General features: G+C 40.7%; 10 protein-coding genes, 3 long non-coding RNA genes and 2 pseudogenes across 13 annotated transcripts; 8 read left to right on the forward strand and 7 right to left on the reverse strand.

Annotated features, from left to right (window-relative positions):
* Positions 1 to 207: 207 nt before the first annotated feature.
* LOC145446846 (DNA polymerase theta-like) lies at positions 208 to 19,839 on the forward strand. Its single transcript, XM_080325219.1, has 31 exons — positions 208 to 1,003; positions 1,064 to 1,196; positions 1,260 to 1,438; positions 1,672 to 1,753; positions 1,830 to 1,961; positions 2,018 to 2,114; positions 2,610 to 2,746; positions 2,809 to 2,957; positions 3,607 to 3,696; positions 3,765 to 3,887; positions 4,146 to 4,288; positions 6,112 to 6,210; positions 6,273 to 6,448; positions 7,135 to 7,276; positions 7,338 to 7,549; positions 9,446 to 9,686; positions 10,593 to 10,720; positions 10,783 to 10,922; positions 11,546 to 13,434; positions 13,487 to 13,642; positions 14,207 to 14,425; positions 14,676 to 14,784; positions 14,843 to 15,032; positions 15,095 to 15,251; positions 15,307 to 15,513; positions 15,927 to 16,091; positions 16,426 to 16,471; positions 16,544 to 16,741; positions 17,264 to 17,412; positions 17,479 to 17,666; positions 18,736 to 19,839. Exons 1-31 carry the CDS (start codon positions 853 to 855, stop codon positions 18,959 to 18,961), a joined length of 6,453 nt encoding a protein of 2,150 aa, XP_080181345.1. The 5' UTR covers positions 208 to 852; the 3' UTR covers positions 18,962 to 19,839.
* Positions 19,450 to 25,262, reverse strand: LOC145446850 (uncharacterized). The gene is made up of 2 exons (XR_013917369.1): positions 25,129 to 25,262; positions 19,450 to 24,754 (listed from the first exon to the last, which is right to left on the reverse strand). It is a non-coding gene; the product is annotated as an uncharacterized LOC145446850 (long non-coding RNA).
* A 301-nt stretch (positions 25,263 to 25,563) lies between these two features.
* Positions 25,564 to 34,936, forward strand: LOC145446848 (uncharacterized). The gene is made up of 5 exons (XM_080325223.1): positions 25,564 to 25,735; positions 25,813 to 25,941; positions 26,198 to 26,926; positions 32,141 to 32,321; positions 33,165 to 34,936. The coding sequence occupies exons 1-5, from the start codon at positions 25,712 to 25,714 to the stop codon at positions 34,343 to 34,345; spliced, it is 2,244 nt and encodes a 747-aa protein (XP_080181349.1). The 5' UTR covers positions 25,564 to 25,711; the 3' UTR covers positions 34,346 to 34,936.
* Positions 34,937 to 37,143: 2,207 nt separating this feature from the next.
* On the forward strand, positions 37,144 to 43,288 carry LOC145447352 (autocrine proliferation repressor protein A-like). Its single transcript, XM_080325771.1, has 11 exons — positions 37,144 to 37,275; positions 37,332 to 37,503; positions 37,674 to 37,857; positions 38,142 to 38,246; positions 38,776 to 38,926; positions 39,010 to 39,105; positions 39,175 to 39,304; positions 41,258 to 41,463; positions 41,535 to 41,662; positions 41,737 to 41,896; positions 43,013 to 43,288. The coding sequence occupies exons 1-11, from the start codon at positions 37,204 to 37,206 to the stop codon at positions 43,130 to 43,132; spliced, it is 1,524 nt and encodes a 507-aa protein (XP_080181897.1). The 5' UTR covers positions 37,144 to 37,203; the 3' UTR covers positions 43,133 to 43,288.
* A 744-nt stretch (positions 43,289 to 44,032) lies between these two features.
* LOC145447354 (uncharacterized) lies at positions 44,033 to 55,914 on the forward strand. Its single transcript, XM_080325772.1, has 9 exons — positions 44,033 to 44,839; positions 45,068 to 45,245; positions 45,409 to 45,548; positions 45,618 to 45,727; positions 53,431 to 53,569; positions 53,630 to 53,793; positions 55,213 to 55,270; positions 55,331 to 55,550; positions 55,622 to 55,914. The coding sequence occupies exons 1-9, from the start codon at positions 44,728 to 44,730 to the stop codon at positions 55,770 to 55,772; spliced, it is 1,272 nt and encodes a 423-aa protein (XP_080181898.1). The 5' UTR covers positions 44,033 to 44,727; the 3' UTR covers positions 55,773 to 55,914.
* On the forward strand, positions 47,999 to 52,756 carry LOC145447064 (uncharacterized). The gene is made up of 3 exons (XR_013917436.1): positions 47,999 to 48,606; positions 49,059 to 49,161; positions 49,338 to 52,756. It is a non-coding gene; the product is annotated as an uncharacterized LOC145447064 (long non-coding RNA).
* Positions 55,915 to 56,007: 93 nt separating the features above from the next.
* On the reverse strand, positions 56,008 to 59,936 carry LOC145447356 (coiled-coil domain-containing protein 97-like). The gene is made up of 5 exons (XM_080325774.1): positions 59,635 to 59,936; positions 58,840 to 59,251; positions 58,012 to 58,190; positions 57,573 to 57,669; positions 56,008 to 56,972 (listed from the first exon to the last, which is right to left on the reverse strand). Exons 1-5 carry the CDS (start codon positions 59,687 to 59,689, stop codon positions 56,744 to 56,746), a joined length of 972 nt encoding a protein of 323 aa, XP_080181900.1. The 5' UTR covers positions 59,690 to 59,936; the 3' UTR covers positions 56,008 to 56,743.
* Positions 59,937 to 60,320: 384 nt separating this feature from the next.
* LOC145447351 (protein sel-1 homolog 3-like) lies at positions 60,321 to 83,683 on the reverse strand. Its single transcript, XM_080325770.1, has 28 exons — positions 83,361 to 83,683; positions 82,198 to 82,404; positions 78,547 to 78,807; positions 77,695 to 77,780; positions 76,721 to 76,866; positions 75,846 to 75,966; positions 75,672 to 75,790; positions 74,939 to 75,054; positions 74,819 to 74,877; positions 74,625 to 74,757; positions 72,231 to 72,372; positions 72,084 to 72,177; positions 71,785 to 71,899; positions 67,214 to 67,354; positions 67,024 to 67,141; positions 66,537 to 66,598; positions 66,075 to 66,194; positions 65,848 to 65,991; positions 64,888 to 64,982; positions 64,228 to 64,369; positions 64,043 to 64,170; positions 63,701 to 63,784; positions 63,539 to 63,629; positions 63,386 to 63,476; positions 62,160 to 62,266; positions 61,959 to 62,089; positions 61,606 to 61,708; positions 60,321 to 61,096 (listed from the first exon to the last, which is right to left on the reverse strand). Exons 1-28 carry the CDS (start codon positions 83,421 to 83,423, stop codon positions 60,659 to 60,661), a joined length of 3,657 nt encoding a protein of 1,218 aa, XP_080181896.1. The 5' UTR covers positions 83,424 to 83,683; the 3' UTR covers positions 60,321 to 60,658.
* LOC145447359 (uncharacterized) lies at positions 79,465 to 80,503 on the forward strand. The gene is made up of 2 exons (XR_013917541.1): positions 79,465 to 79,998; positions 80,102 to 80,503. It is a non-coding gene; the product is annotated as an uncharacterized LOC145447359 (long non-coding RNA).
* Positions 83,684 to 83,930: 247 nt separating the features above from the next.
* LOC145447355 (uncharacterized) lies at positions 83,931 to 86,801 on the reverse strand. Its single transcript, XM_080325773.1, has 2 exons — positions 86,508 to 86,801; positions 83,931 to 84,804 (listed from the first exon to the last, which is right to left on the reverse strand). Exons 1-2 carry the CDS (start codon positions 86,799 to 86,801, stop codon positions 84,103 to 84,105), a joined length of 996 nt encoding a protein of 331 aa, XP_080181899.1. The 3' UTR covers positions 83,931 to 84,102.
* Positions 86,802 to 86,873: 72 nt separating this feature from the next.
* Positions 86,874 to 91,043, reverse strand: LOC145447358 (prostaglandin E synthase-like). Its single transcript, XM_080325775.1, has 3 exons — positions 89,787 to 91,043; positions 88,691 to 88,773; positions 86,874 to 87,732 (listed from the first exon to the last, which is right to left on the reverse strand). Exons 1-3 carry the CDS (start codon positions 89,907 to 89,909, stop codon positions 87,486 to 87,488), a joined length of 453 nt encoding a protein of 150 aa, XP_080181901.1. The 5' UTR covers positions 89,910 to 91,043; the 3' UTR covers positions 86,874 to 87,485.
* An 884-nt stretch (positions 91,044 to 91,927) lies between these two features.
* On the forward strand, positions 91,928 to 94,733 carry LOC145447353 (arylsulfatase B pseudogene; annotated as a pseudogene).
* Positions 94,734 to 106,261: 11,528 nt separating this feature from the next.
* LOC145446398 (arylsulfatase J pseudogene) lies at positions 106,262 to 108,143 on the forward strand (annotated as a pseudogene).
* A 5,908-nt stretch (positions 108,144 to 114,051) lies between these two features.
* On the reverse strand, positions 114,052 to 119,435 carry LOC145446400 (sulfotransferase 6B1-like). Its single transcript, XM_080324684.1, has 7 exons — positions 119,135 to 119,435; positions 118,910 to 119,023; positions 118,740 to 118,849; positions 118,508 to 118,640; positions 118,330 to 118,448; positions 117,728 to 117,899; positions 114,052 to 114,255 (listed from the first exon to the last, which is right to left on the reverse strand). The coding sequence occupies exons 1-7, from the start codon at positions 119,355 to 119,357 to the stop codon at positions 114,149 to 114,151; spliced, it is 978 nt and encodes a 325-aa protein (XP_080180810.1). The 5' UTR covers positions 119,358 to 119,435; the 3' UTR covers positions 114,052 to 114,148.
* A 15,936-nt stretch (positions 119,436 to 135,371) lies between these two features.
* LOC145447045 (sulfotransferase 1C3-like) lies at positions 135,372 to 141,904 on the reverse strand. Its single transcript, XM_080325475.1, has 7 exons — positions 141,610 to 141,904; positions 138,404 to 138,517; positions 138,229 to 138,338; positions 137,421 to 137,553; positions 137,141 to 137,259; positions 135,954 to 136,131; positions 135,372 to 135,536 (listed from the first exon to the last, which is right to left on the reverse strand). Exons 1-7 carry the CDS (start codon positions 141,830 to 141,832, stop codon positions 135,427 to 135,429), a joined length of 987 nt encoding a protein of 328 aa, XP_080181601.1. The 5' UTR covers positions 141,833 to 141,904; the 3' UTR covers positions 135,372 to 135,426.
* Between the last annotated feature and the right edge of the window lie 755 nt (positions 141,905 to 142,659).

A 142,659-nucleotide genomic window follows, 5' to 3' on the forward strand; every position in this document is an offset into this window, starting at 1 on the left:
AGGAAATCTACACCGAAGAGTGTATCGGCGAAATGAACATGGAAATGGTTAAGATAGCAAGGCGATATGGATCGAGCGCAAAATTTTCCGGTAGCGGTGGCGCTGTGATCGGGATTTGTTTTGACCGAGAAAAATTGGCAGCGTTGAAACTTGATATGCAGTCGCAGGACTTTGTTATATGTGATATAGTGCCGAATCTTCCGTCTGAGTAGACCGTATTAATGTTCCTTGTTGGTGGGTATATTATGAGCTTAATGCAAATTTTGTTACTCTTTATTCGAGCAATTGTTCATGTCTTCAATTATTTTTATTGTGTCTGCACCAGCCATCGTAGTCATCAATTGAATTATCTTGTTGCAACTGTCACCTATCTCATATTTTTGCTGTTTCATAATGCATGCTCGTTTGTAGTTCTTTGTATCTATTCTGTATGTCTGTTCATTTTTATAGATCTTGCACCCGCTATTTTAAGTTCTTGGAAATTGTGCGATCCATGTATTGTATTACTCTAGTTTCCAATTTTGATATTTCATGCACATGCAATTGTGCATGCCCATTGCCCATTGCTCACTCGTGTCTGTAGATTTAATCTTTTTCCACCTGTACGAAACTTCTTTGCAGATAGTCAGTTTTATCCTATTTTTTTTTCATCTTCAAGTATCCGTAGTACAATCAATCTTTTGCAATTGTGTATCAATTACAATTTTGCAATGCTTCATTGCAAAACATGTCATGGTAATTCATTTTTATCTCAAACCCATAATTCTAGTTGTTATTGCACTCAATTTCTGCCTGATATTCTGACACGCTGTATTTCTAGTTCTTGTTTTAATTATGGTGATGATGCATTGAATGACCAGTTGTGTTCGCAATCAAATGAATTCAAATTTGAGTTTGGGAAGATGGAATTTACCGAAAGTTGTTGTGGAATGTTACGCCAAGAAAGGATTAAAGGAAGTGTTTCAGTGGCAAGCAGAATGTCTGAGTTTAGAGGGAGTTTTAGGTATTAACGCTTCGTGTAGTTGTGCCTTCACCTTTTGCTAACTATTTTTATGGTCCTCAGAAGGAAGAAACCTTGTGTACGCGGCACCAACCAGTGCTGGAAAGACACTTGTGGCTGAGATCCTGATGATAAAGCGGGTCTTGGAAACCGGGAAAAAAGTTCTGCTCATTTTACCATTTATTTCACTTGCAAGGTGATTTTGTCAGGAAATGTTGTTGTAGTTGAAAAGAGTCTGAAATTATGTTGTTTTTTAAAGAGAAAAGCTATTTACATTGAGAGAATTGTTTGAAGAAGCTGGTGTCAGGATTGATGGATATATGGGCGGTTATGCACCAACAAATGGATTCTCCTCCATCGATATTGCAGTTTGTACTATTGAAAAAGCCAATGGCTTGATAAATAAACTTATTGAGGAAAAAAACATCGATCAGATCGGTAAGTTTTCTGTTTGCCTTTGCTATAGTCTTACCATGCGAGTCCCATTCTCACTAGGCTTTTCCAACTTCTAACATAGTAATTGCACTGCAGAATTTTCGAGACCTTACAAATGATATACATATGAATGAATGTTCAGGGCTTGCCCATGCCATTGTGGATAGTCAAATTTTTCGTAGTGATGAATACTTTTATTAGAGGTCATGCACCTTTCAAATTGCATGGTTTTCCAGGGATGCTTGTTGTGGATGAATTGCATATGGTTGGTGATGAAGGCAGAGGATATATAATTGAGCTTCTACTCACAAAGATTAGGTGGGGTATATTAGGATGGTTTCACAGCTAGTCCTACTGAATGTAATGATCAATTTATATATTGTGTATCATTCAGGTTCATGTCTCGAAAGTCAGACTCTCAGCAAAGTTTGGGTGAAATTCAAATCGTTGGGATGAGTGCCACACTGCCTAATCTTGATCTTCTAGCGAATTGGCTTGATGCATCATTGTATGTAACGGACTTCAGGTGAAATCACTTACTGATAACATGTGTACCAAGGTCTGTGATTACGTTTTTTTCAGACCAGTTCCATTGGAACGATGCCTGAAGGTCGGAAATAGCATTTTTAATGAAGGCCTACAGAAAATACGTGACTTCAATCCACCGTTCACTAAAAAGGTTTGCTACTAAGACCACTAGACCAAAATTTACAAGTTATTGACCATGACCATGCTATTAACTTGTTATTGACTGCTGACCTCTGAGCAGCATTTGTAATATCGTATATTGTACATATGTGTGTAGTATCGTATATAGTTTTATTAGCACTCAAAAACACATTATCCTATGTGGAATTACCGAGGTATTGCCCCCGTGATTCTTTGGCTGTCCCAATTTCAGACTGGTGGAACTGCCAGAATAATTCACTATTACTCGCATTATTGGACACTAGTAACTGGATCTTTTCTCCGATATTTTGAGAACCTTGTTAAGGGGGATTTATCAGTGTAAAGCGAGATTGGCTTCACTAACTACCCCTCGCTTCGAGACCTCAACTCCTAATCGCCATGTACCCAATCATCGCTCAATAGCCTTTGAACTTGGAAAGTAACCATGCATTAGCCAAGCATGCCGCTGTACCTTTGGCATCATGATCAATTTGCCTTTATTTAGGGTGATGACGATAACATTTCGGGACTGTGCTATGAAACTTTGACAGAGGGCCATTCTGTTCTAGTATTCTGCCCGACAAAGAACTGGTGCGAAAAGCTGGCAACTAATGTCGCTCATCAGTTTTACGACCTTAATAAGTATGCTGTAGTCTTACGTGGTCATTGGTCATATGTTTCAACATTTCATTTTCCTTTGACAGCGAGTACAAGAAGGACAAAACTCGACCGCATGTGGAGTTGGATTTGGAAAATTTGCAAGAGATTTACAATCAACTGAAACGGTGTCCTGTCGGGGTGGACTCAATATTGAACAAAACACTCCCACTCGGTGTTGCGTATCATCACGCGGGTTATTTTGGCCGTTTTGCTACTTGTTTGGTTGGGGTTCATTCACTGTTTAGAGACATTCGCACGTCGTTACTGCAAGAATTGATACTATTGAACTTTTAGTCATACTAATACCGGGAGATTCTTGCTGCACTGCCAATGGGATGTCACCTACAAGTTTTGATAATTGAAATAGAGAGTTTTGACATCAAAAGCTGTTCTACTAGAGATGGTCTGGATGCAAAATTGCTTATGTACCGAATAGCCCTTATCTATTCAAGTGCTGTACTCAAAAAAATTAGAATTCATAGTTACCATTCCCATCTTCAAATAACTGATGTTCTTTCCTATGCTACAAAGTCTGATTATGTTTGAATGATTGTTTTGAATGGCATTAGCTCTCTGCAACAAACTTACAACAATGAATATTTGATTCAAAACCATCATTAATATGAGCCGATTCAAATAACTGCTACTATCTTAGGGAATGATCTATTGGTGTGGTAATCGACTTCAACTAATCTCTATCCAACTCTTTCTGTTCCCCTTTTGATAGTTTCACGAATAGCGATGAAAATTGGACATAATTTACAATAAGGCATAGTACCGATACTTTTCGCTATCAGGACTTTTGTTACTGACAAGATGTCAATAATGCCGCTTTCGAACAGGTTTAACTACAGAGGAAAGAGACATAGTTGAGTCAGGATTCCGAACTGGAGCTATTCGCGTTTTGGTCGCAACCTCAACTTTATCGTCAGGTGTGTACCTCTTCGCTACCTCGTAGATACCATAATTCGCAATATTGAGTGAAATTCTCTCAAAACAGGTGTCAATTTACCGGCAAGACGTGTAATCATCCGTACTCCAATGTTCAACAGGAAGGTTCTCGATGTACGAACATACCGACAAATGACGGGCCGAGCGGGAAGAAAAGGAGTTGATGATAGAGGTAAGGCACTAAGCAAAGCCATTTCAGGGTTACACTTTTTCATCCTGCCAGAATCTCTCAAGCGACCGTATAGAAGGCATCATTGTGATGTTAACTTCAATTCTCTATAGGAGTGATACAGTTTTACATATGGGCAATCGGCATCGTAGAACTTGGTTATTTAGTTTTGATTTTTATAGCACTCCGCTCACCGCAAATAGAAAACAGTTTTTCACGGAGGTGGTCACTATTACATTGCTTTTATCTATAATCTTGAAGGGGAGAGCATCTTGGTGTGCCGCCCAACCGAACAGTCGAGAGGAAAGGGGTTACTCACATCTGCACCTCTACCGGTCAAGAGCTGTTTGATGAACGCAAAGAATGAGGAATTAACCTTGAGCATGAAGAGAGCCATACTCGAGGTAATTTTGGTCCCGGAATTTAAGTGCTGATCTTGAATCGGACTGCTACAGAGATGGTTGATTTCTTCCCATGGTGGTAATAATATGGCGTAATTTGTGTCATTCATGACAATCGGGAAAAAGCTATCCAAAAAAGATTCCTTTCAAATTGTAAAAGCCAAGGATATTTTCTGAAACTGTAAAAAGTTGTCCACCAAGAAGAATCCTTTCAAATTGTAAAAGCCAAGGATATTGTCTTAAAATACTGGAAAAAGTAGCCTACCCAAAATGTCTAAAAGTACCGGCGTCAACTCTGAAATTTTTGCCATGAACAAGGCATTGTTTATCTCTAACCTTAGATAACTATTTAACTCGGCAACAGGCTATTTGCGAGTCTTTGGTCATGTGATTAGTTGCGCAATGAGCAGCGAACGACTGGTTAGCAAGCTTGTGAGTCGGTGCTTGTATCCAAGTTCTCATTTTAAATCGTTGATTTGGGGTTGTAACAGGATTGTAATGACTCGAGTCGTGACTCGATGCGATGCACGGTTTCTTTATGACTCGACTTGACTCGAGCCATTTTTTTTCAAATGCATAATATGCAGGGTTGTAATGACTCGAGTCATGACTCGACTCGAGTCCGACTCGAGTCATTTTTTCAAAATACGGAAATGACTCAACTCGACTTGAGTCAATCTGTGTATTGACTCGACTTGGACTCGAGTCATTGCGCATGACTCGAATCAAGTCATTGACTCGAGACTCATAAGGCCAAGACCGACATTTCATTGTAGTTCCGAAGCCAACAGACTATTGGGATTTCGTCTGTGGGTACTGGTACTTGAATATGCGACTAGAAACTGCTAAAAGTGAGGAAAATTGGTATATTATAAATGCGAAACATTCGATATCACCAAACAGAGTTATAAAAAGTGGGTTTACCAATACTTTAACTGGAAACTGAGCAGTCTATACAATGACTTTGACTCGGACTCGAGTCATAATTCCATGCCTCGGACTCGACCCTCTGCTCGTTGACTTGGACTCGGACTTGACTCGGTGGTGAATTGAAATGACTCGACTTGACTCGAGTCAAAACTATAAAAGTGAGATTGACTTATGACTCGGAGCCTTGTGACTTGGTTACAACCCTGATAAAATGACTCGAGTCAATTTGTGTATTGACTCGACTTGTAATGACTCGAACCAAGTCATATGACTTGAGACAAGGTCAAGACAGACATTTCATTAGTAATTTCGAAGAATAGTAAAGTCACCACATCATTGGTATTTCGTCTATCAATTCTGGTAGTTGGAAAATAGGGCCAGAAACTATATGAACTGAGGAAAATTACGATATTATGAATGTGAGCCATTCTATATCACTCAAACAGAGTTGAAAAGGTGGGTTGAACTGGATTGAACTCAAAACTGAACAGTGAGCACAATGACTTGGACTCGGACTCGAGTCACAACACTATGACTCGGACTCGACCCTCTACTCATTGACTTGAACTCAGACTTGACTCGGTGGTGAATTGAAAATGACTCGACTTGACTTGAGTCAATACTATAAAAGTGAGATTGACTTGGTTACAACCCTGAGTTGTAATCGTATCGAAATTTTGCTGTTTAAGTTGAATATGTATGCTCTCCAAGGGGTTGGTACTTGGTATCGTAATATTTTTGTGAAAAACATGCAGAAATACTTGATAAAATTAAGGCACTGACGTCAAGGTATGAAATTCGTTTTGTGGACTCTGGTAGGCTACTGGCTAATTCAATTGCATTGTAGCACGACTTGGTCAAATATCAAGGTAATAACATCACATGTTTGATTTAAGATCATTGTCAACGGAGTCGCTTCAACACATGCGTCCGTGATGGAATACACAAGCTGTACTCTTCTAAGTGCTCAATTGAGTTATAACCATGCAAGCTCTGTGAGTCTCATCGTATTGCCATAAAAATCCTTTGTATTATGCCCTGCCTGCAAATTGGATAGAATTCCACGGGACCGGTGACTCGTAAAAGATCTTCGTCTCTTTCGCCTGTGAGCAACAATTATGGATTTAGTGATGATGTCATAAACAGTTGTATCGACTGGTTGACCGAACATGAGTTTGTCTATCTGCAAGATGATGAATCGGCAAAAGGGAATTCCGTAACTGGCGACAACAGGTATTTATTTGCATTATCTTGAATCCATATGATTAAAATTACTGGTACGGAACTTACCTTATGTGTGGAACCAAATCTGATTGCGACATGAATTGGTTTTTACACAATTGAGTAGTATCAAAAAGTAGATTTAGTCAATAAGTCAAAGGTTAACATGCTTCTATCAATTAATCAGTGGTGGCTCCTTTTGAAATCACAAGAATCATCCCTGCAAATAACTGCAATCTACGAAAATATATTCAGCAGTTATATTTCTGGTTTATGGCGATTTCACGCATAAAAGAGACGCAATTTTATCTCAAAACTGCTTGTTATTTTTTAAGATCCTGAGTGTAAAATATAGGTGGTTTCGCCTAAAAAATATTGAAGTAGAAGTGGAGATACTCTAAAATTTCACCACAAAGTTCTGCGAATAAGCAAAACCTACGTAATTACTTTGTTACTGACCACCCCCTGTAAAGTTTAAGTGCTGTGTAATTATCTCTTACGGTCATGTGACCACAAAAATAACCTTTCAAATCATGCAAAGAGTGCGAAAGTATAGCTAGAGCAGCAAATTTTAAGAGTAAAAGTCGCTTGATTGAGCGAGTAATGTAAGAATAGTAGGCTACTGTGTCACATTTCTACCAGTAATAAATACGAAGGATATAATTATGATCACAAAAACCAACGTCTTTTGTGTTCAGGAAGAAAATTGTGGCAACACAGTTAGGCAGAGCGGCACTTCTCTCCTCTCTACCTACATCGGATGCTTTAACTGTGCTCGCGGATTTACATCAAGCCATGAAAGCTTTGGCGTTGAACACGGAACTCCATTTAATATATCTCGTGAGCAATTACATTGTGGGGTTTCCAACTGCAATTTTAATGAGATTTGGTTTTATTTTAGGTTACACCGATATTTTGTTATAATGACTGGACTGGGCTTGACTGGTACCAGTATCTCAATGTATTTGAGAGCTTACCCAACTCCCATAAAGCTGCCGCTAATTTAATCGGTGTCACCGGGCAGCTCCTTATCAGTATGGCGTCTGGTGCTCCTGTGCCGAAAAAGGGGAAACAAGGAGAGAAAATGGAACGTCTTCTAGGCACGCATCGGAGGTGTGTGTTATTAATTCTTATTCCTTTAGAACAGAGGTCTCAAACTCAAATGTGCTCGCGGGCCAGTTTTCTCGTTTTGACGACGCCGCGGGCCGCAGCATTTATAGGGGTATTCTATGTCTTTCCAAGTAGGCCTTATTTGGCGGGAATGAATTGTCCTATTGAAAGTGAGCCGATCCATCAGACTATAAGTAAACACACATCGTTAAAATGTGATTTACTCTGGTATAAATTTAAGCCTGGCAAGAAAAGAATCATCACATTATAACATATAGACACCATATGGGCGGCCAAATGTATGATGCCATCATTAAAGCTATCGGGTTATAATTTTGCAGCTACTATGAATATTTTGAATTTACCAGATTGATAATAAAGACTGATCTAATATCAAAAGATTTTTAGGTTGAGCATTGTAACTCCAATTCGGGTATACTTCTGATAAGTAGGCTATTAATCTCATGGCCAAATATCTTCAAATATAGGAGCAAGAACAAATATAAATATAATATAAATATATTAATGAATGTGTCCTAGTGATTGAAATGTCGCAACGCCGAACGGCCCATTGTTGTTACATCGTTGCGGCGTACCACTACGGTACTCGGTACCTGTAAGTGGCCTTAATAACATGGTTTAGCGACCAAAGATGTAACTGACAGATTGCCAATGGTTGCCATAACTACTTGCTTAGTTAGCGAATTACCAAGCTGCGACCTTCTGATCTATTACTATTCCCCTGATGCGTGATTAGTTTGTTGCGTCCATGGTTCTAACAAATTCACGGCATTCCGAGTCACTCCGAGTCCACTCGAGTCATTTTCATTATGCCATCGAGTTAGCCCGAGCCTGAGTATTTCTAAGAAAGGTTGCGTCCTAGTCCAACTCACAAATTTCAGTCACGAATCGTCTAAGGGTCAGGTTTCTTAATCATGTATTTGAAATGTGGCAAAATAGTGAATCTTCCACTGCATGGTAGCGTTTGCAATTGATGTGATAGCGAAGTTTGATGAATAGTTTCAGGCTTTCGAGGGGATTTTGACTTTATAACCTGAAAAGATATATGTGACACTAAAATATTTTCAAATTATTAAAAATCTGAAATGTCGTCGCGGGTCGCACAAAATGCTCTGGCGGGCCGCGTGTTTGAGACCTAGAGCTGCTTTAGAACAACGGTTCTTAAACTTCTCATAGGGCAGACACCTAAAAGCAGAAAATTCATCGGTACTAGTATTAGTATGAAACATGCCATATATATCGATATTGTTACGGCTGTTAATATCAAGTATACCAGCGGCGGGCAGCTTCTCCAGATACGGAAAATGAAGTACTTCGTGGGCCGGATTCCTGAATCGATACATTAATCTCTCATTTATCCACCTATGCCAGGAATAGATCGTATTTAATGTAAATTTAAATTGTAAAGCATAGAGACCAAAACAGTACCGGTATTTAAGGAATATATTAACATAATGTGCTTCAATAGCTGTTGCAGTCAATGAGATATCTGTGGTCAATAAATGTTGTCAACAAGTTCTTTGAACTTTGGTTGCATGTAGAAACCCTTAGTAAAGTTAGATTGGAAACAAAGAACTAAAGAAGTCAGCAGTAAGAAAGTAGTGTGCATTGCGGCAGACTATGGCCGCGGGCCACATCATCATGTAAGACTGGAAACTGTCTGCCGCCCATCCTGTTGTCTGTCCCTGAAGTATACCATTACTCACTTTCTTACTTAGAAATAACTGCTTCTATTTGTACCAAATTCGTAAAGATTCATGACACTACTTCTACATGTACTTCAGTGCCAACAATGACTACTTTACCCACTTCTGAGTCCCCTGTCCCTCATGCAAATATTCATTTTTCATAATATGATAATGTGATCTCATATTTCAGGTTCTATGCCGCCATGGCTCTGCACGATCTCGTACAGGAGGTGCCGTTGGCGCAAGTGTGCCAAAAGTATTCGTGCAACCGTGGCATGCTGCAGCAGCTCCAACAATCCGCCGCCTCTTTTGCCGGCATGGTGACCACTTTCTGCGAGGAACTCGGTTGGTGGAGCATGGAGGTGTTATTGCGAGAATTTCAAACGAGATTGGCGTTTGGTGTGCAGAGAGAACTGATGGATTTGATGCAGGTGATGTTACTACATTTGATGGCGGAAAGCTCTCATTCTGATTCTGACAATTCGACTTTGTTCGACCGTAGGTTGGGCTCTTATAGTACGCACTCACTACTGAGTAATCCATCATTAGCGATTCTATTATTTTTGTCCGCTCATAACACAAACAATGTACAATACACAAGACAAATGGTGGTGAGATAGCGTAGTGGTGTAATCCACAGCTGCAACATCAATGGGTTGCGGGTCTGAGTCCAATCGAGGTCGACTCCAGAATTTCTACCTAAGTGTTGGAGGTTTATCTTGGCCCTCCTCGCCATCTCATCCGTGTGAACGGTGTCTTATGAAAGTGAAGTGGACCGTGCTACAAGTCGGCAGCTACGGAATAAATAGGCAGAAAATTGGCCTGGTGTAAATGACCATAGTAGTCGATAAACACTATCAATATCACAAACAAACAGGACGAGGTGGTATAATGAACAGATAGGAGGATGTCGAAAGCATGCATGGCCTAATGCTTGATGTAACAATTTTTGATCATGAGTTTTTGGCTGTCTTTTTCTTGTTCGATGATTTTCCTTGCTCTTTTCATGTACTTTTGTGAACTCTCATGCACATTCGTCGGTCACCGGGTCTTCACTCTGGCTTTTTTGTAGAGACGCTATAAAAACAGCAACGTGGTTATCAGTTTGGTTTGTTAGTAGTATGATAATTTCATTTAAACCATGGTTTTACATTGAGATATAAGCTCATCAATACTTTTCAATATCACATGTTATCTAGCAACTGGATTTGATTGTATCCCGGACAGTGTCAGAATATTGTTGTTGCATTACAGCAACATTACATTGTATATCTATCATTTTACGCTTTCGATTACATTGTCCTGTACATATTGTAATTATGTGTCATTGTTTTCAGATCTCTTTGCTAAATAGTCAAAGGGCGAGAGCCTTGCATTCTGCCGGTATCAGCAATTGCAAAATCCTCTCTCAAACCAGCCTCTCTCGTATTGAGCTAATTCTCAGGAACTCGTCTCATTTTGAAACGTAAGTAATGCTGGTAATATTGACCGATTTCCCAATGTTGATCTGACACCACTTCCGAATAGCGAACGCAAAGCCGGTAACGAATCGGAATGGGAAGCTGAAGAGAGACGTAAGCAGAGAAACGTGCACATCACGGGACATAAAAGTCTAACTGAACAGGAGGCCGCCAAACGCATTCTTATGGAGGCAAAGAAAATATGTGGTAAATCTCGATCACGTTACGGGAAAATAGACAGGAGTTCAAATCACTGCAACTTTGGTATTGAATCATGTAACGTCAAAAAGGTTGTTGTTTCAGTCACTAAAAGCACTATAATGTCTCAACTATGATCACATACTTGATAGTAATCTGTATGCATTTCGCTCTTAATATATATTAATACTACTAACTACTGATAAGTAGAGCTGGGTTTCTCCAGTAACAAATTCCGGTAGAAATAATTCAATAAAAGTAAACGATGTTCGTACGTTGTCAAAACTACTTCACGTGGAGGTAGAAAATGAAATGTTTGAAAAGTTCTCAAGTAGTTTCAAAGATTTGGTGGAGGCTGCTTTCGAAATTACAAGATGTGTCTGCGTCACTGAATGAAAATGACAAATGGCGTTATGCAATTTTCTGGCAATAAAATTCAGTCGTCACGATATGTGGCTATTTCCTGTGGTTCTTACATCAACTTCACTGATAGCGGTGATGAAAACCAATCACGAAAGTGTAAAATGTAAAACTTATGAACTACTTTCGACCTGCTTGAGTACTCTGGCAATAAGTAGAAGTAGCCTACCTTGTTACAGACCGTAGGTGGATTTGTCATTATTATTTGATAGGTGCCGAAGTACGAGTCACCCCAACGTCATCTCCAGCAATGAAAAGTCCACCTGATTCACAAACGGCTGAAGCCCGCCACAAGATCTCAATGCATATGGAAGTCGACAAGCCAGCTGAACTACAAGTGGCGGGGCCTTCCAATCTCATCGGCAGTGTTAGAGATCAAACTGTACCGCGCAAGATTGAGAACCCGTCAGGCTGCACTGAAAGTGTTATCGACAGGGGCAGCACTGAAATTATATCCACTCCAATAGCGAAACGAGCCAGCGGGATGAATGACATTCCCAACCGTGAGCTATCCCTGATTTCGTCCAAGCCCCAATCTGATATTCGTAAAGACGTTGAGAGCGACATAGGCGATACATCTTCCGAGATCGAATTGGACAACCTGATCGCAGACGTCCGAGAATCGCAATTTTGCATCGGTTCCAAACTGTGTCATGGCAACAGCGACATGCGCAATAAGAGCGACCATAGCCTAGAACTTGCAACAACAGACTCGAACACAATCGTGGAAAAAATTCAAAGTTCTAACGGTGACAACGATAGAGACCAGTCTATCGTGTCATGCTCAGATGACGACCGCACTGACCTTTTCGATTGTAATATTGACGACGTGACTCTACCCAATCACGATTTACCTCAAGAGTCGGACTCTGAATCAGCGTCAGGGCTGATAACATTACGCTTAAGCTCGGGTTCAGAAAATTTCTTACATGAAGATGAATGCGAAAAACCTATTCCTAACACAAGCGAACTTACATCTGATCTAGAAAATCTTCCGCAGTCCGATGAGGTCGCTGTCACAAGCAAGGCTGTATCGCCGCCTGTCGCAGTGGCTTGTGTCAATAATCGTACCTCCCTCACCGATTCTCAATTGTGTGCCATCTTTGACGGTGACGATATCACTCAAATAGGCGACCGATCCAACGGAATTAACAGATTGCATGCGTCGGGGTGTATGCAGCAAAATCGAAGCCAAAGTCAGGCTTCTGACGCGTTTGAATTATCGCCTGGTGCAATAGCTGCTTTTAACGTCTCATTTTCGCCATGCTTACCCGTGTCGCACGATGCATCGAAAGGTTTGACTAACGGTTCCGCGACAAAAACAAGGCATTCTCTTGGCAAACAAGACTTCAGCAACTCGGCAGACAGCCCAGACATGAGTTTTAGCTTTCACGGGAGGGAAAATTTTGAGACATCTCAGACTTGCAGCAGAAAGATGTCCGACACTCAAGCTGATGATAGTGTCGAAGACTTATTCCAAATCACGTCTTATCAGACGATCAGTTCAGGGATCACAAGCACTGCGGAATCTTCCAAATTATCAACACTGGCTGATAGGACATTCAAGTTGAATCAACCCGCGATTTCTCAGAGCCCTGTACTGAGCGATTGCGATACGGATGATGACAGCATTGCGACTTATGTCACACGTGAATCGAAGCAATCTATTCTTCCCTTTGAGAACTACGGCATGATGGAAACGGCAACACCTCATGTAGTCACCAATAGCGATATGGCAAAGGATTTAATTTTGTCATCCCAAAAAGATACCAAGCCATATTCAAACTTACGTGGTTCCAAGGTTAAAGTAAAAAAGTTGATGTTTGAGAATAGCGCTTTGAAACCTGTAAAAGAATCAAAGCGATGTGGCAGTATCTCTCATCTTGAATCTGAGAACAGTACCAACCGCCCATCTGTAAGTACTGACAAGAGTGATTCATGTGTCACGCCGTCACCTTTATCGCAAATCGGAGATACTGCATCACAACGGGGACTTACAATTATCGACGTGTGTTCTCATTCGGAGCTGTTTAATTCTTTTTTGAAAGAGTGGTCGGCAAAACGACGTTTTTCAATGGCGATTGCGACTCGAAAAGAAAAGGTATAATCCTAAAACGATGTCAAATGCGTGTTATTTACGTGTTGAATTTTAGATGGAAAGCAAATCGAACGCAACAAATTCGAGTATCGAAAGCAGTTTAGCGAACGGTTCCACCTTGCAGGCTCAAAAAATGAAATTTCATCGTATTGTTGGGATAGCAGTATGTTGGGGACAGGAAGATGCGTATTACGTGTCCCTTGAAAAAGAGGTGAATTTTTACTTTGCATCACTGATATGAAATCTTAATCCGCGTGAATCTTGCATGAACAAGATAGGAAGTCAAGAATCATTTTGAATAAGTTTAAAATGTTTTAAATATTTATCGTGTAAAAATTTTCAAAATATTAAGACTGTGTCGTACCTTGTTTTTATTATTATTATTCTCACTAATATTCTTGGTAATATGAGAGATTGGTGCGTAGGAGATTCAAACATCACTTGAGCAACATACTCACGGCTGTATTTCCTTTGACATCGATGCATTTTGCTACACTCTCTGTGGCTGAGAGGGTTGCATTGTGCATCATGCTTAAATGTTCAATGATGCTGCATCAGATTATGATTCAACAAAGCAAATTTTTACTGGTAGACTGTCCTATTTATTTATATCAGATGCTCCTGTCCCGGGTGGCTCGGCTCTGAAGACTATGTCATATCGAGCCTCCCGTCTACCTTGCATGTCGCGTTTCACTGTTACATTTCTGTAGTGTTATGTTGGTGTGTAATGTATACGAATAAAGATTCTCCCTCTCTCTAATCTGCAACATTCCAGGAATCAACCGAGCATCAAATTTACTACGGAAACGTAAAACTCACTTCACTGCTCCCGCCCGATATCGCCAAGTCACTGAATATGGAGTATCGCAAAAGAAAGCTGCGATCTAACGATTCCCCGTTGTTGAGGGGAAATTCTGCTGTGATCGCTGCCGACATCAGAAATCACTTGAAGTTTTTGAAAAGACTTGTGGAGCCGAAATTGCAGATTTGGGAGGTGGGTTGCCTATTAGAACCACAATTCATGTCCGGACCTCGATTTTTATGTTTCACAACCACGTACGGTACATTGAACAAGACTAATAACCACGATACAAATCAAATACTGCTGCGTCAAACACGTTGTTACTGACCTCCTCTGTTTGTGAATCATGGCATCATAATTCAGACATAGTTGGGACTCTGCATCCTGTATTGTGTCTCGTCCTCATCATGCCCTCATCATTAGGTATTCTTTTGATGTTTAGGACCCATTGCTGGCAGCCTGGATGCTCAATCCATCTTCTGAACCGTTGCCACTGCCCGGATTGGTCAGCAAATATTTTCCGGAAAAATTGCACGTATTAAAGGATATTGGTATAGAATTTTTGTGCACTACCGCCAGCAGTGGCTCAGCACTTTATCCCGCACATAGGTCTCGACGAGTGCGCCAAGTTTGGTAGTATCGCCTGTTGCACAAAAGAGGAAGAAACGGTACCGGCCAGAGTTAGAGCTTGTGCCGAGGCAGTGTGCTCTTACCATCTGATGACAAAGCTGGAAAGCGAATTGAAGGATGTGGGAATGCGGGAGATATTTGCAAATCTAGAAATGCCGCACCTGCAGTGGTACTGTTTTCTGTGAGAAAGATGCTCGCCGCTCACTCTACTTTTATCGATCCTATATTTAGCCTTTTGTCGATGGAGGTCAACGGAATCGGTTTCGATAAAGAAAAATGTCTCGCAAAGATATCTGAACTTCACGAAATCGCCCGCAACTTGGAGAAAAAGGCCTACTCGCTGGCGAAAAAGAAATTCAATTTAGGAAGCCCGGTCGAAGTTGCTAAAGTAATCACTTACTTACTAGCGTCCCTTCATAGTCAAATTACACACATGCGTTCAGGTATTGTACAGTGATCTAGGACTTGCGGCAGATGATGACAAACCGGTGGACACGCGGGTCAAGCCCGGGTCTTGGAGAAAGGGCGCGAAAAGAAAGAAGAGAGGCTCGTGGAGCACGAAAAAGGAAGTCCTCGAAAAACTGAAATCGAAGCATCCTCTACCTGGGATTATACTGAGCTGGCGGCAGGTCAACTTCACTTTATCGCACGTAAGTGGTACACAGAGGTAGCCAGTGATGGAGTACTTTTTTTTCGGATTACTCAAGTAGGTTTTGGCGACTTGCAATCCTTACTCGTGTGGTTATGTTTTGAGAGTATTTCCACTTCTACTTGAAATGTTTGAAGTACTGTGGGGATTTTCGAACTTTCCACCCCTTCGTAGTATCGTTATTCACCAACATAGCCACCTCCAAATCTCTGATTGACTGCTCAAATGCTCGACCAAATGTACTTTTTGAAACTACTTGCTTGAGTACTTTTCACGCCGTTCATTTTCCACTTCCGCTTGAAGTAGATTTGAAAAGGGTTGGAAATCGCTATGTAGCAACGCGGACAATTTGACCACGTCTGGTGCTACGTTGAGTTGCAATTTCCAAACGACTAAGGATGATATCGTTTCCAGTCCCTGCATCCATTCCGAAGAATATCGATGATGTCAAGTCATTTGAGTATGCACCGTATCCATCCCGAATGCCTCACCCACTCTGCCACTGGACGTATTGGTGCCGCCGAACCAAACATCCAATCTGTGCCGAAACCTTTTAGTGTGCGTGTGGCAGAAGATAAGGTGAGGTTGTTTTTGCTGTCGTTAAATGTTCACATAAGTGTGCCCAGCTCATCAATTATATGTGGGATTGCTATGCCGTCGTTTTTTTCCTCTAGCTGTCGTTATTTTGTACCTATTTGTGACAAGTTTGTCCTTGTTTTAGGCAATTAGGCCGTTTTGGCCTAATTTTAGTCACAAGCATACGAAAATGGCCATGAAAAGGTGATATTATGACTGGCAAGAAGTGTGTTGACCGTTTTTTTAGTCATCAGTTTATTAATTTCATGGTTTGCTTTTGTCCTTATTATTTAATCAACGTCGATGGCAACCTTGATTGTCTGTGATCTATTTCCAGCCTGCCCTGGATGTGTGTGTTCGGGATCTGTTCTGTCCTGCCGCAGGTAACTTGACGCATTGTGAATTCCCCTGTGATCATATTCACGATAGTAGTATGCCACTTTTGAAATGTCCAGGCTGTACTTTTCTTGCCGCCGACTATTCTCAATTGGAAATGAGGATTTTCGCGCATCTCTCCTGCGACGAGAAGCTTCTTGCGATTTTGAACTCGGAATCGGGAGATGTTTTCAAAATGATCGCCGCCCATTGGAAATCCAGCTCTATCGAATCTGTGTCTGCGGACGACAGGCAGCGGGCCAAGCAAATCTGTTACGGTAAGCGTGCTCGACTTGTGTCACGTCGCGTTAAAGTAGAGATGCTCAAAGTAATCTCCGTTGCTACTCCAATTGTAGTACATGTAACGCTAGAAATTGCTGTAAAGCACTCAACCAAGTAGTTACAAAATGCAGATTTGGTGGAGGAATCACATTCGGAGATATCTACAATCGAAATGGCGATATACATGTCGACTATCTCAAAACAACTAATGGCACTAGAAATATGTGCAATCTTCGAAAATATATCCAGTTACTGTGATACAGGGACTATTTCACGCCGTTCTTATGACAATTTCACTCGTAAAAGCGCTCTGCTTTCTACTTTTTATAATCCAAATGTCAATTGGCTAGTTAAGTAGGCAAAACCTACTCGAGAATTCAAAGTACAAATACATCGTTACTGATCGCTGCTCTACGTTAGAGCAATGCAAATATGGGGTCCCGAAGAGAGAATTCCGCTAATTTGACGCAGACATTGCTCGTATACCCGGCTTTTGTAATTTCCACCATCTTCTGCAGGCATGCTATATGGAATAGGGGCAAAAGCCTTGTCGGAACAACTCAATGTCGATGAACGCAGCGCCGAACAATTCATGGAGTCTTTCCTCCAAACGTTTCCCGGTACAAAGTCCTATATCCGACTTGTCGTAAGGCAGTGCAGGGACAAGGTGAGTCAATACACAGAAACAGAAATTGATTTTTTCGGAAACTTGCAAATTTCCGTGTTACTGTAGGGATACGTGGAAACGATCTGCGGTAGAAGACGCTACCTGCCCGCCATAAACGATGCTAACATGTCAGTACGGTCTCAAGCGGAAAGACAAGCTGTCAATACTACAGTGCAGGGATCTGCGGCTGATGTCATAAAAACCGCTACTATTGCGCTCCACAAAATGATGAAGAAATGGGAAACGGTCGTAAGGTGGGTCGCGCTGTTCAATGTATTTCCCGCGAGAAGTCCTACCGATACTGTCAATAATGATCCAGTATTCAATTTCCTATGTTTTATATTTGATCTGCTCATTGATATCAATTCTTCATGTTGAGAGCCACAGGTGGTTACTGGTTAGTCATGAAGTACTTCTACTTTTTTCAGAATACGCGAGTAGATTTGACCTACTTGCACTACTTACTCAAGTGGTTTAATTTTAGATTACTTTTACCTCACAGTTTTCGTGTTTTTAGGAAAAACTAGGCCGCAAATACTTGGTTTTTTACTACTTGGAAAACGCTATTTCTACTCATACTTACATAGAAATTTACGATTTTCCGTCTACTTCTACTTGGTTACCAAAGGTGACTACTTTGACCAAACTGAAACAAACTGGTTTCAGCTTGAGTAAATTATGCAACGGCACCGCATTGGTTATTCTCATAGTTGCAGAAATTATTGCATTATCATCCGCTTGAAGTATTTTCATAAGCTTAGTATACATTGTTGGTTTTGTTGTACTCTCTCATGACACTTACTACTGGTAAATACACATTACATACGTTTTCCGATGTGATTGCCTGTTGAACTGTTGGTGCGATCTTTGTTTATATCACACCACGTTGTCTTGAACATTAGATGTGGAATTTATTGACCACTCCAAGCTATTCAAATGTATTCATATCAGGGATCCAACTGACTTTTAAACTCAAAGGCTAGGCGCAATGACTCTTGTACTCGAGTACTCTAATCTGAATATAGTATACATTATATTGGTTTGAACATCGAAATCTGATGACTCTTTCACCAAACATTATTAAATAATAAACGAGAATTACATCCCTCAAGCTCGACATATCTTACCCCCTGCTACAAGCTACAGGCCACCAGTAACGAAATATTTCTACTTCTCGTTCTTCATAGTACTCAAGTAGGTTTATATACCTGTTTCACTTTGTGAACCACTGTATTACATTGTCACGATTGCTCATGATATGTAACATCATTTATGCTTATGCTATCAGATTATGACTCGGCAATATCCTGTGTTTACTTTCAGCCAGAGAAACAGCGCCGGGCGTCACAGCAGAAGATGCGCGAAAGCCTGTCGCCTGGTCCATCATCTTCACGACGAGTTAATTTTCGAAGTGTCGGACGAAATCTTGCCCGAGGCTACCACGGTCTTGCGTACGGGCATGGAAGACGCGATGAAACTCAAAGTGAAATTGCCAGTCAGAATTTCTGTAGGTCCCTCCTGGGGGAAGCTGAGAGAGTATCAAGCGTGACTGCAGCTTTAGTGATTCCTCAAAAGATTTCAAACTATATATGTCGTTCAAGCCGATTTACTTCTGGAAGCTTCCTAGACTGATCGATCGCGGTCCAAGGGTAGTTTAAGGCATCGGTTGGGTCGCAAGTCAAGTTTGGTTACGACTAGCGAATTACGATCATAATTGACTCAATAGGCTTATATCTGATGATCCCATCTAGTTTGTGATGTAGCTAAAGAACATGACGTCACTCTGTCGCGGAAATATTTTTGATCACGATTGAATTTTCAATCTGCATACTTTGCGATATCCGAATGACAGTCACAGGTGTTAACTTGGTATGCTGCAGATCTCTCTCCCTCATTTTAGAGCTTGCTTTGAAAATTGCAATGCATCGTCAAGGTTATATTTTTAAACAAGGATAATTATTTATTGACGCGTTTCACCTAATTTACACAATTTTTCAACTGAATTAGAGCTTGGATGACATACATGTGGCGTACGCGACGCGGGGTTTGGATTTTATACGACTTACAATCCATTTCTGTATGGCTAATGAGCCAACTATTGTAGCCTACTGTTAGAACATATATTTTTGTACATCTATGTTAGAGTCAGTCTCGGGTTTCAGACGCTTCGGTTGTAGAACGTAATGAGCTGTTGCCAATTATGCTCATATACTGCTGGTTGAACTTGAGCAAGAATTGTCAATCATCCGAGACTGGTACTTTTGGATTTCCGCCTGTAACGAAGCAGTTTCCGTGAATTCAATCGATATCCACACTGTGCCTTTTCGTACGCTTTTAACGTATCGCAAATGAATAGCGGTTTGTCGGTTTCGAATAATACTTGCCGAAAATGTATTGTCAGTGCAATAAATTTCGCCCACAACTCAATTCTGTTTGTCGTCCTTATTGACATTTATTCCAGATGGATTGGATTAGCGCGTTTCACACTCAGCTCGAGTGGCTTCCAATTACAATCCATCAACAGGTGTCGATTTTGTGTTTGCTTCACCCGCTATCCAACTCAAATGCATCACACCGCCGATTTTGTACTTATAACTGTATTCGCGTTGGAGTACCATTGGAAGAGGTTAGAAGTGTGATTTCAGAATAGTGGGTAGTTAGTTTCGAAAAGCGGTTGTTGAAAGCCTCTCATTTTGCAGGGAGCAAAGTGTTCTCGAAAGCGAGAGTATGCTAGGCGAGGGTTACCTCAAAACCAGGGTTAGATCCGAGCAGTATAAACATCGTTACGGGAGATGTTTATTCTTTATTCCCTGGCACAAGTGCTCTCCAAATACGCCCTATGCCCGGGTTGAAGAGGTCTCATAACTTCGGCTTCTGTTCTTCCGTGGGTTGAAGTATGCTACTCTTTCTATTTGTGTGAATCAGACTTTGGCGACTAAGGCGTAAGTCTTACTGGCCCTCTTTGTGTTCAGTTCAATATCTCGCGCTACGGATTTATCGGATTCGACTGAGACAGCGAGAAATCTAATGTATAAAATTCGCGTTTGGTATTTGTATTCGTGATATTAATGTTGATCTTTGTGGTAGGCCATCAGCGACGTGGATGTACAAATAATAACACCGATGAGTCCATATAACCCCGAATCATTTCAAATGTTCGAATCCATGTCCATTGTCCACACCCCCAAATTCCAAAATCGCACGGAATCCAGGAAACATGAATGTGCAGATGATGTCTCTGAGAAATCATATATATTCCCTCTGAACCTATGCTTCCGATTTTGAGTTGGAGTAATATCATTGCTAACTGGCGGCAACACAATAACACACGCAGCGAAACTTCGTTAGGCCTGAAGTTGTCATACTTTTTTACAGCGGGTGTTCATTAAGGCTGTTCAAAATTAACCATTTTTTTTTATTCCAGTCATTCACTTATTAAATTGTCAGGTTACCCTAAAAAAACGCTGCACACCAAATTTGGCTTACTGCCAACAAGCATAAGCCGCCGCAGATCCAATTTAAATTTTTAATTTATTAGGTGAAATTAAAAAAAAAAAAATCTTTCAACCCCACGAAATGGTTGAGTAGTCTTCAAAGACGATGCAAACCAAATTTGAATCAATTCCAACTAGTAGAAGCGGAGTTAATTGAGTTTTCGTTGATATTCTCGGATTATCCACCAATCAAGGATAATCCGAAAATTATCAACGAAAAACTCAAATAAAAGTCAAATAGCAAAGCGATAACCCACACCTCCTCTCCTCTTACCCCAAAACAAGTCAGATACCACACCTCAAACACCTAGGTCTGCAAACGTGATCCAAGGCGTTACAGCGAACACACAGTTTAACTAACTTAGGCTTACCATATTTTGGAAATCTAAAAAGAGGACACTTTTTCAGAAAGCTGAGACTTGCAAAACCGGAGAAGAATTTTCAAAAATCGGTGAATTTTTTCCACTTTGTGATCGGTTGACTAAAAAAAAAAGAACTTTCCGCTCAGAGCTCAAAATATTGCTAGGCGGATGACTAATAAACAAAAATCAACTTTTTGCTAAGAGCTCAAATCGCCGTTTTTCACTCCGAAATACCTTCCGGAGCGTCACTTCTGTGCATATCACTCGCATTTTGCTCTAAATGTCACCTAAATTTTCAAAAAGAAGGACAAAATCTCAAAAAAGAGGACAAAAGGGCGTCCTCCGAGGACACTTTCAAAAAAGTCAAAAAAGAGGACAAATCCTCTTTAAAGAGGACGTATGGTAACCCTAAACTAACTAAGCTATCTTAACGAAACTTGACCTGGAAGACCAGACACAACCTATTTCCGTTTGTGCGGCCAAAAACCGAGTAATAATTCCACTTCTGATTTAGTTCGTGCCCTGTCGTGCTTGGCTGGGGTTGTTGAACGTATGGCTTGCAAGCCAGCTGCTGAGTCATAGATAACATTGAGATGCATCTTTGTTACCAATGCAAATCAAAGAGAATGGAACCACGCCTGTAACGGTTTTATAGTAGGGTTACCATATTTTGGAAATCTGAAAAGAGAATACTTTTCAAAATTTTCAGACTTTCAATACCGGAATGAAATCCTTAAAAAATGGTAAATTTTTGCACTTAGTGGTCGGTTGTCTAAAAAAAGGGTCAACTTTCTGGCTCAGCTCACAAAATACAGTTTTTCTTTCACATTATCACTTGGTTGACTAAAAAAAGGTCAACTTTCCGGCTCAGCTCCCGAAATATAAGCCCGACCGTTACTCGTTACTTCAGTGCTGATTACCTGTATCTCAGACAAATTTTGCCCTATATTTAACCAAAATTCCGAAAAAGAGGACAAAATCTCAAAAAAGAGGACATTTGGACGTCCTCCGAGGACGCTTTCGAAAAACTCAAAAAAAGAGGACAAATCCTCTTATGTGAGGACGTATGTTGACCCTATTTTATGGCATGTTTTTAAATCCCTCCTTTATATTATGCGCAATAGTTGATAAAATTCGCATTAAAAAGTTGCATGAAAAGCAAAAAAAAAGATTGAACAGCTTAAACACCTTATACTAAACATAAATTCGAGTATTTAGGAGGTTGCCGGAAGCTATAAAACAAGTTGCAAAACTTGCAAAACTTTGTCGATACTCGAGTCGACTGTAAGGTGAATGAAATCTTTCATAAATTTTCGAAGTCAGGGTCATTCGACGTAAAAACTAGCCTACCTACTTTTCTCATATAATAGCCCTATTTCATTAATTGAGCCTTGCGACTGTATTGGTATTTGTGTTGACTCTTTTAGGCTGCTCGTCATCAATGTGTTTCCAAGTTTATATGTTGTTACTATTACTATTACTATTCTTTTTGTTTTGATTATGTAGAGACAGTGCGCTTGTTTGATGCTGGGTGATCAGACCAGTTGACCTCTAAGGCCATATCGACAAAATGATCACTCTAAGTTCGGTAGGTGATTGGTCGCTGTAAATCCTGGAATGTGTGCGGTTAAATTAAAGATGACCATAGATTTAGATTTGGATGAATGCGGATTGGAGTGGAAATTTTTGTTCGATCGATTTAGATCTGTGATTTCGACATAGGATTTACAACTGACTTTGTCTGCTATTACTAGTACTCGCGGGACTTTAGACGTCAATTATGATTTTTGAAGTGATGAGAAACAAATTTAACCTTTTTTCATTTATTTGAGGCTCAAGTTCGGAAGAGCTTTGGGATTTGAAAACGTTAAATCCGATCATCGACGTCTATGGCGCGGGTAACTGTATCGTCAGTGACCTAACAAATAACACTGATCGATCACTAACAACAACGCAACGTAACTCAGTAGCACCACCGAGTCACGTAATAGGGCTCGATAATTATGATTCAGGCCTTTTCCTAATAAATGTTCACAAAGGTAATGATAGAAACGAATCGATTTTTTGGCAAACACAATGACATTGATTACGTGATTTAACCTCTGAATACCAAAAATTCGTCGGTCCTTTGTAGCTCGCTGATGCACCCACTCCCACACCTTTGTCACTGGCGTATTTATAATATCAATAATACTTCATTGTCCGTCGGCACGACTCCAATACACGATACCGCTGGGTTTGACACTTGCCAATTATATCAATGCTTGGAGGTCGCAGGTTCGGTCCCTATACATTTTCTAAGTAGGCTTAACTAGCCTATACGCTGTGCTCGTTGCAATCGTTTGATATTCTGGCGACACGCTTGGCAGAGATATAGTTACGTAGTTTTGTACCTTACTGCCACTTAATTTCTAAATATATTTTGCCCGTCACACATTTCCATCGGAAACGGGAAGGAGTAATGCGAAATTGAGAACATCACAGATTGACCGATACATTATATTTATGTAACGTTATCATTTTTGAAGAAGTGCCGCCGAATTTGGTTGTCATTTGAGTGCCCACTGGATGAGATCTCTTCTTGTCTACGCCTATTGTGTTTTAGTTGTGAAATCATAACTATTAGTCATTGACTTTCCGCAAAGTACAAATAGTACTGTGGATGGAGGTGATGGGTACACAAAACAGTTGCTAACAGTGCAGCGCCCCCTCCTCATTCACAGTAGCCTACATGGTAGGGTTAACATACGCCCTCCTTTTTTCGGGTTTTTGAAAATGTCCTCCGAGGACGCCAAAATGTTCTAGTTTTTGACAATTCGTCCTCCTTTACAGCTATTAGAGCTAAAATTCGAGCGAAGATGGGCATAAATTACGCTAAACAGGAATTCGTGGTTCGAACGTAAGTGACGTCTTTTTTTTAGTCAACCAACCACCAAGTCGGGAAAAATTTACCATTTTATCCGAATTTTACTCCACAATTCTAAGTCTGAAAATTTTGAAAAAGTTTCCTCCTTTCCCGATTTCAAAATACACTAACCCGACTACATAGCCTATATGTGACTGGCCAGTGGCCAGTGTCTCTTGAGTCGCTCCGTATTAAACACAATATTATCATATGTTCTGCAGAACAGTTCATTCATGCATTCAGTGATAATGACACTGCTTAACCAGTGACACATCACACATGTCAACTTGCTTTAAAATTGAAGCGAAGAGACCGTAGGCTACGTCAAAGATCCATCGGTTTGTACGATTTACACTGGAAATTGAAACAATCGGGTCAGTCACTGAGTTCATTGTATATAATTTAAAATATCAAGATTTCAAGTTGAGGTTGAACAAATATTTCTCAAAACAGAGTAAGGCATACTTAGCTACAAATGGAATTGCTCTCTTGAACACTCATAGCTTTATCTTTCCTTCTCTTGAAACAACGCAGTCACCTTTTTTCTCGCCGTCGAAAGCCTTTGCCTGGTTTGTTGATATCTGTATTTACGTTCGTCGTCACGCCAGTCAGCTGGGCGAATAAAACTCCCGGTCGAGAGATACCGGAACGCCAGTCTCTACATGCTTTTGTTAGGAGCAGGAACGATTCGACGGTGAATTGCGTTATTGGACTAGGATATCGGTAAGTAAAATTACGATGCAACTGTTGCAAATTGATTCAAGACTACCACTAGACCTGGGATTCGACGCTGTGACGGACTAAAATAGACTGGTATATTTCGCCAGTCGATCTCGTACGTTAGTGGTGTATTGGGAGAGATGTCAGATTCTATATTGGCGGTAGTTGACAGGCGCTCTAGAATACTAGCTATTAAGCAGTCTGTGAAATGTACCAAGTTATATATGCAACTTACTTGTATTCTGCACAAACCGCGAACCTTACGTAAATCTGAATGGTGCGAAATATTTCCGGCATTGTGAGGGGTCGAAGTTCAGCTCTTCCGTCGCTCAATATTCGTAAATTTTCGCGGTCACATCACCGTTCAGAGCATAGTAACGACCCTTGACTATAACATAAAGAATGTATTTATTTTATACGCAGCGTTGAATCCCTCGTGCTAGCTAATGTATTTAGCAAGTTCACTGGGACAAACTGGGTCTGCTCGAACAGGGTACTTGGGAACATAGTATGTCAAGACCGGCGTAGCGCGGTGGCTTCCAATGACGGTCGCGAGACAATCAAAGCTGTAAATCAAAGTAATGATCTGTCAATCAAATTTGCGAACTTCAAAGGCGATCGCTATTTGAGTAAAACGCCCATTGTGTTGCTTTATGACGCTGGATTAATCTAAACATTCTATTTTGTAACAATGCAATGACTCTGAACTGTTTGGGTTCGAATTAGTACTTTGGTGTTCGGTGAAGTTGCCGGTCTATCATTTCCGAAAGTGAATGCATGACTGAATTTCAGGGATTGCATTACCTTTGAACATTACTATGGATATCATTTTCCCTCAAAAGGTATCAAGTCCCGGTTTATCGAGAGTAAACTCTTCGGTGCCTTACAAAAGTCATATGTCCGTGTGTTATTACCACAGATTCTGGGGGAAGATTTGCTGTTATCAAAGCTTCGCTCGCCGTTATCCGATATGTCATCGTCGAGACTGACACTACAGTTGCAGGAGCGATTCAAACAAAACTGCAACGCGTTTTACTCAAGGCCTATGGTAAGATAAGGAGTAGTAACGTCTCTACGGCACTGTTATGTAACTATATACTCCTACCGGTACAGTGGCGTTGACTGCGTACCTGGGAGTATCGTCAGTATATTAACATGGTGTTTACTATTTGCTCAAGGCGTATGAGTCAGTAACTGAGTTTGCGCAAGCATTAAAATAGCGTTACCGATTCCGTATGCTTCTTACACGGATACCATCTTGGACACGTTCTGAACGATAACCATCTGCATTTTACAACTTTTAGATTCCAAAAGAGGAGCTTTTTGATGACAGTTTGACGAATTTACAATGGTTGCAAAATCTCAACGTAAACATTGGCTGTCCGGTGCCGCCGATCCCATCCGGTGGCGTCGATTCCACTCGAACGAATGGAGCTTGCCGGAGAATCCGGGGTAGCGGCGGTGTGCCGATTAACAGCAGACTGTCCAAACCGAAAAACTCGTCAAATAGTCCAAAAGACGCGATTTGTAACAACGGCGAGCGGCGGAACGCTAAGTTGCAATCAAATTTATTGAACGGCAAATCAAAAGGACTGAAAAAACAGCCGCTTCCGCCTTTAATTCCACAAAGTCGAACCCCTGTGCCAGGACAGTACCGATCACGGGTCGGTATGCCTAACAGGGACCCGCAGAAAGACTCCCTGCCGCGACTGAGCGGCAGCAATGACAGCTTGAAGCTGAATACGAAACTCTGTGAAAACGCAATCATGCTGAACGCATCGCCTGAACTAGCCCTCCTGTCAGATGCCACGAACAATCAATACGTGCTGTCCCCCCGCCAAATGGACCTCGATTTGTTCCCGGGACAGGTGGACTACAAGAACAACCCTTACATAAAACCGCCTTATTCGCACCTGGCTTTGATCTGCATGGCTTTGAGGCGAAGCAGGTCGGACAAAATGACAATTCAGAAAATCTGCGAGTGGATAAAGACCAACTTCAGCTACTACAGAGTGATCGGCTCTGATTGGCAGGTGCGATATTTTTACTCACCATATGCATGCATTTTACATCAATCTTGTTTCCAAGGGGTTTCTGTAAATAGTTATAATGAATCGGATACTGACGTATGAGGTTGTCGGATACCTCCTGTTCGTTGAAATGTTAGCTGTCACATTGTTCATTTTGTTGGTCGTGTGTAGCCGCTGTCAACGATAAACTCTTATCTCGTGAAAACAGTTTTATTCGCTATAAAATTTGACTATTAAACTAACAAAATAAATAGTCATTTCACCATGTAGTCAACCCTAAGAAGACCACAGAAAGCGGTTGTAACCAGTCGTTATTGCATGCCCAAGCACTTCCACGCCGCACAGGCAAGGCTAATTTTGCGCTGGTCTGAAATTGCGTCCCATAAACTCGATTCAACCCATTCATCGCTGCGGGAAACTGAGTTTAAGTTCTATAATCCCATTCTTTGCTTTTCATTCAAATTTTGTTCATCATTTCGCTAATAAAGTTTTCGCTGTCTCGCAACATCACAATATTCCGGCATTCTGTAAAAGACATGTAGGAAAGTGTATAACGACTAATTGCACTTAATTCGTGAGACGGTACCGGCCTCAGTGTTGTACAATATATCTAAAATATCAAAATTAGTCTCAAAACAGTCATACGCGGTCCACATCAAGCGAGGAAATACAGTGATGGTCACAAATACATATATCAGCATTCTGGGAATATATTTTGTAATCGTTTAGTTCTAAAAGAATCCCGTAATAGCTTAACATAGGGTCATATCTATCACAATTTTAATGATCAGTTGAATGGTTTGCAAAGCCTTCCTCTGGAGGCAATCGTCAATGGATATATGGTCACCCGGCATCCCAAGCACCTGTATGGCTGTATACATAACTACAATAAACTCTATTGTGCACCGGTGCCCACGTAATTCATACCTGTGTCATGATAAACTTCCGGTATGTGTAATGTAGCTCCCGGATTCGTTACTTTCTTTCGATTTATCCGCAAGGATAACTCGCAAAGTCATAACGTCATATCTCGAATTGTCTTGATGTTTTGATTGGCTATTATGCGACGAGTTATAGCGTGTATGTGTTGTAATCTTTTCTGATATTCATCTCGAGCCGCCGCTGCCACAAACATTCATTAATAGGAATTACGGCTATTGTCGCCAGGATATTTTTAGCGATCAAAGTCTTCCACTGTATTATAGTCCGGCACTCCTGTTGGACTGTGGTCATTTGATCGTTCGCTCGGATTATTTTTTCCAGGGCAATCAAAGCAAGATTAGCATTGCCCTCCATTATTTGTCTTTCGTGCTATTGCAAGTATGGCGTTTCGATTTAAAAATGAATGGTACTGTGATGAAATTTGCAATATTTAAGGTTCACCACATAATATTACTGTTGTGACGAAGTTTGGAATCCAAAACAGCGATTTTTATGCGCGTATTTCGACTATCAAATTGTCTGTATTCTACCCTTTCGCTAGCCAGGTGGATATAGGAGGTTCTTTGATTGTACCAGTACATCTGCCTTCAACACCGCAACCTAATGCGCATTTAGCTTCTGGTATACTCCTCTGATCCCCTGTAAAAACGTGTTGGCTGGCGCGCTTATACCTTTACCGTAATCATCCTGTGTAAACACGCAGTATATTATGTCTATATATAGTCGACGGCTTGTCAAATAATTTTATAAAACAAGTACCAATGGTATGAATAGTTAGGACTCGACGCATGGGGTAACCGCAACGTTTGTCGGAACTTGGAAGCAAAAGGCCCAACCTCATCGTTGAGCACTTTCGGTAATATATTAATCTGTGTCAGCGAAGGAATGCGTCATCATCACATCCCAATTGGAATAATGTTCTTAATTGAGTGGAATTTTACAGGAATGTAGCCTTCGAAATGTGACGGCTATTTATATAGAGTAGGTTACGCGATGTCGAATCAGCTTATAAGACAAGATATAGTTGGGACGATTTTAAACGTTTGCGCCATTGGCACTGTCGTCACGGCAGGCTTCTTCGCCCCGTAAGTGCGCGGCTTAAAACGACCGCCGACTTTACGGGACGCGCCTTCAGAAATACAATTCACTGGTCTGTATTTGACCTCTAAACAAACATTCGCGTCAAAGTAGGCTATTATTCCTTGCGACTTCGCGAATCGAATTTTTATAGGCCTTTATTGAAGTTAGTTGTTGAACGCTGTTCCTGCCGCTTTATCTACGGTTTTACGGCGTGCCCCGCGTGCGTGCAAGATTTCGGATGAATTCCACTTTCTCCCAAATCCGATCCAATTTCTTGTTAAGCTGAACCAACACTCTAATCACGACCAGTCGACTATGTAGAACGCATGCGCCTTATACTTCATATCTGTATTTGCGATTCTTATGCGAACCTGGTAGTGTGACTATTGGCCAGGGTAGGTATGATTTTTCAGATGATCAGTAACGAAGTACTTCTACTTAGTCTATTTCCATTTCCACTTGATCAGTTTTAAGGCAAAACTACTTGCTTTCTACAATTTTGACTTCCAAAATTATAAAGTAGTTTTGTCTTAAGTTTTGATCACTTACCACGCGAAATAGCCCGTGTATATGTATAAGCATATGTCTGAAGATTGTATGTATTTCTAGTGTCGTGTTATTCGTTTTGCATTCGTCACTAAAATACATTTGCCATTCCGGAGTAGTCACCTTCGATCAACTGCTAAAATTAGACCACCATACGACCAAATCTACTTTTTCAAACTACCTTGAAGTAGTTTTGAGTGTTTCGGAAATAGCTGCAGCCTGCAGGTCTATAAATTTACGGCGTTACTCCTAGACTTGAGTAGCAACGCTGACTACTTTGACCATATTTGTGGTTTTGTAGAAATACAGTCGACACCGGTATACCCTTGTCCCTTTTAAGCTGGTTTCGTATATTGGTGTCCGGCCTGCTGCATATGTCCGAATGCTATTGTGAAATTAGATCTCTATACTTGTACAAACGGTATGTAACTCCTCAGCACGGGGTGCTAGCTGCGGACGTATCGAGTTGCAATACATAATTGTAAATGGCGTAATATGTCCTGGGCGGAATGCGATGCTGACCGGCGTGGTAGGGCGAAAGTGTCGGGTTGCAAGCTGTCTTTTGTGCCCTGCGCCATTGATAACAATGCAAGAATATGTTCTGCTACGTAAACCGGCGAAATCCCGTACCGAGACACCTTCGCATTCAGCCGCGAGAGCCATGAGGATGCTCACAACAATTGGCCGTTCTTACCGTGAAATGGATCCGTTGGAATTGTGAAGCCTCATCCTTGTAACATCAGCCTCGGTTATGCGATACCTTCACCCGTAAAGGGCACATTGTTCGGATTTGAAAAAAAGCCATCGGTATTGCGGATGGGGCCTGCGGCTTTAAATTGGAGCGAATCATAATCCATGAAAGGCGATTGCGCACAATGAAATCGGTCGGAAACAACTCGATGTCTGTAACAATTGTTCATTGTGTTGCGTGCGTCCATGAAGCTTGTCCCGTTTGTTTTGCTCGACCATCTTGAATTCCACGAGAGCCACTTGAAGCGCTGTGAGAGAGTTAACCGTTGGGTTTACCAATAAAATAATACAGGCCACAATATCTGTACGCAGATGTGGGATTAATGCGTTTGCTCGCGAAAGCCGCTACACTTTGTAGCGACCGTTGTAACATTGTTGTATTATTAGCTTAATACCCATGCTTCGTGACTGTTTTCCGGCCTACTCAATAAGCTCAAGCCATGCTAGCCTGTTCCTAGTGTGTCATGGTTGCAATACATCGATAACACTGTCAGATGGTCGGTAACGAATACTTTTACATAACCTGAAATCGCTATTTCTACTTGTACTTGAGTATATATTAGTGACGTTTCTTCTAGTTCAATTTGAATATCAAAAGCGACTTCTTTGACCATCTCTGTTCATAATACTGTCCCACAGAGTCGTTTTTAAACGTGTGACGAAAATGAAAAGCATACTTTGTGAAATTATGGCAACGGGTTTTGCTGTAATCGATTCCCGGAAGATATCGCTGTTATTTCAGCGAAATCGGACTGAGAACACGGATATGTCCGTAAATCCTAATTGTTGGGTTAGCGTTCGATTATACTGCACAGGGCTTTCTAGGATAGCTAAGCGCGTCATTATCGACGGGGCCGCATTCGTTTGAATAGCCCATTGTGAACTCACAACAAAAGGTTTCAACACTTCTTATCAGCTGCGCTTACGCGGACAGTGTAGTTCCAGAACAAATCAAATTTGCCAGCTTATCGGGCGATGCTTCGCTGAAAATGTTCCCTAATCGCTAAGCAAGGAACATAAAATGTCCGGATTGTCCGTCTTGTTAACACATTAACCCATGCGACATCATCTTAACACCATTACTAGTTCTAGAAAATGTGTTCTCGCCAGTGTTTACCGAGGCTTCGGTGAGGTAATAAAGGTTATCAGTCGCCCGTATTGTTGCGGTTGGCAGAAGCGCTGACCGAAGCCAGCGCGATTTATGACGTTGGGTGTTGGTTTGGCGCAGACAAAAGAAGGGTTTGGTTTAACGCCGATTCCATCCCTCCGTGTATTGCTTCGTAGGCCAGACGGGACATGTCGCGATGAATGACACTAAAACACACAAACCTTACCTCTTTATTCCAATTAATTACAATAACAAATATTCCCTTGATAAACAAAGGCGCAGCGTCGTCGCAATTTCGATTTCTGAACTGGGATTGCTAAGGACCGTTCAGAAGCCAGATTTAACGTGAGAGATATGATGTGCGCATGAGACAAATTACTAAATCATGTGTTGCTCGCGTTATTGCATGTTTACGGGTTTGTATACTGTATAAGTTACAGTCGCGATTCGTACACCATGTGGTTAGGACACTATTCCCGGAATATTCACCATTACAGTTATCCATATCAGTTTGATTCCACAAACTTATGTTATAGCGCGTTATTATATTAGCCCTGTTTTAAAGCATTGGAGATATTATCGTGCGGCTCAAATGCTCGATTTCGTTTATTGCTACTCGTTGTATTTACGGATCGTGACAAATAGCGTCCGTAATAAGCAAAGGGCTAGGCATAGATTGATAGAATCACGCTGATACTAAAATAGGTTGTAAAGCAACTTATCCGGCAGCCTGTTTGTGTAAGTCGTTGGGAAATCCGCACAGTAGCCGACACCAGCCCATTCTCTTACAGAACTCAGTCCGCGACAACCTGGCGCGTCACAAATGCTTCGAACGGGTCGGGAGAAGTGCCGGAAAGGCCGCTTTTTGGCGGATTCACCCGAAATACGAGGAAAAGCTGTCGGAAGACGTGCTTCGGAAACGGCGACTCGCGTCCGCCGGCGAAGACAAGGGACAGCCTTCCACGGTCGCAGGTACGGTAACTCGATAGACTTGGGCCCGATATGAATAATAAACTCATATCTATTTGAACAATTTTTGGCGAAACCACTTACTTTTCCCAATTTGGATTTGAAAAAGTGGAAAGCAGTTTGGGGATTACTTTGCATCAATTTTATGACTAAAACTGTCGTAACAACTAGTCGAAATAGTCCCACTCCTGTAACGGTAGGGTTACCACATTTCAAGATTCGAAAAAGACGAAAAAATATAACTGGTTATTTAAAAAAATTTCGACCAATAGTACTGTGTTGACTAAAAAAAGGTCATCTTTCACATATCAACTCCCAAAATACCAGTCAAATTCCAAGAAAAGGGGACATTTAGTCGTCCTCCGGGGACACTTCCAATTTAATGAAAAATGAGGACATATGGTAACCCTAGGTAACGGACTATATTACGTTTGCAGTGTCATCAGTTATTTTGTATTACTCTCCAAGGTACATGTTGCATTTTTGAAATTTGCCGCCCCGATTAGGCCTACCCGCCAAAAGCATGCGACATCCGGCCTAATCTACTTTATGAAACTGAGTAGTTGAGTACTTTTCAGCCCTTTCATACTTACACTTGAAGTAGGTTACTTTTGACATGTCTCGGATTCGCTACTTCTGCTTGTAATTGAGTTGAAATTTACGACGTTAACTGTTCTGCTACGCGAGCAGCAGCGGTCACTGCTTGGACCACCTCTGTTCATCAGCATTGCATTACTGTCGAGGCTAATTTACAAATCCATATTGTTTGAACAATTGAATTCCACTCTTGATTTGATCTCAATTTCTCGTTTCATCCCTTGAGATAACATGACGAACCTTTTCCAGACAAGTCCTCCGCCCGTACGTGCAGTCCCGCCATCGAGCCCGTCAGCGACTACGACTTCCTGCGCCCGGAAGACTTCGACCCGGACGACGACTTTCTCGACAACGAAAAGTTCACGAACGCCAAGAAAACCTCGTCCGCCGGCAGCTCGTCTTCCAACAACGGCTCGGCCGGTCAAAAACGCAAACAGGCCACCCCACACCGCAGGCCAGGCAACAAAAAAAGCAAGCGAGTCGTGAACCACCCGTCTCACCGCGCGCCCAATCCGAACCCCCTAGCCGACCAGGCGCCGGAACTGGGCTCACTAAAGGGCGAGTTTAACTTCGTGAACATCTTAGAAGATCTGCGAGTCCACGGCAGCTTAGGCGGAAGTTCTGTGAACTCGTCTTTGTCCTTACCTGCTACCCCAGTGTTAGCGCCTAACAGGAACAGACACCTAAACCCACACCAGGCCAGCAATCCGGGGGTATCCGCTCCTGTGACCTCATCATTGGCCTCCGCAAGTGAGAGCATGCTCACAGACGTGATGCTGCCCATAGACCCGAGCCTCATGATAAACAGAAGTAGCGGTGGAGCTATCATACCGGAGCTGTGCGGAGAGAATTTACCTCCGGAGTTGGACGCGGAAAACCGGGACATTCTAGAAGAGTTTCTGAACGCGGACAAGCTGACTAGGTCTTCCCTCGAATCACTGGGGCGGCGGCGTGGCGCTAGCTTGAACACCCCCACTTTCGAGCTTGAGACTAACGAGGAGGAGATATCCAAAAGCGTGGAAGCTTTGGACCTCACAGTGCGCGGGAACAAGATCGAAAAGCCGGCGCATTGGAACCCGGAAGACTCCCTGGATTTGTTACTGGGCGAGCAGGTAGACCACGTGACTTTAGACGAAAATGATCTGGGCGTGGGTGCGCTTGATTTTCTGGAACACTGGGGTATTCAAGATGGGGTCGCGGACGAGAATTCGCCTCGTGGTAGTAAGAAAAGCGGCCGGAGGCGACCTGGTTCGGGATCTTCAAACCGCGCGTCTCCGAGACAGTACACGCCCACGAATCATCTCTCCCTGACCCCGCAGCTTCAAAATCAGTTGAGGAACAGTTCACTGTCGTCCTCGTCCGGATTGTGGCAAGAGGCGAGGTTTGCGGCCGATACGATACAGTCGATTCTGGGCGACGATTTCGAATGAGGCCTTTTCGGCGTTTGCACTTTCACTTCCATTGGTCCGCGTGTTTTTACTCTTGGACTACTTTTCACTCTTCAAGTATCTTCACTGTAAATGCCTTTTATTTTCTATACGTATATACATCTTGCGCTGTTTTTACCGCACTTCTTCAGGCGTCTCTTTTTTTTATCCCGATAATGTAGGTTTCGTAATGTCTCGAATCACGCTTTTTTTGTAAATATTTAGGTAGCGCCAGCACAGCTTCTAGTGTTTGCTTCACAGATTTGCATGGCACAAGTGCCAGTCGCTACTGTATCTGGCACTATCATTGCCGCGGGAGGTGGCTTATTCCTCATTGTGGTCTAGTGAACGGACGGTCGTTCACGGTGTATTTATGTGTAGGTGTACTAGTGTTGATGGTAATTTATTTATGGATTGTATTTCGCTTTGCTCTCTTTTTTACGCGTACTTTTGCAGAAAGATTCCCCATATTTCCCCGTTTAGCCCTCTATGGAACGTACTCTTCTTAACGCTGTGGATGAAAACATGTGCATTGTGATCCGACTAAGTATTTGTATTATTTCTAATGTATTTTCAATAAATCTATTCCTCCGATGGCTGGGGTCGGTTCGTCGGTGGCTTGTGGGTCAATTAGCGACGTTCAGCGTGGTATGAATTGATCGATTAACGCTCATAATGTTAAATGAGAAAGGCGAATTCTGCTTTATTGGATAGATTGAGTCGAAGAACATAGGCAGATCGGAATCGTTAAACCTTACTTGACGTTGGGGATGATTGGTTGTTCGTCGCGTTGATATTACGTCTATATCAGGAAACAATTTCCGGTTGGTGAACTTGAAGTTATAATTCATGTCACTATCAATCAACTCAGTCGGTAACTTCATTACGAGGAGATTAATCAAATTACAGAAGTTCAATCTCACCTGCATGCACGATGGCACAATGGCACTTTTTTACACGACTAAATCGGAAAGCGTGATGGGCGACTGTATGGTGCCCTCTTTCATCGCAGACAGCCGCTTGATGCGTCGAATAGTTGTATTGTAACGACGGGGTCGGTTAAATTTGAGTCTTCATGGCGTATTGCTGATTTTTTAACCATATGAATTTCTACGCAATATAAGTCTCAAAATTTCAAAAATTCTGGCTCTACAGTAGCACATAATGTAAACGAAATAGGTGTAAGCTGGATGTGCTTTATACCCACGGGGTTGTTTCTGTAACAGCCCATTTTTTAAGCGAAGTGACTGCTGCCCCGTACAGAAGTAGGCAACCTGTGAGTGTGTGTGTGTAGGGCTACCGGTGACTGTAGCCTATAATGCCTTCGGAAACTACAGCTCTTCGTTACTAGGTAGTGAGGTACTCCGGGGTCTACCCAGGATTATAAAGGCTTTGAGTCATGACTAGGGCTGGACAAAATGATTCTAGTACTCGAATCTGAATCGAGTATTACTTCTAATGATGAGAGTCGAGTGGTAAAAAACGGATTTTTCGAGGAATGAAATTATAGGCTCCTCACCATTGAAAGTTTATTTATTAGCGAGAGTTATAATTTCGATGCTATTTTCCACTGTGGAAGCCTTGAAACCTAGACTGGCCGAATCGCAGCATACGAAACATATTGTACAAAGCTACGCACGTTAGTGGAAATAACACATTTCCGAAGTCATGATTATCCCACAATGTTGTCACGAAGTGCAATGAAATCGGCAGTGTCAAAAAAATACCAAAGTATCTGTGATGGATAACAGGCATCGTATTCTTTGTGGTGGCATAAATGGTAAATATTTGAATTTTGACATATTCCATTCTGTTATGAAGTCATAATGCGTGACACTCGAATGCTCGATTCGAAGCATATTACGTGATTCAGAATCGAATCACTCAGTTACTCGATTTTTTCCAGCCCCAGTGATTACTCGACTCGATGAGTCACGATTTTGTGGAATAGGGCCCGTCCATGAAGGTCTGAAACCACTGTTCTATGCAACTCTATAGCGTCATTTAGCGGTTGATATATCCGTCAATGGCAACACGACACCGGCGTCATGGCAAGTAAGGTTGTTGTTTATTGAAAGAAAAATTTGGCGGATATCACCTTTTGGTCTTTTGCACCACGGTCAATAATGGCGAACGGAATGGAGAGAATACATAATGTTCTGAGAGGAAAATACGGTAAATAATGGCGTAAAACGGCATTTCAGCACCGCGAAAAAATATCAAGGCTAAAAAAGGGAAAATTTCAGCACGGCTGGAAAATAAAGCAGTCACGGCTATTCACAAATGATGGTAACAGGATTACACGAATTTAATGGAAATGGGGCATCTTTTTCATCCGTGAGGAGACTTCTAAGGCAAAAATTTGGCAAGTAAGGTGATAGCCTTCTGAAAATACCATCTGGACGTCAACTGCTCGAATATCTTTCACCGAATTTTCTATCATAATTTTTGCAATAACTTTAAAATGTGGATTGCACGTAGAATTGTAGAGACTAGCAATGGCACCGTTAATGTCGTTGAATTTTCGAGTCCTTTAAGAGAATTATTTGCGTTCTCAGTTCACAGACATCGACTACTGCATAAGTAATAATTAGCCTATATTCATGATTTCGATTTGAAATAAATCCCGGGGAAATCAGCTCACGCAAACATAACTGATTGCAACTCCTACAGCAGGCTTCTTGTTTGACTGCGATCACGATTGCAGCCAGTAATTTATTGTAAACATGCATTTCAAGTGTATATTTGTTGCGACGATTTTCATTGTCTCAATATTTGCTCTATTAGCGGAGGTATAGGCTAAGTGCACATCTGCTGATACGATCAATCGCTCTATCAACCACACAGCCACGCGAAACTGCATGTGCTTGTGTACTACGAGGATAGATTTTACGGGATTACAATCGTTCAATATGTCACTTACAAGCTTGAAGGTATTCCAAGTTATCAAGATGCTAGAGATGCAATTCAATACTTTTTGATTCTACAGGTCCTTTTGTGGGTCGTCGTAGTGACAGACTTCGTAAACAGCTCGCCCCTTGACGACTACGTCCAACATGACGATGGCTTTTTCAACTATGAGATACTTAGGGACCAAACGTACGTCTCCCCGGAAGTAACAACATACGTGCTGAATATGACTTCGCAGAAATGGTTAACTGGTAGGCTCCTCATATTGCGTACAAAATGTTTGACATATCCATAATATATGTACCAGTACCGTATTATGAATAACCGTATGGCATTTCACATTATACCAAGAGCAAGAGCTATGACTTCTTGTCTTATCTGTCTAATCTACAATGAAATCCGAAATATTTAACGCCGACAGAGAAGGAAGTGTCAAGATCGATATGGTGGCATTATTTGGTGATTCATGTTCCGAATGAGATCGACCCAGATTTGAAAAAATCTGCATTTTTGTTCGTCGATGGGGATGAAAACAAACCCGAGCCTCCGAAACCCGACGATATATTTGTGGAGCTATTCAGACTCGTTGCAGTATCGGCAAAAACGTGAGAACATATATTTCCTGCTTCGTGGTATGCTTCGCGAATTTGTTGGTATATTTGAGAAGGTTTATTCTAATTGATAAAACCGATATAATTGAGCATCGTACCAAACACGGCAATCTATTATATATGCTGAGATGAAATATGGTTTTGTTGCGTTTGTGTTATTCGACTGTACCGCAGCAAATAGCGAAAATACTTGCTCAATGTGCATGATATAGGAAGCATCAATGCCGTATCCGTATGCTTTACACATCCCGCTCTCTAGTGATCAAAACTATTTTTAGGGTTACGGCGGTGTTAAAGAATATTCCAAATAATCGGATTGTATTCGCAGCCGATCCGGAACACAAAGCTCTTTCTGATATGGACATTCTGGCGTTTGGTTGGAAGTAAGTTATTAGCACACTGTCAGCAAGAGAAGCATGTAAAATTCTAGTCATAGGCTACATAGCCTATATTTAATAACCCTGTGATACAGAATTTGAATGTTGCAACGAACAATGCATTCATATCGATATATTTATTCATATAAACTCTTTTCAACTGAATCTCATCGGGAGCGACCATCATTAAATGCATATAGCCTAAACCCTTAGCGAAAAGAGTGTGCATTCACACCCAATTTGTGGTATACGAAAACAGCACCTAACTTAGAATTATATCGCGGTTATAAATCCGTCGTGCCTAAGTCCATGCGTACAAGCGTCTTTTGGATTAAAATTTTGTGTTTGAATTGTACCGTGGTGTAAGTCTGAGGCAGGTCTTGTCTGGTATACTCGGGGGTGCATATTCACACCTATATATCACGGGTGGTACACGGGTGTCAATACACACTCTTTTACTGTATATCCAACTATTTGTACTATTGTACTATTTCGGATGGTTTGCAGATTTTTAATTGATTTCATTCGCTGCTAGATTGTTCATCGAGAATCCAAATAAAACGGAATACATTCCGCTGCTTCCAATGGCGAAATCTGGAGTAAAAGCGATGGATGCAGTTACCGGTTTTGCAAGCAAGTTTCTGGATTTGGAGATCAATGATTTCTGTGTATCTGGCGCATCAAAAGTAAATATTATGCAGGACTTTCGACTATGACTCTGCGCATGTACTGTACCTTCAGACGGTGACGCTAAAGTTATTTTCTACAGCGCGGTTGGGCAGCCTGGTTGACGGTGGCAGCAGAGTACAAAAATCGGGTAAAATGCTTGACACCTGTTGTCTATGACTACTTGAATATGAATAAGGTGAGACGGTTGAATAATTGTATTTGATGGTGTAAGGCTTTACAAATCACTGCGTTTGAAAATACGCAGAATTTCCACCACCATTATCGGGCATACGGCGGTTGGTCATTTGCAATGAACAGCTTTTGGAAGTACAATCTAACAGGAAGGCTGGATGACGAAGAAACGTTAAGAATGATGGAAATCGTTGACCCGCTGAGTAGGTATTTTGCCAGATCTATACACCAATACCAACTATATTTCTAGTGTTGGCATGACTCGAGTCAACTTTTTCGTATGACTTGACTTGACTCGAGTCACTTTGCAAAAATGACTTGACTTGACTCGGCGCTTTAGAAATGTGGATTGACTCGTGACTCGGAGCAAAATTTACGAGTCAATTTCAAGTCAATAATCAAACGGTGTCGATTAAATCATCCTATCTTATGTATGTTCGGGTTGTTCGATATACGGCGGCGTCACTTGTGAGAGCAACCAGTCATTCACTGATTGTACGTTTCACTGATCCTACATTGTTACATCACAAAAAAATTGACCGCAAACGAAACTATCACAGCTTACTTTGTCGTAGTAGAAGTAGAATATTTTACTAGCAACGTATCTTTGTTTCTTAGACGGCTCTGTGCTTACATTGCGCAGTGCTCACCTTTACCGACACTCTATTACAGTGGTTCCCAACGTGGGCGATTTGGCGGTCTAGGGGGGCGAAAATGACGAAGGGGGCGACAGGGGGGCGAAAATGGACAAAGGGGGCGACGGGGGGCGAAAATAGCGAAGGGGGCGATAGGGGGGCGATGACGCGTCAAAACGGCTGACCTTTTTTTTTTTTTTTTTTTAGTCAACCCACGCAAAATTTAGTTACAAAAATGTGAAAAAGTGTGTCAAATCAGACATCGAGCCGAAAATTTGCCTTTTTTTTTTTTAGTCAACCCGCCGGTGATTGCAATTTGTATGCCCAATTTTCGGTACACAAAATTTGGGGGGCGATGATCGGTGTTGACCTTGAAAAGGGGGCGATGGGTCGAAAAAGGTTGGGAACCACTGCTCTATTAGTATGATTTAAATCGATCGAATATAGTTTATGCGTTTATATTCTCACGGATGTGTATAGATGGGTGGCGTATTGTACCACATCAATTTGTTCAACTTCTCGAGGCTCTGTATTCGATCCTCTATATTCGATCCTCTATATTGGCTGACAATAACATACTGTAGCATGTAGCTATACAGTTACTCACGTATTATATTACCAGTTACACGTGTGGGTGAGCGATACAACACCTTTTTGCATGTATATTTAACTTTATATTCGTTATTTGATTCAAGATAAATGGCCAATTAATCTGTTCTTCACCCAGTTAACAAAATGTAATCACTTTGCATCATAACTCATACTTCGACAATTCAATTTTACTTGAATCTTTACTTGACTCGTGACTTGACTCGACTTGACTCGAGTCACCTCCAAAAACGAGTGACTTGACTGGACTCGAGTCACCTTTGAAAATCCATTGACTTGACTTGACTCGAGTCAAAATGTGCAATGACCCGAGATGACTCGTGACTCGAAGGTGGTGACTTGATCCCAACACTGTATATCTCAACGTCGAAATTATATAGGGGATATGAAATTCCGTTTGTCCGTGTTAATTTGTTTGATATTTGCATAGTAGCATATAGGCTTTTCGCATACGCAATTAATTCCGACTTGCGAGAGTTTTGGTTTCTGAGAAAGATATTTTCTGATTTTTGGGTGTAAATCGAGTAGCCTAAGTTTGGACCGACGTAAACATTTTGTTTGCATATTTCAACACGAAAAAACCGGCAATTGGGTGCTTTTCATACAGTAGACCAAATTTACTTATTCACTCAGAACCGGTAGGTCTATCATTCAATTTGGAGTACATTGTACTTATACAGCATGCATATACAATACAGTGCATGCACTGTGCACATTTCAATGAAAAAACGAAACTGAGAATGACCAATAATTAATCATGATGAAAGTCCTGAAAAGTTTAAATCGCAGCCCAGAGTAATTTGGGTTTACGTAGCCTAGTCATATAGCTGCAATGAGGTAGACTTCGACAATGCGATATCCATATAATCATTGCAATTTTGCGATCACCACCATACTATCTCATTCTATCAGCGTATAAAGATCGGTTAACGATGCCAAAAATGATGACGAGCTCAACCGGGGACGAATATTTCCTTCTTGACGACTCACACTACTATTTGAACCAGATGGAAGGACCAACATATGTCAACATGCTGCCAAATACTGAGCACACCATGGTCGGTCATGAGTTTCAATTGGCTGCGAACCTCGAGGTCTTTTACTTGCATGCAATGAAAGTAAGGTGTTCAACTGTTCAACTTACCACATCAGAGCTTATTACGAACTATTTGTATGTTTTTATTTTCAGAATTTAAAAATGCCGAAATTATCATGGAATTTCGGAAGTACAGCTACAGGCGGTGTTATCGAAGTGATCACTGATACTAAACCCACTCTGATCCGTGCGTGGCACGCCACTACACCAAATAACACAATGTAAATATATCATCATTTGGGTAGCCTATAAAGATATCAGTTTCGAGGATATCGGAACTAGAAGTTTATTTCAGGCGAGATTTTCGACTTCTAATCGCCAATCCCAGTAACCCAACGAAATCCTTATTTCGCCCACTGCTTTGGGAGTCGGCTGATGTAACCAAGACAACTGATAACACGTACAGTTTCGAGATGGATTCCCCGAATAAAGGATGGGCTGCATTTTTTATACAAGTGAGTAAGATAAATTAAACTTACGCCTAACTGTTTGTAGTTTCGAGAAGCGAGAAGAAAAAAGCCTATAGATTATGTAGTCGCTTCCAGGCCACGGTGCTGTACGCTAATTATTGGTGATATGATAACTAGAGCAAGTGTTTGCAACTTTTGCAACATTTTTTACAGCTTCCCAGATACTCAGAATCTATGTTCTATGATGTTTTAAGCTGTTTGAAGTGATTTTATAGTGCAACTTTTCTCTATTTTTCACACCAACTTTTACTGCAACTTTTATCAAATATAGCGTAAAAATGCAAAGGAGTGATTTAAAAACATGCCATAAACTATTTCTAGTCTGGTTCTATTCTCTTTGATTTGCATAACAAAGAGCTCTATGATGGGACAGCTGCATCTCACTGTTATCAATGACACAATGGCTTGCAAGCAAGGAGTTCAACTAGGCTACCTCTGTCAAGCACGACCGTGTCCGAACAATACGCAAAAAGATCGCTTGATTAATTCTGTGGTTTAAATTTGAGATAGTTTCCCATTTCACAAACGCCAATGCGAGACCGCCGAAAACTGCATTTTCACTGGTCACCTTATTCAGGATATTGATTTTGTAAAAGTCGCCAAGAGTGAGTTTTTCTGCAACGCCTCGGGTCAAGTTTGCAGAGCTAGGGGGTTTCGGGTGTGTTATTTGACTTGTTTAGGGGGGATGGGATATCGATATGCTGTTGGGCTTTTTTTTATAAAATTATTCCCGCATTGCGTCATTTTCTTGCTGTGTACCTGGAAAATTTTTTTTTGCGGTCTCGCCAGAATGTCCGTGAAATGGCACTGTAACAATTTCGACAGCTCTGCAGGAACTAGGTTATACAACGGAACCTTTCGAGTATCTCATACCCTACTAATTCAACAATAACTATAAATGCTACTTTTGTCAAAATTAAGTGCAACTTTCTCGCGATTTTAGTGCCATAAAAACTTGCCCTATAGTGATAGCTCGACACAGTCGATGTGTGGAAGTTGCGTGTGAAAATTGAAGTGATCTGTCGGCCCCTTCAATTTATAATGAAATATTCTTAATATTCCTAACCAAATCATAACTTTGCTCTGTGCTACTTATTGCAGGTGACATTTTTAGGCCAGGACGGCAGAAGCTTCGAATGCACAACTGAAACGAACGTGATCCCGGACACATTCCCGTTTCCAGATTGCAAAGGAAGAGGTTGTCAAGGGACTCTGGTCTGACGACATGTAGACAATACATATCGAGTCTTTTTCTTATATTAATATAATCAAAGCTGTAGCTGTAGCATACAAAAACTACCGCACTCGCCGCCGACCGCCGAGCTTGGAGTGAATAAATTGCCGTACTAGCGGCATTCATGCAAATTGCAACGTAAATTGGCTGTAATGTTTATGTAAGGTTGTTCAATGATGTCCATGTCCATTGTCCATTGTCCAATGTCCATTGGCCATATTAGGATGCTAGTTGGAGAACTCCCAGTGTGCCCCAGCATGTGGGTTTCCGTAGTGTAGCGGTTATCACGTTCGCCTCACACGCGAGGGGTCCCCAGCTCGATCCCGGGAGGAATCATATTTTTGATTACAAAGAATGTTCGATGCAATGTCATCTCCGTCGCCGCAAGCATCGTAACACAGGTAGAAGGGTGAGACACAACCTTACTGAGATTCATCGAAACGATCGACGTATATGATGCGAAAATTATGTAATGTTCTGGCACACGGAAAAGTACTCCTACAAAGAGACAGTTAATATATATTTTCAACGCACACAGCTGACATTCGCGGCATTCCGTAATTAAGTGATACTCTTGTTTAATTATCATCATCAGGTGCGAGACACTGTAACGACACCGCAGTTTTGTTTATTTTATTTGCAAAATGTTCAGAGAATGCTATACGACTATATAATTCGAATACAATGCGATAAAACCGCTTTATCGGTATAGCTGCTTTGAGCCGCGGGACCAATTTAGACAAGGGAGGATTACGTTACCACATTTTTATGTATTCGATGTTGATAGTAAACACAACCTCGCGAAACATTTCAAGGTTGTAGGAGAGATCTACAGAATGGGCCATTGGGCCTTCATAAACAGTGGACAATAGTACGGTTGTTTTAGCTTATCTAATTCAAGTGGTGTGTAAGTGCGGGAAAGAAAGTTAATGTTACTCCGGGTTTCTGTGGATATAGAGCTTCAGTAAAATATAATATTTGTACCAAAATTTCAAGGATTATAAAGGCATGGGATCATTATCATGGAGTATTTGAAAGATATACTGTGATGTTAAGAATTATATATAACATTTTCTCCGAAGCTATGCAAAGTCCGTGAATGTTTTTGATGAATGTATAGTGTGTGGATGATTCAGAAACGGGGTTGCGAGAAAATGACAGCACGCATGATCGATCGGCGATTCGATTGTGGTCTAGGAATCGAGACAGATACACAATTACACATGGATTTCAAATTTGAGTGCGCTATGCACATAAGACAGGCCTAAAGCTAAATAGCGAATTAAGTAAGATACATTACGAATTATGAATACAATTAAGACAAGCTTAATAGTTATTGCTGCAACGCTAACTAGTCAACATACATCTTCTGTATATAACCGTCAGTATAGATATACAATTATTGGTGCAATTAAATTGCTGATATCATAAAGACTACAGTTGAACGCGGCCAAGATTGAGAACTGGTTCCGCAGTACGAAGGAAATATTGAGAAAAATGTCATTTCCTCTAGGCCTACTATAATATAGTGCGTGGGTCTGTATATGGTATATGAAGATCGGCGTAGCTAGAAACAGTTGAAATGTACAAGTCAATTCGTCGACGAGTGTCTCAGACAAAAAACGGCACATATCGAAGAAACGATTGGTTCTTGGACTTCGAGAAATTGCCATGGATGGAATGGATGGATATGCGTAAGTGGCCTATATGAAACTTCTAAGCTTAATTTTGCCTGGGTAGCTGGCGTTTTTTGTCGATAACTGGACAGCTCCGTAGGCTGTCGCAGTGTCATGAAGTTAGTTACGATCACGGCTTTAAGCTTAAATCAGAATTCTCTTTACTACTTTTGACTATTAGCATTTATCCGCGCGTATTTTATTGACCGCTGACCAAACTAAGAAACTACCGAAATCCACTCTCAGAGCCTATGCGAAAAGGTCAACGCGTATCGCTTCATCTTCTGTACCCAATACTACTGCAAGAAATTAATATTGCGAAACCGTCGAAGCTTTTGCACTTCTTGATTGGTAAAGGTATTCTACACTGGCAAGATGTCGTCGTCATTCAGCACAATAGACAAACTGATTTAGAGATGAATCCGTAAGTAAAATTTTGCGTCTGATAGATCGTATTGTCAGTGCATGGGCCCTCACCACAGTCCCCTATATTCAATTGATCACATGTAAGAATCTGGATTCTTGTATATACCCAACACACGCATGTTGTGAAAACCGTTTTAGTTCACGATATTTATTTTGATCAGGGCATTCCTGCGTATAATAATGACGCGTGGCCAAGAAGGGTTTTACGCCTTCATTGATGCTTTGAGATCTAGACACGGGGCGTGGCAAGGATATTTAGCCGACATGATAGAAATGCAATTCAACCCAGCTATTGTGAGAGGTTTGAAATATTTAAAAATACACATTCATCGTGAATACCTCATGTATATTTGCCGAAATACATTTACAGATTTGTTGGACATTTTCAAGATCGTTTGTCATGATCTTACAAAAATAATGCCTGCGGGATGGTCAGCTCTTCCGAGAATCCTCGGACTTCCGGTTGACAAAATCGAAATTGTAAGTATCCGTGGAATATAGTATAAATCGCCGCCGCCCATACGACCGAAATTACTATAGCGATACGTGATGACTGTGCAGTGTGCATGTGCATGTGCACGTGCAGTGTGGTTATAGGGTTGCATTTAAAAAAAATGGTGTTTTAAAACACTCTGTTTGAATCAGGGTTTACCAAACTTTTTATGGTCGCGACCATTGTTCCCTTTAAGCTCCGCACGTGCGCAAATGCTCAGTGCGGACACGGTTTCTGCGCACAGAAAATCCAAGTTGCTCACAAAAAATCCGAAGTGATGACCTTCTGTTTAGTCGTTACGCACTGTCGTCCAAGGGTATGCGCAGTGAGTCGGTGAGTGTGCGAAGACTCGTCAAAAATTTGAGGGAACATTGGTCACGACCCCAAATTTTGATTTGAAAATGTTTCGCCACCCCACCTCTCAATCTGGGGTGCTGAGTACTACGGGCTTATTTACGTGATTATTACGCGTGTCTTGTGTATGTATTATATTGTTAACACATAGCACTACCGGTCGCTTGTAATTTTCCCAGAAGGAAACATAACCGTCCTATTGGTTTATATGCTCCCGACACTTTAATGTTCATACTAATGACCAGAAACCAACCTTGCGTTATAGTAGGTGGCGCTTTAAATGGCGTTTCGACTGATCTGGTACCGTATTTGCCGGGTTCGCATTAGCTTTTCCTTCTATTTTGAAATATGAACCAAAATATTCAGAAATGAGCCGCCGATAGCATCCGCTATATTAGCATTCTTCATTGGTATTTAATTTTCGTCTCCCCGACCCCAGAGAATAGGAAGCGACCCAGTGGGAAAGTGAGACCCCTGGTTTAAACCATGTTTTCAGCAGTGCCTTTTTAAAAATTGCATTTTTTTCAAACGTTGTATGCCATTACTGTTAGGGTTGCCATACGTCCGGAATTTCCCGGACATGTCCGGAATTTCACTGTTGAAACTAGCGTCCGGGAGGAATTTCTATAATATGCCAAATGTCCGGAATTTTGACGTAGGCTCATAATTTTTTCGTGAATCAGCATAAAAACAATATGTTTTGGGAATATTTATGCTGATGCATGATATTTTTCTTCGCGCTGCGCGCGATTTACTATCTTATTTATTGATTTCAATATGGAGACTACCACCCTCGCGAAAACTGCCATAAAATATAAAAATATTCATTTACTGGAATAAGCCTAATTGCAATCGCAATTATAGGAGAACGGTATATTCCTAGAGATCGTTAAGGCCGTGTAAATGCTTTATTCAAAGATAGTGGTTCAAAACGGGGGTCGCTTGCCTTTATTCTAGGGTTTGCGAATATGTTGAACGTAATCAGCTTCCACAATAGCCCGTGAGTCAGTCTGGGCAAAGGTGCTGACTTATTTTAGTAATCAGCTCGTCTAATTTTGATCCGTGCTACACGGCACATTTTCAAATTGGAGGTGGAGTCGCGACCATAAAAGGTTGGAAACCACTGAATGTGGGGTGTTTATAAAGCTCCGTGGTGCGCACCGGCATAAGGCTGATAAACAATCTTATCGGTAGGACATTAACGTAACATAATATGTGCAAGTCCACACTTCATCAGATAAAGTTACGAAATATGTGCTTCTGCTCTCATCTTATCATCTGTCGCCGGCTTTGATCACTATGAAAGAGTTTACGTATACATTATAATAGTCCGGTAAGTCGCCGCACGAGTTGTGAGATCAAAAAGATTGAGAGGGATTGTGAGGTCGACGCTGGAAACGCTGCTGAAATGTAATCGTAATGTCACTGGTAAATGACCAGATCATCCAGGGTAAGGTACGGTACACTCGTGTACCGATCATGACGTCGTCGGTAAACCCAATGACCCTGGGATCCGTTTGCTCCCGCTGGGTTATTTGCAGGGGAGGAATTAAGCTGCAAGATATAGATTCTCAAATGATGCAGCATTTCTATAATAGATGTTGAACGGTAATAACGACTTTCGTGTAAGTAATGCGTGCTTTTAGCCCCGTTTACATATAGCTCAGAAGCAATGTTACCTCTAATTTCGACGAGTCTGCAGCAAGCGCTCACCTATTCACTGCGCGGTCCCTTGGACAACAGTGCGTAACCACTAAAAAAAGGTCATCTCTTCGGATTTTTTGTGCGCAACTTATAATTTATGTGAGCAGAGACCGTGTCAGCTCAAATCAATTGCACACATGCGTACCTATAAGGGCACATTGCTCAGGAGCCATGAAGTGGACTGCTGTTTCATCAATGTCGCTCCATTATTTTAGTGTGTCGCTTTCTTGTATTTACTAGATTTTGTGAACGTTTCTCATCTCATTTTATTTACCTACCAAACTGGCAGAAGAAATTGATCATTTCAACCCAATTATGTACATCATTGTTACAACCACATGATTGTCTGACTTGACTATGACTTCCATTATATTGCGTTTCCTCATTATTGCTCATTGGTATATCAGCAGTATAGCAATGAAGAAATCAATCAATCAATCAATCATTGTCATGACCATGTAATTTTGAAGTACGTTGTTTAGTAATCGTTAGTTTTACCTGGCTATTATCAGTGCATTCTGCTTTTGACTGTTGACTGAATAAACATCTCTGTATTTCTCTATTGCTATCCCTCTCTCTCTCTCTCTCTCTCTCTCTCTCTCTCTCTCATTCACGCTTCACATCTCTCGGTAACGGCGGAAACTCAGTCACGGTCAAAGGGTCAAATTTAAATGGAGCGACAGGTCGCAGTACATTGACTTTGTGGATGTGGTTGAACGTGTCGCTAATCTCATCATAGCGGAAGGAATAAAGAAGATGTTGATTGCGTACGGCATTACGAGAGAACACATTGCTTTAATAATTGAAGGTAATTCGTTCAAGAATATCAACATGCGATATGTTATGATTACCGGTATGTTGTCAAGAGGGTCTTACAGCAAGCGGCAGTGTGAGAAATATTGGTAGATTGCCTTTTAGATCAACTTGCAGTAGCATCGAAACTGAGTTTCAGAATGTCAGTTAATCCTCTAACTTGATGCAATATGGGTTTACAACTAGAATTCTTGACCAAGTTATATAGATCTTGCTTTGCAGTTGACTCACTTGTTTTTCCAATTACATGACATTTTCATTGTTTGAAAACATGATATTTCATTCATGAACCTATTATAATAATTATTGTTAATATTATCCAGTGAAATAAATCTTATTATATTCATATCAAGTTCCCTCTATATAACACATAGAAGTGTGTGTGCAATGTGCATGCTTAGCTCACTACATAGCTGCTTTTATAGTAACACTTTGCCTTTGTAATAGATCAGAGCGGGGTTTCAAATGTTCGTTCCGAGGAGTGTTGAAGCGAAATACTTACTATACTCCTGACGAAATATTTGGAGTAGAGCTAGAGACAGATGAAGAGGTTAGTATTATTTAACTATTCTAGAATGAATTCATTAATTGGGATAATCCTGTTCATTTTTGTTGCAATTTTATATATTAAATATTGTTGTGTCAGAACTCTTGCCTTCATATCAACCGGAATGCAATAAGTGGAATATCCTTCAACCAAATCTTCTACTTTATATTTATTTGTAGGGAAAACAAGCCGCTGCGGTTATGCTCCTGAGGGAGTTACGAAATGCAGTAACTGAAAAGAGAATCTCAACAGGATTTGAGGGCGATAACGCTTTATAAGGTGAGTTGTAGGATTTGCTGCTTGATTAACCTGGAACTGTGTGAACAATGAACATAGATGTACCATAACGTCCTGATTTGTCAGATTTGTACTGATTTTGACTCTTGTCCTGATTTTTCGGCAAACAATGTTCGGCGTTTTCCGTAACACCTTGGATGTTTTGCATGCCACTATCTGGCACAAGTTTGAACTTAACAGACCGTCACAAAAGTACAGCTAGTTGTTTGAAAATTTTATGGCTTAACCATGCGCGCATGTTGAGTTGGTTCTAATTCGGGGGTCTGTTAATTTCCAAGTGGCGCCACAAACATGTGTTCTAATTCGGGGTCTGTTGAGCTCAGACGTGTGCCACATTTTGTTTTTGGGTGCTGAAAATATGGTAGGCCTATGTTTTGATTGACGCTGTTTACGTTATGACGGTGCAATAAACACTCGAACTGAAAGAAGGCTCCAAAAATAAATGATTTTTAAATGCTTTTCAATTACATCATTATTTTTGATAGGGCTATAAATCTAAGTTAGAATAAACTGGTGTAAATTCGTTTTCGTCCCACGCCACGGAAAATCATTTCTGCTGCTAATGTAATTTTTGGTTTTCCTGACTACGAGTCCATGAGGATGGCTACCATGGATATAGTGCATAGAATCAGTGAATGTGAACATAATACTTGTGCCGTTCCAAAAGGAACCTGTATGATGGTATACTGATCAAATCTGAATGGATCATTAAAGGTTAGTAAACTTATGATTATGTCGAAAAACCCATACATGTCAACGACTAGACAGCATGTCGTGACGACAGAATTTGCTATCACTTGTTTCCATGAGTTAAGCTTGTTAAACCATATTGGCAAAAACCTATATTGACCTATTCAGCTCTATTTTTATTCAATATGCATTATCCAGAAGTCGCATAAAGAGAATTCTGCATAATCTAAATCTTGTGCTTTCGATTCACACATGGATTATTGGCAATATAATTTTACTTAACATATTTCTTTCAATTCCAGGCCCATTCAGTCGAATTAACGGCCACAAAGCTGAGTCCTCGACATCTCGTACTAGCGCACCATGAAAATGGTGACCTGCAGTCATGGATCGTGGCGAATGGCATCCGCATAAAGGGATCGTCTCACAATAAAGCGAAACCATTTAAGATGGTGCTGGATCTTCTCGCGTGTTATTATGTTTGTGACCCCGCATATCCAAAAGTTTTCCAGATACTGTCAATTTTACAGTATGTCCTGATTGGAGACAAAAATTTGGGTTTCAATCCAACAAGCTTCTCTGTTTTATGAGCAGATTCCAGAAATCCCAGTAATGATTTTGATTTCGTTTGCTGACTTGGACAACTATACAATTCTAGTACTAGTCTAGTTGTCTAATTAGAGTGAAAAAAAAATGTGTAGCTAAAATTCTGATTATACTCTAATTTTGAAAAAAAACTAGCTATAATTATAATTCTGCTTTAATTCATGAAGTGCTTCGTCTCTCTCATTCGAATCTAATTTGTGAAAACAACTGATCCTATAATTCTAATTGTACTCTAATTTGAAAAAAAAAGTGTAGCTATAGTTCTAATTCTACTCTATAATTTGAAAAAAACTGTTACTATAATTCTGATCCCACTCTAATTTCGAAAAAGCTACAAATCTAATTTTACTCTAATTTGGAAAAAGTTGTGTAGCTATAAATTGTGATGCTACTCTAATTTGTGAAATGTTTCTTTGCTCTCAATCGAATCTAATTTAGAAAACAACTACCGTATAGCTATATTTCAAATTCTACTCTAATTTGAAATAAAAACTACCTCTAATTGGATTCTAGTCTAATTCAGAAAATATACTGCAGTAATTATTCTGATTCTACTCCAATTTTTCAAATGTTACTTTGCTCTGATTCGAATCGAATTTGTGATAACAACTGTGTCGCTATAATTCTAATTCTACTCCAATTTGGGAAATGTTCTTTTGATCTAATTAGAATCTAATTTGTGAAAACAACTGTGTTACCATAATTCTAATTCTATTCCAATTTTTGAAATGTTTTTTTGCTTTAATTAGAATCTAATTTGTGATAACAACTGTGTCGCTATGATTCTAATTCTACTCAAATTTGGGAAATATTTTTGCGTTAATTAGAATCTAATTTGTGAAAACAACTTTGTTGCTATGATTGTAATTCTACTCCTATTTTTGAAATGTTTTTTGCTCTTATTAGAATCTAATTTGTGATAACAACTGTGTCGCTATGATTCTAATTCTACTCCAATTTGGGAAATGTTTTTTTGATCTAATTAGAATCTAATTTGTGATAACAACTGTGTCGCTATGATTTTAATTCTACTTCAATTTGGGAACTGTATTTTTGATCTAATTAGAATCTAATTTGTGATAAGAACTGTGTCGCTATGATTCTAACTCTACTCCAATTTATGAAATGTTTTTTGCACCAACTAGAATCTAATTTGTGATAACAACTGTGTCGCTATGACTTTAATTCTACTCCAATTTGGGAAATATTTTTTTGCACTAATTAGAATCTAATTTGTGAAAACAACTGTGTTGCTATGATTGTAATTCTACTCCAATTTTTGAAATGCTTCTTTGCTTTGATTCAAATGTAATTTGTGGCTGCAACAGGTCGCTATAATTCTAATTCCATACCAATTTGTGAAATGTTTCTTTGCTCTAATTAGAAAGTAATTTGTTAAAACAACCGTGTCGCTAGGATTGTAATTCTACTCCAATTTTTGAAATGTTTTTTGCTTTAATTAGAATCTAATTTGTGATACCAACTGTGTCGCTATGATTCTAATTCTATCCCAATTTGTGAAATGTTTCTTTGCTCTGATTCAAATGTAATTTGTGGTTGCAACTGTGTCGCTATAATTCTATTTCCACACCAATTTGTGAAATGCTTTTTTTCTCTAATTAGATTCTAATTTGCAAAAACAACTGTGTCGCTATAATTCTAATTCTACACCAATTAGTGAAACGTTTCTTTGCTCTAATTAGAATCTAATTTATGATAACTTTGTAGCTGTAGTTCTTATTTCTATTTGGAAAAGCTTAAGTTTTTCAATTGTGCAAGCTAGAAATTCACACATTTTCGTCTGCAAATGAATGTTCTGTATTGATTTTTCGTTGCAATAAAATCTTTTTTGAGCCTAAGCTGAGTAAAAATTCATGGATGGCTGGTATTAATTTCGAGCTCTGCACCAGTCAACATGAACACACCACCACTAAACACAGGATAGCCAGGCACACATCGGCTCCAGCACGTTGTGTGGTAGTTAAAAAAAAAAACCGGATTTGGCGTGTAAGTTTGCGTTCCTCTGCACGCGTTCGAATTTAGAGTGTAGTAATATATTGAACGATCAATATTATACACAGAATTCATTCAAATAATTTAACGACCAGATGCATATAGAAACCATATTCATACAGCAAGACCCCCACCCATAAGTTGCATCGATTACCTTATAATGTGGGCTCAAAATCATTGTTTATTTGGGCGGGAAGGGGCTGAAAACATGTGGTTTCGGTCCCGGTTACACAACACACAGCCACATACTCCTGAACCGGATCGTGACCATACCTCTGGTGTATGAGCAAATCTTCGCTAGCGTGACGTCATAACTCATTTTTAAATCCACTAGTGGGCGCTAAAGAGTGTCCGGAATTTGGGTTGCTGAAATATGGTAACCCTAGTATAAATACTGCCAAAAAATATGTAGTAATGAGCTTACGGACGATTAGCACCAAATACAGTCGGCGTATACGATGTAGAGTTGCTGGAACCCTCGAAATCGTCGTCGGTCCAACATAGTTGTAGCATGTAGGACTAGTAGATATATATAATTGGTACGGAATAGGTGTTCTGATGATGACCGCCGACCGTAAATTCTGTGAATGTTTCGGAAACATTCAGTTACACCATTTGTGTAATGCTGTGACTTTAAGTTCATTACTTTTTAAAATATGAACACAGGCCAGGAGACAAAACAGATTGCTGGTGAACCAAGCACTCCATTCGCTTTTGCTTTGGAGCGGACACAGGGACGACAGGGAAGGAGTCCTGAATGATTTACTGGTTGGACTGATGAACATTAATCGGGCTGAAATAGCGGGTATATAAGCCATTGGGCGTGCACTAAATTTCATCTTTGCTAACCAGTCACTTTTTTTAGAAAGTGTCGTAAGGCTTGTCGATATGGTTCATCGTTTGCAAAGTTGGAGAATGCCCAATGGGCCCAAAAGTTCGGACTCGAATTCTGTATTTCCCGAAGACAACGCCAGAGAAACGGATATGGGGATAGATTTTGATACAGGTTTATCCCTTCCGACCGAGGAGGTACATATATGCGTTGTATAAACGTATGCCTATATGCGTATTATAAACCATCATGATCAGCAGTCCCATTATTTTTAACCACTAAAAAGTAAGGTTACCAATTTAGGGCTGGGCACAATGATTCGAGTACTCGAATCAGAATCGAGTATTAAATTTAATGATTCGAGTCGAGTAGTAAAAGACGATTTTTTCGAGTACTGAAATTATTCGCTCCTCGCAACTGAAAGTTAATTTAGTAACGATAATTATAGTTTTGAAGCAATATTTTCCACTGAGGAAGCCTTGAAACCTTGATTGGCCGTTTTGCAGCATAGAAGACATAGTACAAAGCTACGAACGTTACTGGAAATAAGGCATTTCCGAAGTCATGATGATCCCACAACATTGTCAAGAAGTGCAATGAAATCGGTATGATCGAAAAAATACCAAAGTATCTTTAATGTGACGGATAACATGCATTATGTTCTTTGTGATGGCATGAAAGGTACACATTTGAACTTTGACATAGTACATTCGGTTGTGACGTCATAATGAGTGATACTCGAATACTCGAAGCGTGATACGTGATTCAGAATCGAATCACTCAGGTACTCGATTTTGCCCAGCCCTAGTTACCATATTTATAAACCCGGAAAAGAGGACACTTTTCTAAAAATCACAAAATTCTATAATATCAGACCTGAAAATCTTACGGCAAATACTGTTGTATTGACTGAAAAGAAATTCCAACTCGACTCCCTAGAGACCCGCTCTAACGTAGGCCTACTACTGTTGCGTTGACTATAAAATGTCATTTTTAGAACTTGACTCCCGAAAGACCCGATCGAACGTTCAGATTCTAGTTTCGTGTAATTTATGGCGAATTTTAGTTGTACTTGTACATTACACAATCGCATGGCTGCCGAAGCCATACAGGAGGGTATCTGCGCGTCTTCGGAGGCCATTTTCGATTTCTTGAAGGAGGAAAAATCCGCTCGAAGGAGGCCGATGTACAAAGGGACACACACGACACAATGCGTTATTGCAATGAATAGAAAGTCGACACCTCGACCTAATACCCTGATCTAGACATTGTGACGGTTATTGTTTTGCATTGGTCTTGTTCATTCGCTTTTTATTCGTCATTCACTGGGTCTTTGACCGTTGTCAAATAACTTGCAAGCAGTCGATGCACGCCACGGCGTCCGTGCGCAGAGCCAAATCAATCGCTAAGATGGCGCGTAATATTGCTGGGAATAGGTGCAAATGAACCGCAGTCTCACAGCTGCTTGAATAATATTGCCGGCTACATATTCAGTTATAAATATTACGCTTTATCGCACACATGTAATAAGGGTACCAACTTGAACAGACACGACCAGTCGACCACGTTCTTCGAACTTCAGTTCAGTTTCATCTACAATTTATCATAATTTTCAGGACATTGAAATAGCAGCTGTATTCAACCGAAGCCCAAGACGCAAGAGCCGATCGAAAGGTATGTAATACCACATGGAAGAGAAATCACGACTAGGTCAACCAATGAGCATTTCGGTAGGAGCGCGTCGCGGAACACTACCGAGTGGGGACTCGGGGATAGCGTCTCCAACGCCACCTCCCGGATCGCCACGTTGCGCTTCCACAACACCGGGCAAGAAACCTGGTAGATTTCGGTCGAGCAGTCAGCAGAGCATAACGCCGAGAGGAAGAATTGACTCGCGTATGAGTTCAAGGTTAAGAAGTCTTACACCGTTATCTGCAACGGATGCCGAATCAATGTAAGCAATCCACACAATCGCGCCGCCTAACTCATGACCCGAGCAAGAGTAATAACAAGCTTCCTTTTCAGAGTACAAACTGGGAAGGTATACAGCTACGGATTGAGTCCTCGCAGAAAGAGCAGCGCGTGGGAAGGCAGAACGCCGACAATATTACAAAGGGATTATTCCGTCCATCCGAACCGCGATAATCTTTTCATGGACTACCTGGTCTATCAGTAGCTTTCATGCAATATCTCGCCATCGCTCTACGCCCGAATAGTCAATGGACGCATCTTCGCGAAATTTATTTCGACATCTTCACTCTTATACTTCATTTACCTTCCACATGCTTATGTCAAATATATACCTCTCCAGTCGCAAATGGTCGTACTTGTTACTATATTGGAAACAGTTATCGAAACGAAGCTGCAAGATCGACATCCTAATAGTTCTTAGTAATCAGAATCTACTCAAGTAGAGTAACGCAGTACATTTCGATTCAATCATATTTAGCAGTCATAATTACCAATACCACTTCGAGTGAGCGTAGAAAATGACAGGAATGAAAAATACTCAGTAAGTAGTTTTAAAGGACATTTGGTCAAGGGGTCCCATACTTTTACCAATTAAACTCGTGTGCCAACTCTTCAAATTAACAAAATGAATCGAAGCGACTATAGGAAAATGATGAATGACAGAAAAATAGAAAGAATCTCCGAAAATAGATTCTGCGACACCGGGCATAAAAGCCATGTAAACTCATCGCAAAATTACCTTCTACTTCTCAAAATGCAAAGTGTGAAATGTAGTTTCGCCTAAAAACTGGTCAAGTAGAAGTGGAAGTAGACTAAAATCATAACCAGTTGAGAAAGTAGAACAGGTAGACAAGGCAAACTTGAGTAATCCAAAAAGCAGGAGTACTTTGTTATTGCCCAGTGATCACATCAGAGCATCTCCGATGTAGTAGAGCCAGCAAACGCGACACATGACTCGGTAATCTTGAAACTATTAAACTCATTCTCTCTGTTGGCGGCACTGATTTTCGAGGATTTATGCCTCCGTGTATTAGCACGTCTGATAGCTTCGTATAGGATTTAATACCGCTGTTGAATGGCAGCTGTCTTCGATTTTTGTCTCCATTAGCACATCTCGCCTTGCTGGTCGTTCGCAAATTTTCTCTCCTTAAGCATTGGAGACAGTGACCTGATACGTTACGATTTTTCATCATTTCTGTCACCTTCTTTCTTCGCATTGCCGGACGAGTCATTCTCGAGTCGTCTCATGTATGCGTCCAGTTCATCTTCGGATTCCGAATCATTATGATTAGCCGTCGTTTCTTCTTGCACTTCATTTCCAGGTTCCTCGTCGTCAAAATAATTGTCTTCCGCATCTCTCTCTATTTGCGTATCGTCATCATATTCCGGATTGGAATCCACGGTACTGCAAGATCGATAGAAGAAAATGAGAGAAAACACTTGATGTATGAGGATATGTGATAACTTACTGATAACCTGGATTATATGAGCCGAAGTCAAAAGTGGAGCCAAATTAGGATTAAAAATATTCTAATCGAAGCGTCACACAGAACGCAATAACTTCTTCTTCCTCGGTCTTTTACATACAGGCGGAGAGGTATTAATGAGCTCAGGAGCAGGAGCTAATGCAGGATAGGAAAGCTCGGGAGCTGCAGCAATTTAATATTTTCGACTGTTCCAAAGCCTTGAAGAGGAGTCACCATGCCGACCTGGCATGTGCTGGGCAGGAGTTTGACAACCAAGTAATGATAGACAGAGCTCAAACAACAATTTTTGGGAGTCATATTCGTAGAAAACCGAGCATAGAGGGTTGACTAAATCTTCATACAATTATCCCTTGCAATTTATCTAAATTCTCTGGTCAGCAGTAGTAAACACTGTACCATGTATCCGACAATGATATGTTCGGTTTATAGAAAGTACTAAGGAATTACTGAAGCTGATACATTTAAGGCACATTGTAACTATTTCTTGGATGTATTATCAAACCAAGCATCATACTTACTCGTACTGGAAATGCTTGTCAAAGCCATCCAGGAATCGTTGATACATTCTCGATTTGAATTCTTCGACTAGGTAAGCCTTTTCCATCATTGGGACAGCTGCAAAAAACATCATGCCTATTGACCCACGTTTAACAGGGCTCATGGAGATACGTTTTAGGAAATAATTTGGTGAAACTTCAAGTCTCTGTGAATATTGGTAAGTTTTGGGATTGAGTGAATAAGATGAAGCAAACCAGAAATGTGGGGCACACATTCTTAAACCGTTGTATCACAAAAAAGCTGTGATAGTACATCGACATGGTAGTTACACACTTACTGTCAACGAGCAATAAGATAATTACACAACCGATAAATTTTCGATCGGTCTGGAAAGTGGAAGTCTAGTGTGCTTGATGTATAATTATCAAAGTGCCTCGAACTATAAGGTAAGTCCCTCACCTGGTTGCTGCTCATCCTCATCTTCTTCCTCTTCCTCCTCAAATTCCTCTTCGTCACTCCGAAGCTCTTCGCACTCTTGCTTTTGTTCAATAACATCCATAAAGAATTCGGAGAGATTTGATGGATGTGCAGACGATTTCTCGCGAAGCTTTTCTTCTCTCTCTTCATCTGTAAGAAATCTAAATCACCCGGTGTCAAGGAATTCAATCAAAACATTTCAGAACAGTATTCCTTTACTAGTTCCTCATTGACGTGCATGTTTGAAACGGACGGAATCCATATTCAAATCAATTGGTAAATAAATGTAAACATTATTTATACCGATGCTGAAGAAAAATATAGGCGACGAATTTTGGGAATGAAAGAGCGCCTTGTTCTGTGTATGCTTGCTCGAGTTTGGTTCATAATTTTGATTTTCTATGTCTGAATCTATTGACATTTTCCTATTATTCTGCATTAGAATCAATAGAAAAGCTTCTAGTGAATGAGAGACCGGCTGTTCAATTTTTAGCCATCTAAACATATTCCATGTACGAGCAAACAAGTGCTGCATTAGAAGACGAAATAACAAATATGAGTAGATAATGCTTCGAGCGACTACGGTCAATGAAGTAGTGTCAATATCAATATGAAAGATTTCTAGTTTTCTGTATTATGCTTCTGATGCTCTGACAATTGGATCTTACATGTTGACTAGCCAATGCCGGCAGAGTCGAAAATACTCGAATGCTGTTTTCAATGAAAATTGTATGTTGCTATAAATTCGGGGCTCCGTTTCAAATGCAACCTTTCTCTGTTACAACAACGACTGTAAATATAGTTTTTTACCTTCCAATATAGTGATCGTAAAGATAGGGACATCGCTTCTTCATAGACTCTTCGCTGAAGTAATCCCCTTCATTAATCATTCGCTGGAGAGCTTTGTACCTTCTATTTTTAACCTGGTTTGACATGTACTGTGAATTCATTTCCGTTCTCGACGCAAGGTTTTCGTTTTGACAGATTTTGCGAATGTAATAAGCAATTTCCACATTGTCCGATATGTCATTAAAGCAATGAATTTCTCTTGGCTTGATGTGTCTGTGGTACCGCCGAAGGAAGTTCAGAGGATTTTTAACAAAGTAGTTCTTCAGTGATACTGATTTCTCGGTAGATTCTTCATAGCTTTGCTTCTGATCTGCTGATATTGTTGGAATGCTGCCGTCGGAGTGCTTTACTGGCAGAAACACTTCTTGCATGCCTGTTTAAAGAGCAGTTGTTAAGCGGGGTTACAATAAGGGGAAAGAGCAACGTGGCATTCCATCATATTGCTAAATCCCCTCCCAATTGAATAATGGAATCAAGGTAACTTTACCACAATTGATTGCATTTGATGGCCTCTGGGAATTTTCCTCGTGTCACAATTTCAATTTAGAAAGGTGGTGTGACGAGAGTGGAGCTGCGCCCTACTGGAATATCGGTACGTTTCGCCTAATGAAGGGTGAGCAGCGATGATTCTCTGAGTGAAAGTAATTTAAAAAAAACTATAAAACATTTGTGGTGGACCAGACGACCACCGACACCAAATTCACGTACTAGCTGCACCTATGGATAAGGATAGCAATATAAAAATTCTATGCATACCTGCTAATCTTTTACAGAGATCGTCCACTGGATCCGACCCGACGATTTCACTCATTTTTCACCGATTCGTGATGCTATTGCTATGGACAGGCAAATTGCAATTCCTCAGACAGGGTACGATGCACGCTTATGCTAGGCGACTGCAGTCTAATCCTCAACATTTACCGATCAAAATCTTTTTGCTTTTGTTGCATGTTACTGTGCCTTCTCACGACTTTCGCATATTTGCACTTCGCTTGCATTTGCAGTGCATTTTGACGACGCACTCAGGCGTAGCAGATTGAAAATCGGGACTACAAGTTTCGATAAAAGCACACTATCGTATTGATCACCACACTGAATTTTATGAGTCCTCGTGATAGCATCTGCCTCAGCATACTACCCAAGATCTCGTTCTAGCAGTCATATTAAAACATGTAACAATCGAATTGGTATTAAAACAAATCTGGTTATTGCCTCTGTACTCCATAAATCCACGGGTGCTTTCGCCTGTAACGATCACATCGCTGATGGCGATTCTATTTAATAAAAACTGTTTGTCTGATGACAAGTTTGCCAATTGAATTGACCTTCCGATGGCGAATTCATTTATAGGTTAACATAGTTTATTTTCATCCGGTAACCTTTCCAGTGATGTACCAAAATATGTAGGCCGAATGTTCACGGGCATCCTAAAAACTCCACTATCAGAAGAAGACTGTGGTGTATTTTTCATTTACATTCAATTACTAGCGCGATGGAAGTCGACCAAGAATTCGCAGTATACTATACGTAAACGCATATTTATCCGCTACACATGTAATATATATCGCCAAGAACACCTTTATATATTCACACGTTCAAGCAATATGATAACGTTAAACAAGACAAACATCCGAAAATACAAGTAAAAAGAGCCATCTAAAATTTACATATCAATAACTAAGGGCTCACATATTATGCGATTCATTTGATATGGAACCGCTGTCTACATTTATAGAGTCATTTTTATACGAACTGATTTCGTGTCTCAACAACCAAATTATCAAAGGTCTTTTTTAGATTCATCGTCGATATTGTCTTCGCTATTATTTTCTGGCATTGTCATTTCAATTTCATTATAATCAAGGTCACTTGAGCTGTGTTCGCCTTGTGAACCAGTGTCTTCGTGGTCTTTCGTTAAGTTCCCATCTGAAACCCCGACTTCTAACAAACAGTTGTCAGCGGACCGTGTATACTCCGTCCCGAGCTGTTGGGTAGGCTCGATATCACTATTCGAATCGGAGCGACTATATCCTCTCACAATTTCGTGCTCGATCATTTCTTCTGGGAAAATATGCGTCCTGATCGATCCAAACGGATCTTCTTCCGTGCTACCTTGCTCAGATAATACAAGTTCATCCGTCCTTCGGTGCGGCCTCAATATCGACGAAGCAAAAATGAGGAGAGTACTGAGCCCGATCGCGATTAAGGTCACGGCGATCTAGGTTTAGAACATACACAAATTATGTCAGAATATTAAGAATGAACGTAGGCTTATATCCCAGTGGTTTGTTAATCGGTGATATGACTTAAGAATGAGGCCTAGTATTAGAGAATTTCCTCGATAAAGTAATATCATTTGTGCAAATGTTTTCGATTCGATTCGGATTTTTTTGCAGTCGGATTAGCATAATTTGGAACGAAGATTCTGGTCAATTTGAGATATACCTTGATTCTTTACTGATATTGATATCGGAATTGCTATACTTCTAAAATGAGTAGGCTAACTGCTGTACCTCAATTATGAGGTGAAAAATTCAAAAGCAATGCTGAATTACGAGATCTCAATAAACATATAGCGACGCAATAATCAAAGTTGTCGGACCAGGAATCTACTTGCTCTTACACAACTGACTGTATAGTGCACGATGTATAATAACACATGCACACAGTTAGTATATTGAATCCAGCTGTAACTACATGCAACACCAGTGACACTACTATCCTCACCTTTAATGTTATAGGCGTGTATTTCCACAAGACTATCATCTTCATACGCAGATAGCCCATATAGCAAGGCATCGATTTGGCATCTTTGTTTATGTTGCTACATCTGAATTAAAAATCGACCACTTAATTCTAAGCGAAATATCAATACTGTAATGTATAATTGATAACATTGGTAGGTGTAGGGAAACATGATATTGAACCATAGCAGAGATGGGCAACATGATCAATTTTCGAGTCAGACTCAACTAGCCTCAAAGCTTTAATACTCGACCTGGAATTGAAATACTCATATAATTGATTTTGCCTAACACAACCGCACTGTTGCGAATATCCAAGACTATATCTAAAGTTACTTTTGGTAGAGTTCCAGTATTGTATCTTCTCTCCGCTGCAATGATTTATCCGGTACTCCCAGAGCCAGGAAGGTTTCATTTTTTACGACGTCGCCATGTTCCTCCAAAATCACTGCCAAGTTGAAAATTGCCTACATAAAATAGTGAAAAGACCGTGCGATTCGTGTGAATAATCGTGCAATGAAAGACATCGTTGTTCACCTGCGCCTCATTCTTTCTAGCGGCGTCCGAGTAGTGAGATACAGCTTTTTCGAGGTCGGTGGTTCCGTTGATGCCGTAGTAGTAATAATCACCCATTTTATTTTGAGCTGAAGCGGAAAAGCGATTTCAACCAACCAATTGTGATAGAAATATGACATATGCAGGTCGATTTCAACAAGCGGAAACCCATCAACGGCGTTGCCAATCACGTTTTCCGATCTGAATCGAAATACTGGATTCGACGATCGATGTTCGAACAAAACTAATTGACTAGTCGTTTCAACATAAAAGTATGACCAAGGTATGAATACACTATAGGCATACTACTCATTTAATTTTAGATAATTAACATTGGAGGAACCTCTTTTGATTCTAACATTAATATTGAATGCTATACTTCATGCCGAGGAAGACCTTGCCGTTCAGAAACAAATGGATATATTTTTAATTTGTGTTTAGCCATGATCTCCTACATCTCAAAAATCGCAATATTCGGATTCAGCAGAGTGCACGACATAATATGCTTTAAAGCAGTGGTTATCAAACTGGGAGTGTCATAAAGACTAATCAGTTCCTATACAATTCGAATTTGATTTACCCTATTACTCACGTTAGCTACTGATGAGTGATGAGAGTCGGTCGAAAATCTTTTAGCGAATAAATTAACAAAATGAAGTTATTGTTTGTGTTATTCTGAATTTCTGTACCCGAATGGCGTGTACAAATTATTGCTCTGTGTACAGTCCGAATTTCATATATTAGAGGTCTCTCTACCGTCATAATCTTAAATGCCATCAAACTATGCGCTGGGATTGCAAGACCTTATCCGTACTCTATTCAGTAATGAGGCAGAAGTCAGCCGAATCAATCGTAACCGCTCGTATTTGATTTTCAATATTCCCACTGGCTCAGATAGTGGTGCGAAAGGTGGACATACTTCCAAAAACAATATACAACTTGACCATTTTGAGCTCATCTGTGTTTTCTTTGTCAAATGAATTGATAACGTGGCGTCATCGTCAAAAAAGTGAGCATTGAGCCGGCCCACCGGGTGGTCTTTAATTTATCCATATCATGCTGGAGAAATTGTTCGTCCCAGGATCATTTGTTTACTAAGGGAAGGAATGCCATGTGGGATCAATTTGACGCCGGGTACACCTATCTAAAAATGAGGTAGGGGAAGGCACCTTTCACCCCTGGCAATCCACCAATATTCACCGCCTTACCATAACCAGGAGGCTGATAATGATGGTGAGCACTTTCGTTCCAAAATCGCCAGACACAATCTTTCGAGATGCTTCCGTGGAGATCGCCATTCTGCAAATGACAATCATGCACTGGCACTCCATACAGCGTTACTCGCAGTCTAGACTTGTTACCTCGACGTCATCGAATATATACGCGGTGTTAAACATAGCAGGTTCGAATCCGGATTCGGCCACGGCCAGATAGAGCAACGCGGCTTTGGCCCTGTAATTAGCAAACACAACGGAAGCGAATAGAATGTGTAAATGAAGTTCAGTACACATATGGTCTCCTACCATGATTCTGACCGATATGCTTGCAGCGCTTCTCGTAATATCTCTCCCATGTGAGGACTCATGTCTGCCACGGGTCGTGCCCAACTGAAATATACGAAGTGCCAATGTTTATTCATTCGGTTCATAATTTTATCATTTCCAGAGTTGTTCAGTAACGAAGTACTTCTACTTTTTCGGAGTACTCAAGTGGTTATACTTTTCGACTTTACAAAGCCAAAAGTGTACAGGCCAAACCTACTAGAGTACTAAGAAAAGTAGTGCGTTACTGACCACCACCTTTGCAATCAGCCAACGTATTCTGATTATATTACGTGAAACGTCAAAAGCTTTACATATACTCACATGATCGCATACATAATATTCCTTCGAAGATAGTTTTCGATCCCACTTGCGAACAAATAACTTACTCTCACGCACGAATGCACGTGACCCCTGCTCGCCGATTTGTAGAAATATTGGAACGCTTGCCTCTGTCAACGGGTCAAATTTATCTTCCGATTCACACGAAGCAAGCGTTACGGTCTTACCAGGTCACGATCCTTTCCTGGGTAATCTCCAATGTAATGCATGTGGCCCAGGTTATAGGTGGCGTCGATGTTATTCAACGCGCTGGCTTTCTCGAAGTAATCCACGGCTTTCACTTTCATGCCTTCTTTCTTGATGTAATACCTACGAACTGGTGTATTCAGCATTCTTGCTAAACACGGGGACATTGTAGAATTCGATGCGGTGTAAGAAGGCGAGTAAAGAGAAGTGAGGAATGTGGATTGCGGTATGTGCTCTATATATTAGTATATTTGTAGATTGATTCTAGACATTATACAAATTCAGAACTGATTGACAGCAGGTACATTGTACAAGTAGGTCACCGCTGGTAGGTCACATCGTAACTATATGCGGACGCGAACAGGCAAACATTTTCTTAACGAAGATGCCACGATGCAATTGAGATTGTGACATAATACTCGAATCGTGACACATATTATTTTCCGAAGGTATTTCCCCCTGGACTATTTCCGGCACTGCAAAGCTCAGTACGCCTCGAAATATACCATATATTTGGCATTAGCCATTATATTTCTACGGTAGTAGAGAATAGCTGCAATATTCACACAGCCCGTGTGCTATAGTTATAGGCTACTACAAGCGGATTTATGAAGCAGTTACTGTGCGATCTACTATATTACCATCCTAAAGTATTATATGCGCTAGGAGACTCTTTAGCAGCGGCCTGCTCTAGTGCTTCCACGCCCTTTGCTTCGTTAACTGCGGTGCCATGACCCTGAGAAGAATCGCTAGCAAGTGACCATGCGTTCATACACCTGTGCTTCTGATATTAGCAGCAATTAACTGTAATAGGCATACTTTTACATCATACATCGAAGGAATGGTCTGATCTAAAAATGGGTGAGTTAGCGATCATAGTTATATTACCAATGTCCCAGGGCGTTCAGCGCAGGCGCAAATCCCATCTTAGCCGATTTCAACAGTACTTCGAAAGCTCCTGCGTTATTACTGGCAGCACCATGGCCCTGATTATTTAGCGCAACGGTATCAGTCAAAATACGACACTCCGTTTTAACGTCAAGCTCAGTAGCTGGCTATATGAAGGGATGCCAATATAGATGGAAATAACTCGGAATCATCATGTAAATTTCATTTCTCGGCGATACAAGGCGGAGAGCGTGTAACTTTACCACCAGGGTTCCGATGCGATTGGGACTTTTAGGGATTTTACCTGGCTGATTTCAGGTCAGCTAATGAATAACGAGCCATCGCTTCGCATTTTGGAATTTTAAAATGAGTCATCCGAAGATACCGAACGCCAGTGTGATTTACACGACCACATGAAAATATTTCTGAAAACAATAACCAATGGAGCTAGCCAGCAATTCCAGTCTATAGGAGACAAGATTCCAATCACACCTTTAATAGTCAGTCATATCAACAAAAAGCAACCGAAGGTGAATTTGTCATTTTCCGCTGCAGTTCTTTGAAAATAATTCGAAATATAAATATTCGAAAGAGATGATCCATAGACCATAGGACATGAATAAGATAGATGTCAGCGGTTGTTGTTTATGGCAACTGACAGCGAAGAGTGGCAGTATAATATGAACATTTCGAAGACAAGCGAAAGCACAAACCTTCATCAGCGTGATCCCATAGTCATACAGTGCCTCGGGATCGTCTGCATTTTCCAGAGCAGCCTTCTCATAGTATTCAAAAGCTGCCTTCAGGTTTCTTTTCATACCTTGTTTTCCCCAATAAAGGAATTGCGCGAAATTTCTCTAAACGTTGCATAGAAAACAAAGTATTAAAAAACTATACGCAGGCTCATTCATGAGACAACACCATATGTCCTGCTACATACCTTAGCTTCCTTCACACCTGTGTTGGCTTGATGCTTCAGCCATTCGAAAAGATCTTCGTCTTCAGCAGTTTGACTTTTCATTTGCTTCTCGTCAGTAAGTCGAACCCGATTGACTTCAGTCTGAGAATGAATGAAATTTTCAATCGTTCGCCGCAAAGCTCGCAATGATTGAAATATTTTAAATAATTATAAATTAATATTTTAATTAAATGAAATGTATAAATATTTTCTCAATATTGGCACGGGTTACAATTGTGAGTAAAAATAGGCACAATTCGTAAATTAGTAATATCTAGTAACGTTTATCCAATTATATAACCCGTAATGGTTGATAATAAAGGCAAACAACGGTAAACCACATCACAATAATAACTGCATGTGCACCTTGAAAAACAATTGCCAATATAAATATATTGCTTGCTGAAACGGTGAAATTCATTAATGGATGTACTGTATACTCACCATCTGCTCCTGGTGAGCTAGTCTATCAGCTTGTGCCCTGCTTGCCGCATTCACGAAATACCCTAAATATCAGATATCAAGTTAATTACTTCATCAGCGTATGCTTTGTGGGAGAGGATTCTGTCAGATAGTCGAAAAGTGGATATGTACACGGTGTTGTTGTACACTACTTGACATGTCACAGCTACACTCGTAAAGGAAATATAGGATATTGTAGAAACAGACCGATCTAACCTCAACATCTGCATTGACAATTACTAAAAAAGTATAATAAGGGCATATAAATATCATAATACTATATAAAGTTGAAAATGGGAATATATATTATCGATGGAAATTCTTGCAGATAGCATCGCGTGATTATTCATCTCATTAGCTTCGAATTCCATCAGAGATAATAAATATAATATGAGGCCTAAATTAACAATAACACCGAATATGAAAACACACTACGTACGACTTGTCGACATAGTGGACTTATACGCACAATACGCTGTTTCACCATCTTCCGGGAAACCGTCAACTCCTTTAAAATACTTGAATGCCAACGTCTTCACGCACATCCTATCCGCGACCAACGCTCCACATTTGATGTACATTACAGCCTAGAAAGAAGGGACGAAAAGTTTTTACGAACGACTGACGCATTGTGATGTCGCGCATAAAATGTGACATACCTTGTCCCTGTTTCTTTCCACTCCGAATCCGTTTTCGTATATCGTGTACAACAAATAAAGCGATGGTCCGTGCCACACCAGTGACGCATTTTTCAAAACCTCTATCACCGGTTCCATATTTGCAATGCGATCGCCATTGCCCTAAAATGAAGCTAGAATACAGGACCCTATACGATCACGGGAGAGGAGGTGAGGTATAAATGGTAATCTTAGCGAGCGCGTGACTCATCCCGAATTCAAGATACAGAATTGAGATTTGAAGGAAACTTCCTTCAGTAACCCCATAGTTTATTCGATTGTTGAATTAATTCACGCCCACTATCATCAGTAACAAATGATGTATTGGAATACTCGGAACTGTCAAAATAGACAAATTACTATTCAATCACAAGTAAAAGTATAGCGATTTTCACGATCTGTCAAAACTAACTCAAGCGGGAGCAGAAAAGGAAAAGTAATCAAGTATACGTAGTTTCAAAAAGTTAAGTGAAAAAGTAAATAATTTGCCCAATGAAATGGTAAGTAAAAGTCAAAGTACCGTAATTTTCCGAATATAGTGCGCCCCCATGTATAATACGCACCCTTAAAATGGCGTGTAAATTCTGGGAAAAAGCCTGTACCCTACCCATGCATAGTACGCACCCTGCATTCGCAGTACATGAATAGTTGTGTTTCAGTACACGATGTTGTTCTGTTTTGCGATGTCACTGTCGAACAATCATGACATAACCATCGCTAATCATAATACAATTAACGGCATCCTCTCTAAACGAGAGTAGATAGTAGACAAAGCCTGCGAGGCCCGCGACGCGATAATTCAGGCTAGCCACACACGACATCTTGCGCACAAGGCACAAGGCCTATTACAATTACAGGTGCGATTGTTCAGGCCAACTTTTATGTCGGGCGCACCAGTCCTGTTGGAGATGCGACTGATTTCGCAAGCGATTATATCTTGCGCACACGGCCTCTTGTGTATGCGATTGTTAAGGCCTGTTGATGACGCGATGAATCGGCAAGGATTGCCGCGGACGCTTGCAGCAATCAGCGACCTAATTTCGCTCGCGTACAAACGGCTAACTAGCTCAGCAGGCGCTGTGCAGACGTCTCTCGATAACTAGAAACACGCTTTCCGTTAATTGGCAGCGCGTTACACTCTATAATTACGGAGCCCAATGGCTAGAGGTGATGCGCGATTTAAACAAACATGAAGAAAGGTGTGATTTCAAGTTTTTGATAGAGCGATTCTTTTTCAAGGCTTGCTGTACCCATGTATAATACGCACCTCCCTATTTTAGGGCAAAAAATCGGTAAAATTTTGCGCATTATACATGGAAAATTACGGTAGTCTACCAACATATAGCTATAATTAAGAATGTACTGCAGTCCACAGGCGCCGACTTTTATTTTTGCATGGGGTGGCGGCAGGCGTCTAGCCAGGGCGGGGTCAAAACCCCCCTTTTGAAATGACCATTCTGACGCTGATATTCAGTTGCAATTCAACAAGTCATATTGTCAGGGTTACGCGGGGCCGTGACCAATTAGCGAGATTCATCTGTGCACGCATATCGCACAATGCAACGCGTCGCGATCTCCCGCTGAGATGATTGCGGGATTAGGTCATTGATTGCCGCGCAGTCGGCATTCGTCGCTGGACTGAGCAGTAAGACAGCGCGACAATTTTGGAACTCGAAAGACAGACAAGAATTATGATTGCAAACGCGCGCGGCCAATCAGTAATTATCCCTTACCGCCTTACGTAGCATTGAGTAGCTCGCATCGCGACAATTGGTTGCTGATTAAAACATCGATTTTGACTGCATTGCTGCATTTCCCGATTTACGTTCGCAAAGCATAATTGGATTAATATTTTGGGCACTGGAATAAATTCCAACTAGCAGGCACACACAATAAAACACTGTTCAACTTTGCGCTCCGAAAATATTTTATCACAAAAATGGATCTCAAAATATTTTAAACGCGGCTTGCAGCTCTCATCAATGCAAATAATGCACTTTAATTTGTAGAAGGTGAACATATATTTGGTCGTAAAATCGCGATAGGAGGTGGTGTTTCTTAGAGCTCGCGATGAAACCCACGTTTCCAACGATGAGGTCGAATTTGTACATCTAATAAGAATCGTTAGTTTGCTGAAATCAGCATCAGTACGCTCTGCGAAATACGTAGTAGTGATCAATTTTATCGGACTGTACAATCGGCCGGCAAAGTTGCGCTGATAACGAAATTGCAGACATGCCGCAAACCCGCAATAATTACAATTACAGGGAGCGCTACTCATACCTAAATACCCAGATTTGACAATGGCAGCGAGCACAATTTGTTCAGACGCGGGCATAAGTTTTAATCAAAAAGATACATAAACAGTTAAACACAAACAATATTACATTCGAAAATTGTTACTGTTTGGCGAAAGCGTTTCTGCGGGCGGTAGCAGGCCTGCATGCGGACGCGATAAATCAAATCACCGGCGACAGTGCACACTGCACAGTGTACATGAGATATTGATGACCCATTTCGCATATAAATGATTCTCGCTAATTTGCAATACGCAGCATCGATAATACGAATTAGTGAATTGGCATTTCAAAACGACGGGATTTCTAGTAATAAATGAGAAACTCCCTGGCTACGCACGTGGGGTTTTTATGCCGATAACCCGCTGGTTAATATCAGCCCGGAGCCTATACGGCCCGATCAGCCAGTCGAATTTGGTCGTAAAATGGTGCACTTTTAATTATCCACGTGTTATTGCAGTAAGAGCAGTATGGGCGCATGTCGCGACTTCGTCAATAGAAATACATATCCCAAAGATTTAAAATTCGATGCGCGATAAGATTGCGCTCGATAAAGTCCGTCATGCAATGAAGTTTATTGAAGATTCCCGTTCAAACTAATCGAATAAATTCAGAATTTGCGCCACCGAGAATCTCGTGTTGCATCAATTTTGACAACGTAATTCAACGCCGTGCACTGCACAATGCGCAGTTAACAAATCAAAGACTAACAAGTGGCACCGAGGGAATACGAGTGTATAAAGCAGACAAGAATTAGTAGCCCACAGATGATAGCAAACGAGAAAGCGCGCATCTAATCAGTAATTCCTTAACTTGCGTACAGCACAATGGGATTCCAAGTCTGACATCGCGACAACTGTTTGGTTTGCATATTATAACAACGTTTGAGCTGCATTGTTGCATTTCCCGATAAAGTTGGCACAGCCTTATTAGAGTAATGAATATGCGAACTTTGCGCAGGAATGACTTTCAATTCGCAGGCATATACACTAACACACTGTCCTATTTCGCGCTCCAAGTCTCCAATTAAAGAGATCATCACGGAATTAACTCGAGAATTATTTTGTAAACGAATATGGGCGCAAATACAATTTAATCAAGGGGAGACAGTGAATTCGCTCGTCTGGTCGAGAGAGAAGATGGTATTTCTCCATAGTGTCCTATATGGTGTCGACACAGGCAAATCTCACGCCTCAGTGAAATTGTATCACGTCGCAATTTCCATTTGGCTACAGGCAATTTGACGGTCATTTTTGACGGGCTTGACGAGCATTAAATTTGGTAAAACGGGTATCAATCGAAAGCTGACTCTGCACTGATTACGAAAATATAAATTTTATTCTGCTCATGTCCCTGGAACTCCCACAATCAGCCTCGAATTTTTCATTGTTATGGAGATTGGCATTGAGACGCAACAATGGTGTCTGGCTCTTTTTCTCTTGAGCTACTCTCTAGTTTTGCCAGACAGCATTGTTACGTCCTGAGCTACTCTCTCGTTTCGCGAGAGAGCATTGTTGCGTCCCAATGCCAATCTCCATAACAATGAAAAATTCGAGGCTGATTGTGGGAGTACCAGGGCCACGAGCGGAATAAAATTTATATTTTCGTAATCAGTGAAGAGTCAGCTTTCGATTGATACCCGTTTTACCAAATTTAATGCTCGGCAAGCCGGTCAAAAATGACCGTCAAATTGTCTGTAGCCAAATGGAAATTGTGACGTGATACAATTTCACTGAGGCGTGAGATTTGCCTGTGTCGACACCATATAGGACACTATGGTTTCTCAGCGCAAGCGTGTCGCAATCGACGCCGTAAACGAGGTCGCTTCGATTGTCTGATTACTAATCACTGATTACAATTTATTGGGTCGTTTTAAGCACTAGTTCGTCGTCGTCGCTAACGAAGCTGCGTATCCAATTATTCGCGCGCGTATCGGTTAATGGTAATTAGTTGGCATTTACTCGCTAATTGACAGCGCTGATGATTGGAAATTGCAAACGACGGGCGTTTAATCTTATTGAATAGGGTAGCCGCCACCCCATAAATGTGTCACCCGCCACCCCGTCACCCCGTAACTCGGTGCCTATCTTCAAGTATGCAAAACCTGCTCGGGCACTCCGGGAAAGCAAAAGTATACTTCGTTACTAACCGCCTCTTGGAATATTGCATATGTTTCACCGTATTGGCGGTTACTATCTGCTATTATATTTGATCGCATTTTTACAATTATTGATTATTATTTATCGATTAACTCACAAGTAGTCTCAACGCGCGCTTGTAAAGCCTTTTTCCGACAGCTTGGTAAACATTAAATTTGTTGCTTCTTCGTTTCCTGCTGCATTTTATCAATTGCGATTCGATAAGTTTCCACCTGAATGGAACGATATCAATATCATGGATTGTTCGTGGACAGGTCAAATTTTTCGGATAGAGGCTCAAATTATTTGTAATATTGTAAATGTTGTTATGTTGAGATACACGATGGAATATATGAAGGCACGATAAGAAAATAATTTAATATGAAATGATTAAAATCCAACTACACCGGTACGTGCCTTTTAGGTAAGGGCTGCGAGGACGCGGGCGATTGATTCTGCACTTCCTTTTTGAGAGGTCGTACCAGTTCCAGGAAATAAGGTCTGCTGATGTCTGCAAAATGACTTTGTCACAGCACAGCCGATATACTTCAGCGTTAGCGTTACCATCTCGCGTCTCCACTGTATCATTGGATCCTTTCAGGAAATCCCAACGTCTGTCGATCATTTTGTGGACCGGCTCCGTTTTGTGTAAAAACGCTTCTATTCCAGTGGAAAACATTGGGTGATCCTGACGCTCAAGCGGTATCTGGAGTGAATACGATAAAATTGTTGGGTGCAGGGAGATATGTTTTAAGGACCTCATGTTGTTGCCTCATGTTATATACGAAATCATTTGTCTGCACATCAGGGTTGTAATGACTCGACTCGACTCACGATTTTCTGATGACTCGACTTGACTTGAGTCATTTTCTCAAAATACGAAAATGACTCGACTCGACTCGAGTCAATATGTGTATTGACTCGACTTGGACTCGAGTCATTGCGCATGACTCGAGCCAAGTCAAATGACTCGAGAGGCAGACGGCCAAGACCAATATTTCATTGTAATTTCTAAGAATAGTAAAGTTACCACACTATTGGGATTTCGTCTATTGGTACTGCGGTACTTGGAAATGCGACCAAAAACTGCTAAAAGTTAGGAAAATTAGTATATTAAAAATGCGAACCATTCGCTATCACCAAACAAAGTTATAAAACTGAGTTAAACAAGATTTTGACAGGAAACTGAGCGGTCAACACTATGACTTGGACTCGACTCGAGTCATAATACCGTGACTCGGACTCGACCCTTATTTAGCTGACTTGGACTCGGACTTGACTCGGTGGTGAATTGAAAATGACTCGACTTGACTCGAGTCAAAACTATAAAAGTGAGATTGACTTGTGACTCGGTGCCTTGTGACTTGGTTACAACCCTGCTGCACATGCTCAATTTCTTCTTATTTCTCTTCAATAGAAGTTGTCGATAAACTGACTTGAAAACGACCCAACTGATATCGACGAAGCCACGTACTGAATAACTTCAAGCAGGATCGTAATGACTCGAGTCACGATTTTTTTTTCGATTCGGTAACTGGACGGGACAATCTTCAACGTTAGGAAATTTAAAGTCATTAACAGCCAGAGTTTATCAAAGAAGAATTAGTTAAGGTTGAAAATTATTCGTTGGTACGAAAAGTTATGTTCAGGTTACATATTGAATATTTACATCTCAACACACATAGCATAGCATCCTCACACCGGTTACATAGCATTGGCCTAGCATCCATTACAGTTATCATAGCTGTTGCGTATTAATATTCCTCTGGCGCGAAGTTTGACAGGGATATCTAGTTCTAGATGTCCCCGGGAGTCTGAGAACTATATATTAGAGGTCTTCAAAAATGACTTTTCTTTCTCAAATCGTACTGGCTACTTGATAAAATTCTTAGGTTAACTAATTTAAGCCTACACACCAAATTTGGTTCAATTCCAACCAGTAGCCGCATTGCTACAGAAGAAAGTTTCTATTTATTATATAACAATAAATAACAAAAAAATTTCTGTTCACCCCATGAAAGTGTTAGGTTGTCTATAGAAACGATGTTCACCAAGTTTGGTTCGATTCCAACCAGTAGAAGCGCAGTTATTGCCATCGGAAAATTCGGATTATGAATAAAATAGTATTTACGGTGATCAATTCTTCAATTATTTATTATATTGGTGCCCACCGTAAATACTATTTTATTCAAATCCAAATTTTTCGACGGAAATAACTGCGCTTCTACTGGTTGGAATTGAACCAAACTTGGTGAACATCGTTTCTATAGACAACCTAACACTTTCATGGGGTGAGCAGAAAATTTTCAAATTTTTTGTTATTTATATTTATATAATAAATAGAAACTTTCTTCTCCTGTAACAATGCGGCTACTGGTTGGAATTGAACCAAATTTGGTGTGTAGGCTTAAATTAGGTAACCTAACAATTTTATCAAGTAGCCAGTGCGATTTGAGAAAAAAGTCATTTGTGAAGAGCCCTACTATATGTATCTATAACTGTGATTGGTTATTATAATATAGCCCCGGAGTAAACATCACAGTCAAATAGAACCGGTTCACACGGGTAGGGTTGCATTTAAAACAAACGGTGTTTTAAAACACTTCGTTTAAAACATGTTTTTTTTAGGTTGTAAAATTATGCCATAATTGTGTAAATACTTGACAAAAACATGTTGTATGAGCCTACGGACAATTACCACCCGATATTGCCGACGTAGATCGATATAAGATGGTTGGAACCCTCAAAATAGTTGGTTCAACAGTAATAGTATATATATTTCGTCAGGGGAGCGATTTTTATCCTATATTTTCAATTGTCAGGTCATGACGTCACAATTGAATATTCGTGACGTCTTGGCTTAAAACACCCATAAATAAACAATAAAAAACATGTTTTAAATTAGGGCCTTGTTTTAAACATGTTTGTTTTAAATGCAACCCTAGTCAGGGGCCTCACCTGATCTGAAGTCACAATCATATTTCTCCACAAACGCATGCTGCCGAGAATTCCTTGGAACGCATTGGCGTGGAAACTAGGCCCCGCCGTGAAGTAACCCTTCTTATAATCCAGCGTCACCGAATGCATGTACCTGTAAACGACTGATACCGTAGTCCACAGCTGACATGATTTATACCTTGCGACAACCGTACGTCCTGACTGTGGAATTCGACTCCGCAAAACCTTCGCCGTGTTTCATGGTGATGTTGACCTGAACGTGGCATCATTTCGATTAAAACATGTTTAATGCGCCGTAAATCGCAGCATTATACCAAAGATCCAAATTGTTGCACGTCGACACGAACCCATTCTCTTACAGGAACTCGCCAATCGGATGTCACGACGTAAGAATTGTTGTTCGACAGTTTCGACTGTACTAACACCGCGCCTGTCGAAAAGCGATAATATCATAGTGACCATAGTGGCGTCACAACGTTATCGAAATTTCGGGGTTATAGAAAAGGAGACAGACGTAACTAAGGTGAAAATAGCGTCTCTAGAATATGTGTTGACAACGTTAATCCAGCGGTATTTTGTTGGCGAAAACACACCATGCACTAATCCCATGTATGCTGCTAGCGCGCAATTGGACAAACGTCCTAATATTGATCATCAATATTGGTCATCTTGATCAACGACGCATACATATAGTGTACCCATACTCTTTTGCATTTTGATAGTTGTGAATGTCAAATGCAGATGCAAATACCGTTTCTGTCATGTCAAAGCCTACTCTGACCTAAGTATATAGCCAGCATTGCATTGATTCAATCCACAAATCCAAATTCACATGTCATAGAGTATACTCTACCCTTATAGCCAGCAGCCCAGTTTAATGCATTGATTCAAATTCAAAATCCAAATTGACAAATCCGTGTCCATTATCCCCACTGGATGCCACCGCGAAGCCACCACTTAGCATAATTACGTGGCCCGCTTACACTTTCAATTGTACCAAGAGGCCGAAGCCAGCCAATTCCCAGCTAATATAGTTAGGAACCACACCTTCCTTGTTGATAAAGATAACGGGCGATCCATACTTCTCGTGTTCGTCGATATGTTGGAAGACCCCACATAACTCCTCACATTCCAGCGCCATGTAAAATGTCACCGATACCGTGAGCCTGCAAATGAAACTCTCGCATAAAGCTGATTGTCGCGACGAGGACAACGTGGTACCTTGGATTCTTTGCTGAGTTGATTTGAAATATCTCGGGATTTCTAGATCCAATGAAATTTCTAGGCACGCCCACCGATTCGTGTGATGATATAACAGGATGCGGCAGTAGGTTTACAGCATCTATAAAATCATTGCCTGTTATGAGGGCGGCAGTTTTATAGTCCCGAATAAACGAATTTTGCGTTTTGGATGACAGAACCGAAAAAGAGTGTTCAAAAATTTATAATCGACTGCCAGGTACCTAGAGCCCACACCGATAGCCCCGTTTCGCTGCAAATTTACGCTCACACGATTCAGTCTTGACTCTTGGGCCTATATAACTCCTTTCGCAGACTATTACGTGTACAAAGTATATTCTCCACTTCAGTTCAGTCAAGGAGGTACTTGGATTTTAGTTAAATTTACAATATTTTCACGAGGGAAGAGTATAATCATATAGTCCACAGTGATATATTCCATGAAACTCAGCCGCGGGAAACGTTTCCGCCACCTAATACCTATATCTTAATCGCAGGTGGTCAATGGTCAGTACGAAGTAAGTCTACTTTTCTGAATAACTACTTACCCTGGTGCTTGGTGATGTGTTTATGCTACTAATACTATATACTTTTTCCGGGAAAACTACGTATTGTTTTACACATAGGATTGAGTAAAGTAGAAAGCAGTTTATAGGGATATGTTTTAATGTTTGCATTTGGATTTGTACCAACCATTTGATCGCCTCTAATCTTAATAGCGCTATTGGTAAACGCACACCAACGCATCACGCTCGAGAGTTTTGACTCGTTGAATTACGATCTCCACACGAAGTAATATTGCTGGCAATATTTCTAAATCTGTTGAACGGAGATAGAAATATATCAGAATCACTCACTGTCATCCGGAGTAGACTGTGGCGGCGCGGTTTCGAAGATTGAATTTACTAATTGATACGGCCACGTGAAGCATTTCTCAAGGGCTTCTTCGGAACGGCAGTATGGCTCATCCACCTTCAGCTGAGCCATGAGGCTACGCTCTGACCTTTACGCACAAAACAAATCACCTGTTGAACCATAGTACAGCCAAAGCAAGGCGTAGTACAATATAGTACAACTGCTGCTGTTGAACGTTCTTTATCCATTATTGGCAAGCTACTTAGTAAGGATAGACACTTTCTACCGACTACCCAATAATGTAGGATAGTATATTTCATTGTATTGCAACAAATTTCAATTATTTCTACCAAAGTACGTGATGTAGGTCTAACTACTAGAATTCTTCATAGGTCTAGATTTCGTTACAATAAAGTTTTCTCACGTAAAAATTTGTCAATTTTTACTTCGAAAAGTTTTTTCAGGCCAAACTACTTCGTAAGGACAGACAGCTACAACCAGAAATGAAGATAAGTAGTAGAATTCTAACATTATGTGCGAAGACGCCTTATTTACATACATGAGTACAAAATGTTGTCAAAGTTAAGTTTTATAACGTAAAGAAATGTCAAAATAATCTCTTTCAGGTCAAAATCTTCCGGTTTTTAGGTTAAAAAATCGTCCTAGTTATTATAATTATTAACCTCACCATTCCCGAAAGAATATAGGGAGACATTCCCATCGTCAGACCGCTTTAACGATAGTGTCCAAACTCTCGCCATTGCCTTAAAATTGGTTGCGGCTCTGATGGGAGTATACCTGTTTCTCCAAGTATAGTTCCTGCCGATCCACACCCTAGTATCTGAATGGTTTACGTTGCGTTCCCTTCTGGGGCCTAGCACCACAAATCAGCAGGAAAGGTCGGGCATTTATTTATCATATCCTAATCGTACGAATAACGGAAATGAAGCTTCTGCAAAATAATTTCGCTACTGACCTATCATATCCCAGTTCATAGATGTCTCTCGGAGTGCTTGGAGCGTTGACCAGAAATTCCCAGAGGTCTTTATCCAACATCGCTACCTGTCAAATTAAGCGATCACTATAGTTTCATGATCAGAGTCTCTAGTAGTTGAAATAGAACACTCGCCGCACGAGAAAAATTGTGATCTCGAAAAACAATTGCAGCCTGTCTGCGCACATCGATTGATGCACGTGTGATGGCGTGAACTATGCGCACTATGCATCACAAAATGTGTCGCGGTCATGAAACTGGGAATGAAGTCAGAAAACTTTGGCGACAACTACGAGAGGTTGGGAATTATAATTATATTAGTAGAAACCTATCTTGATCCTGCGAAGAAACGAAATATCAAAGATAGAGGTACTTCTACTTTTTACAAGTAGGCCTATACTCAAGTAGGCTTTGCCTACTTGTACTTACTCAAGTGGTAATGTTTTTAGGCTACTTCTACTTCCACTTAGCAATGTCAAGTAAGGGGGGGGGGTGTCTGAATATTACCCAGGCCGCGATTGAAGGCAAATGGAAAAGTATCATTTTTACCCAATATTAAGGTTACCATATTTTGGAGGAGGACGTATGGTAACCCTACCCAATATGGATGTCAATGTCTTAAGTTTTGACTGTTGATTGAAATTATCTGGAAGTGTATCTTGTCGTGCCAATGTAGTTTTTCCCGAAATCAAAACAAATCTTGCTGGTCAGTGGGTGTATTCTTTAGATAGCATAGTTTGTTTTTCAGGAATCCTATATTCTTCTAGCAAGTGAATTACGACAAGAAACATATTTAATAGAAAATGGAATATACGTGAAAAATTCGGTCGATACCTTAAGCGTGACATTTTGCATTGTCCACACTTTCGGATGTAGTATACTCGGCCTCTGAATCATTTCCGGCGGAAACTGCAACGCCATCGACGCTTTCGCCTCGTACGGAGAGGGAGAGCAGTCCCATTGCTTACGGAAGAAGATAACGTCAGAGTCTTTGAAGAGCGGTATGGACGCGTTGAGCCGCTCGTTAGACAGCTTCAAATGATTGCCGCCCATAAATAGTATCAATTTCCGAGGCTTTTTGCATTGGTATTTGACCTGAAGATGGTTGATATTTTCAACGAGGCATATTCAAATTCATGAAAGAGGATACCACGTCACGCTTGCTATCTACGTTGCTGCTTGCCCTAGAGTTGGTCTACTCCAGTGGTTCCCAACCTTTTTCATCTCGTGGACCCCTTGGCCGAAATCTGAACTAAAATTCCCCCTAGGAGAAATCAGCCCGATGCTTAAAAAAGGTCGTTTTTTCCCGCGCACGAACCTATTGTCTGAAGAATAAGACGTGCGCTACAGAGTGTTTGTGTCAAGGCGGGCCGCAACAATACCTTGTCGACCTCCAAAAAACAATGGTATTTGTCCCAATCCACACAATAACTTCTGGATGGCTTCGCTAACAATTCACACTAACTGCTGCGGAAAATCAGTATGCCGAAATTTACTAGTCGCGTGAATGTCTATACAGTTTATTTATGTATTTGGTAAATAATATTGGAACTTCCATAGTCCATATATAGCAGTCGTCGGAAACCTTTTTCGTTTGAAGACCTATGTTAACCCTATATTTTCCATTTTAACTCTCAAAGAGCCATACTTGTCAATCCATTGTTACGTCGCAATTTAAAAGCCGTGACGTCATTGTAGTACTAATTCGAACTCACTACATGGGATTCGTCGTCGGCGCCATATTTTCTCTGTAAAAGCTCGTAGGCTTACTAATCATCATGTGATAGAGCAATTCATCGTAAATAGCTCAGAATTTATAATACTGATAACTATAGCACTGATTCCGAAAACCGAATCTAAATATTGATCGACTTCTGAATTCTGCGGTAACATAAACGTTGCACACTACACGCCTGCATTTGAACGACAGAACTAGAAAGCTACTTATCAATTTGGACGTGGATAGCGAAGTATCGTTTGTAATTTGGATTTGTAATTGGAATGCCACTTCCAAGGCAGTTCATTTCTCGACCAAGATCGGGAAGACAATGTGCTTGTATTTGAAAACTAGATCGTCATTATTATAAGTGTTCCCATGTCTGCTTTTCTCTTGATCAACCAACGTATGGTGCAATCCAAGATTACGCAGCGCACGATGCCTGGTACATCGAATTCGCGAGAGATATTGGTCGCTGGCGCTATACAGCAACTTAAATTTGAGGATTTTGTAATGGGGTCCGAGCCCTTAACTCTGGATACGACCCCGCATTGACCTCTCAAATTCATGTTTATGCTGGAATGCTGCCACGAGAATAATTAATCTGGCCGCTAAGAAAATTTACTAACAAGTTACTACGATATCGGTAAAATTAAATATCAAATTAAAAAGTATGACAAAGCGCCATATATGACTCGCGAGCCATAGGTTCCCGACCACTGATGTATAGCATAAACGTGATCAGATGTCTTGCAGGAGCTGATGGAAATCGTGTCTTCGAAAATGTAGGACACCCATGCGACACAGTTGAGACTATTCATGAAATTTCGGATGGGCCCACATTGCTTTGTTGAAGCATGATATTATTTCGTGATCTCCGATAAAGATTGTCGCTAGGCTACTCGAAAGATTCCAAATTCGTATTTCATGATTGGGTGATGTGTTTTTCCTCGTCGGGTGGCATTTATACCGCTAGGCTCAGATTTATGGGCAGGGCTAGCCTATTCGTAGCCGATATTTCCGAGCCCCGCAGTCATATCAATATCGACGGTTTCGGTAAACATCTCTCCGTCATTTTGAATTCTACCGTCGATATTTCCCGGAGCACACCATGCGGATTCGAATAATTCACGAAACGTTTATATGTGGTGATGCGTCCTGGCGCGGATATGCACGATTGCACGTGCTTAATGGTCCCGTACTAGCCTACTGCACAACTCTGCATCCCTACGGCCTCAAGCGAGAATAAAACATTACCGTCCTTTCATAATTGCGAATACAGTTTTACTCAATTCTGTAATCAAGCGTATTTAATGTCCTATCTTATTCATTTTTAGTTTTCTAGTGACACTAAATCTCGTTATGCGCGCAAGGGAATTGTTCAGGTCAAATGAGTTTGTCCCAAAATAGTCTAGTTATTGCTCATTAAACAAAATTACTAACGAATTGGAGGTATGGTCCCTATTGCCCTCTGGTAAATAAATATGGCACAAAAAATTATAGTTCGTCACTTTCCGTTTAGGCAACATTGCACAAGGCTTAGCATGTTTTGTCACTAGAGACTTCAAATAGCATTTGAACATACTTCCAGCAACAACAAAAAAAAACAGTCAAAAAGAACATGCGCTTGGAAATAACTAGTTGAATACTTTGCAGTTCAGAAAAGAAACATTTTGTAAATCCGTTACAATTCTAAAGCAAAGTTCCTCCCTAAAATTACAAAATTCCCCCTAAGGAGGGAATTCCTCCTCGGTTGGGAACTCCTGTCTACTCTACTCGCTTGTTGACACGCTTTATTTAACAGCATAGGGATAGAACGAATGTTCGTTTTATCGGCATGTGAACCTTATTAATTTAAAGGCTCGCCTTCGTAGAATAATCTTGGTCGGTTTTACCATAGTGTCCTATATGGTGTCGACACAAGCAAATCTCACGGCTCACTGCGACTATGGTCTACGTCACACTTTCATTTGGCCAAAGGCAATTTTACGGTAATTTTTGACCGACTTGCCGAACGGGAAAATTGATAAAATTGGTATCATCGAAAGCTACCGTGTTAACGATTGCGAAAATATAAATTTTATTCTGCTCGTGGTACTGAAACCCCCAAAATCCGCCTCGAATGTAGCATTGTAATGGAGTTCGGTATTGTGACGCAACAATGTCGTCTGGAATAATACGGTGCAGCTGAGGAGCAAGTACGCATGAGAGTAAGAGTTTGAATGCTCAATCGGTTCCGCAACAATGGCCAATACGCTTGCGGTTTCCGCTGCTCCTCACCTGCTCCCAGCCGGCATAATTGCGTCACAATACCAAACTCCGTTACAATGGAACATTGGATGCTGGTTTTGGGGGGCTCTAAGACCACGAGCAGAGCAAAATTCATATTTTCGCAGTCAGTACCGCGGTAGCTTTCGATTGATATACCAATTTTATCAATATTCGCGCTCGGCAAGTCGGTCAAAAATTACCGTAAAATCGCCTTTGGCCAAATGGAAAGTGTGGCGTAGACTAATCGCAGTGAGCCGTGAGATTTGCTTGTATCCACACCATATAGGACATTATGGTTTTACCAATGATATATATCATGTGTATATCATGATATATCATGTGTGTAAGATACCAGGATTTTACAATGATCCTAATATTTTTATTTAACATTCCTTGAATTTCAACTTTTATATCATAGTGCCAGCAAGTATAACAAAACATAAGCATTATACCAATAGTTCTGATATACTGACGTCCGCATTTGAGTGTGTACTTACTCTTAAGATATAATTGTTTTTCACTTTTTTCGGAGGGTTTTCAATAGTCACGAAATCTTTGTACGTCATCAGCGGTTGTCGTTGCCTAAGAAGAGATTCACGACCATACGGACCAGGGTTCATACCGGCTCCTACGCTGTTCATATGGTATTGCAGAAGCGCCTGCTGATCTTGCAGCGATAAATACGGATCAAAGTCGTCCCATTGCTGTAAATGCATTGGGAGATGTTGAAAAGTTGATATGAACACATCCGCTATGATGATCGGTGCCGCGTTTCAATCAGCCGATCGGCGTGACGGACACGCATTTAGTGGCATTTTTAACACTAGAAATTGTTCGTTTTGCAATTGAGCCATCTAGCACATTGGTGTCCTTGGTGGAGATGTTGTCCTCGGGGTCTCATAACCATTTTTCTTCTAGTTGGTGTTTGTTGTTTACTTATGTGATACATTGTGTTGTCTGTACAATGTCTGAACTAGGACCAGGGAAAATAGTATGAAATGTGACGTTATTCTGCTAGTTGATTGATTGTATTTAGATATTTGATGAGCATAGAGACTTGACTGGACAGATAGGTAGCATGATTGCAAGCAAGATAGGGGTTCGATCGAGATAGCAAGTTTCAAGTTTTAAAACCGAATTATCAATCAGAATGTTACGTACGGGTAATTTGACCAGACAAAGACTAAACTATTCGTTATTGTGCAAGCACTGTCTTGCCCAACACATAATGGAGATACTTGGATGGCATGCATTCTAAACTGGTCCTGCATACGCCCAATTAGTCAGATTGACAAGTCGAAAATTGAGAAGTACGTGCGATGTACGACGAGTCCGTGGAACCACTAGCCCGTGACAATCATAATACAGAATAGTCCGATCGATCGATTTATGTATCCGGGTTCTGGAGTGCCTTATTCAGAGATAATAGGATTGTCACACAGATAAAATGTATGTCGATGTATCGTTTGATAAATGCATCTGTATATTTGTTGTCAGCGATCTATTTTCGCATCTGTCCTAGCACGATACTACTGACACCCACGAATGCCACGAGAAGTGCGCATCGCACAATTACCAGCGACGTATTATCTGGTCGTGGATGATACTCAAGTCTTCATATGCATTTATTTCGAAATAATGCATAGACATACGTACTCACCGCGATTGAAGGGCTGTACCAACTCGATAAAATGTATACCAACGTCACGATTTCCCTCAGCATTCTTAATCTGTCTTTAAGCGTGGGCGAACGGTAATAAACAATAGCCAACTGCTGGTTAATATGGTACGAATTCTTGCACTACACGACAAGCACAGCGCATCTAGTAAAGTTATCTCAAGATATCGGCATTTGAGTAACGACAACGCGAAATCGCTATCGTAAACCTTGGAAGTTGATTCTATCGATTGAACTGTAGTGATGCGTTGGCCTTATTGAAAGTAGCGACATCTGTCGACCTCTCATCGCCGAGAGACGACTAGTGGCTGCATTCTCCATCGGCTAGTGGCTGCATTCTCCATCGGCTAGTGTTCGCACTATAGAGATTGTAGTCAGTCTCTATATTCGCACTGCGAGTCTGCGTCACGATCGTGCAGACTAATATGCTGAGGAATTCTACGGCCTGTACTCATGGTGATATCAGGTTATAAGAAACCTGTTATATAATTTCGACGGAATATTCTACATGGTTTTACATCTACTCCACCCACAAAAATCTATCAACTCAGATGATTTCAGAACACATTTCTTTTATTAGACTTTTTTCTGGGGTAAAAGTTCACGCCGTGACGACTGAGTCATCAGTTTCTCCGACTGATACACTGCAATATCCTACATAAAGGAATTCGCATGATGCCGCACTACCGCGACCGTTAACCGTTCGTCAAATCGAACACGAAGCTCATTTTATTCTCGCCGGCCGAGTGCATAAAATTAGACTCACGTCCCACGTTATATTTAGAAAAATCTCGTCGTCCGACAAGTCCTCCACACCCCACAGAAATCGCAGATCTTTCAAAAGATCTTCCAGTGGGTTTGTGTCCATCTCCAACCTCTTCAGAGCTAGCATTGCGCATTTATAACCTGCGTACGCTCGGAGGGAATCACTAAAATCGGTCAACGAGACGCATCGCTTATGTATCGCCAAGTCCTTGTCGTCTATTATGATGAATTTGCTCCCTCGCTTAGCTAGGTTCTCCACCGCTATGGAATCGTAAATCCTCTGGTACCTGTCATCCACAGCCAGCGAGCATCGCGGATGCATGTCGCAGAAGTTGCGGAAGAAGTTGTCCAACATTTCGTTTGACCTTTTGTTCATTTCGGATACAGCCCTTCCCAAGGCTACTTCTTCGTACGAGATCTGCCTCTCGATTTTTGGGAAACTGGTACAATACATCGCGACGCACCCGGAGGGCTTCAAGACCCTGCGTGTTTCTTTCAGCGCGTCCGACATCAGCTCCATCCAATGGAACGACCGAGAAAAGCAGACCAGGTCTTGACTCGCGTCCGGGAAAGGCATTTTCTCGCCGGTCGCCACTTGAAATGATATTGATGATTTAGACACTGGTGGGTGTTTTGCCATTGCGTCTTCCGCTTTAGTAATCTGTGATAAATTTGCACATTAATTAAATGGGTGGATATTTCAGATGTTCCCTAGGTGGCTCTTTCCGGTGCCCAGTCGGTGAAAAATAGTCAAATAGGCCTTCACATCCCTACAAATGAGGACATATGTACGAGGTCTGCATGGTGGGATCTATCTTACACGCACAACCCCTTGATCCTTCTTGGTTGCTACACATTAATAAACTATGAGTATGGCCTAAGTAGCAGGACTGGCCAAAATCGAGTACAGTGGTTCGATTCTTAGTTGATTTCGCTTCGAGAAGGCTATTCGTAAACCATCACATAACAACAGTGATATTGACATGGGAAGTCAAAAATGTACCCTCTTTGCTGAAACAAGAAATATAATGCCAGTTACATGTCGTCCAGATATATTTGTATTTGTAGATCATAACTATTTCATAGCGGTTTGTACGCTGCGGGTCGATCACTTGCTCACGGTAATGTCGTTTCAGCGAATATGCGTAGCACTGTGCAACATGTTTTGGATGATGACGAGCTGAATGATGACGAGATTGCGTCAGGATTCCGACGGTGCGAAAAAAGTGCCGGAACTTGATAAAATAGCTCTCGAAAACACCGACCCTCACTACTAGACTCAATTATACTCATGATTAGGGCGACTTTTTGACAGGTCAAAAATTGACGGTCAAAATATTGTCAAAATTGTAGCGTTAGGTCAAAAAATCGTCGAAATTGTTTACAAAGTCAAAGCTTTTTGCAACCTACATTTCGTTTATATATGTTTGCAGTAAACTTATCATTTGACAGTTTTGATCTTGTAGCCTACTTCATGGGCCTACTGTTGTAGACGGCCCATTGTCTGCTTATTGTGAATCATAAACAGTCCAATGAAACAAATAGGCTGATATGGTGTTATGCTCAACGTACCGCAATATCCTGACTGATGCAAGGCGTGTCAAGAAACGCATGAAAATTGTGATAAAGACAACATTGTCAGAATGAAGCAAAACACGGTGTGTACGCAAAACTTCAGTGTTGCCAGCCAACAACTGCTGCTGTAGAACGTTCTTTCTCCATTCTTAGCAAGCTTAACTTAGTAAGGACAGTTGAGAATGTAGGAAAGTATCTTTCGTTGTACTACAACAAATTTTAATTATTTCTACTATAATGCGTGATGAACTACTGGAATTCTTCATAGGCCTAGATTTCGTTAAAATAACGTTTTATCCTGTGAAAAAAATCATTTTCTTCAAGTCAAAAAGCTTTTTCAGGCCAAACTACTTCTCAAGGACAGACAGGTTCAACCAGAAAGGAAGATAAGTAGTACAATTCTACTATTATATGTGAAAACACCTAATTTACATACACGAGTGCAAAATTTTGACAAAAGTAAGGTAAAAAAATGTAAAAATTTCCATTTTTAGCTCAAATCCAATCGCCCTACTCATTACTGATATAAGACTCGAATCGTTGTGCCCAGACCTAATCATTAGTATGGATATATTGGGTAAATTTTCACCAACTGTTATGAATGTGAAAGTTGCATGTTGTACCAAAAATTACATCGAACTTGATTTACACCCCGCGCCATGGTAAAATCAATGTAAAGTACATGTTTTCCGTTTCCAGATGGCGAATTCAATTCAAACTAATCTATACATTTCGATAAGTACGCTAATATTATGTAAGTGTTAGCCATAAATTCGATAAATTCGATACCTGAGCTTTGCTGCGATCGATGCCATTTATCCTTTTGAAGTAAGGAGCAAAAAGCAAAGTGCTTTTCCCGTCACCACACCCGACATCAACCATGCTGCCGAACATTTTCTTACCGCGAAGAACAGAGCCATTACGCGATGGGGATACAGTCTCCAAGAAATCCAGTATCCGTGCAGCTAAGCCGTTTCCCGGATTTGACGAATCAACGGTTTTTGTCGGACTGCGGTTGCCTTCCATATTCATATGCCTTTCCAAACTACTCACTAAAGTATGCCAGCAAGCTATCACGTTCATCAGCACCTCGTATACCTCCTTTCTAATCAGACACTGTCAGACCGGATGGCCTATTGCGAGCCTACCTCGGGGTCAGTGATAATTAGATTTTATTAAGCAGGACACGACCGACATAGCTTAATTAGATACAGTGAAGCAATACGGTGTTTACGATAGCGGCAAAGTTGTTAAGGCTAAATGACCCCGGGTACATTTTCCGATGTTATAGCGCCTTTGTTATACGACCAATTAGTATTGTTTAGTAGAATTGTGTATATCATTCCCTCAAAGGGTTTGGCGCGAAAGTAATATAAAGCCTCTGTATTATCTGGATCAACTCATTGTTCTTCGGTACCGGGGCAATGTTGATATCGAACAGAAAGTTGACAAACAATTTGCTCAACCAGCTGCAGCGTTTATATATTTAGGCCTATATGTACACATCAGTATGGTGATAATTGTCATTATGATATGATAAAATATTTTGTCACAACTGGTCCTTCCCTACATGTGGGTCGCATGAGATTGTGGATAAACTTGGGCGTAGGATTGATTCATATTGATCACCGTCGATTTAAAGATACTGGTAATTGATGCCGTTAGAACGAAACTAACTTTCAAGTTAACCGAAGTTGATCCACCCAGGACTTTTCGAGGGCATATCAATAAGAGGCGATTGCAATAAGTTTATGTATGACTGTATTGTTATACATAAAATGAATACACAATGACAAGAATCATCGGGACCATTGTAAGATACAGCCCAATGCTGAAAATCACTGATCTCCATGGAGCTTTCCACTCGTTCATATACGCGTACACGTACATGATCCGCAAGAGTGTGTACGAGCGTAGCAACGTCTGGTACCAAAATCTCGAAGGTCCAGTACAGATGTACAGAAATCCAACGAAAAGAAACATCGGAATGTTCTCCGTTTGGTTCGTGTGAATCCTGCAGAAGGTTGTGGATAAGTGGTAGCAGCTGATGGGCAGACCCGCTTGCCACCAGCCGATCCGCATAATAGTGGTTAATCTTTTCAAAAGTATGGTCATTGGTCGCTTACTGCAGTTTGCCTACATCTAGAATGATACTTCAATTAAACGATTCAAATTCTGATATTGATCTTCGATATGTAGGATCTTAGTGATATTTGGTATTTAGATAGATAGGCAACGACATTGTGTCTAGTTCATTGTTCTTGGTGAACCAATCAGAGGAGCCCAATTCAGAGCTGTAACCAAGTCACAGCAAGGCTTCGAGTCACAAGTCAATCTCACTTTTATAGTTTTGACTCGACTCAAGTCAATTCATTTTTAATTCACCACCGAGTCAAGTCCGATTCCAAGTCAGCGAGCAGAGGGTCAAGTCTGGGTCATGGTATTATGACTCGAGTCCGAGTCCAAGTCATTGTGTTGACTGCTCAGTGCTCAGTTTCCAGTTTCCAGTCTTGTTAAACCCACTTTTTATAACTCTTTTGGTGATATCGAATGGCTCACATTTATAATATACTAATTTTCCTCACTTTTAACCGTTTCTGGTCGCATTTTCAAGTACCAGTTACAATAGACGAAACCCCAATAGTGTGATTACTGAACTAATCTTCGAAATTACAATGTAATGTTGGTCTCGGCCGTCTGAGCCTCAAGGTATATGACTTATTGGTTCGATTCATGCGCAACAACTCGAGTCCAAGTCGAGTCAATGCACAGATTGCCTCGAGTTAAGTCGGGCCATTTCTGTAGTTTGAGAAAATGAGTCGAGTCAAGTCGAGTCATCAGACAATCGTGAATCGAGTCGGAATCGAGTCATTGAAACCCTGGAACAAATACACTTGAGGTTCTGACATCCCAGATATATATTTCCAGCAATTAGTGCAAGGCTGCCAGTTGTTAGTATCCGATATACGTACCTTCTTAATCGTTCCACTTCTTCGTCGATACGGCAGTATTCTGACCCACCATGTCTGGCAGCATCTTCGACGTTAGCAAATGCCTGATAAAAATAGGCGGCTTATGTCTCCACTTGCTAAGAATGTGGCTTCGCCTATTGTCCGTAACGATTCGTCTCAGATCTGCTAGTGTTAAGAGTATTGCACTGTTGCTGAAGATTGTTCCGATTCGCAAATAACATTATAACGTTATCTATATAAAACCATGGAATTCGATGCTAATATATCTTTGCACCATCGTGAGATAGCTATAGCCTAGTCACGGTTATGTTATAATTATAGGGTTCGATGCATTTGTTGAGAATGTTTTCTGCGGATTGCGCGCGGGAAATGTGAACTATAATTGCGAGGTTTGCAGCAGTTCGCTGTAAAAGTCGCACTAAAAATTTTGCAGGCATACTCGTATGGTACGTATGGTTGTGACTAGAGCCCGAGCGATTATTATCGGTTCGCTGGTCTACTATCGATATCACACTTTGAAAGAAATATCGGTATCGCCTATTAATGGAAGAAATATCGGCAATTAGCATGGTATTAGGGAGCTAGAGAACTGCTACTGCTGGACTGAAAATTTTGAATCATTTCATATAGCTTGACGGTGTCCAGATGTAGCCTTGCTAGTTTAATTCATGTCCAAGTCCAAGCATAACAATGACTGCCCAAATAAATTCTGTGAGAAGTTTCGGAAATTCCTTTTATGCTAGATTACCGGGGTCTAGTTCTGACTCATCCTACTTTCTGGCATAGCCGATCCTTGTATGTGCGAACAGCGCTTATTAACGTTACTGTACGGATTATCTCCATGAACACTTGAAAAACGACAACGAATTGAAAAGGTCATGCATTTTATCGTCGCCATTGCGGTGACACTGCTGTCTGAAAGAACATACGTCACGAATCATATGCTCTTAGCACGGACTTTAAGATACCTCTCGTGCAAAGATAGATGTAAACCGTATACTTCCACATCAGCATATTTGGTGCATTTTACTTACATAACAACGCGCACGATATGTTGTTCGATTCTGAGATCTGATTTAGAAAATAACAATCATACCTTCTTTCTCAACCGAGCTTGTCCAACCTTGTAGCTAATGAAAATGGTTAACATGATCAATGTCAACGAATAGAAGGCGAAGTCATAAAATAGCTCATTGTCAATATTCTCAACGTTAAACATATTTGTCGTTATGCGCTGTACCGCAAGTTCACCACCGCTCTCATCGGGTGCGATCCCACCTACGAGGGGTATAACTGAAGTGAAACATCAAATGCTGCCTAAAATAGGCAGGTGCTTTCAAGTATCGCATACGCGCTGCGGGGTCTGGTTTTCAAATACCGTAACGATCGTTTGCTTTATTCTGTGGCAAACTTAACTTCGCCATTCATGTAGAAAATATAGACGTTTCGCAATTTTCATCGTAACTATCAGTGGTTTAAAGTATAGGCACATTTTCTTCAATTACAGTCCCGTAATCATAATTTATGCACGCCGTTACATCAGTGTGGTGTCAAATTCATGATGGTGTCACGATATCACGAATCTAAGATTTTTACGACCACAGTCATCGGAGTATAAGCTACTAAAAGAAGTGAATTTGAGGGAAATAGTATATCGTATATATGAATATATCCAGTGATATCTGTTTGGAATTCCTAACAGACTTCGCAGTGATGCCGTTGTCGACGATATCAACAGATCTGGTATAGTTTGTTAAGGCGGCATAGACTATTTCGACAAAGATGAATTTCAAAAGGTGTCAATCGGCATCAAAATAAGATACCGAACTTAAGTTGTTATTTCGCGACTCTGATATGACGAAATATTTATCACCACCGAGGATTATGAAGGCAAATACTTTCCAACAAGGATGCTTTCTGTGGTAGGCTAGCTACCTTTTTGAGCTTAGGAGGTAATAAGTTACTATGTTACTACATTAGATACAGAAATATCACAAATTTGGTTGACTCGAATGACACGCGATTAAATACATTTCAGATTTGAAAACCCAAATGTCTATTTTATTGCGCTTTCCGTGAGTAGACATTGCGCTAATCACTTGCACTTGCTGACACATGGCAGCTGACTAAAATATCACCATTTCCTCCGACGAGAAGCTGCTACATGATATGCGTTTATCGGCGAAGCAGATTGTCCTATGTTGTCATCGTAATTTCGTTTTGAGTATATATTCAACCTATCCTGTGTTATATATAAAAACATGTACAGCAGTCAGGATTACTGATAATTTCCTCGAGTGTCGATTATACCTACTTGAAAATAATCCTATAGTTCAAATTCCAAGTATCGTTTTATAGACAGCGTTGTTCGAAAGTAATCAGACATGGCATAATGATGAAAATGATAGTCAGAATTACTTGAAACTATGCAATCGCTGTAGCGACTCCTCGCGAAACATGATGTCAATGCTGAAATTCACTGGCGATCCTACCAGTCATACAGAAGGAGAGAGAGAGAGAGAGAGAGAGAGAGAGAGAGAGAGAGAGAGAGAGAGAGAGAGAGAGAGAGAGAGAGAGAGAGAGAGAGAGACAGACAGACAGACAGACAGTCTTCCGGCTTTTCCCGATCGTGATCAGTAGGGCAAGCAACTTTTCTCTATTTTTCATGCCAATTTTTACTGCAACTTTGATCAAATATTGCGTGAAAATGTAAACGAGTGATTTAAAAACATGCCATAAACTATGTCTAGTATGGTTCTATTCTTTTTGATTTGCATAACAATGAGCTGTATGATGGCCTGATGGGTTAGCCGTATCTGACTGTTATCCATGACACAATGGCTTGCAAGCAAGAAGTTCGTTAAACTACCCCTGCCAAGCACGACCGTGCCCGAACAGTATATAAATAGATCGCTATATCAATTCTGTCGTTTAAATTTGAGATAGTTTCTTATTTCACGAACGCCCAGGCGAGTCCGCCGAAAATTACATTTTCACTAGGTCACCTTTTACAGGCTATTGATTTTGTTAAAGTCGCTAAGAGTGAGTTTTTCTGCAATACATTGTGTCAACTTTGCAGACCTACAGTGATTGGGGTGTGTTATTTGGATTTTTTTAGGGGGAGGGTTATCGCTACGCTGTTTGGCGGTTTGGGGGAAAATTATTCTCACGTTGCGTAATTTTCTTGCTGTGTATGGGTGAAAAATGTGATTTTTGGTGGTTTTGGCAGTCGCCAGACTGTCCGTGAAATGACAAAGTTACAATTTTGACAGCGATGCAGAAAAATCAGGTTATACAGCGGAGCCTTTCGAGTCTCCCATGCTTTAATAATTTGACAAAAATTAAAATGCAACCATGGCCTACTAAAAGGCTATGATGCAAGTTTTACTACAACTTCTGTTAAAATTAAGTGCAACTTTCTCGCGATTTTAGTGCAACAAAAGCCTGCCCTAGTGATCAGTTAAGTCCATCTCGCTGCGAATTGAAGACTCGGCATTGCTGACAACGTATTATCCGGAAAAATACATTATTCTTATTCACGGCGATGGTCGAAATGGAACTGGCACCTATAGAAATGCTATATGTTTCAATATCGACCAGACGACCCCGACATAGACATTAAGATGTTATGATATCGACTGCGAGATCGACTCCATCGCTTCAAGCGACGAAATTCCCCACGTTTGAAGTACGGTGAACGTGAGGATATACACCAGAAATAGTAGCATTTCGCTTCGATATTATGTCCTTTGGTTCGAAATTCCGCTCTTATTTTGTCAACAACACTTCGAATTAATACTTACGCAACAATAGGACTGGTTGCCGTCGTTCCTTTCGCTAGACACCGCTTTTTTACAGCGTCATCATATACACGCCAAGTATACAATCACGCATAAATAAATAAGACCACGTTACAGCGATTTAGTCGCACGCAAGGTCAGTCGAAGTTCAACACCAATAGGATAAAGCGTTATCGGCGGTCGATATGGGACTGAACAGAGACTTTGTATTACTATTGTAGAGAATAAAATTGATAATGAAATCTACCAACGTAGGCTTCTGTATACTGATTGTGTTTGAACTAGCATACTGTCAAAAGCCGCCAAACATTGTGTTTATCCTGAGCGACGACCTGGGATTCAACGATGTGGGCTACAATGGGAAAAAACACCATTCGGAAGTCAAAACGCCATACATTGACGAGCTGGCCAGTGAAGGTATCAAGCTCCACAATTATTACGTGCAACCGATCTGCACTCCGACGAGAGCGCAGATTTTAACCGGCGTGAACCCGATACGCACTGGCCTGCAAAATAGGGTGATATGGCCGACACAGCGCGAAGGATTGCCTTTACGATTTTCGCTGTTGCCGGAGAACCTTCGAGCGTGCGGTTATCAAACTCACATGGTCGGAAAATGGCATTTGGGGTTCTACAAAGAAGACTACCTTCCCAACAATAGGGGTTTTGATTCGTATTTTGGTATATTGGCGAGCTCTCAGAATTATTTTACGCACCGTCGATGCTGGAGAGGATATTGCGGCTTCGATATGTACAGTAGCGTAGACGGCGGGCCTGTGAACACGACATTCGGCGAATATTCCACCAATGTATACACGAGAAAATCGATTGAAGCGATCGCGAATCGCGATCCACAGAAACCATTTTTCCTGTATATGTCCCATCAGGCTGTTCATCTTCCTGTCCAAGTCCCGAAGAGCTACGAACGACAGTTTCCGTCGATAAAAGATAGGAAAAGAAGAAAATATGCCGGAATGGTATACGCCCTTGACGAATCCGTCCGTAATATCACGGAATATTTACGCGCTGAAAATTTACTTGATAACACAATTATTATCTTTTCGACAGACAACGGCGGAATCAACCGCGGAGGTGGAAATAACTGGCCTCTGCGAGGCGAAAAGCGAACATTATGGGAAGGTGGGATACGTTCCGTTGGTTTCATGTATGGAAAACCGCTGGGTGTCACAGGAACCAAATACAGAGGTTTACTAGACGCCTCGGATTGGTTTCCGACTTTGCTTTCTGCCGCGAACTGTCCCACAATGAACGGCACGCAAGCATTAGACGGCGTGGATCAGTGGGGCGCGATAAGGGGCATGGCGCCTCAACCACGTACGGAGATTCTGCATACAATCGCAAATGACGTGAAAGGAAAAAACAACGATACCATATTGGAAGGCTTTGATATCAGAGTTAAAGCGGCTATCCGAAGTGGGCGATGGAAATTAATCACCGGCGACCCCGGCCCCGACCATTGGGCCATGCCTCCTGAATATGAGGGCGAAAAACGCAGGTTTATTCCAGGCACGCGTGAAGAATCTTTGCTAGAACTTTACGACATACGGAGGGATAGAAGGGAAAAGGTCAACGTAGCGTCGGAACAACCCGATATCGTTACAAAACTCTTGCGCGCGCTAGCTCGCCATTCGAAATCTATGGCGACGCTGTCACGTCGGGTCTATGACGAACTTGGCGATCCAGCGTTAAATAACGGGTACTGGCAACCTTGGGTGAAATAATCCGATTATAAGCCAATTCATGATATCGTACGATCAGATGTAGGTGTGAGTAATTTGCATTTGCAAATCTATAGCTATAAGTTATTGAACAATAGAATGAAGATTATTGGTTCCGGCGTGCAACCGCGAGCAACCACGTTGCTTACCGCAAATCTACTGGATCGAATTGCCTGATCGGATTCACATACATGTATGGTACCGTAATCCATTTATACCGTTTCAGCTTTGCGTTTGAGCTTTTGAATTTTCGATAGCGTATATACTGTGTCTTCTGCGAAGATGGTATCTCCGATATACTGCTTGCTATACAATTCATGTGGTGATGATGATAGATTCAATAATAATCATCCTTATGTTGCACATATTATAATAGAATATACAATTTTCAATTCGTTTGCGACGGATATAAGCATCACGGGTTGTGCGTAACGCCACATATCTTACGCAGACTCGATATGCCGAAAAAGCATGTTGTGATATCGAAAGTCACTTCGTTGAAGGGGTATATAGCCTGACAGCGTTCAATAGTGTCCATCAAACCACTAGGTGTCGCCAGACTTTAGGTGGTAACCGCCGTTGTTACGTACGCGGATGCCGTTATCAGAAACCTGTAGGTTACTTTCTCGATTGTGTAAGGGTATTTTATATGGAAATAATGGCTACAACATATTCTACGTGGACCGTGAGCTCGCTATAAAATGAACTAAAACTTTGAAAACTTCTGGTGCTGAGCTGGTAGCCGACATTTAGTTGACAATTTCACATTCTCACCTAGTTATCAAATCGGCCTTATTTCCTTCCGTAGAGGCTTTCCGAAGTTTTAGTTCATTTTATAGCGAGCTCACGGTCCCCGTAGAATATGTTGTAGCCATTTTTTCCATATAAAATACCCTTACACAATCGGGAAAGTAACCTACAGGTTTCTGAATACGGCAACCGCATACGTAACAAAGGCGGTTTTCACCTCAAGTCTGGCGACACCTAGTGGTTTGATGGACCCTATTGAATATGTCAAAAGTTCACAAGTTAGAACTGCTCCATTTGATCGAATCTACTTAGTCTCAAGTGAGTACTCTGCTCACGAACAAAGCGATTGAGAGGCGTTTGAAAGTTTTTCTGCCAATTCGCATGCAATTAGAGCATTGCTTCCCAGCCAGTGGGTCGCCAACCACCCTCTATTTCAGGTGGGCCGCGAAGAATTTCTAAATGCTACAGTTTTCTATTCAATTAAATAGTATATTCATATTGAAATGAACCCGAATATTTTCGGCTGACACTCGTCAGGGGTAATCGTCAGCAACTAGTAGAGAATTGGAAAGAACATTGTATATCAACAATCGTATCACAAAATATGACGTCACCAGCATGAAAGAGAGAGCTTTCAATGTACTATTTTTAGGTGGTACACGAACTCCTTTTGTTGACAGAGTTTTGGTTGGTGTATTTTGATAAAAGTTGATTCCAAGGCACACAAATGGATTTGTGAGCGACCTCGCCCTACGATTCGAAATCGGTCGTTTTCTATTCAATTTGTGAAATATGCCGATTAAACGGGCAAATATCCGTTCTCCTCCTCTAAATTAAATTGTTTTCTCGCCCATAAGTGCCGTAAGCCACGTTCCGTGCTCACAATAATTCGTGTGCCAAATTTTCGTGAGAGTCATTTTGATTGGGGCGCGAAATTGGATGCTATGTTTTTGTGCATGTCTTAAGATTGGAAATCATTCATCACTTCCTTTACAAAGGCTTTGCGAACGTTGATTTGAAAATGCAATCCGCTCGATTGTAATCAGCAAACAATTTCCGGCACGCAAGCATTGCTCGGGGACTCGTTCGTATGCTCGACGTAAAAGACGAATTACGGCTTGAATACGCGGTTTCTTGTTTGTAATCACCTATTACGTGTATTCTTGTCTGCTCGATACACTCGTACTCTCCAATTGTCGCGCAATTTCACTTGCGGGCGCGTGTGATTCAGCTCGTTACTCACGCAAATGAATTATTATCTAGTGTCCCCCTCACCATCTCATCCGTGTAAGCCAGTGGTTCTCAACCTGGGGGGCACGCTCAGGAGGCTCTCAGGGGGGATGGGCGCGAGAAATTGGCAAAGTCTGTATGCATTCTGACTAAACATGTGTTTCACAACCATTCTGAGAAGACGATTTTTGAAGAAGAAACTTATTTCGTATTCAAGAAAGCTCGCCAAATTCAAACTCCAGCAGTAGCGTTCAGCGTAGTATAGGCTGATTTCAACTTCATTTGAGCAAATTTTTGATATTCTTTGAAGACATAGAGCAATTCCCACGTGTAAGTAATTCATTACTTAAAAGTTTTGGCAGTAACATAAAGCTCGGTGCGCTGGGTAGCTGTTGTTAATAGCTGACGAACGGCGCTGCCTAAGACAGACTTGGATGCAATATAGTTTGCCCGGTTTCGCCCTCAATTAGCCTATACCCTAAATCAATACAATTCAATTCATTTCCAAAACTGATCAAATTTAGCATGGCAGTACAGAGCGACGCCGTGCTCTCTGTAGTCACTACCAGCATTAGGATTAGTCTCAGTGTAACCTACCGTGAAATAAATTGATGTCTTGTTCAATGTTTTTTGCTATTTTCAAACGAGTTTGGGGAAATTTGTCACAAATGTTAAAGAATCAAGTACTGGAATGCGGATTCAAACTTGGCGTAAGACATACCATATGTATACTATTAGATCAGAGATGGGCAACCTGCGGCCGTAGAAGGGAATTTGTACGGCCGTCGACGCCCAATTCAATTAGTATGTGTTGGCGGCCGTCGACATGCAAATTGAAATTACGAATTCGTTCCCAAATTTTTGAAAGATGTTGATTAATCTTGAAATTTTCTTCGCTCTCCGCGCAATTCAACATAACTTCATTTTTCGATTTTAATATAGCAGCGCCCGCTTCAATCTGATGCGGAATCGGAATCGGGCGCTCCTCACGAAAGAAATTTGTTTATGGTACATTTGGGCGATTTCATTATATTTCCACTATTTCCACTACCGATACAATCGACAATCCTGGTGGGGGTCAAGAGATAACAGCATGCAACAAAGTGACTAATGACAATTGGCCCACCCGAAGATGCATTATCATTTATAACTTGCCCTCAATTTTTGAAAGCACTCCCTCCATGAGCCCTACCGGTGAATCTGATCACATGGGCTGAGAAAGGATAAATAGTTGAAAGTATGTGATACTGCTACTATTAATTACGGAATTCATTCGTGAATCTGAAAATATTTCGCGTTCGGCGCGACAATATGCAATCCAAGCAACTATCCATAACATTGACACTCGCGATTTCGGTGCGTACAATTGCCGTTGTGAAAAGTAGAATAGTCCGGGGTTCACCGGGAATGGATACAGACTGGACAGAATAACATAGGTATTTTGCGTCCAGTTAGTTCCTTACGGCTATGCCATGGAATGCGGCCTTGGGCTACATAAGTAATCGAAATACGGACGTGATTAGCAAAAAGGTTGCCTACCTCTGTACTAGATGATGTGCTCTTTTTGACATGACGATAAGTGCAGGGGGTTCAGGGGGGCGCATGTGCAAAAAGTTGAGAACCGCTGGTGTAAGCGGTGCTATATAAAAGCCTGGAACTGGGCCATGCTACAAGTCGGCATCTACGGAATGGAAATAAATAATATTGGCCGGATTTAAATGACCATAGTATAGTCGACAAACACCATTAATAACACAAACAACAAGAAAAACAATAACAACAATAACAACAACAACAACAACAACAACGAATGACTGTACATCGAATGACGTTCTCATCCGTTCCGCCATATCGCATCGTGGGTCTCACAATGGAGCAGTGCATTAAAAGTTGGCCGTGAACTGAAAAAGGTAGGGTAGCACTGCATTGGAGGAAGTATCGCACATGTCTTAACTGGAAATCTGCGCGGTGGTATGAGTTTTAGGCCATTGTAACGCTATATCAATTCATGACGTCCACCGCAGCTCAGTGGTTACTACAGGGTGACGTCATCCGCGGACAAGTTCAGTCACATCAATTGCAGACAATCGGTAGAAGCCTCTATATCTCTCTCTGCGCCATTATATGAATTCTAAAAAATGGCATGCCGTGCGAATTTGCCGTCGAATACGATAACGAATTACGCATGAATAATCTGTATTTTAGCAATTGGTATCACGCTGTTGCGTTTCGATCGAACAATGCCACGACACTCTCCAAGGTGAAGTCTCGCATTTCTACACTGGTATCTGAAAAGGAACAGCGGAAGTGACACTGATTTTCTATATATTCGGTGTAAGGTTTTCGTTTTGCATGAAAAATATATTTAAAGGTTTTGTTCTATTAATACTTTGTTGATGGACAGTTCATTCTGTACACCAGTGATCTTTATATTTTCTATTGTCCTTTGCTCGTCAAATCTTTTTATTTTACAAGATTGAATATTTGAAATGGATAATCAGCAAAACTAAATATGTACATCAGTAAGGAAATGTATTTGCTCCACATTACGTACTGCCGGTCGCAACTCCACGATTCATACAACACTGTCGGTTTCCGAAATCGATCGCAATTTTCACACTGCCGCGAGCGTCTAATTGTTAGCGAATAGTGAGTGCGGCAGATTCAGTTGTGCCTCACCTGACTATTATTTCGCTGCGCTGTCATTGTACGTAATAAAGTCGAATTTCAAATTCCTTGGCAAATTTGAGGGGGTTCTGCTCTGAGATTGCTAATATTCGGATTATCGGAATCAATGCGACAATAGCATTTGATTGATACAAGTTATTATAAATTCTGAGCTGTTCGTGATGAGTTGCATTATCACAGGTGAGACACGGACTCGTCTGTGCCTCTCCTCTCCATTCGCGCCGTATTTTTTAACAATATACATGAAAATTGGTGATTTCGGATAAAAATGTTCAAATTTAGTTATTCATGAACATCGACCGCTAGCGGGAACTAGAAACAATCAATCCGGATTGACGCTAACTTCAACAGGCGTCGTCACCTGTCACCCATGATCAAATGCCCAAAGTGCATGAGCGGACGTCCTATAACAGCCTTCGGGTTAACGCTGCGAAATCCAAATTATTTGTCGTGAACTCCTGCGATATCCTAACCGTTGACATCGCTGGCCAACCAATTTCCAACGCTAAAAATGCCAAATACCTTGGCGTTTTACTGGATTCGGACACATCTTGGAAGAGTCACATACAATCACTCAAACCACAACTATCGAAGGTATATGGTCTGTTTCGCCGCCTTAGCTACAATCTGCCAGTTAGGGTTCAACACTCTATTCCTATCAAAGTTACAATGCAGAATTCTTTGTTGCGGTGTTGCCTGCCGGGTTCAAGAATGCAGGCTAATATCCGCCAATCCTAATAAATATACCAGAGATGAGCATGGATTAGGATTAGGTTTTGAAAAAACAGGATTTGTGAAATTTTTTCGGATTTGGATTGGATTTGGATTAGACATTTCTTTCAGAACGGATTAGGATTTGGATTGGATTTACCTATTTTCTGGGAGATTGAAATGTCGTGAGGCGAATCACGACAAACTTTATTCAGATCAGTTATTAATGTAATTATGGTTACTTAGTTATCTTGAATCAAGTGAATCGTTGGTTGTGAAAGAAAATTTTCGAATCCCTTCATTGCATAAATTAGTATTTTTTCTGAATTTCCAGTTGGAATCGGATTAGGATTGGACATGGACTAGAATCTGAAAAAGTTATGGATTAGGATTTGGATTTGGATTTGAAGGTTCGGATTTGGATTGGATTGGGACATAAAAATTTCAAATACGCTCATCTCTGAAATATACACATCGTTGCGTATACATACATTTGTACAATATCGGCATGCATCTGAATGTAGTCAGGGGGTTGAAGAGCTCGAACGTGGCTACCCAGATTTAATATTTTCGAACAGCACAGTGGCAATCTGATATTGTTGCGTTAAAAAAAACTTGTCTATTTTCCCTCAAGCATTGTAGGCTGCTATTGTATACTATTGTACTACACACTTAATCATTATATCCTTGTGCAAATCTCCGTGTTCACACTAACCGGAGCCTTTCAGAGGTTCGCACCATCCCTACTTATCAGCATATAGCCTTATTTCATTGACAAATAGATAGAGCCTAACGGTGGTGGCGAGACTCATCAATAGCTTACAATAAATACGATATCGACAGAATTGTAAATAGCTTGAGGATGATCTGGTGAAGCACAAAGATTTTTTCATGCTTGAATAAATTTTGTGAAAGTTAATCGCGTGTGAAGTCATTATATGCAAATTTTAGTGATGTTTTTTATTTATTTTTGATCCTTTCCTAGTACGCATGGACCTAGCTCAAACGTATCGTATCAAGCTCGATTAGAAAATCAATTGAAAGGCCGAACACTATTCTAATTCAGCACTGCTTCGCGGGCCGCATGTAAAACCCCCTGGACTAATGTGAATAGCAATTGGATTGCCGGAATCTACACAATTTCGACGAAAAATAACACGCAGTGGCACAACTCATCCACATCCAGTCAACCAGACAGCAACTAAAATACAACGAGAAATGCTTGCGCACAATGGATGTTATCCTAATCAACAAGGCGGTAATGTCGGATTTATAATCTTTGTATTTATGTCACGATCAAAGGTCTCAAGGCAATCTGAGAATGGATCGTATCATACTTCGACATTATAACGTAGGTATTGCGATCATAATCAGGGAAAACGGTAACGCAATATGGTTGTATAAAAATATTATGCATCCATATACTTCCCTGAATGATGTGACATATAGAGTTGTTATCTTACACTCCTTTGTGATGAAAATATATTTGTACCCATCGAGTATGAAACGTAATATTTTATGATCAGCAACTTAAGGTTGCATCATACCTGAGCGATTGAGCATCCCGTAATTCCTGAAATGACGATATTTAAAAACTTAATTTACTATTATTCAGAAAGATTACGCCGTGAGCCCAGTAATATTTGACCAAATTTGTTTCCATTTTGAAGAATAGTGAAATCAATTTTTGGCAACTTCCGTGTTCGGGCGTTGTTCCTTTGTCAACCAGATGATTGAGATTAACGGAAAGCTTGTGATGACACGGATATTACACAATAGATTTCCGTACGCATATGAAGTCATTACATAATGTGTACGTTCATATCATCGCACGGATTCTTGCATGCTTTCACTATTTCAATTTCATTTACCGTAAACTATACTTGGTATAGTGTTATTACTACATATTTCAGAAAATGAAAAAAAGAGTCACGCCTATCACCGTTAGCTCTTGTGCTCCATGTCATTAATCACTTTTCCTGTGTTAGCAATGCAAATAAAGCGTTTACAGCGTGCTATAGATAAATACCAATTACATCCAAATATTTCTATATATTCCTTGAGTGCTTGTAACATGGTGAACGTATTCACTCAACTCATGTCTCCTTATATTACCAAGCGTTATTTCTAGAGTAATTTTAAACGCAAAAATTTCAAAATCATTTGGTCGCCGCTATACTCACTTAATCACACAGTATACTGAAGATTCCCGAGAAAATATGACGGGAATCCTAATATTATTATTTTATCCTTTATTCACAGTAAAACTGGTAAATACACACATAATCCGGGGAGCAACCTGCCCCCAAAGGAAAATGGCGAGATTGGAGTAAATTTTTAAAATTTCAGTAATACATTCAAATTGATATTCCTATGCAATACATGGCGAAGTCAGATTACAGAATTGCAGCAGATGAAGAATTGGCAAGGGTTACAGAGCAGAGGTAGAGATGATTGAGGATGACGAATCGAAATTACAGAAATTATGCTGTGATTCACAAGTGTAATTTTAGTCCAGGGGTTATTATTATTGATTCTGCAATCATTGTATGAAGTCGTCATTAGATTACATATGGAAAGAAATTCCTGGCAAAGACGTTTACACTCTTATAACCGTATGATCATGATCACGCATTTGATGCACGATGTATATACCGTCATAGTGTTTGAATTGAGTACCGATCACGCTCAATGTTACATTCCAATTTGACCGTACAATGTCCATTTCCTAAGTCGATTTTCGGTGATAATATAGTTCCAAATATGAACTCGATGGAAGAAGCGGGTTGTGTGATGCTTGGCAGACATTCGCGTGGCGGAAGCATATCCAGTTAGCTGCTGTGACATCACTAATTTTATTAGCAGAATAGGTATATTGAACAAACGATTCAGAGTATAATTTCGCTTGTAAGTCATCGTCGAGAGCGAACTAAACACAGAAGTAATCAAAGTAGGCCTATACAATAAAGCTAAGCCAGACTGAGAAGAAGTATAATGACGTAGAATACCATCCTAGTTCAAATACATGTTGTCATTTGCGAAACGGAAAAAACTACTCAAAGAAAAAGTTGATTCTTCCGGTTTTGAATATTTCTAAAATAAGTAAGTAGTTGTGAATAAGAGGACCAAATACGCTTTCATGAACTGCCACAACCCAAGAAATCGACATACGCGGACAGCACAGAGAATTGGCTTCGTGTTGTATTGTATATGCCGTACAAATGTTCACAACCACAAAAATTCCACCGCATCATGTGATTTAAAGTCTTGCTATACAACAGGGATTCGTCTCCTTTTTACCCGCCCCTTTTCAGAAAATTTCATGATATGACAGTGAGCTTTCAAACTCTCAAAAGGTCATTAGGTGCGCGGTCTTTGGTACTTGGGCTGTTTGCAAGACGCGGATCGGATGACGAGGTGCGGCCCATACTGGTAAACATGTGTTTATGTTTATGCAGAATGATGAAAGGTGAATAAGGTTAGTGACAACGGTATATGTTTCCTGAGGATCATCACTTGAACTGAATGTCCAACACATCTTCATTTAGTTTAGAGCCTTTCTTATTTTATATTTCACGCTTGTAGTTTTCGCTGTATTCGAAACTCGTCGCCTTTATATCGTCATAATACTTCTACGTATATATAGGGGAGGAGGAATAACCTTACTTACATGTGGCAGAAAAAATCGTTGAATCTGTACTATAGTTGGTACACAATGTAAGATATTTTTAACATCTTGCAGTTATCTGCCGGTGTAACCAAATATTAAGCTTTCGAGTATGAGTCTCATAATTGACCAAAGGTCTCGAGGCAATTTGATGCGGGATTTCATGACAGCGGAACGTAGCGAACTTCGAACTTATAGGCCATCATTGTGATGATAATAGTTATAGTAATCGGTAACTTGGTATATGATGGTGAGAAAATGTTGCTGCATCCTGCAACAATAACCCGAGTATACTTCCGTAAATGTGACAAGTATAATACAACTCTGTATGGCGTAAACGTATTTGCCATCGCACCGAATATTTTGTGATTAGCATGTCTTCCCGCCAAGTTTCACACAGATACCACATCCTGTAATTCCTGAAATCATAATGTTTAAAAAGGTAATTTACTATTATACAGACAAATTAGAGAGATAACGACGTGAGTCCGATATTAAGCGACAAAATTCCTTAAAAAGCTTGGAATTCTTATTTTGTCGATTGGCGCGTAAATAATATTTTGTCAGCTTGAGATTCACGTCGATTAAATGCTTGATATGCGGCCCGCACACTGTAACTAATGAAAATGACACGAAAATGACATCGTGAGTCCTACAATCAGTTGTTATAGCCCAGGGGCGGACAACTTGTCCGGTCGGCGGGCCGGATTTGGGAAAATGAAGCACTTGGCGGGCCGGATTACAGAATTTATACATTAATCGCGTATTTGTCCACATACAAGGAATAAATCGTATTTAATGTAAACTTTAAGTTGAAAGCATAGAGACCAAAAACAGTATTTAATGAATTTATTACCAGTAGCTGTTGAAGTCAATCAGACATCTGTGGTTGGTCGGAGTTGTCAACAAGACACCTTGGCTGCATGTCATGTAGAAACATTTAGTGAACATCAGTTATATTGGAACGCAGCCTTGTCTCGTTAATGTTCATGGTAGAAAATATATGCACGAGTGCACCCTAACAGAGCAAGTATAGTATCATGTCCATCTTTGTCAGGTTGGCAAACTTGGATTCATTCCATGACGCATGTAAATTCTTTCGGAATAGAATTTCACTTTCAGGATAGAAACTCTCTGCGGGCAGGTCTAACTCCCTTCGCGAGCCGGATCCGGCCCGCGGGCCGTACGTTGCCCGTCTCTGTTATAGCCTATATGACGTGTACATCACCATTACGGATTCTCCTATACGTTTCATAGTGATATAGGCGACGAGTGTTAGAAATCCACACAAGGTAATTAAAAATATCAGTATCTTCCTAAAGTGGCTATATCGTCTTAAATACAGCTATAGCTCCCGTAACAATTTCAAAGACACGGCCATACATGACAAATATTTTGACATGACATAATCATTAATCCTTCCATTTTCGCATTTATTTGGTCGCAATTACTGTACACTTCAAGACTCTCTGCAAAGCATCCAATCTCATCAATCATTACATTCAACTATTGAACGAGAGGGTAATTCCGTCATTCGCGCAGAAAGTTAACGATCAATCTCTGGGCAATGTATGAAACAATTAATGATTTTCAGAGATACATCCGATCACGGATGCCGGCACACGCGGTACACCGTTATAGTGTTGAAATTGAGTACAAATTAAGGCACTGAAAATAGTCTATTCCGATTTGCCAGTATCCTGTCCATTTCCCAAGACGATTTCCGGTGTCAAAACAGTTCTAAATATGCAGGGAGCAAGTTGTCCAGTCCAATGGTCTTTGGTCTACTCATAGAAGATAAAAATTGTCAGCGTTGGTACGCTAGTAGAAGTAGAAGTCATAGATCTCTACTTAATTTCAAGTAGAAGTAACCAAATTACAAAATGTAACTAGTTTTGACTAAAGACTGTTGAAGTAGATGTGGAAGTAGTCTAATAAGCAACAGCTTGAGCAAATATAGTGCAAGTAGCCATGCAAAACGCAATTGAGTACTCCGAAAATATAGAAGTGATTCGTCATTGACCCGTGACCACCTCTGGATCCACTAGTAAACATTAATGTCCAGATGCTATCATCACTTTACCAATCATTGGCGGAATACGCAAAGTTTACCATGTACAATGTACATTGCCAAATCAATACCGACACATTTAAGATCACAGAGAACGACTTCGACCGCAGCAGGCTTCTGTATTGTCGCGTCTGGGTATCAATTTTCCATATCTTTCATTGCAGTAAAGTATGACCGTATGGGAGAAAGTCAGTCTCGGTACCAATCGGCGATTCGCCATCGCAGAAAGTACCAATATCGGGACAGAAGTGATTATCTTTCAATCTTGTAAAAGTTGGGCTTAAATCATATGATAGCTTATGTGTGTACATTGCATATACTGGCCTCTCTGAAAATAATGGAATACAGATTAACAGTCATAAGGTAGATCGATGATTACTTTTACGTGCATATGATGGTATTCAATCCCCGATCCATTCCGTCGCTTCAAGCAATAAAATTACGCACGCTAGGAATCCGAAGATATACGACGAAAAACTTGTTCTATGGATAAGTTAAGGCCGCCAATGAGGATGGCTTACGGTTTGAAACTTCACATTTGTTTTGTCAAAAGTTTAATTTCGTATTAACATTTTCGCTACAGAAAGGCTCCTTGCCGTTGGCGTTCAGCGAGACAGTGTTTTTGAGATAAAAACTTCTTTTCATCATCATCACATGCACGTTTACAACCATATAAATAAATACGGCGCCTAATCCTCGACCCCATTACAGCGATTCAGTCGCACGCAAGGGTTTATTAATCGCATTTATACGTGAATTAAAGAATATGTGTAGGCAACGTTCAATATGTTATGGAACAGAGACTTTGCATGTTGTTGTAGTTAGTTCAATTGATAATGAGAGTTATCAACGCAGTGTTTTTAGTGTTATTGTTTTTCCATAGCATATACGTCGACATATATTACTATACAACTATATATAAATAAGGCCACATTGCAATGATGCCGCACGCAAGGTCAACCGGAGTTCAACATCGATAGGATAAAACGTTATCGGCGGTCGATATGCGACTGAACAGAGACTTTGTATACTATTGTAGAGCATAAACTTTAGAATGAGATCTACTAGCATAGGCCTCCTTCTGCTGGTTTTGTCTGAATTCACCTTCTGCCAGAAGCCGCCTAACATTGTATTTATCCTGACCGATGACATGGGATTCAACGACGTGGGTTTCAACGGTAGAAATCACCATTCTGGAGTCAAGACGCCTTATATTGACAAGCTGGCGAGAGATGGAATCAAACTTCACAATTATTACGTGCAACCGATCTGCACTCCGACGAGAGCGCAGATTTTAACCGGCGTGAACCCGATTCACTATGGCTTGCAAAATATAGTGATATGGCCCATACAACGCAAAGGATTGCCGTTGCGATTGTCGCTGTTGCCGGAGAACCTTCGAGCTTGCGGTTACCAAACTCACATGGTCGGAAAATGGCATCTGGGATTTTACAGGGAAGAATACCTACCCAACAATAGGGGTTTTGATTCGTATTTTGGAATGCTGGCTAGTCATCAGGATTATTTCTCTCACCGCCGGTGTTGGAAAGGACATTGCGGTATCGATATGTACAGCAGCAAAAGTGGCGGACCGGTGAACACGACCTTCGGCGAGTACTCGACGCATGTTTACACGAGAAAATCGATCGAAGCAATCGCTAACCGCGATCCAGAAAAGCCATTCTTTCTATACCTGTCTCATCAAGCCGTCCACATTCCTGTCTCTGTCCCGAGGAGCTATGAACGACGATTTTCGTCAATAAAAAACGCCAAGAGAAGAAGATATGCAGGAATGGTGTATGCGCTTGACGAGTCCGTGCGTAACATCACGGAGTATTTACGCGCTCAAGACCTACTAGATAACACAATTATCATTTTTTCAACTGATAACGGCGGAATCAATCGCGGGGGCGGCAATAACTGGCCTCTGCGAGGCGAAAAAAGAACATTATGGGAGGGTGGGATACGGTCACTTGGTTTCATGTATGGAAAACCATTAGGCGTCACTAGAACAAACTACAAAGGTCTACTAGATGCCTCGGATTGGTTTCCAACTTTGCTTTCCGCCGCGAACTGTCCGGTAATGAACGGTACCCAGCATCTAGATGGCGTGGATCAATGGGACGCGATCAGGGGCATGGCGCATCGGCCACGCAATGTGATCTTGCATACAATTGGAAGAGACAGGGGATCTAAGAATAATCGATTTTTATTAGAAGGTTTCGATATCAGAGTCAAAGCAGCTATCCGAGTTGGACGGTGGAAATTAATCACGGGGAATCCCGGGCCGGACCATTGGGCCATGCCTCCAGAATATGAAGGGGAAAAAAGCAAGTTTATCCCGGGCACTCGTGGAAAAGCTTTGCTACAACTTTTCGACATAGGTAGGGATAGAAGGGAAGAGTTCAACGTGGCGTCGGAGCACCCCACAATAGTTTCTAGACTTCTGCGCGCATTGGCTCGCCATTCGACGACAAGAGTTGCGCACTCACGTAGCAGATACGACAAACTTGGAGATCCCAAGTTAAACGGTGGCTACTGGCAACCCTGGGTGAATAATATCTCGCGATCCGATGCACATCGGTAACGTGCATTTACATGTCAGCAATTGACGAAGGCGCGCATATGTTAGTTCAATCCGTAGGTTGTCTTTCGACTTGCTGGCCATGACCTCAACCTTGCGTTATCGCAACACTTCATATCGGTCGGGTCGAAATTACAAATATATTTATCATTGCACGTTTCATTCTTGTATCTGAAATTATGATTTTCGAAGGAATACTGTTTTTACTATGAATATTTACGTCAGTGATTATGCTTGTACCGCACGGTACAGGTAGTGATGATGGCAGAGTCATTAGTGGACTGTCCACTGGACTGTCCACTGGACATATATCAGTTTTGATGAACACACTGAAGTGGTGATCTACGCACGATAAGCTATCTACCAGGGGTGGGCAGACCTTCTTCATGCGCCAGCCGCATATCAAAAATCTTAGCTTCAAATAAGCAACAACACAAAAATTCAAAAAACACGCATTTAATACGTCACGAGGAAATTCAGGCTATCGAATGAAGTTGAATATTGTGTAGTGATACGGTGCGTCTCCATATGGGCTGCAAGGTGTTATAAATCAGGCTGCTATGACGTCAAAACAGTGCAGTGAAGCTCCTTCAATTGCTTTTAAGCACCCAAGGAAGATTTCAGCTCGATAATCCTATTACTTCGTAAATCTGTCGTCTTCGTTTGGTAACTGGTGGCAAAGTTTTGGAGTTTGGTTACGTAATTACGTTTCAAGTTACTGTTCTATTTTACTGTTCATACTTACTTTTCTTGCAATTATCGCTGGATGACATTTTCTTAGCCAAACTCTACAGCAGTGCCTTTCAACCTTTTTGAGCTCCATTCGCACGTTTTTTGTAAAATAAATTTCATTCGCACAAACTAATCGAAAATTGTTATGCATAATAAAGAGGATGAGATAGGCATACTTAACAAAATTTTGTTCAGATGTGCAACAAATTGACTACTATGCATGCAGCTTAAGCTATTAAGTGTCTCATTGAAAAGGCAAATTTTTTCGCTCGTTTTGCTTTCAACTATTTCACTAAATCCCTTCTCGGCCAAACAATGTTGTTGGGAATTTGTACAAGAACGTCTACTAGTGCTTGGATCACCAGGTCTTATAATCTGTTCTGCACCATTATCCAAAATACAGCGTATTTTTCGCGAGTGAAAAATGCTTGCTGGTAAAAATCGTTTTTGAGAGCTGACACAAAGGTCCAGCGAGGCTCCAGTTTGTCGAAAGGATGGAAAACCCACATGTTTGTGTTGAGACGTTTGCATTACGTCTTTGGAACATAAGGTGCAAACGATCAAGGCACATTAGAGCTCTCTACCTTATGATACGTTGCTCCAACTTCTGTCTCGCGAGTTTATGAGAAGAGCAAATAACTCACGATAATGTGTGTTTTACTCATTAGCTCAATCTAACTTGAGAATTCATAACAGTTTAATAACGGTTAAGTTGCTTTTAGACTACCACCAAAATTTGAGTTTTTGTGGCATCTCGCGACCCGTGCCTCACCCATGAAAAGGAATTCATTTTTAATATTGCAGTTGTATGCTACGATTTTACGGGCTGTGTGATATACAGAACGCGTACCCCACAATTCTATCCACGACAACTCTACAAAACATGTATGACGCACGCGATTTCAAATTAGGGTGAATTAAATTCCTCTGCCTACCTACTGTCTACTCAGATTGCAAGAATGGGACTATTCCGTTCCGACAACGGAGCATATCCAATCCATTTCGAAAGGTTTGGCCATCCAGCATCGGTCATTTTCAGACTGAGGTTTTGTCGCAGCTTATGTTTGTGACACCGCCTTTTAGCAGCGGTTTGTTCGCCAAAACTTTACGTCTTCACGTGTCCCGACGCAGAAGGGGTTAGCCTCGAAATGAATGAATCTCATAGGCCTGGGCTCGCTCTTTGCTCACCCCTACATTAGTTCATCCCAACGGTCTTCGGCCATGTGTTCCAGAAAAAAACAGTCGGACAAATGTTATCATGAATTCCCATGATAAGGCTATATTTTCTGCGTTTCTCGCTTATTGGCCACAGTATCCAACACAGTGACCTTAGATATGTCAAATCTATCGCGGGATTCTTTGCCATAAATTCGATAAATATTACATACATATTAACAGATAGGACCGTGTCGACCCGAAATTATACCCTTTGCGGTCCATACTTTAATAACCTTTGAAGGGGTAAAAATTTGCGTTACAGTAACTTGCAAATGTGAGTCTGTAATGGTGGTATTTACCAGTGTTGGGATCAAGTCACTACCTTCGAGTCACGAGTCATTTCGAGTCATTGCACATTTTGACTCGAGTCAAGTCAAGTCAATCGATTTCCAAAAGTGACTCGAGTCAAGTCAAGTCACTCGATTTTTGGAGGTGACTCGAGTCAAGTCGAGTCAAGTCAATTCAAGTCACGAGTCAAGTCACAATTCAGGTCAAGTTGTCATGATAATGTCATTGCATTTTGCTAGCCGTCTGAAATACAGATTGCGTGGTCATTGATTTTGAACCGATGAACGAATATAGATTTAAATATACACGCAAGAAGGCGCTATATGGCTCACACATACGTAGAACTGCTAAACCTCACTTTATAGTAAGCAGCCAATATAGAGAATAGATACGAATTGATAAGTTGCAATACATTACGCATTTACAAATCGATATGATACAATTCGAGCCTGCGCCAATGGTTGAGGACAAATAAACTACATTCGAATTCAGTTTCAATAAAACAAAAGGTTTGGTTAAGGAAAAATCGGAGAACAGAAATTACTTCACGATACTAGTTTACGACAACGTAAGCTGTGAATTTCGATCACTTCGTTTGCGGTCAATTTATTTGTGAGAGAACAATTGAGGCTCAGTAAAACGCACATCATTAAATGATTGGTCGCTCTCACGGGTTACACCAGCGTTTCGCGAACAATCCGAGCATATGCAAGACACAGTGATTTTGATCGACACCGACCACTTGATGACTTGAAATTGACTCGTGAATTTTGCTCCGAGTCACGAGTCAATCCACATTTCGGATAGGCCGAGTCAAGTCAAGTCAAGTCATTTTACCAAAGTGACTCGAGTCAAGTCAAGTCATACGAAAAAGGTGACTCGAGTCTGACTCGAGTCAAGTCATGACTCGAGTCATCCCAACACTGGTATTTACTACTATCCTCGTACCTCGCGCTTATCGAACAGTTATTGCGAAAATATGACGATTGTTTAATGAATGAATGAATGAATGAATGAATGAATGAATGAATGAATGAATGAATGAATGAATGAATGAATGAATGAATGAATGAATGAATGAATGAATGAATGAATGAATGAATGAATGAATGAATGAATGAATGAATGAATGAATGAATGAATGAATGAATGAATGAATGAATGAATGAATGAATGAATGAATGAATGATTGTTTAATGGTGGGTGTCAGATTCCATAGACTACTCCTTGTCGCTTCGACATCTTCCTGTCTTTTCATTGTATCGCATTTTTGTGGTGTATTGAACTGATAAAATTGCTAATAAACCAATGATGATGAAAGAGAGTAGAAAGTCAATTCGAAGTCATTTTTCCATCCTGTCGCAGTCTCAGACGGGCTGATATAGGCCTACTGTATGTCTGGCACTATAGAGATTGTAGAGATCTCTATACTGCCACTAAACCAGCTTCCAAACCAGGCGTTTGGTTACGTAATAATTATAGTGCGGGAATATTAATTCACTACGGCTTGTGAGAGCTAAGATTAGTGGTGCGTCGTATTAAGTTCTACAATTCTGTCGCAACTACAAAAGTTACATTGACCTTAAATTTCCTATAAGGTTTATTGGAATTATTTCACGTCAGAAAAGTTAACAACTAACCACGATTTTCATTCGCACTTAAACCGGATTTTCATTCGCACCATTCGCTCCACCTTCGTCATTCGCACTGCAATTTTTTTCATTCGCACAAGTGCGAACCGTCACACAGGTTGAAAAGCACTGCTCTACAGTTATTGCTAGCCTTACAATACAAATGAAAGAGCCGCATTCACCATTGTTAGCCCGGAAATGATTGTGACCTGCTCTGGCGTGATTAATTATCAAATTCATTTTTGAACACAATGATCGGTCATTGATTGATCACCACGCAACATTGTTGCGGGTTAAACGTCGATGTGAGCTCTATTTGAGAGTTCAATTGCAACGTTCTAACCCTGTAGTGCTACCTTCTCCTAAATTTACAAGTATTGCGTAAGCCATAGGGAAGAAACAACACGAAAACAATACGCTTATTGTTAATACGCGATAGAATGCATTAATTTGAGTAATGTCAACCCCTCTCTGGCAAAATGGCAAAACGCATGTGCTGTGCAATCATTGAAGATCCGCAATTAAAGGCCGAAAGACCCGCATGCGGCTCGCGAGCTGCAGTTTGCCCACCTCTGCTATAGACGCAGACGTATAGCTGTTATAAGCATAACATTCCATGCACCATACCAACCAGAATTCCATTGCTATAGCATATGAATCCGCATTATATTACGTCGAGAAGACGAGGTGAGAGTCTCAAATACAACCGAAATGGATTCCAGCTCAGTTACATCAATTAGTCCAACAGAAGCTGCTAATCTTGTTACGTTTGAGTTGGGCCGTTTCCTGAGTGTGGTAGGGATTTAAGCCTTTCGGTCAGTATGTGGATACAATTAGGCTTAATTGGCTGTTGCAAACGTCTGTGGGATGAGACCTACCGCGTTGACCGTCAAGTAAAAAGCATTCAAAGACATCTTCCGTGTTCGTTGTAGCTTGGGCATGGGATCGCGAGTATACTTGAATATGAGGCGACCGATCGGCGCAAGCTATATCCTAGAAACCTCTAGTGTAATGGTTCTCCACCGAATGTCCGCAGACCCCTAGGGGTCCGCGAAGCATGTTTAGGGGGTCCGCGAAAGCTCTAAATTTGCAAGATGATTGATAACCAATTTGTAACTTCACGAGGTTGTAAAATCTCGAGGAAGTTTCGTTTCAAAACTACTAAAGCTTCAGTAAGAATATCAGTATAGCATGGCCGTATGAGATGAAATATCCTATACTGTGAAAACTCATTTCAATTGCCAAATTGTCAATAGCACACTTATACAAATACAGTACAGGTTAGAGATGTTCTGCTGAGGTTTGTAGGGAATAGATTTTTCCTATCCGCATTTCCAGTCTCAAGACTCTGAAAACTCTGTTTCTAAATTTTGGTGCCATATTGCGATAATACACTAAGCGGCTGGCGTTAATGTTCCGTTCACCGTCACCTAACTTTTTCAAAATGGATTTTCGGCACTCGTTCATATCAATCTGAAGACGTGAATTCTCAAAACACGACCGCATATATTTCAAGAAATGCAGATGCCGAATTCCCTTCGAAATAATAAAAGTCTACCAAAATTTTACAATTAGTATGATGTTATTTTCAAAAACTGTCATTGATTACTGTTTATCACTAGCGTATAGTTGGTATTTGCACAAGACAGATGATGACGGTTGCACGGTAATTGAGCCATATTTGAACTTCAACTTGAGGTGGTCCGCGGGGGTCCGTGGCGGCCAAAAAGAGGTCCGAGAAGACAAAAAGGTTGAGAACCACTGGCCTAGTGTGAAAGTGAGCGGTGCTATGCAATATATATGTATGCATCGCGATTTACGACTGTCTTACGCTGATAATCCGTACACGCGATGTAGGCCTAATATAGTTTTTATTCATAATTCAATCTACAACGAGTTGGCGTTGAATCAAAATATCGTGCTAATTTACACAATTAATCGACAGCAATAAATATGACTAACTTATGGGTAGATATAAATAATTTACAGTCTTCCCGTAGCTAGGTGCACTCAAGTGAGTTTAAATACATTCGTCCCCCTCGGATATTATATTTGAACCTCAAAATATGTCTTATCCTGAATGTTAAGAGATATAGTGAAAGACTGCCCATGTGTGACCCAAATGTTTCTATACCGTCGCACACTGAAATGGAACCGTCCTTGTCATTTGCCGGTCTCGACCTGTTGAATATTAATGACTTTAATTCTCCTTTCGATGTCGCGCTGCTATATTTAAGACCAAGACCACATACAGCCTAATATCTCGCAATATATTTCTCTTTATGAAGTATTCGAGATTTGGAATCAATGTCTTCGTGCAAGGCTCAGAATTCTGAACGTTGCGTTGAATCAATAGACGAATTTAATATTAGTCCCGGCCAACTTTGCCGCCATCATTTCATCCATCCTTTCCGATTGCGATACAGTGAATGTGTCTTTCCACGACCCTACCTTACCTGCAACACATAATATATAATACGACATTGTGAGATATCATGACCCTAGTTAAAACCAGCGGTAGATGAATCTATGGCCAAAATATATACAGCTGAGATCGTTAAGAATTGCACAATATTTTATACCCTGGACGCATCGTTCAAATTCGGCATACACCCCCATTGCAAATTTGCAATCCTCACGAAAGTCAGTGTGTCATCATCATTCTGATACTACTAACCCGATCGGGTCATTAAAAAAGAATAAGCCTAATGTGAAATTACTGAGCCTCGTTGGTCAGACGTGTTTGATGAAGATGAATAGTCCCAGCCATATAGGCAGGGTTGCCATACCGTCCTTATTTCTAAGATTTGTCCTTATTTTGAAAGGCCACGTCTTAGAAAACTCAACTGTCCTTATTTCTAAGAAATGTCCTTATTTTCGACTTGCGTCCTTATTTTGTCTTATTTTCAACCACTACAGAACTTCGATCATTTTCCTCTTGTATTTGAGTTGCATATTATTCTAAAATTATGCTTCGCCGTCCAGATTTCATGACGTCATAAATGAAAGGAACTCTCGTGACGTACACACCATAAGATTTGACTTCTAAGTGGTGAAGCTAGGACAGTGAGTGGTGGTATAGCAGTTTCGTCTGTACCAAGCTACCGCAGCGGACGTCATTTTAGCAGTAAACATCAGTATCAGGTTCCTGCTGTTTGGTCTGCAACAGAATATGCTCAAGTGGTCGGAAAGGCAGCATTTATTGCGTAGTGAAAAAAAGACGACACATCGGTTAAAAAGTAGTAAAGCCATAAATCATTGATAAATTTTTCTAAATTATATTGCACTTGCGCATATAGTTTTAGCTACTAATAAGGCTAAATCTGATTAGTTAAAATGAGCAGGCGTAAAAACGTTTTTCGTGACAATTATTAGAGAAAATTCAAAGTTATCTAACCATAGTGTCCTATATGATGTGGAGACACCGAGACTAAACGGCTCACTGCATTTGGGTTACGTCATACTTCCATTTGACCAAAGGCACATTTACGGCCAGTTTTGACCGACTTGCCGAGCGCTAAATTTGATAAAACGGGTATCAATGGAAAGCTGCCGCTGTATACTGATTATGAAAACATAAATTTTATTCTGCTCATTGTCCTGCAACCTTCCAAAATCAGCCTCGAAATTTGGATTGTGATCGATGTTTGGCATTGTGACGCAGCAAGTTTGTCTAGTCAAACGAGAGTGAGGCTAAGAAGAAAGAGTCAGACACTATGATCTAACCAAGCTCGAAGGGCGAGTGTTTCGCACATTGCAATATCTGCAATGTGCAATTGACCTGGAGGCAGCACCGTAACTGCCGCACCCAAAAACCCCCAATTGGGGGGGGGGGCGAGCTCGAAGGGGGCCCAAAATTATTTCGTGAATTAGCATAAATCAGAGAGTATTTTTTTAAAATTTATGCAACTTTTTCAAAAGTTCGCGAATTCAAGTAGCCATGTATCTTCATTATTGGGCATTGGGCCATTACCGCTCCACGACCCACCAAGACATACAATCAAGTTTTAGGCCATATAACATGCGACTCCAAGAAGTGTGCCAGAACGATCGACAGCGAGAAAACCTTGGCCGAAAGGGTCTATGCCCTTATGCTGACCAAAGACTTCGTTATATATACAAAATACATATAGGTTTAATAGTCCATAGGCGCCTAAATGACTGGCGCCGAATGTTCCTGTCTTTGCAATCTGAACCTCACAAGACTAAAACCATCCCGCTACCAATTTGAAATCGTGTGCGACTGTTAGTTTAGAAGCCTACGTTTGGGCGATTCTATATTTTTTGATATAGCAGACTGGAAGTCACGAAATAACATCATGTAACGAAGTCATATCAACGGGTCCGCCCGCCCGAAGATGTTTAATTATTATTTACGGGCCCTCCCGTTTTCAAGACACTTCACTCAGCTCTACTGGTAAATCTAATTACGTGAGTAGAGAGGACAATAAATTGATAGCATAATATATATGCAATCGCCGATCTGATTGACCGATTTTATCATAAATCATGGAAAATTTTCGCGCTTCGCGCTGTCTCACAATGCAGTACAGATGATTTCGTGACAAACGCAAACAACGTGATGGAGGGGTCGTTTCATCACCCTATGGAAGCCCAAGACCCACGTTTTGGGGGGCCTGACGAGGTGCTGTTTCGTTCCTACCAACGGGTATACGCCCGAAGATGTTTAATTATTATTGAGTGGTCCTACCTTTTCAAACACACTTCACTCAGCTCTACCGGCAAATCTGATTACGTGAGCAGAGAGAAGATAAAAATTGATAACAATATATATGCAATTCGCGATCATACTGACCGATTAAGTCATAAATTTTAGAAATTTTCCGCGCTTCGCGCGCTTAGGCGACAAAGGCTGATTCACTAAAGAAACTCCCAACGCATATCATAAATAGCGGTAAACAGGGTATCGCCGAAGGGGGGTCTGGGGTTCGGTCTATAACCCTATGGGGGGCCCACGACCAAAGTTTTGGGGGGGGGCTGGCGAAGTGCTGTTACGGCCCTGCCTGGAGGCCATTGGAAAGACCGCTATTTACACTCACATTGATACCCCAAAACACAAGAAGTGTGTCATGATGATTAATTTGAGCCAGTCGATGAATAATTTTTTCCACAAGTCGATCAGCAACAACGACCACAGACTATACAAGGCAGCTGCTGCAGCAGATTGTACCTGGGCATTCCATACTGTTAAACACCAGCAATCATTCCTCACCAACGATTGCACATCGCAATTGTTCAAGCAATATTCCCCTATTTTAACATCGCAAATAAGTTTTCTTCGGCCAGGACCAGGACTACAAGCATTGCTACTGGAGTCCTTGCTACAGACGCTCAAAAATGATTTTGTCTAAACTTGGTGTACGGCCTTTTTTCATCTTAGTTGACGCCTCTAATCACAACGAGGTGAAGAAGTTTGGTTTATCCCCTTATGGGTTGGGGGGGGGGGGACCAAGGTTTTTTTGGAGGGCTGACGAAGTGCTGTTTCGGCCTTGAGAGTAAAGGTGAACCTAGACCTGAGCTGTCGTGAGATCCATGAAGCACGTTCTAATAACAAGGAGTTGCTGACGCAGATTATTTCTGGCGTAAAGTATGGAATGTAATATGCCAGCCTCGTATAACTACAAAGTATGTACAAAAACGCTTTTTCATGCTAATCTATTTTTTCGACTGTCCTTATTTTTGGGTCCATGTCGATGGCAACCCTGCGATATAGGCGATGCGAGGATTTTTCATCATGAAGCAGCAAATAGAGTGTGCCGCAGTAAAAATAGAGCGCGAGGACAAAGGTACTTTTCGCCAACTCTCCACTGATATATATTGCCGTATGCCATAATAATAACCAACATACGGATGTAAATGGAGACTAATGTTGAGCAGAATGAATATCCTTGCATTGATGGAAAATACCTTTTCGAACAAGATTCATCGATTTCCGAAACTGCGCCATTTCATCAGAACCTTTATCTTGTATCTTTTTCATCGACTCGAATGATGTCTTATCCTTTAAAAGTGTAAGCTGCTCTTCAGTCAAATCCATACCAAGAAATTTTGCAATCCTGTTAATTTCTTCCGTGGTATTCTGCGAAATTACAAATGAATTGAAACATAGTATTACTTGACGCTAATGTTTATTCCGCTACCATTTCTATTACCCGCAAAAGAATGTGCATCCTTATTGATCAACTCTATGAGCCGGTATATGTTACGGGACGTATCGCCTATAACTCTACAGATCAAGTTAAGCCAGGAATCAAAAGTAGGTTGGACGGTAAATCATTCCAGTCATTATTCAGGCACAGCCTATGAATAGCACAAGCAGGGCTACTTAAAATCGCTATACCTCTTGGTACCAGAAATCCCAATGTTTACGACCTTTATACAGATGTCAAATTTATTGTATACGTGACTGAAATGATAGAAATATCGTTTGACTGGCTGCGCAATTTTGTTTAGTATAGAAATGGAGCATGCAGCCATCATACATACTTATACATATGGCTCTCACTTACCGTTTTCAAATTTTCAAAATGCACAAAATGCACCCTCGGGTCGTCTTTATATTCATTCCAACCGCTTAAAAACTCTGCATAACCTTCGCCAGGTTTCGTCACCGGTATTGGTTGCTTACCTATATACATTATTTTATGTAGCAAAATGCTATTACAAGTGGTGGATGTTACGATTTACCGTCCATGAAGTCCGAGAAAAATTGTGACCAGTCGGAACTCAAATGCTCACGTAACGGAGCGAAATTCGGACTTTGACAGTAGTTGAACCAAGATATCAACTGATCCTTCGGATTTCGAATTGGAACTACGATCTGAATAACAAAAATACGAAACGAATGATGATCAAAAATAGCAAAAGCTGTTTTTGCTGCCAGGCATTGTACAGCATTGGTGACATCACTAAATATAACCTTTGAATTACTTTTCTTGATTTTATCGAAGTTTATCAACGGTGCGGGAAGATGAGACATGAAGTAGTAGTGAGGTAAAGGTATGTGCTTCCAAAGATCCATTTTATCGGCTGAAAAGAGGCACATTATTCTGACATATGCGTAGAATAATGTCTAATCACGCATTTTACCGCTCCATCCTTCTAAAACGAAGAAAGGGGGAGGTATCTCCTTCCTCAATATATCGAACTTCTCATCGAATCCGAATAACATTTCGTAGATAATTTCGGATATCCAGTTGGTACCTGAAATTATTGGTAAATTCCAGTTTCACGGGAAAACATACTTAAAGGAATATACAGAAATGATGGTCCAAATCCGACTCATACGACTCACATCCATTTCGTTGCACCGACCTGTTTTCGGAAATGATGCTAAAATCACGGAGTTTTCTGGAAAATCGCATTCCTCGTATATCTTTTGAGTAGCTTCCGACGAGAAGTGCATCGAATATCGATAACCTTTCCATCCGGGCTTTTTGTAACCAGGGGCATTCTGCATTCCTTGGACAAAGGAGCCTTTCGTTTCCTCCAGCAATGTTTTGCAACTTTCGGGAAGGTTTGCCAGCAGCTCTTCCATGTTTACTTCCCAGATGGGATCTTGATATTATTAATAATAGCTGTTGAAACAACATAACAATAATTGTAATCTGTTGATCAGTCTACTATATATATGAGTTGGCATGAACACTATTGTGTGGTTACAAAATTACAAAAGAATCGATAACATCGCATACGCCTGTATACCGGATGACCTATACGTACACAGGCTTGTACACAGTCAGTAAAGTGAGCTCTGCGATGCATCAATCTTTCCCTCCGACAGTACCACTCTTTCCTGTGAGGCCTACAGTTCGCTCTGTCCCACTGCTAAGAAGTCAGTTCTTCATACATATACTTGAATGTCGCACATTACAAACAGTTTTTTTTTCACTACGCAATTCCCGCCAAAGATTATAGTAAGTGCTGTCTCGAACTACGCTGAGATTCATTGCTTCGGCAGCGATTTCTGACCATCACCAAATCTCTTTGATTCGTCACATACTTTAATTATATCATGGGCTTACATATCATCACGCCGAACTTCTTTCCACTCAGATACATTCCATATAGATCTAAGTATCTATGTCCCTATATATATACTAATTTCTCACACCTCAAGGTATTATTGCCAGTATGTCGTTACTAGCTATGGTAAAATCAATAAGTCGAATGTATTATTCCACGAGAAAATGCACCATCATCTGATGACAATGATGGTAAGTGAGTTAGACACGGCAGAATAACGTTGGGTAATAACTCAAATATTGACGTTAGAATAGTTCTTCGGCATACAGATAAAGCACATCCTTCTGATAACTATATAGTACAGTCGAATAAGGATTTCTAAATAATTTTATCCACGCTATCTACCATGGATGTATGTAGACGCGTACATTTACGGTATTCGACAGAATGAGTGAGAGAAAATGTGGCGCTGCTTTATACTCACCAAGAATCGCTATAAATCAATACCCTTGATTATAGCCTATCTCGACCACACGATTTCTAAATCCGACATCACGGAGGTGGAATTGAGATTTTTGGTCACAAACCTGTCGTAACCACTGAGCTATTTAACACTAGAACTACCGGAATTTCGAACTACCTAGAATTACCAAGTGGCTTTTTTGACGCATGTTGAACGCAATTAAATGCATTCAAAGAAGCTAAAAATCTACACAAAGATTTACAAACGACACGACAAATCATTATTTATTGCACTCACAGTTACTTGTAATATTTTAGACACACTTTTGTGCAACACTTATCACAGGTCGCCGTTTTTTTTGGTGCAACATATCAGTGTCGTTCTGATGCGCATTTAGTATTTGAGCACGTTCTTTGAAAATTTGGGGTAGGTTCCAGACCCGCTTTAGTCACATCACCATTCCTGGTTCTTGCTGACATATCACAAAGCTTATCAGTTACGGGTTGCATAATGCAATCTCGCGACTATTCCTCGATTTGCATATTTTTATAGTATCAGCCTTTTGGCAAGTGGAAGATCAATCACATTCTAAGAAAACATGAACGGACCATCATCGACATTGCTGGAACCCTTATAGAATACTGTCTTACAACTTGGTTAATGATATCCCCCTGGTTTTGTTTTGCTTTGTTACAAAATTTAACCGTCAGTGGTTTCTTGTTTGTGTTGTTTCTGAAGGAAACAGTTACCCCCGGTTGAAGTGAGCTCAATATATAGGTGTACACTCTACAGCTACAGACTTTGATCCGTACGCTTGCATCAGGCCGTTACGCTTATCGACGAGGTGATAGTTTTGAAAGGTGTGGCTATATGAAGCTGCTTGTTTTCTTACTTTCTGGACCTTGGATGCTTCCAGCAGCTTTTGACAATAGTGTCAATTGGGACTTATTTTTCTTCCCCAAGCGTATACAGCCACATCCACGTAACATTGTTTCAAGATGGGTTGCATCAGATTCTTTCCATTACTAGGCTTGACAAATATATAGGATTATAGAAGAGGTCTCCCGTTTTATCCTTGCCTGAATATGATACACCCTTGTACAAATACTTGGTAGCAGCAGCATCCACCATCTGACCTTATACCCCAATTTTTTTGGCTTGTTGACCATGTAATAAATGAAAACAAAATTATCTCTTTCGAGTCTACACCCATTTTCACTATAGCGCGGTAGCTTCGAGCTGATATTGTGAATTGCTGTGGCAATTTACTAAATAATTTTGGGTCCGCTTCGAACTCCGAGTTTCGATCGAAAAGCTGCGTGAAAATATTCATATTCAACAATTTTGAATTTTTTCCTTACCTGTATTCGACAATTTTTGGTCGCTTCGGAATCGTGTTGAGTTTTGCAAGGTGCTTAACCGTCCCATAAAAGCATCCCGTGGACAGCGCAAAGGACCACTGACCCCAGTTTGACAACCACTGATCTATCATATCGTATCCAGTTTAAAGTAGACGTTGACTGGGACCAGTTCCAAGCGCAAATCATGCCAAGTTGAACTCGCTGTGCCCTATCCAAGTTATACAACGTATGCCTAGTCTTGGCTTGCGTTAGATGGAAAAACAGGTCGATTCACTTGGTAATAATTATGACAAAGCGCATGCAGTATGCATAAAATTCTTAATAGATTTACATGACTGGGAGTTGGAGTCGGAGTTCCGTGAAGGAAATATTCAGAATCGGAGTCAGTATATTGAAACTGTCGGGTCAGTGGTGTGTATATTGTGATTGGACATCATTATGATATTTGATTACAATCACTACATTGTTTTGTACTGCGTCGGGTCACTGGCGTAGCAGCATGTGCTGCCGCCCCCCTAAGTAGACCGCAGCAAATTTCGACATAGATTCATGTTGAAGCAATCTTGTCAATAAAATTAATTACAAATGATATGCCGCGTCTCAGCCTCACGGTCTCAACGTTAATAAGGCCAAAAATAATATAGACAAGAAATAGCGAACGAATGTATATTGTGCAAATAGAAAATCAATAGCCGTTTTTGAACGTAGTCTCTTTTTACAGACAGAATGGATAGAGCTGATAGCCGATCATCATTCATGGTAGAACGTAAATAAGACTTAATCAGTTTGAGCTTTGAGAAGCTCCTCACACAGCTCGCAATTGAAACCCCAATGGTCAGATAAAGTTTCAGACACGAGCATAAATATGGTGTCGAATTAAGTAGCTTTGCATTAACTAACCACTGTAAAACATCAAACGCTGTTGCACTGCGATCAAACGTGGTTTCGCTGCTCCGCACCAGCCTCTTAACCCTTTAAATATCTCAAGTTGAACAACTTCATATGATCATATCTTAATTTGTGTTCGTCCTAGAGGCCTCATATTGGTTTGTACGAAAAGCTAGCAATCTTCTGATTTATATGATCCCTAATTCGAAGATATAAGGCATGACAATTTTCGCATGTAACTCCAAAAAGTCCACCTCGTCGTCATAAGTGCTTCTAAAAGCGCTGGTGAATATATTGAGACTTTCGCTATGCAGCAGCGCGTGGGAATTCAAAAATCCAAACATATCATTTAAGTGGTGTATGGCAGTAAGTAGGGATGGTGTGAACGCGAGGTTCACGTTCGCGTTCTGCGTGTGAACCTCGGAAATTTAGAGGTTCGCGTTCGCAACAGAACCTTGGTAGGTTCTGCACTGTGAACCTTTTGGTAAATTGTAATTTTCACTCCATTATAAGATCTTTGGCTCAAATTTATTGCATTTCAACTGCGGACCCCTCCATGCATGGTGCTGGCAGCATAAAAAAATCAACGCTAAACGAGCATGCACCATGCGCCTCGACAACCTTAAAAGTTTTACTTGCTTTGTTGCAAAAATTTTCTCGGAATAATCAGCTTTCCGTTTGTGAATATTTAGCGAATCTCTGCTGTGAGCTTGACCCGCAATCACACAACATCACGAGCGATATACGTATTCAGCGAATGATGCTTATTCAACCAATCAATGACATTGATATCGTCTATTGATGTAAAAAAATCGAACGGGCGTACGGGGTCAATCTTGACTTCATATCTTTACTGTATCATTAAAACCAAATCCGTTCGATTGAGGTGCTTGCTACTGCTGCATAACTTGTTGTGGTTTGTGGTATCGGTAGCGAGTATAGAAACCCGTTGTACACTCTGCTCGATATCAATGTAGCAATACTCAGACTCCGAACACGTTGTCCGGTCTGGCTAAGACCGTTAAGGCGTAAGCTTATGTTCCTTGTTAAGTCCTCGTCGAAATTGTGGGCAAAGCTACAGAATGTATTGATTTTATGCAATTATTATAGCCTTTGATTAGCGCGGTTGATACATTTATCGACGTTTAAAACGCCAATATGTGCTTCAGCATTGTGGCATTATGTGGACCGAGTCTTCGCTAGGTATCGTGTACATTAATATAGGCTATCAGTGCTATCACTTCATTGGAAGATAGGGTTGGAATTAGCAATATGACGTCACGTGACGTCACGAGGTTCACGTTCGTGTTCACACAGAACCTTTCAAAAAGGTTCGCGTTCACACGAACCTGAACCTTTCAGAGGTTCACACCATCCCTACTATTTTTGCCAACATTTTCGTAGGGTATTATGAGGGCGAGCTTCTCTCCCAGCGTGAGTCCGCCAAACCACTATTGTACCGCCGATACGTAGATGATACATTTATCATATTCAGGAATGAGTCGGAGTGTGACCAATTTCTCATTCGCTTAAACTCGCTTCACCCGGCCTTGCAATTCACAATTGAAAAAGAACGCAATAACTCATTATCATTTCTGGACGTATTAGTTGAAAAGCGCAATACCAACAAATTTGAAACGTCTGTCTTCAGGAAACCGACATTCACAGGCCAATACCTTCGCTGGAATTCATTTAGTCCGCGACGCAGAAAAATTAACCTCATATGCACACTCGTGCATAGAGCGTTGATGATATGTTCGGGTAACAAACTGAGTTTAGAACTTGACTACATCCGAAAAATCTTACTTGATAAAGGTTACCCTGAACACGTCATCAGCCGCGGCATGGAGAGGAAATTAACGCAATTCAACGCAGAAAAACGAACAGAGCCCGCCACACGAACAATAAAAGATGTTTATATCCATCTACCTTGGATTGGCCCCATTTCCACCCGCTTTGAAAAACAATTGATTTCTGCGGTCAGTAAGTGGTACGACACAGTCAAAACCAATGTGATTTTTACAACAACACAACTGCTCCCCTCAACACGCAAAGACGTGCTTCCTGCACTTCAACAAAGTAATGTAGTGTACGAATATAGGTGCCACTGTGATTGTGGCTACGTGGGAAGAACGTCAAAACGTCTGCAGGACCGCATAAACCAACATGTCCCCAGATTTATCAGAACACGTGCATCACGTTCAGTGAAAAGCTCACCCTTAACTCATCCACTTAAGATTGATGCTGATCGATCAAAGGCCAATAATTCTGCCATCGGCAAACATCTGTTGGATAATCCGATTTGTGCGAATAATTATCGAGACGACCGATTTCGAATCGTAGGGCGAGGCCGTTCACAATTCCATTTGTAGAGCTTCTTGGAGGTACAGAACTTCAATATGCAATTAAATAGTATATTCATATTTCAATATGAATATACTATTTAATTCCATTTGTGTGTCTTGGAATCAACTTTTATCAAAATACACCAACCAAAACTCTGTCAACAAAAGGAGTTCGTGTACCACCTAAAAATAGTACATTGAACGCTCTCTCATTCGAAATTTCATGTTGGTGACGTCATATTTTGTGATACGATTGTCGATATACAATGTTCTTTCCAATTCTCTACTAGTTGCTGACGATTACCCCTGACGAGTGTCAGCCGAAAATATTCGGGTTCATTTCAATATGAATATACTATTTAAATTCTCAAATCTAAAAACGGATATGTGGCAGCTAAATATTTTCGAATACTTAAAAATCCAAAATGCCGACGCGGGCCGCACAAAATGATCTAGCGGGCCGCATGTTTGAGACCTCTGCTGTAAAGTAACGAAATGATTATACTACTAAAATGTAGGAATTTCCTCTACTTCAATTACTTACTCGACTTATTTTATCTTTAGACGACCTGCCCTTAAACTTTACCAGTTTTTCAAGTTAAATACTTGGTTGGCATTCTTTCTCTTAATATTCTGTTTCTCGCTATAATTAAAAGAACTTATTTTATAAGTTGCTTATATCTAGATTCTTTAGATGAGCCTTGAGCAGCACTCTTGTTGGCGAATAAGACCTGGAAAGGCGATAAGCGTAACTATAATAAGTGAATTGTTATCAATCTGCCGTAAGTTATATACTTGCTTCACTACCTGTTTACATAGTCCTTCATCTGCGCAAATCAATGTGCGACAGGTTTGCAATTATACGTCGAACTTTCACCGACATTCTCCCATATACACGTTGAAGAAAGTGGGCAGACCTCACAATGTCATCACGGACATCATTACCACTGTCTGGAACTTTCACCTAGTTTTTGAATTGTCATCACTCGAACTTTCACCCAGATTCACTGTCGCGGTAAAACCTCAAAGGCGTTCTTAGTATAGGCTACTTCTTACGGGTACGGACCTTTCGCGATTGCAGCCATACCGCCAAATTTATTCCACTCAATGCTTTGCGGTGGATGACACGGCGGTGTCATGTACAGGTTATAAGCTGGTAAGCGGTTAGGTTATAAATAAACAGTAATTTAGGGCATTTTTGCTGCAGTCAAATCCACGGAAAGTTGCACTTATTTTTCACAAATGTTGCAGTAAAAAGTTACATTTATTTTTTACAAAAGTTGCATGAAAAAGTTACATTTATGGACAAGTTCCTGGACATTATTAGGGTATAAGATGCTAGAATCGATCCGTATTCAAGGCATTGTAGCAAAACTCAGTGTTTGCGACGTGAAAAAAAAATCAATAGCCTGACAAAATTGATCCAATGAAAATATCGTTGTTAGCGGTCTAGCCTGAATGTACATTGTACATCAAATCTGAAAGGACCCCGAATTGAAACGACAGTCAAATAATCAAGCGATCTATTTACATATAGTGCCATATATTTTCAGTAAAAAGGTGGTTGCATGAAAACTCGAAAAAACCTGCAAAAACTTTCATGAAAAATCGAAAATGCTGCAAAGAGTTGCATGAAAGAATGGAGAAAAGCTGCAGAAATTTGCAGTATACGATTTCTCTAAACAGCTTGAAACGGTGTCCGGTTGATACCGAGAAAACCATTACCGAGAATGGTTATTACCGAGAATGGACATCACCAAGAATGGCCATTACCTAGAATGCAATGTATGCAATGCAGGCATATTATAGGCCTACATGTACAGGTCGTCTGTATGGCGTTGCCACATTAGTTGTCGATTCTCAGATATAAATTTCTCGACAACGTCAGTCTTATAGGAAGTTTGATTCTCGACATTGGCCATTCTCTGTAATGTACATATTGTCCATTCTCGGTAATGACCATTCTCGGTGATGGTTTTCTCGGTATTGGTATAGAACCGCTTAAAACACCGTACTGCATAACGTCCGAGTATTTAGGAAGCTGTTGGAAGCTGTAAAAAAGTTGCAAAAGTTGCAAAAGTTGCCATCTTTATCTTTACCTTTGCACAGAACTTGCTGAAATGCGAAATGATCGCTCAAGCCAATGGGTATAGTGCGAACGATGGATATTGAACAAATAGTTGTTGTTCTTCGATTTCTTCATGCGGTCAGCATCTCTTTAGTACTTTTGGTAATAAATACTGCGATATTTACATTCCATTCATTCGGAGATTTTGACTTATACTATTTTTGAAAAGTGACAGAAATGATATTACAACGGTTTGCAGCGCAAGATGACTTTGTGTTTTCCGACCTCACTGCTTATGATGGATACAGCACTGTGGGTGTGTCGGAGGTGTCCCAAAGTACACGGAAGGACCATTTAGCGACACCGCACCAGCGGTCCGTTCGGTAATCATAAGCCATGGCACATGCTTTAGCCCTAAGCTATAGTACCCAATTTATTGTACATCTGAAAGAAATTTTGTTAAGTATCTTCATCTTCTTTTTGTATAATAATTTTCGGTTGGTTTGTGCCAATGAAATTTATTTTCCAAAAAAAGTGCGAATGGACCTCAACAGGATAGAAAAGCACTGTTTTAGACTATATTGGCAATCGGCAATAACTACAAGTATAAGAACAATACCCCGGTGATTACTAATAGATAAACTACAATATCCTTGAACACCAAGTCGTCCCATAGGAACTTGAAGAGCCTTGCACCAAATTCTTCGAAATGCTCAAATCCTTCCGCATGACTATATTCGCATTCCATTCCATGTCTACTGGTGAACACTACCACGTTATACTTACACTCTTACAGTAGTTGCAGTCACATGAATCAATCGTGAAAATGTCTGAGGTCCCCTGTTTTCTCGTATTGTGACCTACATGATTTTCACTGCTCTGCCGTGTAGCTGCTGCTTTATGATTCGATCGTGAAATTACCCACTCTTTTCCTACACAATTTCGAATATTCCCAGAGTAATTCACTGGGAAACGTGCATCATTAAGTAGGCCAGGCGAGGCGGGCATATTCTCCTGTCGGCAGTCCTGATATGTGAGAATGAAGTAGCCTACTTTGCGAGCTGGATAACAAAATCGATACATTAATCGCGCATTTATCCACCTATACAAGAAATAAAATCGTATTTAATGTCAACTTCAAGTTTAAAGCACAGAGACCAAAAACCAGTATTCTATGAATATTTAGGCCTAACCCAATGTACTTCAATAGCTGTTGAAGTCATCTGTGGTTGATCAAAGTTGTAAACAAGTTCTTCGGTTATATTGGAACACAGCCTTGTCTTGTTAATGTTCATGGGGCATGGTCGAAAATGTCTGCTCGCAAACGTATGCAGACCCGAACCGAACAAGGAGTGTCATGGCAAACTTGGATTCATTCTGTGACGCATAAAATTCGTCAATACTTTCATATTACAATTTCACTTTCACGGTAGAAACTCTTTGCGGCCCGCGGGTCGTGTGTTGCCCGCCCCGGATGCAGGCCTTATGGGGTCATTTTCTCCATGCGCAAAGGCACGAGATCCAATCTACGAATTATATCTAATCTAATCTATGCACATAATGCAGTAAATCTCTATAATCCAGCCCAGTGAATTAAATGACACCCAAGTCGTTGACATCACTGTCGTAGAAAGATTACTGAAACTTCGATGCCAGTGGTCATTTGTACAAGCACGGTAGAATTCTCGAATGCTTCGGAATGGTTCACTGATTTATCAATTTGATGACGGCTAAGGTTGTAATCGTTGAACAAATATTTGTCACCTCGCGTTTCGTTAACTCATTAGCCGGTTTGCTGCATAGGCTAGGAAATATGGTGCGTTCATTTAGGTTTTAGGTCATGGAAAAAAGCTTTCGGAAGCTGGTTAAAACGTCACCAGGAAGGCATACTATATTGCGTGTATTTTCTGTTCTTTTGGATGTCATGCTATGCAACACTGACAATACTATTACAAGATACATCATCGGTAATCCGGTAATACACTATGCTTGTGTTGATGACTAGAAAATGGTCCTGCCTGCCTATTGATGTGTTTCGCCGACCTCTTACGCTGGTTTACATTATACTTGTCGTCAGTGGTCCGGATCCAACAATTCGTACGCAAGGGCGCATTCATGAGTTTCTCGAGGTTAATCGTCGGGCGGGCCAATGATCATTAATTTATTTTGTTGAAGCCTGTCAGTTGAATACATCTGCTAAAAAAACTCCACCTTATGTAAATTTACGAAAATTCGGGGGCGCCATGCCCCTTTGGTCTCCTCCGGCTACGCCCAAGTTCATAGATCCGCCCGCGCATAATATCCAAATTCAAATATAGAGTCGATTTTTTATGAAAATTACTGCTTAAAATTTATTTCCTCCGTAGTACCGCAGTGCGTACCCAGCCATGATTTCCGATCGGACCGACCTTATCGTGAATGCGACTGATCTTATTGTGAATGTGAGGAATGATCTTTCTGCGGGACTAGTCGCACCAACCCTAATATATTTCCACTACTATAGGTGTAATCACAGCAAAGCTCATTGGAGTCATAAATTTAAGTTAGTCGTATACAATGATTGCATCATCGATATGTTGTTCTAAAAGAGAACGAAGTTGCTGGATATAATATGTCAAAGGTTTGATGACGGATTTGAAGTGGGAGTTTGGAAATCTAGCCTACACTTGCAAGAACATTTTAGTTCGAAGAATATAGGAAAGCAATAGAGACACCGCGCTTCTGTGTAGAGAACAATAGGATTCGGCCAGGTATTTAATTCAACCAATAAAAAGATCCGAGATGGGGAGAAATTCAATCAAGGAAGTAGCCTACCAGATTTGAATTGACCAGCATAAATATGCGATGCCGTGACCCAATCGACTATTAAACATATACTAGAGTCCTTTTCGAACTGTAGTGCTGAACATGATTGCCAATTTGCTACAGAATATTATCACACTTTCACGCGCTTATTGTGTAAGTCAGGCGTGTCAAACTCAACTGATGTGGCGGGACAGATTCAACACTTCAGATCGCTCGCGGGCCGCACCGAAATTCCTGAATCCCAAAATACCTCAAATTCCACGCTCTTATTTTTCATTTGAATACTTCATTAACCAGCGTATATACACAATAGTAGCGTTGGGACCCCGGGAAATCCCGATCCCGGGATCCCGGGATTTGAAGCAATCCCGATCCCGGGATTGGTCCCGATGAAATCCCGGGATTTGTGAACAGCATCTACCAAGGCTTATGTAGCGCCATATCTCTTATTTTGGTAATAAAGCAGTGTCACAAACTCGGCTGATTGTCTAGAACAGTGGCCTCAAACACGCGGCCCGCCAAAACTGTTTTTGCGGCCCACGTCGGCGTTTTGACTTTTCAAGCATTCGACAATATTAAACTCGAAAATTTCAGATTTCGGATTTGAGAACTTGAAATTTCATTCTGAAACCCCTCCAAAAACCTGAATCGCTATCACACATCAAACGCCCATACTAGCTGCTAAATTATAATGCGACAGCTTTTACGATGACACGATGCATTTGACGTCTCGCATGGTTTCTAACTGTCTATATAACTCCTTATGTCACCAAATTATGCCAAGCACAACAATATTTTTTTTAAATGTTGAAAAATATGACTTTTTCGTGACAACCGTGAATATTACAATAGTGTATTATATTTTCACAATGTGTATGAAATGCTAATCTGCAAGGTCCGACAAAAAAGGCATACTGGGAAATACATATTATACCCCTATTTGATGCTGCTGCCCGCCGCGTCATCAAAAACTACGAAATTGGCCCGCGAGCAAATTGGAGTTTGGGTCCCCTGATCTAAACGATGATACTCTTGATGCTCTTATGTCTTGCGTCAATTCAATATCACAAGGAATAAATGTTATTTGTGTAACTTGTATGTGTATTTTACTACTTTTCTAATCCCGGGGAATCCCGGGATTGAGGAGCGAAAATCCCGGGAAATCCCGATCCCGGGATTTCAAATTTGACCCCGAAGTCCCAACCCTACACAATAGCCATGTTACATTATATTGCGGATCATGGGGGTTGTATTCTAGCTGCACACCTATTATTCGCAAACAGCGGAATTGACAATAATACGATGATTTGGCCGCTGAAAAGTTGTAAGCGGATAAAACAGTAGCTCTAACGATGATATAAGTTGGCATAGGCTACTCCTATGCTCCCTTCGTTTCAGTGATATATTTGCATCAACCCTGCGTATGCGTTGCGAGGAATGCAAAATATTTAACTGTAAACGAGGACGATCGAATTTGCTTCATGTTATTATATCGCGATTCGAGTTTCTCTCGAGGCTGGAGACCTCTATTGTATTTCCCATGTAGCCTGCATGTGCATATCAGGGTTGTTGGCATTTTTGCTTCTGCGAATAGCTATAGTTTTCGGACAGGGGAATGAATTCGCACATTCTTGCCTTCTCGGAATTGGGTGTTAATGTCAGCGACCTGCTCTTAACGGTGACTAGAAACCGCAACACCGCAGTCGGGTGGTTATAATGTGACGCATAAACGCACTCGACACGTGCTATCTTGATGGACTCTTCAATGGAAGTATTTCTTATAAAATATCTCAACATGTGTTAGAAATGTGCTGGATAATACAAGCGTTTTTTCAATCTACTCAGAATTGCTTCGCTGGCCGGATGAAATCATCTGGCGGGCCAGATGCGGCCATAGGGCTGTATGTTTGACACCCCTAGTATAAGTGATTATCGCTGTTTACAAGACTATATTATTTTATGTATTGCTCGTGAATACGTGGTTACTATATTCAGGCTATGCAGAAACAGTCGGAGACAGAACTGGGGGCAGAGTGGGGGTGATTTTCGACTTTGGTGTGAGCATCGGAGAGTGATTAAAGTAAAGTCATCGTGACTACATTGATATAGTAATCACCCAATGTATGGCATTATGGCCCGTCGGCATTTCACACCACTCTCAATGACAGTGCACACTGCTAAGTCAGGGATATCTAGATATCCCTGTGCTAAGTGAAAAATATAGGATAAGAAATCACGGTGCGTTACGGTCTATGTTCGTAATAGCATGTCAGTACTCAAAAATAATGATTGGCGGTTACAAGATAATGCAAATTCGACAACGTAAGAAAATTGTGCAGAGGATTTTTGATCAAGCTACCAATACAAATATTCACTTCTATTTGGCCCAATTTGATTAGCGATGAATAGGCTGTTTACGGCAGTATCTAGCTATAGATTCTACAGAATCGAATCACAGAAACTCCATAAGGATATAATTTGGCAATTTTAATAACCGATATAGTGTCCCTGAAAATAATTATGAAATTACAATCACAATTATGCAAGCATATATGCATAATTGTGCATTCACTCACTATATGGTTGTCATTTTCACAAATAAAAATTATTTGCAATAATGGAATGGGAATTAAGTTTCATCTTGACCGGGATACGGTACATTACATCAACTAAACAAGCGTCACAATGTGGAATGAGGGGATAATATTAGCAACAGTATCACGAGATATCAATTCAATGGATTATCTCAAATAAATCAAGAAAAAATAAACAAAACACAAAATGATAAATATATATTATATGGAATAGTATATCAATGAACAAGGCTGCGTCGACAGGCCATCTGAAAAGGTCCGAAACAACTGCGGCTTGGTTAGCCCAGTGCATTTCAATTTTTTCGTCGTGGTATACCTTTTTAACGTTTACTCGAAACTTGTAAACCCGTGACCATTTAACACTCTGAGTCCGTATAGTACACCTATAATCCAGGCGTGTTTAACCTTTTTGTTATTCACAGTCGTATTTCGATTAGATATATAGCATACGGTCGCATTCCGGCGGAGATTCGTCACGGCCCATCTGGACGTCATATAGGCCTACTCATGTTAAATTGGCTACTGGGAACTTCGCACCGCGGAGAGCCCATGCGGTGTTCTGTGCCGTCACTGATTTTTGAGATATATCTTGCGTAAAAAAGTTTTAAAATGTAGCAGCAGAACACCCCCGCAGGCTTTCTATCTATGCACCGAAATCGTGAATATAAATGTTAGGAAATGTTATCTGGATTCCTTTTCTAGACGTGTGGGGCGCTGAAGATTTTTCCACCTGGAAAATTAATTTCGTTGATTGGTTGTTTCATATATTACTGATAAATATTTATCCATTCTTAGCCCGCGTGATCACATTAACCGGTAGAGCTGATGGTGTACCTAAATGATATAGTCCTGTCGTGGCAATCTGATCTCCACAGTATGAGTATCAATCGCAAAGGGAAATGAGGAACCCAAGGTTGTAACCAAGTCACAAGGCTCCGAGTCACAAGTAAACCTTATTTTTATAATTTTGACTCGAGTCAGGTCGATTCATTTTCAATTCACCACCGAGTTAAGTCCGAGTCCAAATCCGCAATCAGTATAGGTCAAGTCCGAGTCATTTACTATATTTAGGAGAATAACTCTAGTCAGATCGAGTCACCAAAAAATCGCGATTCGAGTTGATGAACTGGAACTGGATGAACCTCTTGGATAAATTTAACTTGGATACCAGTGCTTCTCACGAAAGCGTATTTATTTTGGTTTACTCTGTGGTATGTTTGGGCGATCCCAATATCTTTGAGTATAGCAATCCGGTGATGTAAAATTATTTGTATTAACTACGTACCGTAAATTTTCGGCATCAGTACTTTCCTCCGCTTTATCGGTACATCATGTAGGATGAGAGAGGCCGATATTAGTTATTTTTGATACCGTAACTGCCGACTTGTGGTTGTGGCACGACCCACTTCTAGGCTTTTTGTAAGACACCGCTTATGCCTAAAATATGGCGAGGTGTATGAAACATGTGTGACACGCGCGATATCAATTTGGGGTGCCTTGCGAGCTGAATTTGTACTGCGGGGTTCAAGGAATGGACTATTCGGTGCCGACCATTTCGACCAGTTCATAACATCAAACAAATTTGTGTAATCTAAAGGTCGGCGCATCTACATGATCAGGTTAAGCCTTAATCACTTTCTTACGGGTGTGGACCTTTTGGGATTGCAAACATACCCCCCAATTTATTCCACTCGATGCTTTGCAGCCGACGGCACGAGAGTACGATGTTTTAAAGCACAAGCACTAATAAGTGGTTTGGTTATTGATGAACAGTCGAAATGGTCACTGATGCCGATTTGCAGCGCAAACCGATTCGTATTGAACAAATGAACAAATATTTGTTCTCTGATATCACCGTACGCTGACCGCTCAAAGTTTTGGAAACAAATAGCGCAATATTTATATGCAATTAATTCAGCTCTTGGCTTATGACCTTTCGAAAAGTGATCTATAACGTACTACAACCGGTTGCAACGTAATATGGTTTTGTGTCTTATGATCTCCTTGCTTTCGGTGGTATCCCAAGCGATAGGGAAGGAACATTCAGCGACACCACGCCAGCAGGCCGTTAGATATAGGACAATGACCTCGGTTTAATGCTATCTAGAAATTCAAGCCATGGCATACCAGAATTAACAGCTGCAACGTCAATGGGTTGCGGGTTCGAGTCCGACCGAGGTCGACTTCAGAATTCGTACCTAAGTGTTGGAAGTTTATCTAAGCTTCTCTTCACCATCTCACCAGTGTAAGCGGTGCCTTATAAAAGCCTAGAAGTGGGCCGTGCTACAAGTCGTTATCTACGGAATAAATATGAATAAATTGGCCAGGTGTAAATGGCCATAGTAGTCGGCAAACACCATGAATACAACAAACAACAACAATACTAGAATTAAAGCGTTTCGAAACTATTACAGACGAATCTATTTTTTTGGATGTAATTATTATAATAACCAGCCGCTGTAGATCAGCGATTAGAGCACCGGTTTCGCCAAACTCGGGGGCCACGAAGAAAAATAAACTGACGAGGAGGTAAAATACAGGAAAATATATTTCTCAGGTAATAGTCGATATCTGAAAGTATCGGTTCTGGCGCCAATGCTGATTTCACGAAGTCAGAGCGAATGAGCTTGTGGATGTTTTCCTCACAATACATCATCAAATTCGCTTTTCTGATTTCCTGTGGGAGACTGTCTACATACGGCTGAGAAAGAAAATTACTGCGTATATAGGAGGGATTATTGCCGACTTTCACAGATGTGAAATCAGCCTGTGGATACTTAGATCCAGGGAACTCGAATATCTCACTATATTGAATGTTCAAGGAATCTCACGTAATCATCTGGTTGATGGTCATGTCAGATCTTACTACTGTTAAAAATGATCTCGTTCAGCTCACTAAAAAAACGTTGCCCTCGTGTTTCGGTATTTCAGACGATGATCTTTTCTTATGAATAGCCTATTAGAAATCGCAGGACCAGTAAATACGACCCAAGAGCATTGCAGTACACCGAGACAGCATAATTAAGAAGTTTATTTCAGTGAATCTCAAACTTTTTCTAAAAAAAAAATAAGCAACGGTCGATTTGCAATTTTTTCATGAGTTCGGTTCTTCTTGATCTATTGATATATGAATTCGATGTCGGTTCCGGACAATTTTTTCGACATCATGTCATCCATCATTTCAGACTGGGCGACGGTGAAGGTGTCTTTCCATGACCCAACTTGTCCTAAAACAGAAAAATGTTTGGATAACGTGTTTTATAACAGATAGGAAAAAGAATCGAGATCTAATCGAATAATATTTTAGTCGCATCAGGGAAGCACCGCGCTTTTAGCAGAAGATCCTGACGTTCAGGGTATAACAGAAAACGAATGGCTACTCGACGCCGTACAACACAATTCAGTAATTGTAATCAAGTAATAATAATGTCCAATCACGATACACATCAATAATGAATTGTCTTTTCAGGTGTATTCAGTCAATATAAAACTTCATATTTCATCTCTAGGAAAATATAGCAATATTCAAAATTTCAGCAGCTGCAGAACATGATGTAAAATTGTATTTTACAGTCACCCGTCAACTAGTTTACACAGTTTTCAGATATATTTTATTTTATAAGACGGATATGGTTAACACCTACCCTTTCGTATGAGATTCATGGATTTTCTCACGGCGTTCATATCAGAATCAGATGTTGAATCTTCTTGCGTCTTCTTCATCGTATCAAATGATGTTCTCTCTCTCACAACGGAAATTTGCTCCTCATTCAAGTCAATAGCAAGGAATTTTGCCATTCTACGGATTTCGTTTGTTGGGTCCTGCATCAGAATTTTGTAGTAACATGTGGGGCTGTGGAGTCGGTAAATTTTACCACCGACTTTAACTTCTTAGTTGGAGTCGGAGTCAGGGTCATTTTCACGAACTATAACTCCGACTCCAGTCGGTATTTTTTCCACTACTCCGACTCCGACTCCAGTCACTATAGTTTTTACAACTCCGACTCCGACTCCATCAAGCGAAAATTAGCCAAACTCTGATTCGGTCTCCACAGCACTGGTATACCATGTACCTTAATACACAACGATATACTATGCCATGCTGTACAAGCTAAATGGCATAAGAACAGCACAAGTGCAACATGCCCGAAGCAATGTATATAGGCCTACCTATTATAGCGTCGTAAGATCAACTTTGTCAAATGTGGACAGATATTAGAAAAAAGCACAACGATTTCGATAAGTACCAGTGTACTACCATCCGGGCTGTGGAGCCCGAGCCGGAGCAAGGAGACTGAATCGGAGCTTTACACGAAATTCAATTGGATACGGAGCAGGAGCTGACGACAGTCGTTCGAAAAGTAGCTCCAGCACCGGTGTATTTCATAAGATGCAATGTTATTTCCTACTACTATTCGCTGAACTCCATGTTTTACCGGCAACCTTTCAGAAAATTAAGAATTGTTGCCTCTGTGACGCCACCTTTTCCAACTAACTACGTTGCCGGGGATTATGATCAATTGATCATAGCTGCAACTGATGGTCCTGACTACCGATTGACAAATATGATAGTTTTCACTAAGGTATTTACTGGAGCATGAGCAGTGGTATTGGTATCAACGAGTTTCGGAGCCGGAGATAATGGCGGGTTTATGGTCAAGATCACTGGAGCTGGAGCTAGATGTGCAGGCCGGGACAAAATCACCCTAAGATCGTCTGCCTTTACAAAATTGTCAAATCTATTCACGTGGATGTTATCGGTCGGTAGCGACAGTATAATTTAACTATTGTTCAATATTTACGTTTCAACATTATTATCACTACTCAGCACCTTCTTAAGGTTTTCAAAGTGCACAAAGAGCACGTTGGGATCGTCCTTGTATTCATTCCATCCAAGTAGGAACTCAGCATATCCTTCGCCCGGTTTCGTCACCGGCACCGGCTGTTTTCCTGTGGAGATGAATCATAAACTACATCGCACTTACTTTGAGAAATTAATATACATTTCTACATAGATAGAAAAAGGATGAATCATTTGATTTAGATGCCTAATGGCATATCCCTATATGTTCAAGAGAGAGAGAGAGAGGCTTGGAATAATTTCACTATACCGTCAACGTAATCCGATAAAAACTGTGACCACTCTGCGTTTAGATGCTCTCTTATAGGTGCGAAACCAGGACCTTTGCTGAAATGATACCACGACACTGCTTGGTCTTTTGGGTTTCTTATTGGTATAATCACCTGCAACACAACAAAAATATATCGACGATGTCTTATTGGTACATCAGGATCTAGCTCAGCGGTTCTGAACATTTTTGTCTCTGCGGAATCCCTCTAGACCGTCACGGACCCCTGACGATTCCTTAAATATGTTTTAGTTCACGCTTTGATTGCGATCGCAACATATATGGGCCTACGGCATTCTGGGATAATATCGTTATGTATATAATAGGAAGGAAATGGATACCGTAACGAGTTGCAATCCCATTAGGACAGACTTCAGGAATATGTTCACTAATTTGCTGAGACTGACAAATTCAAATTTAGAATGTTTCGTAAACATTAGGAGGTTTCCTTCATTGACCTTTCTATTCCAACTTCTTATCATGTCCACAAAACCACTACAAAACATCAACATCATCTAAACAGCAATATGTTTGTATCACTAGACCTACCCCTCTGGAATTTTAATCAGTTTGCACAGTAGGATATTTCATCCCGGACGGCCACGTTGCTGACGTGGCAGTGGAAGTTGAAGTTTGAGCATTTAAGAACCGAAACCGATTTCCCTAGCTTAGAAAATTACAAATTAGGTTTTCAATCGTGTTGCAAAATCAGAGGTCTTGCGGACCCCATGAAAAAAACGCTTCACTGTTCCTGCACGTCCGTCGCAATTTCCCTGGGCAACGGTTCTACCTTCGTGTGGCTTCTTTTAATCTTTTCGAAGTTCAACAAAGGCGCGGGCAGATGTGTCAAAAACGGTGTCCGAGGCAGCGATAAATAATTCCACAATTCTAGTTTTTCCCCTGTGAATATTGACACATGAATATTGACACACTCGAGTGCATAGTATCTGGCGTAGATCGCTCACCTTTGGCACCTTCCAGCATTGAGAATAGGTGAGGAATATCTTTCATCATCGCCATCGCTTTCTCATCAAAGCCGAATATCATTTGCTTTAAGATTTCTGCTATCCAGTTCGTCCCTAATATTGTATGGAAAACGATCGATATTGAGTTTGAAATGACGAGGAAAGCATAAACAGTGGACCAGGTCCTCCATCTCTATTCAGTCAACAATAAGAACTACGAGCCGCAGTTTGCCAACCCTGCCATATAGGCCTACCATAATTTTCATATAGCATTCGCGTACTGTTAAGTTAGAAGGTCCAATCCGTCACAAACGCGGTATTTTTCGAAATGACTGACATTATCAACTTAATCGCTTGCGTAAAAAATAGCGAACTTTCATTTTGAGACATTGACATTTATTGTTGTTTTCCTTGCCGATGATTCTATAAAAGCCCGTTCAACCTGCTCAACTTAACTTTATTACATCACAAGCCACATTGCTGAGCATCACAATTGCACATTGTCACCCCCACAGCCTTTCCGCACATTCGTACTACGGATATCTAGAACTCCCAGATTCGCACTCTTGCAGTCAGTCGGTAATATTTATCAACGTCTTACTTTATTGAGGCATTTAGCAGTCAAGTTACTTGTGCGCTCTACAGCCATAAAGACTCAAGTTCGTATCCAGAAAAGAATTTAAAGGGGGCTAAAATTATGATGAGATAAAAACGCCCTCATCTTAAAGATATGAAAATATAGTAAAAATCTATGCGCTTGAGCCCATATTGGGTGATTAACATATTTTTAGGGTGATTTTTCACTGACATACATAATGTTATGAAAGATCAGCATGCCTCCACTTCCGCGCTATGCGCGAGAATTTTCCGAAGTTGGTGTTTGAATTTGGTCAATAATATTGGTACTTGCACTGGTCTTGTACACCCCATAGGGCGATTAACCGAACTACTGGGGTCTTCTTCCCCAACCTCTCAAGTCACGGCTACTTGAAAGTTCCTTGTCATGTAGGCACACCGTGTAAATCTTATATATTGGCGTTAAAGCGTGACGAAATTCCCTAATTCATGGCTAAATTTTGTCAACAACATTAGTAATTGCATATCACAAATTGATCACGTGATCAGTTTTACCAGTAGAGCTAATGGAGGTGGTGTCTTCGAAAGTTTAGGGCATGTTAAAGATATACAGTTAATTAGTTATTATCCATCTATACGAAGGGCAGGCGTTGTTATTAATTAATCTAGATTAATCTAGAACAGTTTCTGCATGGTCTTATTTCATGACCTCTCGGCTTCTTATATGGCAGGGGCGGGTAACATACGGCGGCCCGCGGCCCGCAGAGAGTTTCCACCCTGAAAGTGATATTTTAATCTGATTCTGATGAATTCTGATTTGAGTATTGGCAAATGTTATGCGTCACAGAATGAATCCAAGTTTGCCAACCTGTGGAAGATGGTCATGAAGCTACTTATGTTCTGTTCGGGTCTACAATACATACATTTGCCACATTCAAAGATTTTCGACCCTGAACATCAACATTACAAAATACTCCATAAATTTATGTATATTTACGAAATTATTTTGGGCTCCCATTCGAGCTCGCCCCCCAGTTGGGGAGGGGGTCTGGTGTGATATTCTTTTACGCGTGCACCATCGAGATGCTTTGACGATGGAGATGCGACACGGCCTTTAGTAAGGTCATCTAGTCTGCACCCCCTTTTCTCCTCCGTGTTCTCCGTGGAAGCTGAGCGCATAGCAGGATAGCCGCGAATACCAGTTTTCGAGTCTTTGGTCGCACCCGGTTGGGGATCGAGCCCACGACCTACCGATCAAGAAGCCGGACGCATCACCATTAGCCTACTGCACGATCTCGCTGTACAGTTGTACATCAGGCATATTTTTATTTAGGCAATATCCGAGACCAGTAGGCTACTCAACAATCAAACAACTACAGAAATCATATATCGCGCAAAGCGCGAAGAAAAATTTCAAGTCGAATACATCTGCTAAAAATACTCCACCATGGTAGGAGAATATGAATTTCCGTTGTACAAAAGTACAATTTTTAGGCTTGACAAACTGCTTTTTTGACAAACAAATATTTCGCATCATGCCATGTTGATATTGATAGAATGACTGAGAATGACATGAGGGTTCTTCATAGTCAATTAGCCATTTATGCGCAGTATAAAATTAGAAAAACTACAATTTTCTTCCTACCAAGTGAAATATTTAAGGGTAAATACAGTAATTTTGGGCTTTTTGAGGGGTATAAATATTTTCTGACAGAGAGCCAATCTGACAAAACTAATGTGATATTCGTAATCAGCAACCTCAAAAACCCCTGAAACGGCTCTCAGATGTTCTGCCTAAAAATTTTTTTTTCATTTTGTTGACCAGTGTTATATATCAATTAATTATAATTGATTGATAGTCCTATAGCTGGCGACCCGTACTATCAGAATTAATATTACTGGTCTTAATAGAAAGCTAGTTTCGCGCTTATTCTGACAATGCAAATTAAAAACTGGTCAGGACAATGGAGCCACCCCTAAATTGCCGTGAAAGTCTGAAGATTCACATGGTTCCGAGCAATCGCTCGACGCAATTGGCCATTGTTACGGTCGTTGTGTTGCGGCCCTCCGACTGTACCGAGCAATCGCCTTTGACAGCTGTTTCGTCTTTCAAGTCGGGGATAGCGTCACGAATAAATTATAAATCAATAGTCTCATTTGCGATGGTATCACAGTTTCATAATTACGTTAACAAAATATGATCACGTCATCATGTTAAATCAAAAATCCAGAAAGTACTCGACACCCACTTCTACATAAAAGAAATGAGATGAAATATGTGAACAATACTACCTGCAGATAGATAGGGCTGTTTTTAAAACGAAAATCGATTTAAAACAAACATGTGTAAAAGAAGGGCCATGTTTGAAACATGTTTTTATGGTTTTTTTCTAAGCCATGACGTCACGCATATTCGATTGAGACGTCATAGTGGATCGATAGCCACAATTGACAATATAGGGTAAATATAGCTCCTTTGAGGAAATAGGCTTCCAATCCCTGTCATGTCATCATGAAGGGACTCATAGACGAAACTACAATAGATATATGGACAAAAATAGCTACACAAGCTGATAACTAACAAACTAACTTGGAATTCAAATAATATTGATTTATGGATGCAGGCATACCTGTTTTGGGAAAGGAGGACAGTATAATGGAGTTGTCAGGAAAATCATATTCTTCGTACACTTTCTTTGTTGCATCCGAGTTGAACAGCATCGAGAACCGGTACCCCTTCCAGCCTGGTTCTTTATATCCAGGAGTGGCAGCCAGGCCTTTTGCCATCACGCCCTTCATCTCCGCTATTAATACTTTCAAATGTTCCGGTAATTTTGACATAATACCTTCCATATTGATAATTCGATTTCCAGCTCAGTAGAAAAAATAATCCCTGTAACCTTGAACAAGGACAAATGTAGGCTAAGTATTCCGTATTCGTCTTTTAAGCACTACTACAATGAAACACATTGTACAAATGTACAACGAATCACTCCCACCACAGCTGTCCGTATAGGCAGGCCGGAGAGCAGTGGCATTGAAATGTCGTGCTGTTCATTTGTTCTAGGTAACATAGTTATTATCAGGAGGTGAACAGTAACGAAGTAATTATAATACTCGAGTATAGGAATTTCCCATACTTCAATTATTAACTCGACCTATTTTGTTTTTAGACCACTTGCACTTCAACTTCAGCAGTCTTCAAGTTAAATACTTGCTTTGTATACTTTCTATCAATATTCTAATTCTCGCTATATTTAAAAGAACTTATTTCATAAGTCGCTTATATCTAGGGTTACCACGTCCTCTTTTAACAGGATTTGTCCTCCTTTTTGAATTTTTTGAAAGTGTCCTCGGAGGGCGCCCTTTTGTCCCCTTTTTTGAGATTTTGTCCTCTTTTTTGAGAATTTTGGTCAAATTTACGGCCAAAGACGACTGAGATGCCGTAAATCAGCACCGAAGTCACGCTCCTGCGGGTATTTCAAGAGCGGAGCCAGAAAGTTGACTTTTTTTTCTAGTCAACCGACCACGCGGTGGGAAAAATTTACAATTTTTTCCCGATACTCCTCCGGTTTTACAATCATCATCATCATTGGTTTATTAGCAATTTTATCAGTTCAATACACCACAAAAAATGCGATACAATGAAAAGACAGGAAGATGTCGAAGCGACAAGGAGT

Source organism: Botryllus schlosseri, chromosome 9 (assembly GCF_051294905.1).
Source record: "Botryllus schlosseri isolate E-star chromosome 9, Bs_hap1, whole genome shotgun sequence".
Classification (NCBI taxonomy): domain Eukaryota; kingdom Metazoa; phylum Chordata; class Ascidiacea; order Stolidobranchia; family Styelidae; genus Botryllus; species Botryllus schlosseri.

What these genes read in the sequence shown, in the direction of transcription:
- LOC145447356 (XM_080325774.1), bottom strand. Translation starts at nt 59,689, where the DNA reads ATGAGTGAAATCGTCGGGTCGGATCCAGTGGACGATCTCTGTAAAAGA. An exon ending in TCTCTGTAAAAGATTAGCAG is followed by an intron (nt 59,252 to 59,634) that starts GTATGCATAGAA and finishes CTCTTTAAACAG; the next exon opens with GCATGCAAGAAGTGTTTCTG. An exon ending in TGAGGATGAGCAGCAACCAG is followed by an intron (nt 57,670 to 58,011) that starts GTGAGGGACTTA and finishes TGTTTTTTGCAG; the next exon opens with CTGTCCCAATGATGGAAAAG.
- LOC145447352 (XM_080325771.1), top strand. Translation starts at nt 37,204, where the DNA reads ATGTGCTTGTGTACTACGAGGATAGATTTTACGGGATTACAATCGTTC. An exon ending in TTTACTTGCATGCAATGAAA is followed by an intron (nt 41,464 to 41,534) that starts GTAAGGTGTTCA and finishes TTTTATTTTCAG; the next exon opens with AATTTAAAAATGCCGAAATT. An exon ending in ACTACACCAAATAACACAAT is followed by an intron (nt 41,663 to 41,736) that starts GTAAATATATCA and finishes AGTTTATTTCAG; the next exon opens with GCGAGATTTTCGACTTCTAA.
- LOC145447355 (XM_080325773.1), bottom strand. Translation starts at nt 86,801, where the DNA reads ATGAACGTGATAGCTTGCTGGCATACTTTAGTGAGTAGTTTGGAAAGG. An exon ending in TCGATCGCAGCAAAGCTCAG is followed by an intron (nt 84,805 to 86,507) that starts GTATCGAATTTA and finishes AATTTATCACAG; the next exon opens with ATTACTAAAGCGGAAGACGC.
- LOC145446846 (XM_080325219.1), top strand. Translation starts at nt 853, where the DNA reads ATGACCAGTTGTGTTCGCAATCAAATGAATTCAAATTTGAGTTTGGGA. An exon ending in CGAAATTGCAGATTTGGGAG is followed by an intron (nt 14,426 to 14,675) that starts GTGGGTTGCCTA and finishes TTTGATGTTTAG; the next exon opens with GACCCATTGCTGGCAGCCTG. An exon ending in GGCCAAGCAAATCTGTTACG is followed by an intron (nt 16,742 to 17,263) that starts GTAAGCGTGCTC and finishes CATCTTCTGCAG; the next exon opens with GCATGCTATATGGAATAGGG.
- LOC145447351 (XM_080325770.1), bottom strand. Translation starts at nt 83,423, where the DNA reads ATGCTGAGGGAAATCGTGACGTTGGTATACATTTTATCGAGTTGGTAC. An exon ending in TACAGTGGAGACGCGAGATG is followed by an intron (nt 72,178 to 72,230) that starts GTAACGCTAACG and finishes GTCATTTTGCAG; the next exon opens with ACATCAGCAGACCTTATTTC. An exon ending in CTAGAAAGAATGAGGCGCAG is followed by an intron (nt 62,090 to 62,159) that starts GTGAACAACGAT and finishes TATTTTATGTAG; the next exon opens with GCAATTTTCAACTTGGCAGT.
- LOC145447045 (XM_080325475.1), bottom strand. Translation starts at nt 141,832, where the DNA reads ATGGAAGGTATTATGTCAAAATTACCGGAACATTTGAAAGTATTAATA. An exon ending in AATGCTGGAAGGTGCCAAAG is followed by an intron (nt 138,339 to 138,403) that starts GTGAGCGATCTA and finishes CAATATTCACAG; the next exon opens with GGGAAAAACTAGAATTGTGG. An exon ending in ACTTTGAAAACCTTAAGAAG is followed by an intron (nt 136,132 to 137,140) that starts GTGCTGAGTAGT and finishes ATTCTGATGCAG; the next exon opens with GACCCAACAAACGAAATCCG.
- LOC145447358 (XM_080325775.1), bottom strand. Translation starts at nt 89,909, where the DNA reads ATGTTTAACGTTGAGAATATTGACAATGAGCTATTTTATGACTTCGCC. An exon ending in AAGCTCGGTTGAGAAAGAAG is followed by an intron (nt 88,774 to 89,786) that starts GTATGATTGTTA and finishes TATTTTTATCAG; the next exon opens with GCATTTGCTAACGTCGAAGA. An exon ending in GAAGTGGAACGATTAAGAAG is followed by an intron (nt 87,733 to 88,690) that starts GTACGTATATCG and finishes AACCTTCTGCAG; the next exon opens with GATTCACACGAACCAAACGG.
- LOC145446400 (XM_080324684.1), bottom strand. Translation starts at nt 119,357, where the DNA reads ATGGAAGAGCTGCTGGCAAACCTTCCCGAAAGTTGCAAAACATTGCTG. An exon ending in AGCATCATTTCCGAAAACAG is followed by an intron (nt 119,024 to 119,134) that starts GTCGGTGCAACG and finishes CAATAATTTCAG; the next exon opens with GTACCAACTGGATATCCGAA. An exon ending in TTTCTCGGACTTCATGGACG is followed by an intron (nt 118,449 to 118,507) that starts GTAAATCGTAAC and finishes TAATGTATATAG; the next exon opens with GTAAGCAACCAATACCGGTG.
- LOC145446848 (XM_080325223.1), top strand. Translation starts at nt 25,712, where the DNA reads ATGGATATCATTTTCCCTCAAAAG. An exon ending in TGATCGGCTCTGATTGGCAG is followed by an intron (nt 26,927 to 32,140) that starts GTGCGATATTTT and finishes ATTCTCTTACAG; the next exon opens with AACTCAGTCCGCGACAACCT. An exon ending in ACAGCCTTCCACGGTCGCAG is followed by an intron (nt 32,322 to 33,164) that starts GTACGGTAACTC and finishes AACCTTTTCCAG; the next exon opens with ACAAGTCCTCCGCCCGTACG.
- LOC145447354 (XM_080325772.1), top strand. Translation starts at nt 44,728, where the DNA reads ATGTACAAGTCAATTCGTCGACGAGTGTCTCAGACAAAAAACGGCACA. An exon ending in ACTGATTTAGAGATGAATCC is followed by an intron (nt 45,246 to 45,408) that starts GTAAGTAAAATT and finishes TATTTTGATCAG; the next exon opens with GGCATTCCTGCGTATAATAA. An exon ending in GCAACGGATGCCGAATCAAT is followed by an intron (nt 55,551 to 55,621) that starts GTAAGCAATCCA and finishes CTTCCTTTTCAG; the next exon opens with AGTACAAACTGGGAAGGTAT.